This window comes from Ranitomeya imitator, chromosome 2 (genome assembly GCF_032444005.1).
Source record: "Ranitomeya imitator isolate aRanImi1 chromosome 2, aRanImi1.pri, whole genome shotgun sequence".
NCBI lineage: Eukaryota > Metazoa > Chordata > Amphibia > Anura > Dendrobatidae > Ranitomeya > Ranitomeya imitator.
Window position 1 is genome coordinate 376,567,261 of NC_091283.1, and position 144,179 is coordinate 376,711,439.

Genomic DNA, 144,179 nt, shown 5'->3' on the forward strand with positions numbered 1-144,179 from the left:
AATAGAAAAAGTCCATTATCCCCCGAGAGGAGGCATTCGGCAAAAGAGCCTTATGTTACGGGAGGCATACTGGATATATTTAGATAGCAAATACCCTAGAGCAGTGGTGGCAAACCTATGGCACACGTGCCAGAGCGGGAACACAGAGCCCACCTGGTGGGCACGCGCAGCATCTCCTGAAAACTAGCACAACCACCACTCTCCTCAGCCCGCTTGTAATGTCTCTCATCATTAACGCCACAGCCACTCTCCTCTGCTCCTAACTCTCCCATCAGGCCGCGCGCCGTTCCATCAGTCTGCACACATGCTTAGGACGGGGATCTCGCATTGGCTGAGGATGGGGATGGCGCACGGGCTGAGGAGAGTGGCGGAGTTATTGCCGAGACGGCGCACGAGCCAACAGGTAGGACTGATATAAAGTGAAAAAAAAGTATTTAGTCAGCCACCAATTGTGCAAGTTCTCCCACTTAAAAAGATGAGAGAGACCTGTAATTGACATCATAGGTAGACCACAACTATGACAGTCAAATTGAGAAAACAAATCCAGAAAATCACTTTGTCTGATTTGGCAAGATTTACTTTGCAAATTATGGTGGAAAATAAGCATTTGGTCATTAACAAAAGTTAATCTCAATATTTTGTTATATATCCTTTGTTGGCAATGACTGAGGTCAAACGTAAGTCTCCACAAGGTTGGCACACACTGTTAGTGGTATGTTGGCCCATTCCTCCATGCAGATCCCCTCTAGAGCAGTGATGTTTTGGTCCTGTCGCTGGGCAACACTTACTTTCAACTCCCTCCAAAGGTTTTCTATGGGGTTGAGCTCTGAAGACTGGCTAGTCCACTCCAGGACCTTCATATGCTTCTTGCGAAGCCACTCCTTTATTGCCCTAGCGTTGTGCTAGGGATCATTATCATGCTGAAAGACCCATCCACTTTTCATCTTCAATGCCCTTGCTGATGGAAGGAGGTTTGCACTCAAAATCCCAGGATACATGGCCCCATTCATTCTTTCATGTACACGGATCAGTTGTCCTGGTCCCTTTGCAGGGAAACAGACCCAAAGCATGATGTTGCCACCCCCATGCTTCACAGTAGGTTTGGTGTTCTTTGGATGCAACTCAGCATTCTGTTTCCTCCAAACACGACAAGTGTTGTTTCTACCAAACAGTTCTACTTTCAGACCATATAACATTCTCCCAATACTCTTCTGGATAATCCAAATGCTCTCTAACAAACTTCAGATGGGCCCAGACTTTTACTGGCTTAACACAAACAAAAAACCCAGTTGCATTTAAAATGCGGGAGGGGGATATCACACAATGGTGGTCCACCCTCAATTAAATTGCCCCAACTCCAAACAAATGAACAGTAAATAGGAGAACACAGAGTACATAGGTGCATAAAAGTTTATAATTTTATTAATCTACTTCCAAAAATTATATACAGTGTATGTATGTATGTATATATATATATATATATATATACATATATATATATATAAAATTGCGACACAAAAGACACATTCAGGAATAAACAGAGATATTAAAGGGAACCTGTAACTACCAAAATGGAATTTGAGCTAAGCCCACCGGCATCAGGGGCTTATCTACAGCATTCTGGAATGGCAAAATCAAGTGGGTTCAATAGTTGCATCAATAACTGCAGGTCAAGGGTCACAAAGTTAAAATATATAAGGTGTATATATATATATATGTCACACAAAGTGCACATCACTTAGAAAGAGCGTGCCCCAGACCTGATAAAAATTGTCCCACAGGAGGCACAAAAGCACTGAAATCAGTGCCTATAACAAAATTGCACATGCCTCACATAATACCAAGAGGAAAAAGTGCTGTGCTATCGTGCAATATATTAAGGGAAGGTACCGTTCCATTGTAAAACATCTTTATATCAGGCAAATAAATATTGAATGTCGATACTTTATTTTTCCATTAAAATCTTGATACAAATATATCCTTGCATCATTGCGAATACTAAGATGTCACAATGAGAGCGACGCATTTCGATCTTGTCTGATCTTAATCCATGAAGCATGGATTAAGATCAGACAAGATCGAAACGTGTCGCTCTCATTGTGACATCTTAGTATTCGCAATTATGCAAGGATATATTTGTATCAAGATTTTAATGGAAAAATAAAGTATCAACATTTTATGGAGCTGGAACACTTCCTGTCTTCTGTTGCAATTACTACTCATCTTGGTCCCAAGTGAAGTTCCGAGCACCTGCATGGATCGGTGAGCTGGCTGCGGTCTAATTCATTAGCCGCATATATTTACTTTTGTTACAAATAAATATTGAGCCCATGTATGACAGGTCCTTACCGAGAACAACACAGTGATACCCCAGGTCAGGTGAAACAGTCCCGACGCGCGTTTCACGGGAGTAGCGCCCCGCTTTCTCAGGTCAGGGGCACGCTTTTTCTATGTGATGTGCACTTTGTGTGTCTTTTGTATCGCAATTTTCATATACCGTATTTTCCGGCGTATAAGACGACTGGGCGTATAAGACGACCCCCAACTTTTCCAGTTAAAATATAAAATCTCCAAAGTGGGGGGTTGTCTTATATGCCGGGTGTCGTCTTATAGGGAGGGTGCGGAGCAATCTGCGGTCGACGTATATAGTGGGGGGGAGTGGTCCCGATGATGAGGTGAGGGAGCGCCTCACCAGGAAGGTGTAAGTGAAGCAAACTGTCAGCGTCTGGGATGCCAGGGGTATGCAAAAAAGAGAGAGAGTGGTGCTGTGCCTAGAAAAACACTCCTCTTTCACTCATCTGGCTCGCCCTTGTATCCTATTATCTCCTTCTCTGCCTCTGCTTCACTTACACCTTCCCGGTGAGGCGCCCCCTCACCTCGTCATTGGGACCGCTCCCCCCACAATATGCGGCGACCGCAAATTACTCTGCACCTGCCCTATAAGACGACACCTGGCGTATAAGACGACACCCGACTTTTGAGAGAATTTCCAGGGGTTAAAAAGTAGTCTTATACGCCAGAAAGAGAAAGCAACCACAGCCAATATAGAATAGTCCAAGAAGATTTACCAAGCAGGGATAAGATTAAAAATGCCTTTATTGTATATAATTGGCAAATATTAAATAGAAAATACAAATAATAAAATGTAGACACATGTGCGCACAATGGGACAATATTTTTTTGTATAAATAAAATCAATATCAACAATGGTACAGGCTGACCCTTTAAAAAAATTAATTGCATTTAAATAACAGGCTCATACATCCCCCCAAGATGACATATATTGTTAACTGGAATTCTATGTAGCACAAAAACCGCATATGCTCAAAATACACACTCCTTAACCCCTCTGTGACCTTAGACGTACTATCCCGTCGAGGTGCCCTGGGCTTATCTGATCCTGGACGGGATAGTACGTCATAGCGATCGGCAGCGCTCACGGGGGGAGCGCCGACGATCGCGGCCGGGTGTCAGCTGCTTATCGCAGCTGACATCCGGCACTATGTGCCAGGAGCGGTCACGGACCGCCCCCGGCACATTAACCCCCGGCACACCGCGATCAAAGATGATCGCGATGTGCCGGCGGTACAGGGAAGCACCGCGCAGGGAGGGGGCTCCCTGCGGGCTTCCCTGAGACCCCCGCAGCAACGCGATGTGATCGCGTTGCTGCGGGGGTCTTACCTCCCTCCCTGCCTGCTCGAGCCCCGGATCCAAGATGGCCGCGGATCCGGGTCCTGCAGGGAGGGAGGTGGCTTCACAGAGCCTGCTCAGAGCAGGCACTGTGAAGGCTGCAGCGCTGCATGTCAGATCAGTGATCTGACAGAGTGCTATGCAAACTGTCAGATCATTGATCTGTGATGTCCCCCCCTGGGACTAAGTAAAAAAGTAAAAAAAAAAATTTCCAAATGTGTAAAAAAAAATAAAAAAAAATATTCCTAAATAATGAAAAAAAAATATATATATTATTCCCATAAATACATTTCTTCATCTAAATAAAAAAAAAAACAATAAAAGTGTACATATTTAGAATCGCCGCGTCCGTAACGACCCGACCTATAAAACTGCCCCACTAGTTAACCCCTTCAGTAAACACCGTAAGGAAAAAAAAAAAAACGAGGCAAAAAACAACGCTTTATTATCATACCGCCGAACAAAAAGTGGAATAACACGCGATCAAAAAGACAGATATAAATAACCATGGTACCGCTGAAAACGTCATCTTGTCCCACAAAAAACGAGCCACCATACAGCATCATCAGCAAAAAAATAAAAAAGTTATAGTCCTCAGAATAAAGCGATGCAAAAATAATTATTTTTTCTGTAAAATAGTTTTTATCGTATAAAAGCGCCAAAACATAAAAAAATGATATAAATGAGGTATCGCTGTAATTGTACTGACCCGAAGAATAAAACTGCTTTATCAATTTTATCAAACGCGGAACGGTATAAACGCCTCCCCCAAAAGAAATTCATGAATAGCTGGTTTTTGGTCATTCTTCCTCACAAAAATCGGAATAAAAATCGATCAAAAAATGTCACGTGCCCGAAAATGTTACCAATAAAAACGTCAACTCGTCCCGCAAAAAACAAGACCTCACATGACTCTGTGGACCAAAATATGGAAAAATTATAGCTCTCAAAATGTGGTAACGCAAAAAATATTTTTTTGCAATAAAAAGCGTCTTTCAGTGTGTGACGGCTGCCAATCATAAAAATCCGCTAAAAAACCCGCTATAAAAGTAAATCAAACCCCCCTTCATCACCCCCTTAGTTATGGAAAAATAAAAAAAATGTATTTATTTCCATTTTCCCATTAGGGCTAGGGTTAGGGCTAGGGTTAGGGCTAGGGTTAGGGCTATGGTTAGGGTTAGGGCTAGGGCTACAGTTAGGGTTGGGGCTAAAGTTAGGGTTAGGGTTTAGATTACATTTACAGTTGGGAATAGGGCTAGGGTTAGGGTTATGGTCAGGGCTAGGGTTAGGGCTAGGGTTAGGGTTGGGGCTACAGTTAGGGTTGGGGCTAAAGTTAGGGTTAGGGTTTAGATTACATTTACAGTTGGGAATAGGGTTGGGATTAGGCTTAGGGGTGTGTCAGGGTTAGAGGTGTGGTTAGGGTTACCGTTGGAATTAGGGTTAGGGGTGTGTTTGGATTAGGGTTTCAGTTATAATTGGGGGGTTTCCACTATTTAGGCACATCAGGGGCTCTCCAAACACGACATGGCGTCCGATCTCAATTCCAGCCAATTCTGCGTTGAAAAAGTAAAACAGTGCTCCTTCCCTTCCGAGCTCTCCCGTGCGCCCAAACAGGGGTTTACCCCAACATATGCGGTATCAGCGTACTCAGGACAAATAGGACAACAACTTTTGTGGTCCAATTTCTCCTGTTACCCTTGGGAAAATACAAAACTGGGGGCTAAAAAATAATTTTTGTGGGAAAACAAAAAGATTTTTTATTTTCACGGCTCTGCGTTATAAACTGTAGTGAAACACTTGGGGGTTCAAAGTTCTCACAACACATCTAGATAAGTTCATTGAGGGGTCTAGTTTCCAATATGGGGTCACTTGTGGGGGGTTTCTACTGTTTAGGTACATTAGGGGCTCTGCAAACGCAATGTGACGCCTGCAGACCAATCCATCTAAGTCTGCATTCCAAATGATGCTCCTTCCCTTCCGAGCCCTCCCATGCGCCCAAATGGTGGTTCCCCCGCCACACATGGGGTATCAGCGTACTCAGGACAAATTGGACAACAACTTTTGGGGTCCAATTTCTCCTGTTACCCTAGGGAAAATACAAAACTGGGGGCTGAAAAATAATTTTTGTGGGAAAAAACTTTTGTTTTATTTTTATGGCTCTGCATTATAAACTTCTGTGAAGCCCTTGGTGGGTCAAAGTGCTCACCACACATCCAGATAAGTTCCTTAGGGGGTCTACTTTCCAAAATGGTGTCACTTGTGGGGGGTTTCAATGTCTAGGCACATCAGTGGCTTTCCAAATGCAACATGGCGTCCCATCTCAATTCCTGTCAATTTTGGCATGAAAAGTCAAACGGTGCTCCTTCCCTTCCGAGCTCTACCATGTGCCCAAACAGTGGTTTACCCCCACATATGGGGTATCAGCGTACTCAGGACAAATTGTACAACAAGTTTTGAGGTCCAATTTCTTCTCTAACCCTTGGAAAAATAAAAAATTGGGGGCAAAAATATAATTTTTGTGAAAAAATATGATTTTTTATTTTTACGGTTCTGCATTATAAACTTCTGTGAAGCACTTGGTGGGTCAAAGTGCTCACCACACCTCTACATAAGTTCCTTAGGGGGTCTACTTTCCAAAATGGTGTCACTTGTGGGGGGTTTCAATGTTTAGGCACATCAGTGGCTCTCCAAACGCAACATGGCGTCCCATCTCAATTCCTGTCAATTTTGCATTGAAAAGTCAAACGGCGCTCCTTCCCTTCCGAGCTCTCCCATGCGCCCAAACAGTGGTTTACTGCCACATATGGGGTATCGGCGTACTCAGGACAAATTGTACAACAACTTTTGAGGTCCATTTTCTCCTGTTACCCTTGGTAAAACAACTTTTGAGGTCCATTTTCTCCTGTTACCCTTGGTAAAATAAAACAAATTGGAGCTGAAGTAAATTTTTTGTGAAAAAAAGTTAAATGTTCATTTTTATTTAAACATTCCAAAAATTCCTATTAAACACCTGAAGGGTTAATAAACTTCTTGAATGTGGTTTTGAGCACCTTGAGGGGTGCAGTTTTTAGAATGGTGTCACACTTGGGTATTTTCTATCATATAGACCCCTCAAAATGACTTCAAATGAGATGTGGTCCCTAAAAGAGAAATGGTGTTGTAAAAATGAGAAATTGCTGGTCAAATTTTAACCCTTATAACTCCCTAACAAAAAAAAAATTTGGTTCCAAAATTATGCTGATGTAAAGTAGACATGTGGGAAATGTTACTTATTAAGTATTTTGTGTGACATATCTCTGTGATTTAAGGGCATAAAAATTCAAAGTTTGAAATTTGCGAAATTTTCATAATTTTTGCCAAATTTCCGTTTTTTTCACAAATAAACGCAGGTACTATCAAATAAATTTTACCACTATCATGAAGTACAATATGTCACGAGAAAACAATGTCAGAATCACCAGGATCCGTTGAAGCGTTCCAGAGTTATAACCTCATAAAGGGACAGTGGTCAGAATTGTAAAAATTGGCCTGGTCATTGACGTGCAAACCACCCTTGGGGGTAAAGGGGTTAATACAATGTGTGCAAAATATAGCAAGGTAATAACTTATGTGTGCAATATAGCAATATAAAGTGCAAAGAAAAGGGGGAAGGTTGAATATAATCAATGTAATATACTGGATTGTGTAAAGCCACAGAAAGTGCAATGTGCAAAAATGTGTCTACATTTTATTATTTGTATTTTCTATTTCATTTATACGCCAGAAAATACAGTATATACATAATTTTTTTAAGTAGATTAATAAAATTATAAACTTTTATGCACTTTTATGCGGCATAGTGTGTTACTGATGGTAGCCTTTGTTACGGTGGACCCAGCTCTATGCAGGTCATTCACTAGGTCCCCCGTGTAGTTCTGGGATTTTTGCTCACCGTTCTTGTGATCATTTTGACTCCACGGGGTGAGATCCTACGTGGAGCCCCAGATCAAGAGAGATTATCAGTGGTCTTGTATGTCTTCCATTTTCTTATTATTGCTCCCACATTTGATTTCATCACACCAAGCTGCTTGCCTATTGCAGATTCCGTCTTTCCAGCCTGGTGCAGGGCTACAATTTTGTTTCTGGTGTCCTTTGACAGCTCTTTGGTCTTCACCATAGTGGAGTTTGGAGTGTGACTGTTTTGAGGTTGTGGACAGGTGTCTTTTATACAGAAAACAAGTTCAAACAGGTGCTATTACTACAGGTAATGAGTGGAGAAAAGAGGAGACTCTTAGAGAAGAAGTTACAGGTCTGTGAGAGCCAGAAATCTTGCATGTTTTTAGGTGACCAAATACTTATTTTCCACCATAATTTGCAAATCTTGCCAAACCAGACAAAGTGATTTTCTGGATTTGTTTTCTCAATTTAACTCTCATAGTTGTGGTCTACTTATGATGTCAATTACAGGTCTCTCTCATCTTTTTAAGTGGGAGAACTTGCACAATTGATGGCTGACTAAATACTTTTTTCCCCACTGTTTGGGGTCAACGTTGGAAAGGGCAAAGGTGATTTTTTTAAATGTGAGGCCATTATACAGTATGGAGTAGTATATGGAGCCATTATACAGTATGGAGCATCATGGGCCATTATACAGTATGCAGCATCATGTGGGGCCATTATACAGTATTGAGCACTATGTGTGGCCATTATCCAGTATGGAGCATCATGTGGGGCCATTATACAGTATGGAGCACTATGTGTGGCCATTATACAGTATGCAGCATCATTTGGGGCCATTATACAGAGTGGAGCATCATGTGGGGCCATTATACAGAATGCAGCACTATGTGTGGCCATTATACAGTATGGAGCATCATGTGGGACAATTATACAGCATGGGGCATCACGTGGGACCATTATACAGAATGGAGCATCATGTGGGACCATTATGCAGTATAGAGCATCATGTGAGGCCATTATACAGTATGGAGCATCATGTGGGGCCATTTTACAGTATAGAGCACTATGTGGGGCCATTATACAGAATGGAACATCATGTGGGCCACTCTACATTATGGAGCATCATGTGGGACCATTATACATTATGGAGCATCATGTGGTACCATTATACAGAACGGAGCATCACAAGGGCCATTATACAGTATGGAGCATCCTGTGGGGCCATTATACAGACTGGAGCATCATGTGGGGTCATAATACTGTATCAAGCACTATGTGGGGCCATGATACTCTATCAAGCATTATGTGAGGCCATAATACTGTATGGAAGGCAATGCAGGGCCCCATTACACTGTATAGAGATCTACCTGTATTTATAGCCATTGTACTGTATGGAGGACATTTGTGCACATTATATTGTATGGAGAGCTGTGTGGGGATTACCTTTGGAGAATCACACTGTGATGGATTATCATTCTTTTTTGGGGAAATTGAGGGAGGGTAATAAAGTAGGGTCATCATACTGTGTATGGCGGAATACTGTGTTTATGTATCCTATTTACATCCAGCCATTGGGCCATATGCTTTTTACCGCTGTTACATAACATTATATTATTCTACTATAATTCCAAAAGTTAATTGTTTAATTTGATAAGCAAAATCTTCCTAAATTGTAGACATTTTTTTTAACAAATATCAAGGTTAGCATGCGACTTTGTCAAAGCTTTTAATTTTGGCCCTGTGTGTATTTAGTTTGACATCCCATGCTTAAAGGGTTATTCTCATCTTGAAAAATGCATACAATTGCAAAGCGGTTGTAAAAACAAACAACTTTGCAATTTTACTTTTCAATAAAAATCCCCTTCATTCTCAAGAACAGACCTCCACTGCAATCGGTGGCTAGTATCTTAAGCTTCGAGTGCAGCACTTACAAGCTCTTTGCTATAGACGCTATTGCGCGCTAATGTAAGAGTTGTTTTTCTAATCTAAAATCTCAGTATTCCGGTTAAATTGCCGTGTTGGCGGTTTGCGATAAATTCTGTATATACTCGAGTATTAGCCGACCCGAGTATAAGCCTAGGGTCTCGGCTTTTTTTGACACAAAAAACTGGGAAAACTTAATGACTCGAGTATAAGCCTAGGATGGTAAATTTCAAAAATAAAAATAGATGCCAATAAAAGTCAAATTAATTGAGACATCAGTAGGTTAAGTGTTTTTGAATATCCATATTGAATCAGGAGCCCCATATAATGCTCCATAAAGTTCATGATGGGCCCCATAAGATGCTCCATAATAAAATATGCCCCATATAATGCTGCATAGGTTGATTATGGCCCCATAAGATGCTCCATAGAAACATTTGCCCCATATGCTGCTGCTGCGATAAAAAAAAATGACATACTCATCTCTTGTCCTGAGCAGGAACACCGGCACTTGCAATATTCACCTCTCCCCGTTCCACCGCACACTAAACACGTCATCGCGCCCTCTGACCTGAACGTCACAGGCAGAGGACGGAGTGGTGCGCAGCAGTGGAACGGGGACAGGTGAATATCGGAATGCTCACCCTCCCCGTTATATTCACCTGCTCCCAGCGCGGTCCCTGGCAGCTTTTCACTGACAGATGGTCTCTGGGCGCCAGCAACTTCTTCCTGTGTTCAGCGATCACATCGTACCACTCATTAAAGTAATGAATATGTGTCCATATTCATTACTTTAATGAGCGGTACCAAGTGACCGCTGAACACAGGAAGAGCTGCGGGCGCCTGGGAAGCAGGATCGTGCAGAGACCCTCCCCCGCGGATCCCCTGGGACAACGACTCGAGTATAAGCCGAGAGGGGCACTTTTAGCCTAAAAGAATGGGCTGAAAATCTCGGCTGATACTCGAGTATATACGGTAAGTGGGTTTTAGATTGTAGTTTGGCACTCGATCTCTAAAAGGTGTGTCATCGCTGCCCTAGAGGTATGAATTACAAAAGTGACCTTTTTTATATTGATGTATTATTATGTGCTACCTCTGTCAATTGAATGATATGTCTGTTCTCCTTACACACCTATTGTTCCTCAATCACAGGTTTCTGCTATTGGTTCTGATTTAGTTTAAAAAGAGACTATTGTTATTCTTGCTATACTATGATTATGGACATTCTGGACTCCAGAATTGCGTCACTTTTTTAACCCTGTTTTTTTATGGCTTGTTAAATAAAATCCTTGCTTTATTAAACCTCTGGAAGTGCCGCTCTCCCTCTTTTTTTCCTCATCGCAACTGTTAGTCACAATAGCCACAAATTGTTGTACTATAAAGTCATGGCCAAACATTTTTAGACTGACAACATTTTGTTTTTTGCAAAATGTTTGCATTAGTGTTTTTGTTTTTACTGAAGTACATTTATCCCAATTTAAGTTGTTTATCTTTTATTAACAAGTAAATTAAATTTATTTTAAAACTCAATATTTTATGAAAAAAAAGGAATGTAGTCAGCTTACCGGTCTTAGAAGGAATCTCCAGACCTGCCACCCAGCACGGATCGGGGTGACCGCCCACAGCAAATGGAGATAAGAAGAGAAATGATCCAGCTGAAGGGGGAGGTGGTTCAAACTTTGTGAGACTTTATTAGACAACTAAAGCGATATATCGTTCTTCAAAAAAGTCTTTGCATAGCAAACACCTGGCACACCAGTAAGGAGGATCAACGCGTTTCAACTATGAAGTCTTACTGATGATCATGAGTAAGACTTCATAGTTGAAACGCGTTGATCCTCCTTACTGGTGTGCCAGGTGTTTCCTATGCAAAGACTTTTTTGAAGAACGATATATATCGCTTTAGTTGTCTAATAAAGTCTCACAAAGTTTGAACCACCTCCCCCTTCAGCTGGATCATTTCTCTTCTTTCAATATTTTATGGGTATGTTTCCATGGTCAGTAAACGTTGCGGGTCAGTAACCCGCAGCGTCCAGATGTTACAGCATAGTGGAAGGGATTTGAAGAAATCCCATGTCCTCTATTTGTGCAGGGACACCTCCGGCTTCCTTACGGAGACAGGTATGCGGCGTGTCTTTTGAGACCGCAACATGTCAATTTATCTTGTGGAGGCACTCAGTCTGCAAGATAAATTTCCCGTCCAATATATTGGGTGCGGTGATTCCGCACGATTCAATGAACACATGCAGAATCACCTGCGTTCAAAAGCCGGCAGCACTCTGGATGCAGCGGACATGTGCTGCGTCCAAAGCGCTGACGGTTCCTGACCGTGGGAACATACCCTTATTTCTTGAGGCTTCTGCAATTTGCACTCACAGGTTTTGGGCAACATTCTGACCTATAGCAATTTATTCTTGTCTGATCACTGCTTGGAGTTTATCACAATTTCTGTGTTTTTGTGTTGTCGCCCGATTTTTTGAGGACTGACCACAGGTTCTCAATTTAGTGCGATCGGGAGTGGTTTTTGGCCATGGACCAAAATTGGCAATGTTTTGTTCAATTAGCTACTTAGTTATCGCTTTTGCCTTCCCATCATACTGGAGCGGCATTGTTCATCACCAAATTGCACCTGGATGGTTGGGAGAAGTGGTTCTTGGAGGATGTTTATATCCATTCTTTATTCATGGCAGTGTTCTTATTCAAATTGTGAGTGAGACCACTCTATGGATGAAAAGCCCACACACACGAATGGTCTCAGGAGGCTTTATGGTTGGCATGACACAGGACTTATGGTAGAAATGAAATTTCTTTTACAGACAAACATTCTACCATATGGCTTCATTTTGAGCAACAGTGCAGCAGGGAGCTTGGGGACTTATTCCTGCCTTTTATGAGCCTTTGAGGAGGCTCACAATGTTTAAACACCTATCTTCCTGCCTCTAGTGGCCAGTTATAGGTTCCCTTACTCGGGTTCACATGTATTTCACTGCCAGTGCCCTGCTTATTGATTTCTATTTCTGACCTTGACCTGTGTTTAGACTATTTTTCTGCATGACGCTTGTGTTCCTAACTTCCTGATATTGATGCGGCTTTTTTTACCATCCTCTGCCAGCTTGCTCCATCATTCAGACGCAATTCAATGAACCCAACCCATGGGCCCCTGCTTAAGTCCAAGTCCTTGTACAAGGGTTAAATGGTGAGGACTAGGAATCCCTCCTGGGGTCTGCTAGATGGAGTGGCTAGCATGAAGTCTGTCTTTGGAAGCCCTAGTAAGAGCTGTCAGGCTACCAAATAGTCACAGAGCTGTAGGAGAGATCAGCGCAACATAGAGTCTTATCGGAGGAGTATGGCAGGCGATAAAATAAAAATTACACTCACCTTTTATGAGTATCTATAAAGCATGTAATAAAGCACATCAGCTGCAACGGATCCATGGGTCAGTAAATGACCAAACGATATCCAGGAAAAAAAGGAGAGGTTTGTAGATTATTTCCACGCTTGCTGATCAATGATGAGACATATATCCCAGATTGTCAAATGGGTAGTGGTTTATTCTACGCATTTCAAAGTTCAAAAGACTTCTTCTTCAAGAAAAACCACAAGTAGGTTGTGTCCCTAAAGGCCCTCACACTAAAAAGCCACATTTGCAGACTGCTTACCCTGGAAATGTTGTGGTTTAGGCTCGTGGACTCTGAAGCTTTCCGCAACCTCCTGGCAGCACTCTGTACTCAGCCACCACTTTTTTTCCTGTTGTACCATCCCCGTCTTACAACAGTAGGTGTCCCATAACATCACCCATGCCCTGACCAATGCAGTAACTGGGAAAGTCCACTTTACCACAGACACCTGGACAAGTGCTTGTGGCCAAAGACACTACATTTCCCTAATTGCACACTGGGTGAAACTTATGAAGCCTGGGACTGCACACGTGCTACTGACGCCTAGAATTGAGGGGCCTAGTTCCGTCAGGGTTTCTCCCACCTCCTACACACAAGTTCCTGTTCCCCCTCATCCTCCATCTCCGAATACTCCATATCAGTCACAAGTTGGAAGCACTGCAACACTGCCTTGGTGAAGTGACAATATGCTTTGCTGAAACTCATTTCTTTAGGTGACAATCAGCACACCGCGGCAGCATTGTTAAAAGTTAGACCAGATATGTGGCTCTCGCTGCTGAACCTACAACCAGGCATGGTCGTGTATATTAATGGCCGTAATCTGGTGGCGACTCTGAAGCTTAGCAACCTTGCACACGTATCATGCCTGGCCCACGTGTACAGTATAGTGATTCAGCGCTTTCTGAAAATCTGCTCAGATATGCCTGAGTTACTTGTCAATTGATGCCATGTGTACGTCTATTTCTGCAAGTCACTTACAGCTGTCGCTGGTCTGGCCGTACTGCAGTAGTTGCAAGGGTCACCTCACCAACTGGTTTGCGACTTGACACACGCTGGATGTCAGCATTACATATGTTGGCAAGGTTTTGTGAGCAGCAGAGGATAGTATCTGAATACCAGCTACAACATGCTCGTGGTTATTCCAGTCAGCCACATAAGAACCGATGAGTGGGCATGGATGTCTGACATATGTGAGGTTCTACAAAACTTTGAGAAATCAACAAAGATGGTGAGAGGCGATGATACCATAATCAGCGCAACCACGCTGGAGGAAGAAAGTAGACATGTTAATACTACCAAGCCCAGCCTCATCTCTGCTTGACTTAGGTGATGAGGAGGAGGAGGAATAGGAGATGTTTTCCTGCGCTACAGAGAGTACTAGCCACACCAGCTTCATCCCATCTGCTCAGCATGGATGGGCTGAAGAGAAGGAGATAATCGTCCTGGTGGGGACAGGGAAACCTTGCCTATTAGATGTTTGGCACATATGGCTGACCTTACGTCCCGCTGCCTTTCCCGTCACCCTTGCTTTATATGCATTTTGGCCAACACTGATTGCTGGTTGTCCACCCTTTTTGACCTACGCTGCAAGGAGAACTTTCAATCTTTCCTTCCTGCGGAGGAGAGGGCTATTAAAAGGTTGCAATACAAGAAGACCCTAGTTGAACAATTAGTATGAAATTTCCCATTTGCCAACAGTGGTGGCAGAGATCATAGTTACTTGGAAAACCAACGAGTAGAGATGAACCAGACAAACACCAAGTCTAACAGAGGCAGGGGAAGACTATCAAAGGTCTGTGACAGTTTAAAGTGAACCTGTCAGCAGGATTGTGCTCAGTAAACTACATACACTGTCAGATTGGCACCGTTATACTGATTAAAATGATGCCTTGGTTGAAGAAATCTGTCTTGCAGTTATCGTTTAATTTTTATTTGCAATTTTCAGTTAATGAGATTCTCGTGCAGGCACCTGCATGATGAATGTTTTTGTTTAGTATAGTATATTCAGTATGTAAAATAGGGGGGCAAGTCACTGAATGATCACTGACCTGTCATAAGCCCATACTGATGCATATGTAAGCAAAACACTACATAAAGCCGCACACAGGCCACCGCGAAGCACGATAATCTCACTAACTGAAAACTGGAAATAAAGATAAAACAACAAGACGGATTTCATCAACCAAGGTATCATTTTAATCAGTATAACAGTGCCAACCTGACGGTGTATGTAGCTTGCAATTTGTTAGCTTCTTTTCAGATAGCCATTAAAAGGTATTAACCACTGAGGACTCTCAAATGTTAATATTTGCCTTATATACAAGTTATTATACAGGAAAGAATGTTTCCTAACATTTTTACCTGTGAAATTCATTTTATCTTTGGTTTGATGTTTTGTCAATTTTTAAAAGTAGATTAATACTCTGACAATATTATTCCCAGCAGCAACCTGGAAGGCAGACATTCATCCTGGCATCTTCCCGATGCTTTTTTCATTGTATTTGAGCCTTTTCCATCCATTCCAGTGGTTTTCCTTGTCCCCCAGACCTCCTGAGGAGTTCTGCCAGAAAAGTTCTTGAGTTTCCCATTGACTTCCATACCCGTCCAAGCGTTCGATCTGCTCAATTCGAGTAATGAGGATTTTAGATCACCCATCACTATTTTTTGGTCACCCCCCTTTTTTTTTTTACACAAAAAAATCCATGAAACAATCACAGCAGGTTGTCAGGCTTGGTGAGTGCCAGAAGCACCCAGTATGATCAGTTCCGAAAACTGGTTTCAATGGAGGACTTCACTAAACACCCTAGCAGGGCAAAACTAATCGAATTGCTTATCTCAAATGTATTAGACCTGTCAGATTAGAGCTCGCCCACACTGGCATAAAATAAGGAGGCGTGCAATGCGAGAAAACGAATTGTACTCTGACCAATGTTATCCAATGAGGCCATGCTCATTTGCATATTTTCTCGGTTCCAATAGGCGTCAAGAAAAAATCTCAGCATGCTATTAACTGCATATGTTGGACGAGACTCCCCAATTCAAGTCTATGGGTATAAGAAAAATCTAACAGAACATGGACCATTCATAGGAAGTCTGATGTTTAAGCACACTTGAACCAGGAAATTGAAGCAGTCAAGTACTAAAAACACCAAGGTTACTTACCGATAGCACACCGGAGAAAGGGACCCGCCCTGCCAGGGCAGGAAACCTACTGAAATAAAAGGGCAGTACCTCTCCCCCTCTTCAGTTGGGTTACAGAGCATGAGAGGACCTCTGGTTAATTTACACAGATAACCAACACCACATCATATAAACAAAAGACACCCAAACTATAGTGCATACCCAAAAGGTGAGAAGGGGGGGGGGAATATACGGGTGCTGTCATGGGTTCCAGAAAAAACGGCTACCGGTAAGTAACTGGTGTTTTCCCTTCACCCATGACAGCAGACTTGAGAGTTTTTTTGAGAAATGAAACACCTTAGGGAGGGACCACTGCTTGCACCATTCTACCAAAGGTCAAGTCAGCAGAGGACAAATTCAGTCTGTAGTGCTTAAAGAAAGTAGATGGTGGGGACCAGGTAGTGGCCTTACATATCTGATCAATTGATAACTCTGCCTTTTCTTCCCAGGAGGTAGCCACGGCTCTGGTGGAGTGAGCCTTGATGCCTTCAGGAACCGGAGCGCCATTTCACGTCTAGGGTATGGAATTTTTCTTCCCCTGGATTTTTAGGGTTATCACAAAATAATTTCCTGACTCCTTTCGAATTTAAGTATCACCTTGGTGAGATATGCTGGGTCTGCCCTTAGAACAATTCGGTCGTCATACATCTTGAGTATAGGGGGGGCATATAGACAGGGCTTGTATGTCGTTCACCGTGCTGATGTTAGGGCCACTAGCAACACCATCTTAAAGGGACATTGTCACCTGAATTTGGAGGGAACAATTTTCAGCCATGGAGGCGGGGTTTTTGGGTGTTTGATTCACCATTTCCTTACCCGCTGGCTGCATGCTGGCTGCAATATTGGATTGAAGTTCATTCTCTGTCCTCCATAGGACACGCCTGTGCAAGGCAAGATTGTATGATGAAAAGTATAAGCCATCCTGAACCTCCAAGGAATCTGAAGGGCATCCACTGTGAATGGATTCTCCCTGGAGTTTAACGAACAGAAGTTCCTCACCTTCCTGTTGTGTAAACTGGTAAACAGATCTATGTCCGGCCGCCCCTATACCTGCACTGTCTCAGTTTTTTGCAGCTCAGGAAGTCTGCTCTTGTGTTGTCTATTCCACTATTGTGAAGTGCCATAAGGGACAGTAGGTGTTGCTTTGCTAGCAGGAGTAGGATGTCTACTGCCATCATAAGGGTATGGGACCTTGTTCTCCTCCTGATGGTTGATATAAGCCACAACTGCGTGATTATCTGATATGACTCGAGCATGGTGACACTGGAAGAAGGGGAGAAATTGTCTCAAGGCTCTTTCCACAGCACACAGCTCTTTCGAGTTCGAACGCTGATCCCTTTCTAGAGGAGAGCAGGTCCCCAGCACAGAGTAAGACCTCAGATGGGCCCCCCCATCTGGTATTTCTTGCGTCTCGTGATAATGTCCTCCACTGGCCTTAACCACTGGACGAAAAATGCTTCATTACTATCCACCAAGACAACTCTCCCTCTAAGGCTATGTGCACACGTTGCGAATTAGTGTTCAGATTTTTCCGCCAGAATCTTAAAAATCTGCCGGTAAAACGCCCTGCTTTTTACCTGCAGATTTACTGGAGTTTATGTGAGGATTTCACATGTGTTTTCACACCTGCGGATTCCAGTTATGAAACAGGTGTAAATCCGCAGACAGAATTGACATGCTGTGGAAAATAAACCGCAGCGTTTCCGTGCTGTATTTTCCGCAGCATGGGCACTGCGGATTTGGTTTTCCATGTTTTCCATGCGTTGTACAGTACCATGTAAACTGCTGCGAATCTGCAGCGTCAAATCCGCTTCGGATCCGTAGCCAAATCCACAACATGTGCATAGACCTTAAATGCCCTTCTAATGACCTCTGCAGACAGGACCTCCCACTGCAGCGGACTCGGGTAAAGTTGGGCCCATCGTACTGCCGGTATACAATATGTTAGGGATCGTAGCAAGGACATCGCTTTTCTTAGTGTAATTTTTCGCTGATGTATTGCTGACAGTGCTAAGGCCATTATTTTGGCTACTTTTGGGAGACAGATCTGGCGCTCAGAGTCTAAAACCAACCCTAGGAAGGATTGTATCCTTTCAGGTTTTAGGCTTGATTTGAGGGTATTTACCATGCAGCCCAGCTTCTCCCGGACCACCTTTATCTCCCTCACCTGCTCTGCACAGTGATCTTCTAACCTTCCGACTATAAGGAAGTTGTCCAGGTACAGGATGATAACGATGTCCCAAGAGCAAAGGTAGGCCATCACCTCCGATATTACCTTGGTAAATGCTCTCAGAGAAATGGACAGTCCGAATGAAATGGCCGTATGCTGGTAATGCCTGACCCATCCCTAGACATACAGAGCCACCCTCAGGAAATTCTAATGGTCCTGATGTATTGGGATGTGATCATAGGCATTCTTTAAGTCGATGACTGCCATGAGACCATCCTGGAATAACAGCTTTATAGCTGTGTTCACCGACTTTATCTTGAAGGAATAATTCACAATATATCAATTGAGCTTCCTCAGGTTGATGATAGTCCTTAGAGAACCATACGGCTTCTTTATCAAAAAGAGGAAGGAATAAAATCATGGGACTTCGCACAGAACTCGCTTTTGTAAGAGTCCCAAGATCTCCGCCTCCAGGGCCAGTTGTTCTCCTGGTGATTTTCAGGGCCAGTTGTTCCCCTGGTGATTTCCTATGGCGAGGTGGATGGACAAAGTCTATCTTCAGGCCGTGTTTGATGACACTCAAGATCCAGTATTGTAGAACAAGACGTGCACTCTCGCTACGGGTGGTGCAGACTGAACACGGAGGGATGCTCCAGATTATAGTCATACAACAACAGTCGCACTCAAAGAAAGGTTTTGGAGATTTGGTTTTTGCCTCAAAAAATTGTGGTTTTCTTTATTACAAATACCAAAATAAAGGTAGCACCGCAGTGTTGCAAGGTAGGTAACATTTCGACCCACAAGGTCTTTCTCAAACCTTAGAATTGTAGGAGCGGAGCGAAGGGCATAGATCCCTGGGTGGATGTAGGAGTCCCGTTCAGGGCTGTAGCTGTGAGGATACTGGTGTCTGCGGTAGTACACCAGACACCAGTATCCTCACAGCTACAGCCCTGAACGGGACTCCTACACCCACCCAGGGATCTATGCCCTTCGCTCCGCTCCTACAATTCTAAGGTTTGAGAAAGACCTTGTGGGTCGAAACGTTACCTACCTTGCAACACTGCGGTGCTACCTTTATTTTGGTGTTTGTAATAAAGAAAACCACAATTTTTTGAGACAAAAACCAAATCTCCAAAACCTTTCTTTGAGTGCGACTGTTGTTGTATGACTCAAGATCCAGTGGCAGGGGGAGATGTTCAACCAGGCAAGGAGAAAGAGTGAGAGCTTCCCCCTACCTCTGACTTGACATCATTGGGAGGGTTTTTTCGAAGATGTAGAGGGCCCTCTGAACATATATCTGGACCCCTTTCTATCCTTGAAGTCCGAGTAATAAAGGTTTCCTAACTTCTATCGGGAATCGAGGGAATCCCTTCTTCTTGTCACCTACATTCTCCAAGATGTCCTCTAGCTTTTGCCCAAAGAGAAACTGGCCATCACATGAGTCTATATTTTGAAGTCAGATCTCCTGGATATCCTTTCATTCATAAGACCCATCTAGCTGCATTGGATAGGCTTGCCGACCTAGCCGCTAACCTCACGGAGTCTGCTGAGGTGTCTGCTAGAAAGGCCGCTGCTCTTGCTGTCCTCTAGGATCCTCCATGATGGGGAGCTTCGGACATAAGCGCTTCTTCTGTGGTCATCCCTTTTTATAAAAGGGATCCGCTACTCTCTCCACCTCTTCCAGTGCCCAACGATGCCCCTCCACTGGCCCTGCCAGGTCGCGCCAAGTTTCCACGCATACCGGCCAGCTTTTTCACTCAGGGCATCTCCATTTTGGCTCCCGCACACCCCCACTGACTTCACGCAGGCACGCCCATTCCTAGCGTGCCTTGGCACAACGTCAGCAGAGCGAGCCCCCGTAAGCCAGGCTCACTACGAGCTTCGGCTGGAAGAAATGGGAGGGAGAGCGGCGTGGCCCGTGACTGTGCCGCTCACGCCAGCATGTACGCCAAGGCCCACCAGACCCGCGGACAGTGTCTCCAGCACCTGAAGGCTGGCATACAAGCACTCTGCCTGTTCTTCCAGTGCTGAGACAGGAGTGGGGAAGTATGAACAAAAATAACAAACTCTTCAACCCGTCTGGGTCTCAGCACGAGGGTTCCCGTCAGGACAGAAAACCTAACTGAAGCGAGTGAGAGGCACCGTCTTTGTATTTCAGTAGGTTTCCTGTCCTGGCTGGACGGATCCCTCTCTCAGGTAGGCTGTCATGGGTGAAGGGACAAAAAGAGATGCAATAATCAGAATAGATATCGGGCACATATATAATTTCACAACCCCGCCTACATACCCTACATATTCTAAAATGGCACCTTTGACTGCCTTGCACGTGTACTTTATAGTCCACCCTTTAAAGCTTCTTTCACCTTAAATAAATAATTGAAAAAAAAAATGATGTGGGTTCCTCCCTATGTATGATAACCAGCAAAGGTAAAGCAGACAGCTGTGAGCTGATGTCAGTCTGGGAAGGTCTGTGGTTATTATTGTATCACCATTTATTCCATGGCAATTTACATGTGAAAGGGGTGTACAGAATGAAAAAAACAGTCAGCAAAGGGAGGATACAAGGAGTTAATGCTTATGTTAGAAATGTTAAGTGCTACAAATTACCAAAGTGAAAAATCTAAAAAACTATTAACTATTTACACACATGGCTCCGCTCCATAAATCCTCGTACACACACGGCTCCGCTCCATACACCTCGTACACACACGGCTCTGCTCCGTACACCTCGTACACACGCGGCTCTGCTCTGTACACCTCGTACACACACCGTTCTGCTCCGTACACCTCGTACACACACAGCTCCTCTCCGTACACCTCGTACACACACCGTTCTGCTCCGTACACCTAGTACACACGGGGCTCTGCTCCGTACACCTCGTACACACACGGTTCCGCTCTGTACACCCCGTACACACGGCTCTGCTCCGTACACACACAGCTCTGCTCCATACACCTCGTACACACACGGCTCCGCTCCATACACCTTGGACACACACGGCTCCGCTCGGTACACCTCGCACACACACGGCTCTGCTACATCCACCCTGTAACCCCCTCCGGACCCCACATATAAACTTCCCCTCATCCAGCACCATGACAACCAGCACAGCAGAGTCCTGCATACACTGAGGCCCCTGATCATGTGACCCCTGACTCCTCCCCTCCTGTGACCTCATCACAGGTCCTGTGCGCACAGAACAGCCATATATGTGGTGTGCGGCTCTGCAGGTGGAGGTAGGTGCTGGAGATTCCCCATTACTGGGCGGGGGCAGGGGGCAGTAACCCCTCCATTCCCGGAGATAGTGCCCCCAGCTCTGCCATGTGTATATGTACAGTAATAGAACGCTGGCTGTGCTCATGTATACAGGGGAGGGCGCTCTGGTTTGGGGACAGATGACGCTTTCTCTCAGAGCTCAGCTTTCATTTCTCGAACGACTCCAGTAAAATGAAAGCTGGAATATTATTAGTTGATATTATTATTTGGGGAATTCTCGTTGGATGCTTATAATGGCCAAGTGTGAAATAAGCCCTTATAATTCTATAGTGAGGTGGTGGAGAATAATGTCATCCACCCTGGGATATTAGTGTTCTAGATGGATCCCTATGTGTGGGTTGGATCTGGGAGCTGAGGAGGATAAGGACAGACTATTGGGGTCTGTGTTTATCTGGGTGGGAACCAGTGGGTTAGGACTGTAACGGTTGCGCCAGTCTTGATGAGCAGTGCACTGGAGGACGGCCATGTACACTACATTTTTTGGTAATTGTTAGGCACCTATGTTCAGCATGTGTCCAATAGTGGTCACTGTCACCATTGACCCCAATATCCGCCCACCATCTGGACCATTTGTAAAGAAGCATAGACCTCATGGTAGAGTTACAGTATACAGTGGGGAAAAATAGTATTCATTCAGCCACCAATTGTGCAAGTTCTCCCACTTAAAAAGATGAGAGAGGCCTGTAATTGATATCATAGGTAGACCACAACTATGAGAGTCAAAGTGAGAAAACAAATCCAGAAAATCACCTTGTCTGATTTGGCAAGATTTATTTTGCAAATTATGGTGGAAAATAAGTATTTGGTCACCTTTAAAACATGTAAGATTTCTGGCTCTCACAGATCTGTAACTTCTTCTTTGGCCAGTCTCACACGTCCAGATAATTCCGGTACCGGAAAAATTGGTACCGGAATTGTCAGTGTGCCCGTGCGTTTCTGTGGCACATCAGTGTGGCACATCGTGTGCTGCACGTGTGCCGCCTGGGTACCACACGCACCGTGCAGGAGACAGCGCTAGAGATAAGCTCTGTCCCCTGCTTCTGGTGCTGAAGCCGCCATTCATATCTTCTCTGCAGCAGCGTTTACTGTAGAGAAGATATGAATAATCCTTTTTTTTTGTTTTTCTTGTGTTTAAAATAAAGATCCCTGTCCACAACCCCCTCCCACCCCCTGTGCGCCCGCCCGCTGTTAATAAAATACTCACCCGGCTCCCTCGCAGTGTCCTGTCCTCACCGCACCTTCTATATGAGCGGTCACGTGGGGCCGCCCATTACAATAATAAATATGCGGCTCCACCCCTATGGGAGGTGGAGCCGCATATTCATGACTGTAATCGGCGGCCCCACGTGACCGCATACAGGAGAAGCTGCGGCCAGGACAGGACACCGCGAGGGAGCCGGGTGAGTATTTTATTAACAGCGGGCGGGCGCACAGGGGGTGGGAGGGGGGAGTAGGCTAAATATACAAACGCCGTGTGCACTCAGTCTGAGATGCGCCACATTCATGAAGACCACCGCAGAAAATGTACTTTAGTCAGTGACCGGAGTACATTTCGGTCATAACTTTTGTTTTACTTGAATTATGTTGAAGTGGTTGTTGGCACTCAGTCACGACCTCTCTCCGATAAGCTCTGCACACTTTTCAAAAAGGAGGTAGGGCTGGCCGGGACTTGTGTAAAAATGCCAAAAGGTTTTATGCCAGAATTAGATGTTTGATGAATCGGGGCAAATATGATGGGATAATCCAGATGTCAGAATAATCTTTCGTCTGAACGAGCCTTTACAGCTTCTGCTGCCCAGCAATGTTGACCAACTTTTAGCATATCACTGAATGGATAGAGGCAAAGAGTAGGAAGACAAACATCTGTGCACTTAGCCTACAGGCTTTTACAGGAGCTTTTCCTAAAGTGTACTGAAATGTGCCCAAAGGCATGTAAGTAGATCGCGCCTGTGCACAGCGCCAGATTCCCAGCCCCGCATTGTGAATACATCATAACACACTGCGGGGCGGGATCTGGGGCCTCCGCTGTGCGCAGGCGCGATCTACTTACATCACTTATTGGAAGCTCCAGGGCAGCGTGCACATTCCCGAAAAATAATTGCAGAGCACGGGTGATGGCACAAGACATAGAGGAGGCGGCGCCCGATGGGATGATGGACAGCTGCGAGGCGCTTGAGTCAGGGAGAAATCATACCTCCCTGACTCAATAGAGCTATAGCGGGAAATTTATAAAACTCATTATTTCAGCATTCCTATGGATAATAAACATAAGAGCCACCTTCAAAGAATGCTGCCTTAGTGCTGCTGAAGGTGGCTCTTTTACCTTAATAGGCCCTGGGGGGGTGACAGGTTCCCATTAAGGCCTCTTTCACACTTCCGTCGTTTGGCATCCGTCGCAATCCATCGTTTTGGGCAAAAAACGGATCCTACAAATGTGCTCGCAGGATGCGTTTTTTGGACAGACTTGTATTAGCGATGGATCGCGACACGTCACGTCCGTCATGCGACGGATCCGTCGTGTTTTGGTGGACCATCATCACAAAAAATGTTCAATGTAACGTTTTTTTTTGTCCGTCGCATCTGCCATTTTCGACCGCGCATGCGCGGCCAAAACTCCGCCCCCTCCTCCCCAGACTGCAGAATGGGCAGCGGATGCGTCAAAAAACTGCATCCGCTGCCCACGTTGTGCAAAACCTTCACAACGTCCGTCGGTACGTCGGCCCGACACATTGCGACGGACCCGTACCGACGGAAGTGTGAAAGAGGCCTAAACCACAAAATAGTTAATGAGCAACATTTCTCACGTCTACTTTATATCACCATTTTTTTTAAATATTTTTTTGTTTGTTGAGAAGCTATAATAGTTTAAAGTTGATCAGCCATTACTTAGTTTTCCAAGAAATTTTCAAAATCATAGTTTTAGGGACCTCATCACATTTGAGTGACTTTGAGGGGCCTATGTGACAGAAAATGCCCCAAATTGACACCATTCTAACATCTGCTCCCCTCAAAGTGCACAAAACCACATTCAAGAAGTTTCTTAACCCTTTAGGTGCTTCGCATGAATTAAAGCAATGTTGAAGGAAAAATTGAACATTTTGATTTTTTTTTTTCACAAAAATGTTGTTTTAGCCCCATGTTTTTATTTTCACAAGGGTAGGAGGAGAAAATGGAGCCTAAAATTTGTTGTGAAATTTCTCCTGAGTTTGCCAATACCCCATATGTGGTTGAAAACTACTCTTTGGGCGCACAGCAAAGCTCGGAAGAGAAGGAGCGCTGTTGACTTTTTTGAATGCAAAATTGGCTGGAATTGAGATCGGATGCCATGTTACGTTTAGAGAGCCCCTGATGGACCTAAACAGTGGAAACCCCCACAAGTGATCCAAATTTTGGAAGCTAGACCCCCTCAAGGAATTTATCTAAATGTGTGCACCCAGGTGCTACACAGAAATTTACAACGTTGAATCGTGAAAAAGAAAACTATTTTTATTCGGACTCCCATGACAGCACACGAGAGAGGGGATCCGCCCTTAAGGAACAGGAAACCTACAGATACAAAAGGGCGGCACCTCTCCCCATGCATCAGTTGGTTTCCTGTTCCTGAAGGGACTGGATGCCTATAGAATCTACAGGAGTCCAGGCCGGCCGGACCGATTCTGGTGGCGAGGGGGTCTCCCACTTCGGCCGGTGCGGGTACCTGATGTAGTCACGGTGGCCCTGGCAGGGCGGCACGGCGGTGACTAGGCAGCGAGGAGCGGTCGCCAGGGGGTGTCCGGTCTCCGGGGCCAGCGTCTGGTAAGTCGTCCTTCCCGTGTGCTGTGGGTCTCTCTGGACAGGGGGGGGCGCGGCGGCATCTAGGGGGCGCCGATCGGATCGTAGCTGGCCGGCCTCGGCGTTCCACAAGGGCTGCAGCGCTGACAGGAAGCGCTGAAAGCTGTGGTGACGTCGGGGGGCGGAGCCGGCGACGTCTTCCGGATCGGTGAGCTCCTGCGCATGCGCGGGGGCTCCAAGATGGCGGCGCCCACCGGAGATCATGCCGCAATCCCTCCGGAGTAACGATTGATTCCCCACAGCTGCGGGAGGGCGGGAAAATTAAACAAGCAAGCTGGGCAGGATGCGCTGACCGAAGGAGGGGCTTTATAAGGCGGCTCCAGCAGCATGTTCCCGGGTTCTGGCTCCAATTTACTGAAAATGGATTCAGATCAGGATCAGCAGGTTGTGCTGCTGGAACAAGCATCCCAGAAACCCAAGGAGAAGGAACATGAAAAGAGGAGCGATGGTTCGGGCCGCAGAAGCTCCTCCAGACAGGGGTCTGGAGGGTCAGCCAAAAAGGATCCCCCTCGTGCTTCGGTATTTCTGGGTGTGAGCAGCCACTGGTAAGTGATCTTCGAGAAAGTTCACTTAGTGACTAGTCTCCCCTCATGTGTTTTTATGTAGGGAAGGAAAAACGTCAGTAAGGCGAAGCATAGGGAATGTGCCATCTGCGGGGTTCCCTTGCCTGACTCACACCCTAAAAAACTATGTGACCCCTGTATCCAGCAGACGGTGAGGTTCTGGAAGGAGGGGAGGGGGTATAGCATGTAGATCTTACACTCTAGTCTACCTTACTTATCCCCGTAGGTAGCCGAAGAATCCTCCTCTATTACGGCCAGTCTCAAGGAGATGATTAGAATGGAGGTTAAAGAGTCCTTTAAAAACCTTTCACAGTCAGGAGGTTCTAGGCAGAGAACTGAGTGGGCATCTGATTCGTCTATGGAAAAGGACAAGTCCGAAGAATCAGACAATTCAGCAGCATCATCCTCCTCTTCGGAAGAAGACGCTGCTCGGTTTTGCCTACCCCTAGAAAGGATAGACAAATTGGTAAAGGCGGTCAGAGGCACAATGGGTATATCGGAACCCAAGCCTCAACTATCCAAAGAACAAATGATGTTCAGTGGATTGGAGCAAAAGAGGCGCAGAGTGTTTCCTTTAAATGAGAAAATACAAGATCTTATTAATAGGGAGTGGAGAAAACCGGAGAGAAAAGGCTCCTTACCACCTGCGCAAAAACGTCGATACCCTTTTGATGACCCAGCAGTAGGTAACTGGGAGAAAGCACCAAAGCTGGATGCAGCAATTGCCAAGGTAGCTAAACGATCTTCTCTCCCATTTGAAGATATGGGAACACTTAAAGACCCCCTGGATAGGAAAGTGGATACCTTCCTGAAGGGAACCTGGGAGATGGCAGCTGGCTCCTTAAGACCTGCGGTAGCTTCAACCTGCACGGCAAGGTCAATGATGGTCTGGCTGGACCAGTTGGAGACCCAATTAAAACAAGGGGCCTCTAGAGATTCCATTCTCTCAGCATTACCTGTAATCCAGGAGGGGGCGGCTTTTTTATCAGACGCCTCAATTGACTCCGTAAAGTTGGCAGCTAGAGCAGCAGGACTTTCTAATGCTGCAAGGAGAGCCCTATGGCTGAAATGCTGGCCGGGGGATATGCAGGCAAAAGCGAAGCTCTGCGCTATCCCTTGTAAAGGCGAGTATTTATTTGGGCCTACCCTGGATGAACTCCTGGAGAAAGCAGGAAATGATAAGAAAAAGTTTCCCAACCTGTTCAATCCATACCGTCGTCCCTTCAACAAAAGAAGGTTCAACCGGGGAGGAAAGCGAGCCTTTTCACCAGGGAGAGATCGTCCCAGATGGGAGGATAGGCGAAAGCGAGGTACAGGTCTCATGTTTCGCCGTAACCAGACGGAAAATAAAAAACAAGACCAATGACTGGCAATTCCAGTGGGAGGGAGACTATTGCGTTTCTCGGCAGAGTGGTCGAAAATCACAAACAGCGTTTGGATAAAAGACACTGTTTCCCATGGTCTCAAGCTGGAATTTGTTCATATTCCACAGGACAAATTTAGTTTAACACCCTGGCGCTCATCTCCCACTGAACAATTCGCCCTAGAAGAGGAAGTGAGGACTCTTTGTTCCAAAAATGTTTTGGTAGAAGTGCCGTATTCTCAGGCAGGGAAAGGGTTTTACTCTCCCCTGTTCCTAATCCAGAAGCCTGATAAATCTTACAGGACCATTATAAATCTTAAGGGTCTCAATAAGTTTTTGGTGAAACACACTTTCAAAATGGAATCCATCAATTCGGCAATAAAAATGCTTTTCAACAACTGTTTCATGGTAGTAGTCGATTTGAAAGATGCCTACTATCATGTACCCATTCATGCTGATTTCCAACGGTACCTGAGGGTAGCGATACTAATGGGGGGTAGGATTCAACATTTTCAATTCAGAGCACTCCCCTTTGGGATCACCTCGGCACCTAGGGTGTTTACTAAAATAATTGCGGAAGTCATGGCGCATTTAAGAGAGTCAAATATCCTTATAGTCCCCTACTTAGACGATTTCCTCATTGTAGGTAACTCGGTAGATCATTGTCTGTCACAATGGGAGATTGCTAAAACCAAACTAGAACGGTTGGGTTGGATCATAAACTTTGAAAAATCAAAATTACAGCCCCTAAATGTTCAAAAATTCCTGGGGTTAATGTTGAATTCAGTGACACAGCAGTGTCTCCTCCCTATGGAGAAAATGGACCAAATTCAGAGTTTTGTATTAAGAGCAATCAATACACCTTCCATGACACTTAGACAAGCAATGTCTCTACTTGGGTCACTCACATCTTGCATCCCAGCAGTTAAGTGGGCTCAGTTCCACACCAGGTCCCTACAAAAAGAAGTCCTGTTCCATGACAGAGCCTTAGGAGGCGCATTGAATGGGAAATTGACATTGAGGCCGATAACATTGAATTCCCTTAGATGGTGGCTAGATAAACAAAATTTATCAGCAGGGGTTCCCTGGATGGTAGATGTCACCCACGTGATAACCACGGATGCCAGCTCTTCAGGGTGGGGAGCCTATATGGGGGACATGGTGGTCCAGGGACAGTGGGAACCCTTCACAACATTTTCATCAAATCAAAGAGAGTTGTTGGCGGTTGAACTGGCTGTTAAAAAATTCCTCGTATATCTGCAGGGCCAGCACGTCAGAATTCTGTCGGACAACAGAGTGGCGGTCGCTTACATAAACCGGCAAGGGGGAACTCGTTCCGAAACTTTAATGCAGATCACGGATCGGTTGTTCCAGGTGGCAGAGCTCAATTTTCTATCTTTGACAGCTCTTCACATCAAGGGAAAAGAAAATGTGGCAGCAGATTTCCTCAGCCGAAATGTGTTAAAACAGGGAGAGTGGTCTCTCAACGAGGACATTTTCAATCTCGTCGTCCGCAGATGGGGTCAACCAGTGGTGGATCTATTCGCCACCAGAAACAACAGAAAAGTAAAACTTTTTTGCTCCCTAAATCCCAGGGAGAATCCCCTGGCGGTAGACGCGTTTCTCATAAAATGGGATTTTCCACTGGCCTATGCTTTCCCACCACTGAACCTGATACCTCTAGTGGTGAAGAAAATCAGGGAGGATCGAGCAAAAGTCATCCTTATCGCCCCCTTTTGGCCCAGAAGAACCTGGTTTGCCTGGCTCAAGACAATGTCTGTAGCGGTCCCCTGGGTACTGCCAGAGATCCCGGACTTGCTTTCTCAGGGACCGATCTCCCATCCACAAGCGGCGGGGCTCCATTTGACGGCATGGAGTTTGAACGGTCACTATTAGTGGGGAAAGGCTTCTCTCCAAACTTGGTGGACACGCTCCTAAAGAGTAGAAAGCAAATAACTACGAGAATCTACTCTAGGACTTGGAGAAAGTTCTTGTCTTGTTCAAAGTTTAATGTCCAAGACGGGGTGCCAGTACAACAAATCCTAGAGTTCCTACAGAAGGGGTTCGAGTTAAAACTCTCTCCTAGTACCCTTAGGGTACAGGTCTCAGCTTTAGGTGCCCTATTTTCCTGTAATATAGCGAATAACTACTGGATAGCGAGGTTTATGAAGGCAGTTAGTAGATCTACACCACTGCATAAAGACAGAACAGTTCCATGGGATTTAAATTTAGTTCTGTCCTCTCTAACTAAACCCCCCTTTGAACCTCTGCAGGAGGCCTCGATCAAAATGTTTGACACTTAAGACAGCCTTCCTGATCGCCATAACCTCAGCTCGCAGGATAGGGGATATACAGGCACTTTCCAGAGCTCCTCCATACACTGAAATCTTGTCAGACAGAGTAGTCCTTAGACCAGACCCAGCATATCTGCCAAAGGTGGCGACACGGTTCCATAGATCACAGGAGATAGTTTTGCCGTCCTTTATTCCTAATCCCTCTAATCCTAAAGAGCAGGAGCTTCATACGTTAGACGTCAGGAGATCTCTTCTTCAGTATATTTCAGCTACTGATAATTGGAAGAAAGATGGAGCACTGCTTCTTTCCTTCCAAGGTCCAAGGAAAGGGTTTAGAGTATCGAAATATTTACTGGCTAAATGGATTAGGGAAACTATCTCTCTAGCTTATACAGCAGGTGGGGGGCCAGCTCCGCAGAACCTAAAGGCACATTCCACCCGGGCCATGGCGTCATCCTGGGCAGAAAGATCTGGAGTGTCAGTGGAGCAGATATGTAAGGCGGCCACATGGTCATCCCCTTCCACTTTCTTTAAACACTATCGGTTGGATTTGGGGTCCTCCTCTGATCTTTCCTTTGGGTTAAGGGTGCTACAATCTATAGTCCCTCCCTAAGGTAGCTTACATCTCTGTAAATCTCTCGTGTGCTGTCATGGGAGTCCGAATAAAGCATTAAGCTACTTACTGGTAGCGGCATTTTTCGGAGGCCCATGACAGCACCCTTAGTTCCCTCCCTATTCACGTGGGGGTAGCACTTCCTGATATGTATATAGCGTAATATGTAAATCTCACGTATGGTGTCTTATTACAATAATGGGTTATTTTGTTTCAAATGTATATAATGTATATAATGTATATTTGTGTACCACTAACCGCGGCAGTCCTCTCAGGCTCTGAAATACAACTGATGCATGGGGAGAGGTGCCGCCCTTTTGTATCTGTAGGTTTCCTGTTCCTTAAGGGCGGATCCCCTCTCTCGTGTGCTGTCATGGGCCTCCGAAAAATGCCGCTACCAGTAAGTAGCTTAATGCTTTCCCACAAAAATGTTTCTTTAACCTCAAACTTTTTCATTGTCACAAAGCTAGCAAGAGAAAATTTCCCCCAAAATTTGTTGTGCAATTTTTCCTCAGTACGCTGATTCCCCTTATGTAGTGGGGAACTATTTGGACACTCTGCTGAGCTTCAAAAGGAAGGAGTGATGTTTTGGAATGCAGAGTTTGATTGATTGGTCTACGGGTGCCATGTTGCATTTGGAGAGCCCCTAATGTGCCTAAACAGTGGAAACCCACCACAAGTGACACCATTTTTGGAAACTACACTCATCAAAGAATTATGGAAAGGCATACAGTAGTTATAGTAATGATATTAATGCTTTTAGTTTTACTGGTGTATGAATTTATAATGTGGTGTTATGCATGAGTTGTGCGGAGTACATTAGATTATAAATTATGTTGTTTTAACAGGGTAAAATAAAATGTTATTACATTATAGACATGTGGTACACTTTGAAGCAATCCATAATGCAAAGGCCAGGTTTTTCAGGGCAGGTTTCACAATAGGAAATTGTGTTCCTTCATATTCTCCACTTGGAGCATACTCTGCACCTTTTTTGTGTTCCTCCCTTCTTTGCAGCTTGGGGGCCATAGTTGCCATGGTTTGTGCTGGTGGGGCGGCGCGGTCTGGAGTCATGGGGGCTTAGTCTTGCAGCATGGGTGCTGTGGGGCAACAGACCATCTGCCCTGATGGTGCATTGCCGCTGTGGCGGTGGTCGCCGCACGGCTCCGCTCCGTTTGGGCGGTAGGACCCACTACAAGGTTTGCCGTGACGTGGCACTGGGCTTCATACAGTCTGATCAGAATGTTAAACTGAAAACCTCATATTCAGTTATATAAATTTTTGCCTAACGGCTTTAGATCAAAGTATGGTTTTTGGAGGTGCGGTTCATGCTCATTTTTTCTTTTTGTACAAAGCAGACTCAATGAATCAGTCAGACTCTAACCTCTACAACATGGGCAAGACCAAAGAGCTTTCTAAGGATGTCAGGGACAAGATTATAGACCTGCACAAAGCTGGAATGGTCTACAAAAACTATACATAGGACACTTGGTGAGACGGAGACAACTGTTGGTGTAATAGTAAGAAAATGGTAGAAACACAAAATGACTATCAATCGACATCGATCTGGGGCACCAAGGAAAACCTCACCTTATGGGGTATCCTTGATCATGAGGCAGGTGAAAGAGCAGCCTGAAACTACACGGGGGAAACTTGTTAATGATCTCAAGGCAGCTTTGACCACAGTCACCAAGAAAACCATTGGTATCACATGCCATGAAGGTTTAAAATCCTGCAGGGCCCGCAAGGTTCCCCTGCTCAAGAAGGCACATGTGCAGGCCTGTCTGAAGCTTGCCAATGAACACTTGGATGATTTTGTGAGTGATTGGGAGAAGGTGCTTTGGTCAGATGAGACAAAAATTGTGGTCTTTGGCATTAACTCAACTCGCCGTGTTTGAAGGAAGAGACTCCTGGATGTTAGGGTTCAGATGAACAGCTACAAAAAGTTTTGGTTCGGTCACCAGAACAGTACCCGAACCCGTAGCCCATTCACTTGAAAAGGGGGCCCAAACATCCAGTGTTTGCCACACTGTCATGTGCATAATGAACAAAACGCACCAACCCATTTCCTCAAGTCACCAATGGGCCACACTCCAAAATCAGTATAAACATATTGACTACAGGATAAGAAACCTTAGTCACGAAGTGTATAATATAAAACAAAATCTTTATTGACATAAATAACACATACAAATATTAAAATAGTGCCTCACAATCAGATGGAGTACTTGATCAAGGTAAGCGACCCAACCCACAGGATATGTACCCTCCTAAATATGCATAATAATTATTTTAGACCATATTAGACATAAGACCTTCCAATTCGGCCATATCCTTAAGTGTAAGTCCTATATACAGACCCTATGTAATTTCATGCACACACCTGCCAGCTTGCCGTACAATGGGTTAATCCCTATAGTCGAGATGTGTTGTGGATTCTGTTTTTGGGCTCCCTCTAGTGGTTACAGATGGTACTGGGTGACTTGTGTTCTCTGCGGTCTCTGGTGTCCACCTGTTCTATCAGGATATGGGAGTTTCCTATTTAACCTGGCTTTCTTGTCATTTCCTCGCCGGCTATCAATGTAATCAGTGTGTCTTGTTACCTCTGCTTCCCGCTTCTGTATTCTTCAGGACAAGCTAAGTTTTTGATTTTCCTGTTCCACGTTTTGCTTAATTTTTGTCTTAGTCCAGCTTGCAGATATGTGATTCCTTTTTGCTGGTTGCTCTAGTGGTCTGATATTACTCCTCATGTTCCATGAGTTGGAACATGAGTTCAAGTAATTTCAGGATGGTTTTTTTGTAGGGTTTTTCGCTGACCGCGCAGTTGACTTTTGTATCCTCTGCTATCTAGCTTTAGCGGGCCTCATTTTGCTGAATCTGTTTTCATAACTACGTATGTGCTTTCCTCTCATTTCACCGTCATTACATGTGGGGGGCTGCTATTTCTGTGGGGTGTTTCTCTGGAGGCAAGAGAGGTCTGTGTTTCTTCTAATAGGGAAAGTTAGTTCTTCGGCTGGCGCGAGACGTCTAGAATCATCGTAGGCACGTTCCCCGGCTACAGCTAGTTGTGTGTTGAGGTTCAGGATCGCGGTCAGCTCAGTTTCCATCACCCTAGAGCTTGTTTTGTTTTTTGTGCTTGTCCTTTTGTGATCCCCTGCCATTGGGATCATGACAGTATAGCCGGCCAAAAAGTGGTAATCGTATTGGCTGAAGTAGGAGGAAAAGTAGTCTGAGGAAGTTTTTTTTTTTTTTTCCCCCTCAGAGTTTGCTGCATAGCCTTAATTGCAGCCTGGCTGCGTCTTACCTCCTCTTAATCCTTGAATGGCTCTGACCTCAGCTGTTTATCATGGACGTCCAGAGTTTGGCTTCCAGCCTGAATAATCTTGCTGCTAAGGTTCAAAATATACAAGATTTTGTTGTACATGCTCCTATGTCTGAACCTAGAATTCCTATCCCAGAGTTTTTTTCTGGAGATAGATCTAGTTTTCTTAATTTTAGGAACAATTGCAAGTTGTTTCTTTCTTTGAAATCTCGCTCTTCTGGAGACCCTGCTCAGCAAGTCAAGATTGTTATATCTTTCCTGCGGGGTGACCCTCAGAATTGGGCATTTGCATTGGCACCAGGGGATCCTGCGTTGCTCAATGTGGATGCGTTTTTTCTGGCATTGGGTTTGCTCTATGAGGAACCTAACCTAGAGATTCAGGCTGAAAAAGCTTTATTGGCTCTCTCTCAGGGGCAAGATGAAGCAGAAATATATTGTCAGAAATTTCGGAAATGGTCGGTGCTTACTCAGTGGAATGAGTGCGCCCTGGCTGCAAGATTCAGAGATGGCCTTTCTGAGGCCATTAAAGATGTCATGGTGGGGTTCCCTGCGCCTACAGGTCTGAATGAGTCTATGACTATGGCTATTCAGATTGATCGGCGTTTATGGGAGCGCAAACCTGTGCACCATTTGGCGATGTCTTCTGAACAGGCACCTGAGACAATGCAATGTGATAGAATTCAGTCCAGAAGTGAACGGCAAAACTATAGGCGGAAAAATGGGTTGTGTTTTTATTGTGGTGATTCAGCTCATGTTATATCAGCATGCTCTAAACGCACAAAAAAAGTTGATAAGTCTGTTGCCATTAGTACTTTACAGTCTAAGTTCATTCTGTCTGTGACTCTGATTTGTTCATTATCAGCCATTTCCGTCGATGCCTATGTGGATTCAGGCGCTGCCCTGAGTCTTATGGATTGGTCATTTGCCAACCGCTGTGGGTTTAGTCTGGAGCCTCTGGAAGTCCCTATTCCTTTGAAAGGAATTGACTCTACACCTTTGGCTATGAATAAACCTCAGTACTGGACACAAGTGACCATGCGTATGACTCCCGTTCATCAGGAGGTGATTCGCTTCCTGGTACTGTATAATTTACATGATGTCTTAGTGCTTGGTCTGCCATGGTTACAAACTCATAACCCAGTCTTGGACTGGAAAACGATGTCTGTGTTAAGCTGGGGATGTCAGGGGGTTCATGATGATGCACCTCCGATTTCTATCGCTTCATCTACTCCTTCTGAGGTTCCGGTATTTTTGTCTGATTATCGGGATGTTTTTGAGGAGCCTAAGCTCAATTCGCTTCCTCCTCACAGGGATTGCGATTGTGCTATAGATTTGATTCCTGGCAGTAAATTTCCTAAAGGTCGTTTGTTCAATCTGTCAGTGCCAGAGCATACTGCTATGCGGGATTATGTTAAGGAGTCCTTGGAAAAGGGACATATCCGTCCGTCTTCGTCCCCTTTGGGAGCAGGTTTTTTTTTTGTGGCCAAAAAAGATGGTTCCTTGAGGCCTTGTATAGATTACCGTCTTTTGAATAAGATTACAGTTAAATATCAGTATCCTTTGCCATTGTTGACTGATTTGTTCGCTCGCATTAAGGGGGCTAAATGGTTCACTAAGATTGATCTTCGGGGTGCGTATAATCTTGTGCGGATAAAGCAGGGTGATGAGTGGAAAACCGCATTTAATACGCCTGAGGGCCATTTTGAGTATTTGGTGATGCCTTTTGGACTTTCTAATGCTCCTTCTGTCTTCCAGTCCTTTATGCACGATATTTTCCGTGAATATCTGGATAAATTTATGATTGTGTATTTGGATGATGTTTTGGTTTTTTCGGATGACTGGGAGTCCCATGTTCAGCAGGTCAGGAAGGTGTTTCAGGTCCTGCGGGCCAATTCTTTGTTTGTAAAAGGTTCAAAGTGTCTCTTTGGAGTCCAGAAGATTTCTTTTTTGGGGTATATTTTTTCCCCTTCTACTATTGAGATGGATCCCGTCAAGGTTCAGGCTATTTGTGACTGGACGCAGCCTACATCTCTTAAGAGTCTACAGAAGTTCTTGGGTTTTGCTAATTTTTATCGTCGTTTCATAACTAATTTTTCTAGTGTTGTTAAGCCTTTGACGGATTTGACTAAGAAGGGTGCTGATGTTGCTGATTGGTCTCCTGCGGCTGTGGAGGCCTTTCAGGAACTTAAGCGCCGGTTTTCTTCTGCTCCTGTGTTGCGTCAGCCAGATGTTTCACTTCCTTTTCAGGTTGAGGTTGATGCTTCCGAGATTGGAGCGGGGGCGGTTTTGTCACAGAGAAGCTCCGATTGCTCAGTGATGAAGCCATGTGCGTTCTTTTCTAGAAAGTTTTCGCCCACTGAGCGGAATTATGATGTTGGTAATCGGGAGCTTTTGGCCATGAAGTGGGCATTTGAGGAGTGGCGTCATTGGCTTGAGGGTGCTAGACATCGTGTGGTGGTCTTGACTGATCACAAAAATCTGATTTACCTTGAGTCTGCCAAGCGTCTGAATCCTAGACAGGCTCGTTGGTCACTGTTTTTCTCCCGTTTCGATTTTGTGGTTTCATACCTGCCAGGTTCAAAGAATGTGAAGGCGGATGCTCTTTCTAGGAGTTTTGTGCCTGACTCCCCTGGAAATTCTGAGCCCACTGGTATCCTTAGGGATGGGGTGATTTTGTCGGCTGTCTCCCCAGACTTGCGACGTGCTTTGCAGGAGTTTCAGGCGGATAAACCTGATCGTTGTCCGCCTGAAAGACTGTTTGTTCCGGATAATTGGACCAGTAGAGTCATCTCCGAGGTCCATTCTTCTGCGTTGGCAGGTCATCCTGGAATATTTGGTACTAGAGACTTGGTGGCCAGGTCTTTTTGGTGGCCTTCCTTGTCGAGGGATGTGCGTTCTTTTGTGCAGTCTTGTGAAGTTTGCGCTCGGGCTAAGCCTTGCTGTTCTCGGGCCAGTGGATTGTTGTCACCTTTGCCTATTCCGAAGAGGCCTTGGACGCACATTTCCATGGACTTTATTTCGGATCTCCCTGTCTCTCAAAAAATGTCCGTCATCTGGGTTGTGTGTGACCGCTTTTCTAAGATGGTTCATCTGGTACCCTTGCCTAAGTTGCCTTCCTCCTCTGAGTTGGTCCCTCTGTTTTTTCAGAACGTGGTTCGTTTGCATGGGATTCCGGAGAACATCGTTTCTGACAGGGGATCCCAGTTTGTGTCTAGATTTTGGCGGACGTTCTGTGCTAGGATGGGCATTGATTTGTCCTTTTCGTCTGCATTCCATCCTCAGACGAATGGCCAGACGGAACGAACTAATCAGACCTTGGAAACTTATTTAAGGTGTTTTGTTTCTGCTGATCAAGATGACTGGGTTACCTTTTTGCCGCTTGCCGAATTTGCCCTTAATAATCGGGCTAGTTCTGCTACCTTGGTTTCTCCTTTCTTTTGTAATTCGGGGTTTCATCCTCGTTTTTCCTCTGGTCAGGTGGAGCCTTCTGATTGTCATGGAGTGGACATGGTGGTGGATAGGTTGCATCAGATTTGGAGTCATGTGGTGGACAATTTGAAGTTGTCCCAGGAGAGGGCTCAGCAGTTTGCTAATCGCCGTCGCCGCGTGGGTCCTCGACTTCGTGTTGGGGACTTGGTGTGGTTGTCTTCTCGTTTTGTTCCTATGAAGGTCTCTTCTCCTAAGTTCAGGCCTCGGTTCATCGGTCCCTATAGGATCTTGGAAATTCTTAACCCTGTGTCGTTTCGTTTGGATCTCCCGGCATCGTTTGCTATTCATAATGTGTTCCATCGGTCGTTGTTGCGGAAGTATGAGGTACCTGTTGTTCCTTCGCTTGAGCCTCCTGCTCCGGTGCTGGTGGAGGGAGAATTGGAGTATGTTGTGGAGAAGATCTTGGATTCTCGTGTTTCCAGACGGAAACTCCAATATTTGGTCAAGTGGAAGGGTTATGGTCAGGAGGATAATTCTTGGGTGGTTGCCTCTGATGTTCATGCTGCTGATTTGGTCCGTGCATTTCATAGGGCTCATCCTGGTCGCCCTGGTGGTTCTCGTGAGGGTTCGGTGACCCCTCCTCAAGGGGGGGGGTACTGTTGTGGATTCTGTTTTTGGGCTCCCTCTGGTGGTTACAGATGGTACTGGGTGACTTGTGTTCTCTGCGGTCTCTGGTGTCCACCTGTTCTATCAGGATATGGGAGTTTCCTATTTAACCTGGCTTTCTTGTCATTTCCTCGCCGGCTATCAATGTAATCAGTGTGTCTTGTTACCTCTGCTTCCCGCTTCTGTATTCTTCAGGACAAGCTAAGTTTTTGATTTTCCTGTTCCACGTTTTGCTTAATTTTTGTCTTAGTCCAGCTTGCAGATATGTGATTCCTTTTTGCTGGTTGCTCTAGTGGTCTGATATTACTCCTCATGTTCCATGAGTTGGAACATGAGTTCAAGTAATTTCAGGATGGTTTTTTTGTAGGGTTTTTCGCTGACCGCACAGTTGACTTTTGTATCCTCTGCTATCTAGCTTTAGCGGGCCTCATTTTGCTGAATCTGTTTTCATAACTACGTATGTGCTTTCCTCTCATTTCACCGTCATTACATGTGGGGGGCTGCTATTTCTGTGGGGTGTTTCTCTGGAGGCAAGAGAGGTCTGTGTTTCTTCTAATAGGGAAAGTTAGTTCTTCGGCTGGCGCGAGACGTCTAGAATCATCGTAGGCACGTTCCCCGGCTACAGCTAGTTGTGTGTTGAGGTTCAGGATCGCGGTCAGCTCAGTTTCCATCACCCTAGAGCTTGTTTTGTTTTTTGTGCTTGTCCTTTTGTGATCCCCTGCCATTGGGATCATGACAGAGATGTACCTAAAAGACCGGAGGTCAATACCTCAGTGCAAGCAATACAGTGCTAAAAAAACCACTCACATTACACATAAAGAAGCCATACCAATTTGTACGGCAAAGAACACCCACCAGGACAAAACCCAGGAGGTCTCTCACTCTATATCACTAATTCATAGTACCCGCTGTATCAGCAAAGTATAAAATGCTTATATGTCTTCTAAATTACATGGGCGCACTGCCCGGTACATATTACCTGTGTTCCTGTCGTCCTGCCTCGTGGCACGCTAAACCTTGATTACCCTGACGCACGTTTCGCATCTGCTTCCCCCTGTATTGCTTGCACTGAGGTATTGACCTCCGGTCTTTTAGGTACATCTCGACTATAGGGATTAACCCATTGTACGGCAAGCTGGCAGGTGTGTGCATGAAATTACATAGGGTCTGTATATAGGACTTACACTTAAGGATATGGCCGAATTGGAAGGTCTTATGTCTAATATGGTCTAAAATAATTATTATGCATATTTAGGAGGGTATATATCCTGTGGGTTGGGTCTCTTACCTTGATCAAGTATTCCATCTGATTGTGAGGCACTATTTTAATATTTGTATGTGTTATTTATGTCAATAAAGATCTTGTTTTATATTATACACTTCGTGACTAAGGTTTCTTATCCTGTAGTCAATATGTTTATACTGTCATGTGCATGACAGCTTGGCAAACACCGCTTCTGATCGGCGGTGAAACCATCCCCGCTGTTCAGAGAGCCGTAGTTCCCACGCAGTTAAAAGACATCATGAGCACTCAGCTGTGATCCGAGGTATAGACTTTACCTCCAGTCACTGGTGTCAGCAGATGGGACTGCATCTCCCATCATCTGACACCTGCTGCCACTAATAACGGTGAGAGCAGCAGCAGCTGAAGGGTGTATTCATTAGCAGGCTCCTGCGCTGTGAATAATTTAAAAAAAAATGGCGTGGGTTCCTCTGTATTTTTGACAACCAGCTAGGCAAATGGCACAGCTGGGGGCTGCAACCCTCAGCTGTCAGCTTTATCAAGGCTGGTTATCAAGAATAGAGGAGTTCCCACGAAAAACTCTCATGGTACTAGCGGGGATCTCACCAAGGTTACTGCCGTTCAAACTGCCTGGGAATGCAGCGTCAGTGACCATAGGTAATCTTGATGATGTCACCACCGTTCACTGAGTCTGCACTGACAGCAGCTCATTCACAAGTGGTTCTAAGCCTGGACGGTTGCAACTTGGCATAGTCCAGGTTGAAAACTATTTTTTCCCCAGAAATGGATTATGGCGTAGGACAGAACGACGGATAGATGAGGGATATTGTTCTTTACTTTTGGTTTCTTACAGGAGAACGAGGGCTTCGGTGGAATAGGCGTTTGAGTATAACTGTGTTTGTTATTTTTAAATAAAAAAAGTAAAAGTGTGTTTTGTTTTATTTCTGATAAAAGACTTTATTCTGGCTGTGACTTTATTTACAATACAACTATAGGATTAGTTATGGATATGTGTCTTATATAGACGCCTATCCATTACTAAGCTGTGGGCTTGATGTCACCTGGCAATACAAAGGTGACATCAACCCCACAAATATGAACCCCACTTGCCACCGGTACAGGGCAAGTGGGAAGAGCTGGGCAAAGTGCCAGAATTGGTGCACCTAATAGATATGCCTTTTCTGGACAGCTGTGGGCTGCTATATTTAGGCTGGGGGGCAATATCCAAGGCCCCTTACCAGCCTGAGAAAACCATCCCCCAGCTGTCTGCTTTTTCAAGGCTGGTTGTCAAAAATGTGGGGCACCCCATGGTATTTTTAATTATTTTTATAATTAAAAAATACGGCGTGGGGGGCCCCTATATTCTTGATAACCAGCCTTGTTAACTTCACCTGTACGCCCTAACACCTGGAGACATAGTGGCGCATAGAGCCCGGGCCATGATAGAAACCCTGTAAAGTGTCTTGAGCCACCTTGTCATACGGGTTAGTGTCCTACCCTTTAACAGTGAGGACCTTGACAGAAGCCACAGGCAACAAGGGACTACACCACAGCGCTGGTAGGAAGGCTTCTAACTCCACCTGGTAAAGGGGACTCTGAACTCACTTCCAAGCTGGCCGAACCATGACTGTACCTGTGATCTGGTGCCCTGAACTGTGGCTGCCTGAAGTCTTCAGTAAACCAGGTAAAAAGACTACAAATCTATGTCCTCCATTTCTTTCTACACTATTCACCATTCCCATCTAGACACCGGGAGCCCTGTGGACCCAGCTTCACCTGTGGGAAGCTATACCATCCCTGCTGCCACAAGATCACCCCAGAGGACCCCTTTAAGCAGCGTCGGTCCCCTCTGACCGAATACCACAGGTGGCATCACGCACATAAACTTTATTCACTAACTCCTTTAAAGACTATCCCTTTTACTTGGGCGCCCAGGGCCACGGACCGGGTTGCAGCCACCGTGACATCCCCTTTTATAATGACCGGAACCGGTACCATTTACCGCACTGCCCTGGCGGGCGTTACATATGTATTGCAACAACTGAAAAAATCTGAAAAAAAGGCACATTGGACATCATGTCATACAAAACCCGAAAAAGGGCCAAACAAAATTGATGACACCTTTCCAAAAGTATGTAAACAACTTTGTTTCAAGTATGTGATGCTCATTCAAACTCGTCTGTAGCAAGTAACAGGTGTAGGCAATATGAAAATCATACCCGGAAACCAGATATAAAAGCGAGAAGTTAACTCAGTCTTTGCATTGTGTGTGTGTGTGTGTGCCACACTAAGCATGAAGAAGAAAACTGTCTGAGGACTTGAGAACCCAAATTGTTGAACAATATCTAAAATCTCAAGGTTACAAGTCCATCCCCAGAGATCTTGATGTTCCTTTGCCTACAGTCAGAACATAATCAAGATGTTTATTACCCATGGTACTGTAGCTAATCTCCCTGGGCATGGACAAGTAACTCAACAAATACGCTGGCAACATTTTCAATAATCCAAAAGAATTTTTAGTCAGGATTAAGTTAGTCATTGCAATGCGCCAGATAATGGACCAAATTTATAGGCCGATCGTCAATACCATACATAGCATAGCAAACAAGAAAAAAAGGGCGATCAACAGGCCAAATTTATGTAAAACTGTGGAAAAACTTTATTAGAATTCAATACAAAAGACAGGTAGGATAGTGGATGCACCCACAGTGCATATGTACAATTTATAAGCATGGGATGTGGTGATACTGGCAAGATAATCAAAATATTATAGTTTGTATTGTCTAGATTACCAGACCATGATTAAATATCTACTATATAATTGTCAAAGGGTCACTTCCGTCTGTCCTTCTGTCTGTCTTTCTGTCTGTCTGTCTGTCACGGTTATTCATTTGCTGATTGGTCTCGCCAGCTGCCTGTCATGGCTGCCGCGACCAATCAACGACAGGCACAGTCCGGAAGAAAATGGCCGCTCCTTACTCCCCGCAGTCAGTGCTTGTCGCCCGCATACTCCCCTCCGGTCACCGCTAACACAGGGTTAATGCCGGCGGTAATGGACCGCATTATGCCGCGGGTAACGCACTCCGTTACTCCGCTATTAACCCTGTGTGTCCCCAACTTTTTACTATTGACGCTGCCTATGCGGCATCAATAGTAAAAAATGTAATATTAAAAATAATAATAAAAAAAAAACAAACTGCTATACTCACCCTCCGTAGTCGCTCGTGCTGGCCGCCATCTTCCGTTGCAGGTTCCGGTGGCAAAGATGGTATGGGAGAAGGACCTGCCTTGACATCACGGTCATGTGACCGCGACGTCATCACAGGTCCTGCGCTCATACCATCCCTGGGACTGGAAGCTGCCGTGGACTACAAGGGGCCCTCGGAAAGGTGAGTATATGTTTTATTTTTTATTTTTTAAACTGTGACAAACCTGGCTGGGCAATATACTACGTAGCTGGGCAGTATACTACGTGACTTGCCAATATACTACGTGGCTCTGTGCTGTATACTACTTCGCTGTGCAATATACTACGTGGCTCTATGCTGTATACTACGTCACTGGGCAATATACTACCTAACTGGGCAATATACTACGTGACTGGCCAATATACTACGTGGCTCTGTGCTGTATACTACTTCGCTGTGCAATATACTATGTGGCTCTGTGCTGTATACTACGTTACTGGGCAATATACTACGTAACTGGGCAATATACTATGTGACTGGCCAATATACTCTGTGGCTCTATGCTGTATACTACGTCACTGGGCAATATACTACGTCACTGGGCAATATACTACGTGGTTGAGCAATATACTACGTGGCTGGGCAATATACTACGTGACTGCAATATACTACGTGGCTGGGCAATATACTACGTGGTTGGGCAATATACTACGTCATTGGGCAATATACTACGTGGCTGGGCAATATACTACGTGACTGTGCAATATACTACGTGGCTGGGCAATATACTACGTGGGCTGTGCAATATACTACGTGGACATGCCTATTCTAGAATACCCGATGCGTTAGAATCGGGGCACCATCTAGTACAATATAAATATATTACCCCCAAAAAGGTATATAAAGACCCTTAATCATTGGTGAATCACACAGATACATGATGGACAAGGTTTAGCACATAATAATTGATTGTAGACACAGTATATTTAGGACAACGGCATCAGGGAAAGCATTTATAAACAGTAAATGAGTCCCAAGTTAGCATACCTATATCAATGGCCTGTGGACCACCGGAAAAGTAGAGAGGAAACGCCAGTAATACCCACGTCACCCCGATGCGTGTTTCGGCAAAGCCTTTGTCAGGGGGCATGAGTGAAGTCAAAAGTGCGCTGATTAAAAAGGGGGACAGAACCAATCAATGTCAACCTGGAAGTAGTGCTCCGTTGTCAGGACAACGTACCGCGCCGTCAGACATCACCTCATCGACCCGGGCCGCCCCGGGAGAATCTCCACACAGCGCTAACACCAGGGACGAGGGAGTCAGCAGAGCTGCGGACAGAATGAAAATAATTACAAAAGAGCCTTAATTTTCTGCGTCGCTATCGACGCATGCGCAGCCAGAGCCCGAACCATGTCGGCCGGCGTTGGCGTCAAAGGGAGGCGGAGCCGGGACACAACCATGTGACACTTCATCACGTATCCCAGGAGACGCCGAAAGCCAACAGACACGGGAGGACATGGCACGCATGCGTACACGGCCGCAGATCGCCGCAAACCAAAACCTAGTTAAGAAAAGTAATGACTAAAAATAAATTTAATACAGTATAGAACTACTGGATAACAAGTTGGGTAGGTAATCAATATCAAATGGACAAATCACATAATCAACCAAGTACAATGGATATAAATATTATAGATATTGGTATACCAATGTTGGTTTGTGGCGATCTGCGGCCGTGTACGCATGCGTGTCATGTCCTCTCGTGTCTATCAGCTTTCGGCATCTCATGGGAGCATCCAGATGTTACAGCATAGTGGATGGGATTTTATGAAATCCCAAATCCACTATGCGTACAAAGATGCAGGTTTCAAACCTGCATATACGCACATGCAACACGTCTTTATAGACCGCAGCATGTCTATTTATCTTGCGGAGACGCACAGTCTCCGCAAGATAAATAGCACCGTTCTCTCCTCTGCTTTCTGGAACTCCAGAAATGTATTGAAAGTAAAAGACAAGTGTCTATGGAGTATCTTATGGGGCCATAATTAATGTTTCTGAAGCACTGAATGGGGCAAATATCTTTATGGAGCATCTTATGGGGCCATAATTAATGTTTATGCAGCATTGTATGGGGCAAATGTGTCTATGGAGCATCTTATGGGGCCATAATCAACGTTTGTGCAGCACTATATGGGGCATATGTGTCTATGGAGCATCTTATGGGGCCATTATTAACCTTTATGCAGGATTATATGGGGCATATTTTAATATGGAGCATCTTATGGGGCCCATCATAAACTTTATGGAGCATTATATGGGGCTCTTGATTCTATATCAATATTCAAAAACACTTAACCTACTGATGTCTCAGTTAATTTTACTTTTATTGGTATCCATTTTTACTTTTGACATTTACTGGTAGCTGCTGCATTTGCCACCCTAGGCTTATACTTGAGTCATTAAGTTTTCCCTGTTTTTTGAGGTAAAGTTAGAGGGGTCAGCTTATACTCGTGTTTGCTTATACTCGAGTATATACAGTAGATACAGATGCAGTACGCAGTCCCAAGAGCTCAATTCTTCAGGTACCTACAATTTAGGTGAGCAATCCAATCCCACATAGGTACAGGCACGCAGATATCTTCTCTCCTGCTGATTGGCATACTTAAATCACAGGGACCACAATGTCTTATCTCCACTCTATACACCTATCTATTGTCAGCAAACATGGACTCTACTCCTTTGGCGGTTAAAGGAAAATGGCAACTCTTGATTCCTGACATTCAGGAGGAGTGCTGGTAGAAGATGGTGGAGTCCTCAATCAAGGTTTCTCCATCAGCTAACAACAAAATGACCCAATTATATATAATCCATCAAGCATATCTTACACCCACTAAATTAGCAAAAATGGGTCGTTTTCAGACCTCCGAATGCCCGAGGTGTCATGAATTGGAGGCTGACTTCATACACATGATGTGGAGGTGTCCAGTAATAAATACATTCTGGCAGGAGGTTACCACCTTCTTGTCATCCTTAATACCAATACCAATTGCCCTGGATTCCTTGGTGTGCCAGTTTGGGGTTGTGGAAGAAGATAATTGGGACCATTATATTAAAATATTTCTCTGAGAGACGCTATTTTAGGCCAGGAAATTAATTGCTTTAAGATGGATGGGTAGTTTACACCCAACACTGAGATCCTGGGTAGAACTTGTCATTTCAATGATTCCATATGAAAACATCAAAATAGAGGGTGCCCTGGGTAATTCTATAAAATATGGGACTTCTGGAACTCAACATCCGTCACGATCTAACAAGTGCCTAAGAATATTGATGTGGAGGGGATGTGCCCAAACCACATTTACAGGTGCGTCGGTTTTTCCAGCAGAAATGTTAATTTTTAGTTATTGTTATGTAAATAGTTATTGGGTATCGAACTACAAGTTTCGAGGTCGACGTTATATGCGATCCAGTAAATGTATATGAAGATAATAAGTTAGAAAAAGTTGTTAGATGTATGTGAAATATATAACCACAGTGCTACATTGCTGGACGGGTAATGACCAGACATGGGAATGAACACTACTAATTCATACATTGTTGCTTTTAATTTTGTAAACTAGTGTAATAAGTGTACTCCGGTTTATGGACATAGAAATGTGTTTGTTCTTATATATATTTTTAATAAATGAAGTTAAAAAAAATAGCACCGTTTTATGTATAGGATGCGGTGATTCCGCATGTGTTCTTTGAACGCATGCGGAATCAGCATGCGTACAAAAGCCGGGAGCGCTTTGGATGGGGCGGGTGTCCACTGCTTCCAAAGCGCTCGGAATACGCCACGTGGAAACATACCCTCAATTATATTTTGGGTTCCTTTTATAGAGACCTGTATAAAAATACTGGGAAAGCCACTTCTTCTACAGATACACTCTTAAATAAGGTCAAATTGCCCTCTTCACAAAGGACCAAATCTTATTCCTAATAAACCTATCTCTTTGGAAGAGGTCACAATACAATTAAGAAACTGAAACTAAATAAAGTCCCTGGCCCCGGTGGCTACACAAACAAATTCTATAAACATTTAACTGCCGAAATTTCCCCATTAATCGATTTTTTTAATAAAATATCTGTGGGATCCAATTTTCCCTTCCACAAATATGGCCTACATTAGATTATTATTGAAACCAGAGAAAGACCTTTTATCTCCCAACTCGTATAGGCCAATCTCTCTCATTAACTCTGACATTAAAATCATATCCAAAATAATGGCCGATAGACTGGCTTCCCTTTTACCTCACCTCATATCCCCAGTACAGGCAGGTTTTGTAAAGGGTCGCTGAGCCACATTGAACATCAGAAAAGTACTTTTGGTACTGGATAAGGTCCGTTCCTCATCTGACCTAAAAGATTCCCCAGCGATCATCTCATTAGATGCGGAAAAGGACTTTGATAACATTAAGTGGCATTGGTTATTTAAAGTCTTAACAAAAATTTGTTTAACAGGCCTGTTATGACCTGGTGGTTAGGACAAGAATGGACCTGATGGTCAAGAGCACCCGGAAAGACTTGATAGCTACAAAAATACAGGACAAGCTCTGGGAAGTGGAAACTCTGCTGACCGCAATCCCTAATCCTATCACACACACTAGAAATAGCCGTGGATTGCTCCTAACGCTCCCTATGCAACTCGACACAGCCTAAGAAACTAGCTAGCCCTAAAGATAGGAAAATAAAGCCTACCTTGCCTCAGAGAAATTCCCCAAAGGAAAAGGCAGCCCCCACATATATTGACTGTGAGTAAGATGAAATCACAAACACAGAGATGAAATAGATATAGCAAAGTGAGGCCCGACTTACTGAACAGACAGAGGATAGGAAAGGCAACTTTGCGGTCAGCACAAAAACCTACAAAAGGCCACGCAGAGAGTGCAGGGAAAAAAAAACCTTCCGCACCGACTCACGGTGCGGAGGCGCCCCTCTGCGTCCCAGAGCTTCCAGCAAGCAAGGCAATATTCACAATAGCAAGCTGGACAGAAAAAATAGCAAACAAGAAAATAGCAAAGAGGAACTTAGCTTCTGCTGGAAATAACAGGTAACCAGAACGATCCAGGAGTGAACTAGACCAATAGTACAACATTGACAGCTGGCATGGGGCAAAGATCCAAGTGGAGTTAAATAGAGCAGCCCACTAACGACTTAGCCTCGTCACCTGTGGAAGGAAACTCAGAAACACCCACAGCCACCAGAGGAAGTCCATGGACAGAACCAGCCGAAGTACCATTCATGACCACAGGAGGGAGCCCGACAACAGAATTCACAACAGTACCCCCCCCCCCCCTTGAGGAGGGGTCACCGAACCCTCACCAGAGCCCCCAGGCCGACCAGGATGAGCCAAATGAAAGGCACGAACCAGATCGGCAGCATGAACATCAGAGGCAAAAACCCAGGAATTATCTTCCTGACCATAACCCTTCCACTTGACCAGGTACTGGAGTTTCCGTCTCAAAATGGGAGAATCCAAAATGTTCTCCACCACATACTCCAACTCCCCCTCAACCAACACCGGGGCAGGAGGATCAACGGATGGAACCACAGGCGCCACGTATCTCCGCAATAACGACCTATGGAACACATTATGGATGGCAAAAGAAGCTGGAAGGGCCAAACGAAATGACACAGGATTGATAACCTCAGAAATCTTATACGGACCAATGAAACGAGGCTTAAACTTAGGAGAGGAAACCTTCATAGGAACATAACAAGACAACCAAACCAAATCCCCAACACGAAGTCGGGGACCCACACAGCGCCGGCGGTTAGCGAAACGTTGAGCCTTCTCCTGGGACAATGTCAAATTGTCCACCACATGAGTCCAAATCTGCTGCAACCTATCCACCACAGTATCTACACCAGGACAGTCCGAAGACTCAACCTGCCCTGAAGAGAAACGAGGATGGAAACCAGAATTGCAGAAAAACGGCGAAACCAAAGTAGCCGAGCTGGCCCGATTATTAAGGGCGAACTCAGCCAACGGCAAAAAGGACACCCAATCATCCTGATCAGCAGAAACAAAGCATCTCAGATATGTTTCCAAAGTCTGATTAGTTCGTTCGGTTTGGCCATTTGTCTGAGGATGGAAAGCCGAGGAAAAAGACAAATCAATGCCCATCCTAGCACAAAAGGCCCGCCAAAACCTCGAAACAAACTTGGAACCTCTGTCCGAGACGATGTTCTCCGGAATACCATGTAAACGAACCACATGCTGGAAAAATAATGGCACCAAATCAGAGGAGGAAGGCAATTTAGACAAGGGTACCAAATGGACCATCTTAGAAAAGCGATCACAAACCACCCAAATGACATCTTTTGAGAGACGGGGAGATCCGAAATAAAATCCATAGAAATATGCGTCCAGGGCCTCTTCGGGACCGGCAAGGGCAAAAGCAACCCACTGGCACGAAAACAGCAGGGCTTAGCCCGAGCACAAGTCCCACAGGACTGCACAAAAGAACGCACATCCCGTGACAAAGACGGCCACCAAAAGGATCTAGCCACCAAATCTCTGGTACCAAAGATTCCAGGATGCCCAGCCAACACTGAACAATGAATCTCAGAGATAACTCTACTAGTCCATCTATCAGGGACAAACAGATTCTCCGCTGGGCAACGGTCAGGTCTATCAGCCTGAAATTTTTGCAGCACCCGCCGCAAATCAGGGGAGATGGCAGACAAAATTACCCCCTCTTTGAGAATACCCGCCGGCTCAGGAACACCCGGATAGTCAGGCACAAAACTCCTTGACAGGGCATCAGCCTTCACATTCTTAGAGCCCGGAAGGTACGAAACCACAAAATCAAAACGGGAGAAAAATAACGACCATCGAGCCTGTCTCGGATTCAACCGTTTGGCAGACTCAAGATAAGTCAAATTCTTGTGATCTGTCAAGACCACCACGCGATGCTTGGCTCCTTCAAGCCAATGACGCCACTGCTCGAATGCCCACTTCATGGCCAACAACTCTCGATTACCAACATCATAATTGCGCTCAGCAGGCAAAAACTTTCTAGAAAAGAAAGCACATGGCTTCATCACCGAGCCATCAGAACTTCTTTGCGACAAAACAGCCCCTGCTCCAATCTCAGAAGCATCAACCTCAACCTGAAACGGGAGCGAAACATCTGGCTGGCACAACACAGGGGCAGAAGAAAAACAACGCTTCAACTCCTGAAAAGCCTCTACAGCTGCAGAAGACCAATTGACCACATCAGCACCCTTCTTGGTCAAATCAGTCAACGGTTTAGCAACACTAGAAAAATTAGCGATGAAGCGACGATAAACATTAGCTAAGCCCAGGAACTTTTGCAGGCTCTTCACAGATGTCGGCTGAGTCCAATCGTAAATGGCCTGGACTTTAACAGGGTCCATCTCGATAGTAGAAGGGGAAAAAATGAACCCCAAAAATGAAACCTTCTGAACTCCAAAGAGACACTTTGACCCCTTCACAAACAAGGAATTCGCACGAAGGACCTGGAACACCATTCTGACCTGCTTCACATGAGACTTCCAATCATCCGAAAAGACCAAAATATCATCCGAATACACAATCAGGAATTTATCCAGGTACTCTCGGAAGATGTCATGCATAAAGGACTGAAATACTGATGGAGCATTGGAAAGCCCGAATGGCATAACCAGGTACTCAAAATGGCCCTCGGGCGTATTAAATTCTGTTTTCCATTCATCGCCCTGTTTAATACGCACAAGATTATACGCCCCTCGAAGATCTATCTTGGTAAACCAACTAGCCCCTTTAATACGAGCAAACAAATCAGACAGCAACGGCAAAGGATACTGAAATTTGACTGTAATTTTATTAAGAAGGCGGTAATCAATACAAGGTCTCAAAGAACCATCCTTCTTGGCCACAAAAAAGAACCCTGCTCCTAACGGTGATGACGACGGGCGAATATGGCCTTTCTCCAAGGATTCCTTTATATAACTCCGCATAGCGGCGTGTTCTGGCACAGATAAATTGAACAATCGGCCCTTAGGAAACTTACTACCAGGAATCAAATTAATAGCACAATCGCAATCCCTATGAGGAGGTAGGGCACTGGCTTTGGGCTCATCAAATACATCCCGATAATCCGACAAAAACTCTGGAACTTCAGAAGGAGTGGAAGACGAAATTGACAAAAATGGAACATCGCCATGTACCCCCTGACAACCCCAGCTGGGCACAGACATAGATTTCCAGTCCAATACTGGATTATGAACCTGTAGCCATGGCAACCCCAAAACGACCACATCATGCAGATTATGCAACACCAAAAAGCGGATATCCTCCTGATGTGCAGGAGCCATGCACATGGTCAATTGGGTCCAGTACTGAGGCTTCTTCTTGGCCAAAGGCGTAGCATCAATTCCTCTCAATGGAATAGGATACTGCAAGGGCTCCAAGAAAAAACCACAGCGCCTAGCATACTCCAAGTCCATCATATTCAGGGCAGCGCCTGAATCCACAAATGCCATAACAGAATAGGATGACAAAGAGCAAATCAGAGTAACGGACAATAGAAATTTAGACTGTACCGTACCAATGGTGGCAGACCTAGCGAACCGCTTAGGACAATCGGAGATAGCATGAGTGGAATCACCACAATAAAAACATAGCCCATTCCGACGTCTGTGTTCTTGCCGTTCAGCTCTGGTCCAAGTCCTATCACATTGCATAGGCCCAGACCCATGCTCACATAGTAGCGCCAAATGGTGCACAGCTTTACGCTCACGCAAGCGTCGATCGATCTGAATGGCCAAGGACATAGACTCATTCAGACCAGCAGGCATGGGAAATCCCACCATGACATCCTTAAGGGCTTCAGAGAGACCCTTTCTGAAAATTGCTGCCAGGGCACATTCATTCCACTGAGTGAGTACAGACCACTTCCTAAACTTCTGACAATATATCTCTACCTCATCCTGACCCTGACACAGAGCCAGCAAGATTTTCTCTGCCTGATCCACTGAATTAGGTTCGTCATAAAGCAATCCAAGCGCCAGGAAAAACGCATCAACATCACGCAATGCCGGATCTCATGGCGCAAGGGAAAATGCCCAGTCTTGAGGGTCACCACGTAACAAAGAAATAATGATCTTTACTTGTTGAACAGGGTCACCTGAGGAGCGAGGTTTCAAGGCAAGAAACAATTTACAATTATTTTTGAAATTCAAGAACTTAGATCTATCACCAAAAAACAAATCAGGAATTGGAATCCTAGGCTCTAATATCGGATTCTGACCCACAAAATCTTGAATGTTTTGTACACTTATAGTGAGATTATCCATCAAAGAGGACAGACCTTGAATGTCCATGTTTACACCTGTGTCCTGAACCACCCAGAGGTAAAGGGGAAAAGAGAGACAAAACACACTGCAAAGAAAAAAAAATGGTCTCAGAACTTCTCTTATCCCTCTATTGAGATGCATTAATACTTTTGGCCAGCTGTACTGTTATGACCTGGTGGTTAGGACAAGAATGGACCTGATGGTCAAGAGCACCCAGAAAGACCTGATAGCTACAAAAATACAGGACAAGTTCTGGGAAGTGGAAACTCTGCTGACCGCAATCCCTAATCCTATCACACACACTAGAAATAGCCGTGGATTGCTCCTAACGCTTCCTATGCAACTCGACACAGCCTAAGAAACTAGCTAGCCCTAAAGATAGGAAAATAAAGCCTACCTTGCCTCAGAGAAATTCCCCAAAGGAAAAGGCAGCCCCCACATATATTGACTGTGAGTAAGATGAAATCACAAACACAGAGATGAAATAGATATAGCAAAGTGAGGCCCGACTTACTGAACAGACAGAGGATAGGAAAGGCAACTTTGCGGTCAGCACAAAAACCTACAAAAGGCCACGCAGAGAGTGCAGGGAAAAAAAAACCTTCCGCACCGACTCACGGTGCGGAGGCGCCCCTCTGCGTCCCAGAGCTTCCAGCAAGCAAGGCAATATTCACAATAGCAAGCTGGACAGAAAAAATAGCAAACAAGAAAATAGCAAAGAGGAACTTAGCTTCTGCTGGAAATAACAGGTAACCAGAACGATCCAGGAGTGAACTAGACCAATAGTACAACATTGACAGCTGGCATGGGGCAAAGATCCAAGTGGAGTTAAATAGAGCAGCCCACTAACGACTTAGCCTCGTCACCTGTGGAAGGAAACTCAGAAACACCCACAGCCACCAGAGGAAGTCCATGGACAGAACCAGCCGAAGTACCATTCATGACCACAGGAGGGAGCCCGACAACAGAATTCACAACACAGGCCCCTTCTTTAATTACATACGTAATTTATACTCTTTTTCCAAAGGCTCAGATATACACTCTGGGTTTTTTGTCAACTCCTTTTCTTTCCTCCTCAAAAAAGGAACGAGACAGGGATGTCCATTGTCCCCCCTCCTCTTGAACTTAGCTTTAGAGCCCTTGTTCCACATTTTATCAGATCCAAACACTTTCAGGGATCCAAATTAATAAATCAATTCAGGCAGCTTTTTTTTGCTGATGATATCATTTTCTTTATGTCCAGCCTCACTTATCATTTGCCCATAGTGCTTGAATTACGGTACTCGAAAATTTTGGTTCTTACTCTGGCTTTTAAATTAATGTAAAACGTGCGACATACTTCCACTATCTGAGAGAGAAATAAAACTTTACTCAACTACTTCTTTAGGTGGTATACCATTAGCTCCGTCGTACATCACTTATCTGGAAATTAAAATAGGTCTATTACCAACATCTCTATACACCCTAAATTACCCCCCTCTTATAAAAAAAAATACTAGTCAGCTAAAGGCATAGCAGGATTTACCTTTTATCTCTGACGCTGTAGCGTAGCTACTGGCGGGGCAGAGGGGGCCGTTGCCCCGAGCCCCCATCACATGAAGGGGCCCCCGGGAGTCACTGCCACTTCTGTGATGAGGCAAAACACAACACAGGAGGAGAGCAGCAAAATGCCTGCTCCTCTACCTGATGGAGATTCTGCACGTTGCTAGCACAGTGGCCAGTTGCAGAGTCTCCTTCCTGCAGTGTAAAGTGCAGGCTTTACTGACCTGAAGAGCTTCTGCCAGGTTGCAGTTTTGTGCACGCTTGGATTGGCTTAGGCACGCTGGGTCCTATTGCCCACCTTTCATTTCTATCAGATACTTCCTGTGATCCCTTATGTGGTCTGCAAGTCTGGTGTCTACCACTACATGGTCTCCATATAGTAATATCAGTGTTCGTTTTTATATATAGTTTTATTTTCAATCACAGCACAGTCATCTGGTGATTTTTCCGTATACTCACAATTAGGATGCGCCAGCGTAGCTGTAGTCAGGATTACTTGGTTAGGGGCCCACTCAGATTTTTCGCCCCCCTCCAAAGATGAAACCCTAGCTACGCCTCTGCTCTGATGTCACCATACTTAATAGGGCCTTTGGCCATTTTATCTGGGGGGTAAACGTCCTAGGATTAGTCTGTACAAACTCATGGCGTCTAAAGACGATGGAGGCATCAATTTTCCAAGTATTGGAAACTACAATCTTGCCTGCCTCTCCCACTATATAATAGACTGGCTCCACAAGAGACATACATATTCTAATCACACGCTGGAATCTGACTATGCTTATCCATTTAATTTAGTAGCTCTCTCATTTCCGGTTTGCCTCGTTACCCCCAGAAATTAAAAGATCAGTCATTTTTAGGGATACTATTTCCACTTGGAAGACAGTTAGGAAAAAATTTGACCTATTGTTTAGAGTCTCGAAACACCTCCCTCTATGGCATAATCTTGAATTCCCCCAAGGCAGTGAACATAAATTTTTCTCAAAATGGCAGCAGGCAGGGGATAATAACATCTCGCACCTTCTGCACCCAACTGAGCAGAGATGGCTGACATGCACAGAGTGTCTGGAGAAATATAATCTACCTCTCCATCATTATTTTCAGATGGGACAAATCAAACTCTCCATTATGGTCAACTTAAAAGACGTTACCTTTGAGGTTGCCCAGAACGAGTTGGATGTCGTTCTGTTGTCTCCAATGGGTGCTCCCTCAATATCGAGTTCTGTACCCCCCCCCTCCCCATTGTAGAATTGATATCACAAATGAAGCATTTCATGGAGGTGGAGCATTATGTAATAAAGATTCGCAAACGGGCAAGTTTTTTCTAAAATGGAGGCAATTTATTGGGGAGAAAAAAGGAGTATGGTTGAGCCCTTCACATCTACAGCATGGTATATATTTGAGGATCTCAAGAATAACCTATAATTTATCATTTGATTTATAATTTGATTACAAAATTACAGTTTTTTCATGTTGTTGTTCAATGTTGTTCAATAAAGCTCAATGTCAGCTAGGTCGCGTTCAAATAGTTTAAAGATTTAAATTTTTGTCTCTGTCATGCCAGCTTAATTTGCAAAAGTCGGTTTTATCTGCCCCGTCTGCGCACGGGCGTGTGATCTTCTTCTACAGGCTGGTGTGTAATGTATTTTCTGCAAACTTCAATAAAAATGAGGTTAAAAAAAAAAAAAGATACCTGGCGCTTGACAGACCCTATTTACTATAACTGGGTTTAATTGATTTCTATTACATACTTTAATAAAGGGAATCTGCTGCCCCCTGTGAGAGAAGCATGTTATAAGGGCAGAGATCCAGCTTAGGCTACTTTCACACTAGCGTCGGAATCTCCCCGTCGCAATGCGTCGGGGAGAGATTCCGACGCTAGCGTTTAACGTACTGCACAATGGAGGCAGCGGATGCATTTCTACAGCGCATCCGCTGCCCCATTGTAAGGTGCGGGGAGGTGGGGGCGGTCCGTCAGGAGCAAAAAACGTTACATGTAGCGTTTTTTGCTCCCGACGGTCCGCAAAAGCACGACGCAGCCGTCGCTCGACGGATGCAACATGTGGCAATCCGTCGCAAATGCGTCGTCAATGCAAGTCTATGGGGAAAAAACGCATCCTGCAAGCACTTTTGCAGGATGCGTTTTTTCTGCAAAACGACGCATTGTGACGGATTGCAGAAAACGCTAGTGTGAAAGTAGCCTACAGCAGTGTGTACACTTACTGCGTTGTGTGTTGTATTTTTTTTATAAAATCCCTTTTTTCTTCTGCAGATCTACCAATTCTCTGAATACTGAGCTCTGTATAACCCCGCTCACACCACTGATTAACAGCTTTATTTTTACACTGTACGTAGGCAGAAAGCTGCCAATCAGTGGTGGTGTTGTACAGAGCCCTATGAATAGGGAGGACTACACGGCAGCAGATTTACTAGTCCTCTAATGGTAATCTCCTGCTGATAAAATTGTGATTTATCAAAACTTTATGATTTCACATTTGCTCATCTTCTCATTAAGGTCCCTACAATATTGGATCCTCTCGATGGAGATCTTCTATGTTAGAGAATTTTCCTGATTGACCTGTCAAGGATGGATAGGGACAAGATGGCGGAGAGCATATTACACCTCACCCTAGAGATCCTCTTCCAGCTTATGGGAGAGGTGAGAGATTCTGATGACGTCACATTACATCATTCTTATCTATGGGAATAACAGATGGACAGAACTGGAGAGGTGAGGACTCTGGAAATGTCTGTAGTGAGATTTATTAATGTGTCTCTCCATAACCAGGATTACACAGTAGTGAAGAAGACCTCTAGTGAGTTCTGTGAGGACCCTGTGACTGAGGGATGGGGAAGACCTCTAAGCCCTATCAAGGGGCCTCCACCTCAGTCCCTGATACATGAAGACATCAATGACCAGAAGATCCTAGAACTCGCCTACAAGATGATTGAGCTGCTGACTGGAGAGGTGACATTGCTGGGAATGCTGGGACATTATGCAGTAACGCTATGGAGGGATCGGGGGGATGACGGTATCATTGTATGTGTCAGGTTCCTATAAGGTGTCAGGATGTCGCCGTCTATTTCTCCATGGAGGAGTGGGAGTATTTAGAAGGACACGAAGATCAGTACAAGAACGTCATGATGGAGGTTCCCCAGCCCCTCACATCACCAGGTAATAGGACTAAATACACACGGCCTATAATTATCTGTATGTAAAGGATGAATTCAGTCGCTGTATGTGTTTCCTCCAGTTCTATCCAGTAGGACGACACCACCAGAGAAATGTCCCCGTCCTCTTCTTCCACAGGACTATAAACAAGAAAATCACGATGTTCCTCAGGATCATCAGGTAGATGGAGAGAAGGTGTCATGAGATCTCCCCTATGATGTGTAGATGGCTGTGAAGGTCTTGTGTTCAGTCTTGTTTTATCCACCAGTATTATATGTTTTATACTTGTGTAATGAGAACGGTGGAGATGACAGGATTAGAGCTGATCATAGTGTGACTTCTCCATCTGTCTGTGACTTTTACAATCTTTGTTTCAGGGTAAAGATCTGACCCATATTAATACTACTGAGACACATGTGAGGGGTGATGAGCGGTGCAAAGAGGAGATTCCTACAGATAACAGCACAGGTGAGTAGTAACAAATAAATGCAGTAAATAGTCTGATATTTTTTTAAAAAACTGTTATTGTATAACCAACAACACTTACACAAATGATAGATGTCAGCTGAATACTTGTTCAGTCAATCTGACCCCCCCTTGCACATGAATGTTTGGCTAGGGCGAGACCTCTGTCCATGAGAACAAAAGGATTGGATAATTAAAGGGAATGTATCATCATTTTTTTAAACGATTGAAAAAAATGTAAAGCATGTAATGTTTTCTTTTTTTAAAAATAATTTAGAAACGTTTGATATTCAACTTTTAACAGTACATCGACCTATACTTATATAATTTGTCTGGTCACCGACAGACCGCATTATTCCCATCAGATGACAGCTGTATTATTCAGCCATCATTTGCCTCTAACAGCTGTGGGTGGAGCGGAGCGGGATGTCTATGGGTTACCATGGCAGCTGGGGGTCTGCTGAAGACCTCCATGCTCATCATGACGGTGCTACTGTGAAAGCCAGCCCTTAGGATACGATGAGTTTTGCTATACATCGTAGTTCTGTAGCCCTACTGTGTATTGTAGGAGTAATGAGACCATCACTAAGGTTATTAACAAATACAGTAAAAATTAGAAAAAATTGTTAAGCTATAAAAAAAGAAATAAAAGTTGCCCCATTAAAAAAAAGCATTTAAAAAAAATTTAAATACACATATTTGGAAAGGCTACGTTCAGGAATTCTATAAAAATATAAAATAAATTGATGCGATCGGTAAACGGCGTAACGAGAAAAAAAAACAACCCAACCAAACTTATTTTATTTTGGCTACTGCAACATTGCAATAAAGTGCAGTAAGTTTTTCCAATAAAATTTACGAGGGGCCTATATGACAGAAAATAGTGACACCATTCTAAAAACTGCACCCCTCAAAGTGCTCAAAACCAAGTTCAAGAAGTTTATTATCCCTTCAGATGCTTTTTGTCATACAAATTTAACTTTAGACCCAATTTGTTTTTATTTTCACAAGCCTAGCAGTAAAAAATGGACCCCAAAATTAATTGTACAATTTCTCCTGAGTTTTCTGATACCCCATACGTGGGGGAAAACTACTGTTTTGGCGCCCAGCAGGGCTTGGAGCGGAAGGAGCGCCATTTGAGTTTTGAATGCAAAATTTGCTGGAATAATTAGCAGACGCCATATCGCGTTTTGGAAAGCCCTTGATGTCCCTAAATAGTGGAAAGCCCCCCAAGTGACACTGTTTTGGAAACTAGACCCCCTAGGGAACTGATCTAGATGTGTGGTGAGCACCTTGAACCCCCAAGTGCTTTACAGAGGGTTTATAGCATTGTGCCATGAAAATAAAAATAATTCAATTTTTCCCACAAATTTTTTTTAAAGTTCTAAATGTTTTATTTTTACAAGGTAACAGGAGAAAATCAACACCTAAATTTGTTGTGCTATTTCTCTTGAGTATGCAGTTACCCCATATCTGGAGGTAAACTACTGTTTGGGTGCACAACAGGACTCAGAAAAGGAGTGAGATTTTGAATGCAAACTTTGATGTAATGGTGTACCGATGTCATGTCGCGTTTGGAGAGTTCGTGATGTGCATAAACAGTGGAAAACCCCCACAAGTATCACCGTTTTGGAAACTAGACCTTTCAAGGAATCTATCTAGATGTGTCGTGAGCACCTTTAACCCACAGGTACTTCACAGAATTTTACGTTGATCTGTGAAAATGACAAAAAAATATTTTTCTCCTTCACCTCATTGGGGGACACAGACCGTGTGGTGTATGCTGCTGCCAAGAGGCTGACACTAAGTGATACAAAAATAGTTAGCTCCTCCCCTGCAGTATACACCTTCCTGCTGGCTGTCAGCTAACCAGTTCTTGCTTAGTGTCTGTAGGAGGCACTTGAGTCTGGTTCAGACCCCATCGTTTTTATTTTATTTTTTACTTTTCTGTAAATTTTTATTTTTTAATTAACGGAGTGAAGGGGGCGACCGATCCTTTCAAAGTTCCGATCTCCCCAAAACCATCAACAGGCGAGAACGCGGAGTGTCGCCTTCCCGTACCCTCTCCTGCGACGTGGGAAGCCATGCCTGAGCTCACTTTAGGGGCGACGGTTCCTTCGGGTCCTGATCTCCCCACACCAGCAACGGGCGAGCACATGGAGTGTCGCCTCTATGTATCCTCTCCTTGAGCCAGGCTTATTGCCAGACAACTTGCCCAGTCCACCCGGGGGCTTGAACTCCATGGATGTACAGAGGCTCCTTCTCTTTGGCGTCCGAGCAGCCCCCACTGTCCCACCACTGTGAAAGCGGATGGCACAAGGAGGCGGACGGTTCCTCTCCACATCCCTAACAAGGGGATGGTGGATTGAGGGTTATCTCTTTATCCCTGCACCGTCCACGCTGCAATACCTGACCTGCAGCAGAACAGAACAGTGCGCGCTTTCCTCGGCGCTGAAACCCAGTCATCCGCGGTGACTCCATGTCGGGACGCGCACCAATGGTGAGTGGATCCAGTCGGCAATGGGCCCCTGCAGTGGGATATTAGCATGGCTTCCCTGTGGCCCACCTCCCTAAGGTAACGCTCCGGCCGGCTGCAAAAATGTAGCCCCCGGCTTCAGCCGATGTGTAGGCCACATCCCGGAAGTCGCGCCCTCACTATGGCGCACTAAGTCGGCTCCGCCCATCTTTTCTGGTGTTTTCTGTCTGGCAAGGGAGCGTTCGCTTTTCTCGGCCCAATGCCCCTCTATTCTACCCCTGGTATGGCTTCCGCCAACTGCAGAAATTTAGGCCTCGGCTTGGGCCTATTCATGGAAGTCACAAGGCTCAGCCCACATCACGTCTGGCTCCGCCCCCGAAATGGCTCCTCTCGCTCTCTGCGAGATTTTATCACCTCTGCAACTCCCGGTGGCCGTCTTGGTCCACCTGGCCGGCAGGGGCGATGTTTTTTGCATTAAAGGGACACAACGACTCTGCAGCAGGGTAAGGAAGTACTGCCCTATTCCCTCGTGTACTTACATGAATGACCCGTGTTATTCCCCGGTCCATTAGGAGGCACATGACCAGTATTCCCTGGTTTTAAAGGCACATGATCAAGATTCCCTGGTCTAAAAGGCACATGACCAGTAGGGTTGAGCGACCTTGACTTTTTTAGGGTCGAGCCGGGTTTCGCGAAACCCGACTATCTCAAAAGTCGAGTCGAGTGAAATCGGCCGATTATGGCGAAAAGTCGATCTCTCTCTCTCTCTCTCTCTCTCTCTCTCCGCCTCTCTCTCTCTCTCTCTCCGCCTCTCTCTCTCTCTCTCCGCCTCTCTCTCTCTCTCTCTCTCTCTCTCTCTCCGCCTCTCTCTCTCCGCCTCTCTCTCTCTCTCTCCGCCTCTCTCTCTCTCTCTCTCTCCGCCTCTCTCTCTCTCTCTCTCCGCCTCTCTCTCTCTCTCTCTCTCTCTCTCTCTCCGCATGGCCGACCCCACACAGGGATCGGGTAGGGTTTCATGAAACCCGACTTTGCCAAAAGTCGGCGACTTTTGAAAATGAACGATCCGTTTCGCTCAACCCTAATGACCAGTATTACCTGGTCTTAAAGGCACATGACTAGTATTCCCTTGTCTTAAAGGCACATGACTAGTATTCCCTTGTCTTAAAGGCACATGACTAGTATTCCCTTGTCTTAAAGGCACATGACCAGTACGAAGCCGGTCACACTAAATGAATTCAGGAATTCTCCGCCGCCGATCCCAGCTTATCCCAGAGTACCTAGTTCCCCTGAATGGGCTTCATCACTGCCACATCCCATGGCTTCTCTGATCAAGAGATTGAAGCCCTCCGTGAACCCTATGTGGCTTGGAGTGCTCACAGGACCGATATATATGCTTCCTCTCCTACATGGGAGCCATCGGCTAGCAGGGGCCGCAAGTATTCTAGAAACGTATAGGCGTCTAGAAAATGGAAGCTTCATTTCCTGATCTCCCTTACCAATGATTTGCTGAGAACAAGACTCTGATATGGATCGGATATTGCCATGGATCTGGACTCGCCAGAGCTTCAGAAAAGGATGGATTCGCCTATTCATATCATCAACCAATCTTTGTAGATTGATGAGGGCTACGGTTCTACTCTAGATCACGTAGTGTCCCTCATAAGGAGATTAAACTCCCTCGCAGAGCATTTGTCATTCACCCGGACAGGGAGCGTCCGGATAAGCGATTCACTAGACAGAAGCCTCTGCAGGCGCGGTATCCTTTTTCAGCCAATATGCAAACACGTGGGGTGTCCCCTCCACGTATACCCCCCTCAGGCACCCTATGACGTGGGATGCCATGCCTGGTCTGATTCTTAAGGGCGAAGGGTCCTTTTAAAGGGCACAATCTCCCCACACCATCAATAGACGAGCATATGGAGTGTCGCCTCCATGTATACTCTTCTGCAGCCAGGCCTAACACCGGAATCAGCCCTGTCCACCCGGTGACCTGAACTCTGTGGATGTACAGTGGCACCCTTTTTTGGCATCTGAGCACCCCTCTCTGCATCTCCACTATTTATCAGATGATGCAAGAAGGTGGACGATCCCTCTCCACTTCCCTGTTAAGAGGGTGGTGGATTGAGGGTTCATCATTTTAACTCCGCACTGTCAAATGAGTGGAGGTAGCAAGAGACGGCTTTTCCTGACCTTCTGGATGCAGCCACGCATTCTGCCACTTGGCAGATTAACCGGGTAGTATCTCCTGTGGTTTGTCTACCAGTATTCCTGCCCGATGGGTCATCAATTAAAATTACAACGGACTGTCAGATAGCAAGTCTGGTACGTTCCGTCTTGCAGCCTCGGGTTCAGCGCTCTACTCTTCCTTAGCCACCTCATGGGTTGCTAGAGCAATGGTCTCCTGGTCGGAGACCTTAACTACTTTGATTCACATCAGTAACCTTTTCACGCAGACAGTACAGCTGGTCAATCAAATTTCTTGAGCGGGAGAATAGTTGGTTCTCGCCTCTCAGATGTAGCTAGTTGCGCGGCGCTGTCAGCAGCAAATGCCATTATACCCAGAAGGGCATTATAGCTCAGAGCATGGAAGTGTACTCTGCGTTCAAAAAGCCTCTGACATCACTCCCTAGGATCGCATGCTTCCTATAGATCCAACCAGCAGTGGAAGAATTGTCCAGGACGGTCTAGATCTAAGGGATCTTCGTTCCAAAAAGGGGGACCGAAAAGTAAGACCGATCCTTGACCTCAAACTTTTACCAAGCTGGACAAGGTCCTCCTTCTTCGGATGGAGTTCCTCTGCTCAGCCATTACTTCAACGGAAAGAGGGTGGAGTTTCTGACATCCAATGACATTTGGAATGCTTACCTTCGCATTCCTATTTTCCCCTCTTCAAAAATTCCTTCGCTTTTCCATTCACAAACATCATTTTCAAGTCACGACCTTGTCCTCCAGCCTTGCTACCGCACCCTGAGTGTTCGCAAGGGTCTTGGCGGCTGTCATGTTCCTCTTGCACCCTAGAGGCGTGGTCGTCCTGCCCTATCCAATTGACTTTCTAGCCGCTCTTCCAGGACTACGCTGAGTCATCTATATCAATTGCTATACCCTCTCCTGGGCTGGCAGCTTCATCTAGACAGGTTTTTCCTCTTTTCCAGCCTAGCAGATATCCTTTTTGAGGATGATCCTGGACACTTCCAGAGGGTTGGTATTTCTCCCTTGAGACAAGGCCGTGGCCCTTCAACTCAGAAATCACTTACTTGATCACTCATTCCATTCGATTTGCTGGGAGGGTCATGAGGAAAAATGGTGACAGCAATGGAAGCTGTTTCCTTCGCTACGCTCGTTTTCTGTAGGTCAAACAGGCTTTCAGAGGGTAGTCTCTGAGCTTCTTCCTCATCCAGTGGAGTTCCTTCCGGTTCAATGATTATTAGTGACTACCGATGCCAGCCTTCTCCCGATCTTTGTTCTGGGGATCCGAATGATACGGCTAGTCCTTCAGCAGGTCCTCTGCCTTCTGGTGGGTCACCCCATCCGAATTCAATTGGATAATGCCACGGCTGTGCCATACGCTAATCAACTAGCAGGTACCCACGATCAGGTATCATGGACGAGGTACCTCACATTCTCTGATGGGCCGAGATCTATCATTCGGTGATCTCGTCAGTACACATCCCAGGAGTAAATCTCTGGGCGGTAGACTTATTCAGCCATCAGGGTCCCGCCTCAAGTGAGTGGAAACTTCACCCGGAAGTCTTCCATCAGATCTGCCTTCACTGGGGCACTCCAGACGTAGATCGGATGGTGTCCAGACTGAACGCCAATGTACTCGTGTTCATGGTCCGGCCTCAAGATCCAAAAGCCAGTGCAGTGAATGCTCTGGTTCTTCTGTGGTACCAGTTTCCATAACCCCCATTGTAGGAATAGCTAAGGCCTATACAAGAACTAGCCTCGTCTGTACCCTCAGGAAAAATGCAGGAATAGCTATGGAGGATATCCACTAAGTTAAAACATAACCTTTAATAGATATGACTAAAAGCTCGGATCCTAACAAGACACATACATAAGCAAAACAAAAAAAGTGCTCAAGTGAACCAGTGCTCGAAATATAAAATTGATAAGACCGATCCAATTTTTTATTTCGAGCACTGGTTCACTTGAGCACTTTTTTGTTTTGCTTATGTATGTGTGATGTTAGGATCCGAGCTTTTAGTCATATCTATTAAAGGTTATGGTTTAACTTAGTGCATAACCCCCATTGCCCTACTTCCGAGAGTCGTTTGGAAGCAGGAAGGGCCCCAGTGGTCCTGGGAGATCCGCACGGGCCACATTAGGTTTTTTGTTTGCGGAGCTAGTACTTTTCCGTCTTATTGCAACGAAACTGCAAGTAGGGACTTTCTCGCAGGGAGTTTTCACATGTGGTCCTTCCCTTTCACATACCATTAGATCTTTGGGACCTTAAAGGGAACCTGTCACGCCCCCCAGGCGTTTTTAACTGAAGGAGCCACCTTGTGCTGCACTAATGCTGCATTCTGTCAAGGTGGCTCTTTTTTAGTTGGTGTCCCAGCCAATGCTGAAATAATAGTTTTTATAATTTGTCCCTCATACCTCTAATTTGTCAGGGGGGGCATCTCTTTCCCCTCTGACACAAACGCCTCCCAGCCATCACTCAGAGTCGCCGGGCGCCGCATCCATTTCCTTGATGAACGTCCCCGGTGCCTGCGCTGTAAGTTCGAAGGGCAGTCTTACAGTAGACTCCTTTTGATCCGGACAGACTTTACTATCAGGGAAGGTCGCCCCTTTTTTTCTCTGCGATCTCGTCATCCTGACAAGTCTTCGGAGCTAGATGCTCTGTTCTTTCAGACTTTTTTCCATATTACCATCAAGGCAAGGTTGTCCTCAGGCCATCCCCGTCCCTTGTTACCATGGTGGTATTGTATTCCCAATGTTACGAGGGCATCGTTCTTCCCTCATCTCTTTCGGCACCAGTCCACAAAACGGGATGGGTTCTCCATATTCTTGACGAAGTGAATGCTCTGAGTAGGTACGTATCGTGCACAGCATCCTTCCGAAGGTTGGACTCCTTATTTGGGCTTCCTGACGGTCAGAGGAAGGCTTCCTGACGGTTGCAGGAAGGGTTTTGCCATTTCATCGGCCATGTTAGCCTGGTGGATTCGTTACACCATCCAGGAGTCCTTCTGGGTTAGATGTCAGCCTAACTCCACTCCACTCTGTCGATTGAGGTTTCTTGGGCTCTAGGCACCAGGCGTCGGTAAAGCACGCCTGCAAGCTTGCGGGTTCATCCAGTCCGCATGCAGTCTTGAAGCACTATAATTCCCAGACTTTCGCAGATGTGAGTCTGGGCAGGCCGACTCTGCAGGCCGCGGTGGCACTCTTGTAAGTAGCGGTTACACAGGGCCTGATCTGATGTTGTACCCACCCAGGGACTGCTTTGGGACGTCCCACGGTCTGTGTCCCCCAATGAGGCGAAGGAGAAATAGGGATTTTTGTGAACTCACCGTAAAATCATTTTCTCCGAGCAATTCATTGGGGGACACAGCTGCGGCCCTGTTATTAGCTTCTGCTTGTTTTATAGTTTGACATGCTATACTCTCATATATAATTTGACATGCTATACGCTCTTATGTTGTTATTGATCTCCTACTACTTTTGCACCTAACTGGTTAGCTGAGAGCCAGCAGGAGGGTGTATACTGCAGGGGAGGAGCTAACTTTTTTTGTATCACTTAGTGTCGGCCTCCTATTGGCAGCAGCATACACCCCACAGTCTGTGTCCCCCAATGAATGGCTCGGAGAAAAGGATTTAACGGTGAGTACACAAAAATCCCTATTTCACCCAAAATTATTCTTTCAGCCACCATTTTTTTCATTTTCTCAAGGATAGTAGGAGAAAATAGACCTGAAAATTTGTTGTGCAATTCATCCTGAGTACGCCGATACCCTATATGTGGTTGAAAAGTACTTTTACCTCTCTAACCGCTCCTTCACTGTTTTTTTTTGCTGGCTCCTCCTCTCATTTTCCCTCTACTATTGGGGTTCCTCAAGGATCAGTCCTAAGCCCCCTCCTCTTCTCCTCGTATACTGCCCCTATTAGACAAACAATCAGTAGACTTGGTTTCCAGTACCATCTCTATGCTGATGACACCCAATTATACACCTCTACTCTTGAATTGTTAAATATTAATTATTCTTATTTTTATTCTGTACCGAGCACATGGTTTCTTGCTGACATTATCCAAAGCTATTTCTGTGTATGTAGCTCAGAGTATAAGTTAACGCCATATACAGGGAACACGTGATCAGTGTTGAGCATATATAAACGTCTCTTAGGAGGGGGTGGGGGGCTTTTTGTCACGTGGGACGGTCACCTCCCTTCCTTCACCATCATTCTCCATGGACATGGGACAAGACACGAGGAACAACAGCTGTTAGCTACTCCATGCCATGATGACTTCAGACTTTCACACAGACAGATGACTTCTACCATTCAGGACCCTGGAAAGATGAGTAATAGGAGAAGCGCTGATATCTACACATGGACACTCTGTTTGTAATTGTTTCATCTACCTTTTATGTTTTTGTTGCGATGGTGGATAACTCAATAAACCACTATACTTTCGTCAGAAAATCATGACATTTTTCTTGTAAGAATAACGCACCTGGTTAAGTCTTGATTAGATATTTTTGCGCAATAACGATTTTTAACATTGGCCTAGCCAGCCAGTTTTGATTTTTTGTGCTATTTTTGCGTGAATTTCCTTCTTCTTGCACACGGGGGAAGACAGAAGAGTTCCGCTAGATTGTGCAAGTATTCAGGAATTCCACTTCAAAATTTCAAGTCACAAAGATCTCACAAGAACCTACGAATGACGGAGACTAACAGGTGTTGTACGGATTGACAGCAAGCACTGGTAGTTCTGAAGATAGATGTGCTAAAAATAGCCGTGCTGAAGTCAGGAGCCCAGCGTTGTAAAAGCAAAGGGATTACAAGCTGAGATTTCAAGGTAAGACAAATGGATTTGATAAATTCATATTCTAAATCAAGTCAGATAGAATTTGTAAGTTTGTACGGATCTAGCTTAGAAATATTTTGGTCTAATTTATTTGCAGAATGCAGAACTGCGAATTTGAATTTAGATTCTAAGCTAATGTTTAGGAAAAAAGAAAAAGAGCAACTTAAAAATATTTTACATATGGTTTATGTATTTAACGAGTTTGTGACAGAGAAGTCCAAAAAAGACAGTGTAGAAAGAATTTCTAAGGAAACTAATGATGTTCCCAAGATTGACTGTAATGAGAAGAGTGAGAAAGATGTGACGCACGTATCTGTAATGACGATGCCCACCCAAAGTGACATTGACTTTGTGACACAAGATGAAAAACAAGATGGAGGAAGTGAAGGAGACATGACAATTGACAAAGATGATCTACGAGGGACAGATGTACCATTGCCCTTAAAAATAGACGACTCAGAGGCCCAACTCCAACTTAAATCTAGGAAAATCCTGCTAAAATTATGCAAAATCATTCCTGCATATGATGACAAAATCCATGTGTGCAGAAATTCAGAGATATTTGAGAGTTTTGCTGATAAGTTTGATTTGACTAATGTGCAGAGAAATAATTTGTTTAAAATTTGGCTTCCGGTAATCTTCTCCAGAAGACTCTCACTAAAAATGCAGACTGATGAGTTCCACGAAAAGATGACTGATGTAGAAAGATTAAGAATTTTGATTTTCTGTGGATTGAAAGAAAATTATCCAGATCTTGATATTCTTCTAAAATTGAAGATTGGCCGGGAAGAATGTACGTTTACTTTTATGGCCATTTTTGAAAGGATTTATAAATTGGTCTGTACGAATTTGAATCAACAATCCATGATAAATTGTTTTGTAAACAAGTTTAAATTCTTAAATCCTGTATCTCGTATAATTGCTACACAGAAAAATTCTTTATACGAATGCGCCCAATCCCTTGATTTTTCTAGAAAACACGAGAATCTTGAAAGGAAAACACATTTTACTAAGTTTTTGAAACCAGTCAGAATTCAATCTTATCAAAAGCCAAAATCAAAATCTTCAAATCTGATCCAAAATCAAATCTATGAAGTACGAAGAAAATTACATATTTGTTACAAACCCTATGAAAAGATTCAGGAGTCTATTAAAGAAATTTCTCTGAAAGATTTAAAATCTGAAGGGTCAGATCTGTCTCTAAAGATGGCGGAAACTGACAGACGGAAGCAGGTGAGTATCCCAGGGGGAGCTCAGCTGAACACTCCATTATCACAGCAGCTCTTCAAAGAGTCCATAGGGTTAAAACTGACCTTACTAAATTTAGCATTTCAGCAAATTATCGACAGACAGCTAAATTTTGGGATAGGAATTGGCTAAAAATTAATTATATTATATGATGAGTTATACAATGTATTATTTATTAATGTAATTATTCTATTTCAATATAATTCTGCAGTTACATATATTAATATAATATACAGTAAATACTGTAGCATATTTGTATAAGTAGAGATTATATTAACTGCATTTTTATATATATAGCGAAATAATTAAAATATACTCCAGTAAAAAATATTTAGAATTACAATTAAATACATTTATTAAGTATATACATATGTATAAGATATCTAAATTATTTTGTTTTGAAATAAATATGAAAATAACCTTTATCTTTTATTTTCCTTAGAATTTTACTTTCAAAGCGAGGATTGAACAAAAAATACCTGTTTCATGAATTTATGTCTTATTCACACAGGAAGTTATATTAACTGCATGATTTTTATATATTTAACACTTAAAAATAAATAATATATATCTAACAACCTAAAAATGTGTGTACTACATGTAAATTTTCTTTCTGTAATAATCTAAAACGTGTTTTTTTTTTTCCTCCCACTGCATTGTGTGACAGCTGTGAGTTAAGGAATATCATATAGCCTTGTTGTTTTAATTTTAGGAATTTTCCTCAGCCTTACATTCAAAGGGTTTCAGTTACAGGCTTGTACCGAAATAGCGTTGGAACATTCAACTCAAGTTTCTTGTAAATGAGTCCAGTCCTTTCTATAGTTTAAAACATACTGATACTGTTAGATAATATTTGGGGAATATTCAAAGAAATATTAGAATACTAAATTTAATAGATTACAATGCGCATTGATTGATAATTAGGATACAATATTTTGGGTTAATATACATGTTTTTTATTCTTTGTATGTGAAATGTATTGTGAACGTCTATGTGAGTCACATGTGACAGGTGAGAGAACATATGAGCAGCTGCTGAGTGAATTTGACATGAGAGGTAATGTAAGAGTGACCAGAGCGTGGTATGTGGAATGTGGAATGTGTATGCACAGTTTGACTGAGGCCTCATGATTTATGGTATGTTTGAGAGAAAAGAAAAGAAAAAAAACAACAACTTTGTGTTTAATAAATAATAAGATTCAGTTAAATTATTAGAATATTAAGATATATTTAAATATTATTATTCAACATATATTTCTTTGGTGATTATTATTTAATAAGTACAATAACACATCAATATGGTTTATCAAGAAAACCTACATTTAGAATAATTTTTCCAAATGACAATTTTTTTTCATATTCAGTGTTTTTTATGGTTACATAGATGAGTATACATCTTCAAACAAATATATGGCACAAGTTGATATGACAGTTATAAAAATAATTATTTTTCACTTGGGTTTTTACAAATTAATTTTTTCATAAAATAATATTTTTTGATATTAAGGGGGAAATGTGTTTTTGATCCTGATCACATCATCACATTTCATCAATACCTCTTCTTTACACATTTTAATAAAGAAATATTAATAAGGTATTATTGGGTACAATAACAATAAATATTATAAAAGTCATTTTTTCCTCTAATGAAGGGTATTATATGCAAAGCTGCATAATTTCAATATTTTGGTGATCCAAGGTTATGACAACATCTACATGAGGAAGTATTAAGGGAGTGTGTTACTGAAACAATCTCAGCATTTGTCATCAACATATAAAGGCCTTATTTTTATTTTTTATTCTCATTTTTATTTTTCATTTTTTTCCACTTTTCTTTCAATTTTTATTTTTCATTCTTATTTTTCATCAAGGAAAAATCAATATTTAATAGAGTAATGTCTACAAGCATATTGCTTTATCAAATATAGTGATCATATGGTTTCATTATATAAGAAATGTTTCAATTCCTGAGTTAAATACAACAATTCTTTCACTCATTCATTCATTTATTCATATATATATTCTTATTTTGGTTCATGACTATACATACTTACATATTATTGGTTTACTGAACATAAATTAATAAAGTTTTAATACTAAATATCAGCACTTGTTACATAAAAGACACACTGACATCTATGGGTTCAAAAAGAAATTACACCTATGACATAAAAATGTCCAATCACATGAAGAATATGGTTAATAATATACTATCATTTATCATTTATTATTATTATTATTATTTTATTTTTCCAAATATAAACTCCATTTTAATATCATTTAATAATTATATGGATATTATTGATTGCTATGGTACGCTGTGATATTATAAGTTAGGGAAATTACCAGAATTGGTATAGAATAGGGAATGAAGACTTCAATCAAGATACTAAAGACGTTAATAAAGATTTTATATTTTTCTAAATTCAATTGATTCTTAAAAGTTACAAGAAGAAAAGCCGTTATCCAGAAGTTCCACAAGGTAACAATGCTATGATTTCTGAGTAATAGACTGTGTCAAATGCAATTCATGTCACCACTGACAACAACTACAGCATCCATCACTGACTATGAGTACAGTATCAAAGATGAACAGTGTTATTACGTTCCAGTGGTTTCCTATCACCTATAAGACTTCCATGAAAGCTGGTGAACACTCAGGTAATTGTCAGGACGCTACAACCCTGACATGTGTCCTGTGCACTAAGGACTGGTTATGGTGCTATATTTAGCAAGGAAGAGTCAATGTAACCCTTGCTGTGCTGACCAAAGACGTCACACCTGTCCCAAGACCAGTGCGGACGATATGAGGATTCCAGATGATTTCCAAGGCGAGCCAATGTAAGTCCAGGTCTCTAAAGGTGACACTGCACAGATATTAAAGCTTCATTTCATCTATGAACATTGTTTTCTTATCAACATTTGAATTTATGGACTTTGATTGACACATGACACACAGTCTCTACATATCTACATGCTATCATCTATTTCAAAAGACTTATAATAAAGATTGTTTAAAAGAACCAAGAAGACATCAATATGAAGACCAGATGACATCAGACCTGAGATGCTTCAAGTAGATATAAGGAAGTATATATATATATATTTTATATGAATATTGGTCACGGCCTACCATAACATGAATTTATATATCATTATATTATTGAGAACATATAACATTATTATTGATATTATTTATTACATCATTTTGCCAAAGAAGATCTTATTATTATTTTAATTTGAGGGTTCCAATCAATGTCTGTCACCCTCAAAAGGGGGAATTGTTAAATATTAATTATTCTTATTTTTATTCTGTACCGAGCACATGGTTTCTTGCTGACATTATCCAAAGCTATTTCTGTGTATGTAGCTCAGAGTATAAGTTAACGCCATATACAGGGAACACGTGATCAGTGTTGAGCATATATAAACGTCTCTTAGGAGGGGGTGGGGGGCTTTTTGTCACGTGGGACGGTCACCTCCCTTCCTTCACCATCATTCTCCATGGACATGGGACAAGACACGAGGAACAACAGCTGTTAGCTACTCCATGCCATGATGACTTCAGACTTTCACACAGACAGATGACTTCTACCATTCAGGACCCTGGAAAGATGAGTAATAGGAGAAGCGCTGATATCTACACATGGACACTCTGTTTGTAATTGTTTCATCTACCTTTTATGTTTTTGTTGCGATGGTGGATAACTCAATAAACCACTATACTTTCGTCAGAAAATCATGACATTTTTCTTGTAAGAATAACGCACCTGGTTAAGTCTTGATTAGATATTTTTGCGCAATAACGATTTTTAACATGAATCACGCCTGCATTATTACGAAACACCAGTGATTGCCTTACCGCTGTCTCCAACATCATGTCCTCCTTCTATCTGAAACTGATCCTGTCAAAAACTGAACTCCTTGTATTTCCTCCCTCTACTAAAATACCTATGCCTGACATTGCCATTTCCGTGTGAGGGTCTACCATCACTCCCCAGCAACATGCCCGCTGTCTTTTTTTTTTTTTCTTAATTCGTTTATTAACCACAAAATAAACTGTTACATACACATTTGCACCCACGGTTATTGAACATAGTATGCAGTACATATAAGCTATGCATTGTTAAACATACAATAAAATGCAATTTCACCTATAACAAACGTTATCTTGTAATTGTTATAAATGTTGGATCATATGTAACATATGTATTATGTAAATAAGAAAACACATAAAACCATAACATTTGAATTAGAACTGTATCTACTCTAGTTACAAATTCGCCGCATTACCTCGTGCCTGTCCCCCCATGCGATATCCCCAACCAGCACCAAAACCAATCATGACATATCTACAGAGTAAGATGGGAAGAATTCCATCTACCCCTGATTTTTTCAAATTTTCCCGGACACCCTCTATTCTGATATAGCGTATGTTCATATGGAATAATCAAATTAACCAAGTCAATCCAAGTTCTCATAGATGGACATAAGCTCCCCTTCCACCGCAATGCCAATACCTTCTGTGCCATAAAGAGCATCTCACGCAAGAAAATATCAATGTAATGATCCCAAGTCTCCTCCTCTCATGCTCCAAATATACAGACTAATGGATCAAGGGGAACAGGAATTAATAGCAATGATGTCAAGGCTGCCACTAGAAATTTCAGGGCCCCATACTGGCAAAATTTCCGGGGCCCCCTTGAGACTCCGCCCAGGCTCCACCCCAGCCCCGCCTCCACGCTCCACCCCTCAAACTGTCCACAGTCCCACCACTCTTTCTTGGAGAAACTCCACTTCTCACCTATCACACATTAACAGTTCCCATCACCAGATCACACATATAGCTGGCAGCTTTTGTTTTGGCCAAAAGATTTTTTAAGCCACCAAAATGACAAGGTAGACACTTTTGGCCAGGCCCTACTCTACTGTAACCTATTAAATATTTGTTAAAATATGAAATACAATTTAGGTATATTTTTATTTATTTTTCAATTTTTAAAATGACCTATAATACCACATACAAGGAACAAATACCACAGCACCATGACCAGACACCATATCACCACATGGACCTATAATACTATCTACAAGGCACAAATACCGCCACACCATGACCAGATGACATATTACCACCACAGTATTCGAATAATATCAAATACAAGGAACAAATACCACAACATCATGACCGACCACATATTACCACCACATAGTGACTGAATACTACAATACTGATCAATAATAAAAAAAACCCCACAATACTATCACCATCAGTGCCGTTATACACAGGAGATCTGTACTTAGTATGCAGTGTCTGTGTACAGGTAATACAGTGATCACCAGTGACATTATACACAGGAGCTTTGTATATAGTGTATGGGTAATCCAGTGATCACTGGTGACATTATACACAGGACCTCTGTATATAGTATACAGTGTATAGTGTCAGTGTATAGGTAACTGACTCACCAGTGACGTCTCTAGGTGAAGTCCTTCATCTTTCATCCAGCACAGACCGCCATCACTTCATCCAGCCAGGACTCGTCTCTGCAGGAAATAACACCGTTATCTCGAGTTCCACTTGCAGAACACATTACTTAATTTTCCCAACTTCTACATTACACTACATGAAGAAGGCGACATAGTATCACGCTACACAGTAACAGGACCGCCCCCCAATTTAGAACAGTATACTCAAAAAATGAAATAAATACATCACTGCAGTAATAATATCCCTTAATTAGCCCCTATGGTAATAATATTCGCCATCCTAGCCCCCGTGTGTCTCATTCCTGGCGTCAGCCATATGTTCTCCCATCCTGCCCTAATTAGTATCCATCCTGCCCCATATGATCTCCCCATCCTGCCCCATCTGTCTCCATCGTATCCATCCTGCCCCATGATCCTGCCCCATCTGTCTCCAATCCTGCATCCAGTGTCTCCAATCATGCCCGTATCACCATTCTGCCCCATCTCTAATCATGCCCCCAGTGTCTCCAGTCATGCCGCCATGTCTGTCATCCTGCCCCGTGTCTCCAATCATGCCACGTTTCTCCATTCTGCCCCTGTGTCCAGCAATCTGCCCCTGTGTCCAGCAATCTGCCCCTGTGTCCAGCAATCTGCCCCTGTGTCCAGCTTTCTGCCCCTGTGCCCAGCTTTCTGCCCGTGTCCAGCTTTCTGCCACTGTGTGCAGCTTTCTGCCCCTGTCCAGCGTTCTGCCCCTGTGCGCAGCATTCTGCCCCTGTGCGCAGCATTCTGCCCCCGTGCGCAGCATTCTGCCCCCGTGCCCAGCTTTCTGCCCCTGTGCCCAGCTTTCTGCCCCTGTGCCCAGCTTTCTGCCCCTGTGCCCAGCTTTCTGCCCTCCCTGTGTCCAGCTTTCTGCCCTCCCTGTGTCCAGCTTTCTGCCCCCCCCCGTGTCCAGCTTTCTGCCCCCCCTGTGTCCAGCTTTCTGCCCCATCCCCCCCCCCCGTGTCCAGCTTTCTGCCCACCCCCGTGTCCAGCTTTCTGCCCCCCCCCCCGCCCCCACCCCGTGTCCAGCTTTCTGCCCCCCCCTGTGTCCAGCTTTACTGCCCTGGGGCCCCCTGGATCGCCGCTCTCAATAAATAAAAAAAAAAATTCTGCTTACTTGCCGCGTTCCTGCTCTCTCCACGCAGCTGAAGCGTGCACTCGCCGGCGACTGACAATGACGTCAGATGCCGGCGACCTTCACGCTGCGGCTGATGTCAGCTGCCAGCCTCAGATTGGCTGGCGGCTGTTAACTATTGACGTGCGGGTGCGGGCCCGCACGTCGATAGCGTTAAACAGCTGCAGCGCCGGCCGCCGCTAAGGGCCCGGTTCAGCTTGCGGCTGCCGGTAGGGGCCCGGTGAGCAGATAAGATGGGGCCCGATGCGGGCCCCCTCTGCTCACCGGGCCCCATATGCCAGTCACGGCTGTAATGCCCTGATGGTGGCCCTGAATGATGTTAATAGTGATTTCACCTCTTTCCAGTAATGAAGAATGATAGGACATCTCCAGATCATGTGAATAAAGTCTGCATCCGATGAGTGACATCGCACACACTCTGATGTTTGGAACCGACCCATTTTAAAAAGCCTTATCGGGGTTAAGTACGATTAGTGTATTATATATAGCTGGATCATCCTATTGTTAACTGATGGGGATACTTTAATTGGAGATTCAAGAATATCTTCCCATTCCTCCTCCTGTACATTGGAAAGAAGTCCCCCCCCCACTTCCCCTTAATAGAATTGATGTAGATGTAGCTCCCGAAGATAGCATATAAGTATATAAAGAGGAGATAAGGCCTTGGGGGCTCTGCAATTTAAGAATTCCTATCAAGGGTAGAGAGGATATAGCTCAACCTGCACCTGTATGTCTCATATACGATTGAACGGCTGACCTTAGTTGTAGATATCTAAAAAATTGGGATCTCGGTATACCATGCTTGGTTTGCAACTGCTCAAAAGACACAAAGAACCCCCCATCATGCAGATCACCTATTGAGGAGACACCATGCCTGATCCAAAAGTCAGTGGACGGGTAATTCAATAAAGTTGGAAAATAGCTGTTTTCCCACAGGGGCATCTCTGCTATAATGTCTGTGAATCCAACAGTTTTTTGATTTGCCTCCAAACTGACCACGCCAGACGAAGCAAGGGTAGCAGACGGGGGACACTAATTTTCTCCAGTTCCAGAAAGTTTAGTGGACAACCAATTTGGGCCGAGTGAAGCAGGTGGCTTTCAGAGTTGGGGAGGCAATTATTGGGCATCCATTTATTGAGAGCTCTAGCCTGACCAGCCAAGTAGTATAGATAAAAGTCCGGCAACGCTGCTCTACCCCCCTGCTTTGGTCTCTGTTGCAAAGAAGGATTTAGGGATCAGCACAGCACTGTGTTGAAGACAGTAGCTGAGCTTGGGGAGCAATATGAATTTAATTAAATTGATGCAACCAGCTACAGATAGTGGGAGTTTGTTCCAGGCTGCAAATTTAGATTTAACTAATTCTAACAATGGGAATATATTGAGTTGTAAGTCAGATCTACTATATTGAGAAATGTGTATGCCTAGATATTTGAAGCTGGGTACAATACGGAGGGATGAAAGGGTCCCAAGGCTGGGCATTGGAATATGGGAGAGGGGCATCAACGCGGATTTGTCCCAATTTATATATAGGCCTGAGTATCTGCTAAATTTATCTACAGTAGCAATTACCTGTGGCAATGTTTCCTCCGCCTTATCCATAAATATCACCATGTCATCAGCATATAGACCAATGGTGTCCACACGACCAGCTATATTTATACCTTTAATGTCAGTAGAGGACCTTATGTGTATCGCCAGAGCCTCTATTGCGAGGGCGAAGAGGGCCGGGGAGAGGGGACACCCCTGGCGGGTCCCTCTGTATAATGAGAAGGGTTTAGAAATGGAGCCATTTACAATTATACGGGCCCTGGGCTTATGCCCGATGTCTTTGGCTCATACTTGATTCAGATCTTTCATTCACCTCCCACATATGATCACTGGCTCACTCTTATCTGTTATCTGCACCTCAAAAACATTTCTAGAATTCAACCTTTTCTTACTTTCGACTCTGCAAAAACTATTACTGTTGCTCTTATTCTTTCTCGTCTGGACTATTGTAACTCTCTATTAATCGGTCTCTCTCCTACCAATTGGTCTCGAATGCTGCAGTCAGGATCATATACCTCACCAACCGTTACACCGATACCTTGTGCCAGTTATTGCACTGGTTACCCATCCACTCCTGAATTCAGTATAAACTTATCATTCTCACCCAGAAGGCACTCCACGGTTCAGCACCACCCTACATCTCCTCTCTCATCTCATTCTACCACCCTACCCGTGCCCTCCGTTCTGCTAATGACCTGAGGTCAATAATCAGAACCTCCCACTCCGTCTCCAAGACTTCTCACTTGCTGCGCCAATTCTTTGGAATGCACTACCCAGGATAATTTGATTAATCCCCAATACCCCCAGTTTTAATCATACCCTAAAAATGCATTTTTTCAGACTGTCCTACCACCTCAACACATTTATTTAACTATCCCTGTGTTGCCCATTCAAAATTTTCACCATAACCAGGTTCCTCATATCATGTTTTCACACGCTTTATGCATTTAATAGCCTTCTGTATCTGTACTTTTACATATTCTGGCTGATAACCGGTTCATGCAGCATTACTTGAACACCCAATTTCTTACATTATGGCTTGTCAGAAAAATGAAAGCAATTGTTACCATCCACCTTTCGTGTCTCCCCTATTTCCTCATAGATTGTAAGCCTGCGAGCAGAGCCCTCACTCCTCTTGGTATCTGTTGATTTACCGTATTTTGCGGATTATAAAACGCACTCCAAATTTTGAGGAGAAAAATAGGAACAAAACCTTTTTTTTATAAAATGGTGGTGCTTCTTATAATCCATTTATCTTATTGCTTACCGGGGGTGGTGGCTGCGGTGAAGCGGGGTCCCAGGGTTGCTGCTGGTGGAGGCAGGATTGGGGCGATGCTGCAGACCCCAGACTGGGAGAAAAGGCTGTTCGGATGTGCGACGCTGCAGGTGTTTGGTGGTGCGGGGTTTACTATGCTGTGGACTCCAGGAAAGTGGCTGCCGAGGCGGCGCATGCGCAGACGGATATCTTGACTCTGAGTTCTCATCTCCCAAGATCTTGGAAAAAAATGCATCTTATAAACTGAAAAATACGGAATGAGATTATTGTTATACTGTAATATCTTTTATTGTCTGTACAAGTCCCCTCTAAAATGTAAAGTGCTGCAGAATATGTTGGTACTATAGAAATAAAATTATTATTATTATCCCTCCCTCAAGTGACCCTATTTTGGAAATTATACCCCTTTGGAAATTTATCTACGGGTGTAGTGACGGTTTTGACTCCATGGATGTTATCCAGAAACAAGCAGTGAAAATTGTAAACTGCCGTTGTAGTAACCAGTACATTGTAGTGACCAGTACATTGTGCCCAGTTCATGCACTCGTAAATTAGGCGGGCTTTCTTCATTAGAGAAATCATTGGGATGCTGTGGTTTAGGCACGATGTGGGGCTCAGAGGGGGGCATTTGGATTTGGGAGCGCAGAATTCGCTGGATTTATTTTGGGTGGTGAGGAGCCATTTTGCTTTTCCAGAGCTTTTTATTTACCACCAATAATGTGGAAGTCCCCTATATTTCCATTGACAGATGACGGACCTGAGTGGGGACTTGCTTTTTTTGTGGATTGATTTGATGATTTTACATAAAAAAACACCCAGTATTAAGTAGGTAAATGCTTAGAGAGTAAACCAGAAAGAACAAAAATACCGCTTTAAAAATTAACTTTTAATTAATACAATTAAGAGTGTCTATTTTCAAAAATGAGTTAAAAAAACACACCTTCTATGCCCATTTTAGGGAGATGCAGTATTTTTGTAAAATAAAGAAGATATTCTATGGAGGTATCCTCAAATGACCCTAGTAGGTCCCTTTTAATCTGTTATCCTACCTGACTGCGGAGGATGGCACCCAAAAATTCAACATGGTGCCCTCGCTTAATGTCGGCAGCCCCTCAGAGTTTCTACGTGCCAGTAACATAGAGCTATAGTATTTAACCACATACACACAACATAAGTCTTGCTGTATATGTCTATTTGTCTGTTGCTGTTTAAGTAACTGTAGACTTCAATAAGCCTGTAAGTAGCAGTCTTTTCTATTTGTACTAGATATGCAAAGAAAAAGAGTCACAAGGAGAATCCAGAGGACTGTGATGCTAAAGAGAACATCTGCTATTTTCTGGGTCCTAATAGGGTTACCTCAAAATAGCCAACCACAGATTTTAGATACGCCACATAAAATTAAAGTGCATGTGTGAATGTACATCAAAATCTGGTATGCCACATCTAGTTGAAAAAGGTGCATATGTACCCTACCAACGCAATTGGCATACTACACAGCATTAGACAAGGTGCATGTGTGCCCCATCATCAATCATAGACATATAACAAAAATGTTTTATAAAAGATCCCAATGGATCACTTAGCTGATAGTTGTCAGGGAACTATTTCTTCCCGAAGTCCATAGTCCATTGTCCCTCGTCCCTACGCGTTTCACCCCCTCCCTTTATCAGGGCTCATCAGGGGACCAAAGATATGAGTGTGCCATAATAGGTACTGGGTCATAACGCGTAGGGGCGAGGGACAATAGACTTCGGGAACAAATAAAAATGTGATGATATAGTTTTATAGGTTGGGTCGTTCCAAACTCGGCAATACCATATATGTGTATTTTTTTCATAAAAATATTTAGGAGTACAAGAGCACAAGATTGCCTTGCGCAGGCGTGTACTATGGAGGACATAGAATAAACTTCAATCCAATATTGCGGCCAGCATGCAGCCAGCGGGTAAGGAAAGGGTGAATCAAACACCCAAAAACTCCGCCCATATGACCGAAAACAGGTCTTGCCAAATTCAGTTGACGGGTTCCCTTTAACAGTATCAGCGAGTCAGACTTAATTCTACTCAATATTAAGTGATAAAAATTAACATGACACAATAATAATAGACAAAATTAAGTGTAACCGGTTGGTTCGGCCCCTCCCACTACAGTCAGTCTCTCATGTCACTTATTGTGAAAATGAATTGCCTACACCTTCTGTCGGAAACATCCCACCACCATTCAAATTATAATATGCACTTTTTCCCCCCAATTTGGCAGAAAAATGGGAGTGCGTATTATAATCCGAAGGTAGCTTACGGGGGAGATGGGATGGCTGTAGTCCAGTGGGGTCACAGGAGGCAGGGTCGCTGCTTCAGGAAGCCTATAATATAAATATATGACTTGGCACTCAACTTTAGTTAGGTATGAAGATTTTAATGCAGTCCAGAAAATAATAACAACTTTTCGGTCCCCAAATGGACCTTCATCAGGTTTGGCAATGGATACATAATAATATCAAAATATAACAATATCAAGTCTGATACACGAGATATTAGAAAATCATAATATAAGCAAATAACATGAATAAACAATGATGAATGCCTTAATTGGCGTGATCTCCGTGCTCAGTAACAAAGAAAATTTGGATAGAGAAAAAAAACTTTGATATAGTAAACAAAAAGGTTAAAAGGAAGCCTACCCAACTGCTAGGTGCTGTTAATATCCCGGTGTTAGGGAATAAAGAATGAAGCCTAAAAAATGTGTGGCTGTGAAAGGAATAGTTGTGTAGTGACTAGGATAAGCGAAATAATAGGGGTGAAGAAACGTACCGTTGTTGCAATTGGAATTTCCTCTACAGTATTTGCAAGCACTTAATGATAAATGATCATGCATGAAATAATATATCGTTTGCATGGACTACAAATAATGTGTCAGGCTATAATATAGGTAACACTGACCGAAAGAAATCCAATATAAGGCCAGGAACCCCCGTATTCTGTTGTTACTAGAAGCTGTGAAGACTCTAAATCAAAATATGGGCACAGACTGTCATATGTACGAAACTTAAAGCAATTGGATATAGGAAAATAAAATATGTGGGTCACTTTTGGAGCGTGGTGCCAGAATGTAGCAACTCACAGTATGTTTTGTGAAAACGATCTCCCAGTGCGTCTGTACAAGAAACTGGTTACCGACTTGGGTATATCCCAGGTGTTCTCTGTGGCCTCAGAGTAGTTTACGTCTGCCGTGCGCTGATCATGTCAGCGTGAGCAAGGAGCAAGGTTACACATATGAACTAAAGGGGTGCATGTCCTTACCAGTGGTGATTCAATGGGCGACATGTCAGTATTCTCAACGCGGAATCCACCACTTGTTGTGGTGAGCTGCAGCGTCCATGAGACGCCGTATATATGGAGAAGGGGCGGGACCCAATCGTAAGTTGAAGTCGGAAGTGCATCACAGGAAGTGACATATGCGCTCCACAGTGTGTAGACATGCGTTCCAGATGCCATGTTTGGTGAGATCGGTGCCGAGTATCACATAGGGGAAAAGGATATGGCTAAGTGAAATAACGGCCGGTGATCCATATAGCAGTCAGGTAGGAAGGAAAAAATCCAAAGTTCCAGAGGGACGAATCAGGTAGAGAGGTTGCATGGTGCATTCAGTAAAGACGCCTCTGTGAGAAAAAACATGAAAAGGTTAATACAATGACCCACTATACATATAGATCTATCTTTTTTTAATTTAAATAGATTTTTATTAACAATATAAAAAAAAAGAGAACAACAGAATGCCATTTACATTGCATTATATCAGATACACATTTTCTTACTTTAATAAACCCCAACATTACCCCAACTACCCCCCTCCCCCATAAGACAGCTCAGTCTCAATCTCCACCCCACCGAGGCATTATCTGCCTCTTGTAATTTATCCTCTTCCAGGTCTTAGGAAACACGACGCCTATACTCCTCAATCCAAATCAAGCCAAGGAGACCATATTTTATTAAAGAGTTCTATTTTCCCCCTTTTACTGTACACCCCCTTTTCCAATTTTAGACCATGTTGAACATATTGGAGAAATTCCCTTCTCACAGGTGGTTCCGCGTTTATCCAGTTTCGTGCTATTACTTTCCTGGCCATGTAGAGTAGCCTAGCGATTGCAATCTTCCAAGTACTGTCAACTCCAATTTCTTCCACATATCCCAGCACACATACTATCGGGTCTCTAACAACTCTGCACTTATATGCTGCTTCAACCCGGCTCAAAACCACCACCCAAAAGGCAGCCAGTCTCGGACACGTCCACATCATGTGATATATTCCTGCCTTCTCACTCGCACACCTCGGACACCCAGAATTGGCACGCAATCCCGCTTTGTATAACACTTCCGGAGATTTATATACCCTATGCAAAATGTATAGCTGCGAGAGCCTATATGGTTCACTCAAGGATAGTCGCGGAACCCACTCCATCACCGATTCCCAGGTTTCATTTTCCATCGGCCCCACTTCTCTCTCCCACTTAGCTCTCGCCTTTATAGGGAAATCGAGCAGAAATGTGTGCATAAGGTCCTTATACAGAGTGGAAATAACTCCCCTTGTAGTACCCTCACCACACACATACTCCAACACTATATCATCTTGAACCCTGATATCAGCCTTCTTATTCTGAGCTCTAAAGGCATGTCTCATCTGCGCATACTGATATTCCCCTGTGGATCGCAAACCAAATTCTTCCTGCAATTGGGAAAAGGACTTCAGCTCCTGCTGCTGGATTATCTGGTGAACAAAGCAAATTCCCTTATTCTGCCATTCCATCAATCCTCCCAGGGCCTCAAAATCCTTTAAGTTGTGGTTAGACCATATCGGTGTGAATTTAGTCAACCCTGTAACCCCACGAATCTGCCTTAGTCTATTCCATAATTTACGAATCAGGAACAGGGTTGGGTATATTTTCCCCAGCGCGCCCAATGAGCCATCCTCCAAACACCTGGCCATCGGTCGTCGGTCCGTCACCTCTTCCAATAGCTGTTGTACTGCACTGGATGACGCCCCTCGCGCCCAGCCCTTCAAATGCTGGCTCTGGGCCGCAAGGAAGTATATTTCCGGGTTGGGCAAAGCCAAACCACCATCTTCCTTGGGTCGTTGAAGCGTCTCCAAGCTAATACGTGGATATTGTCTACCCCATATCAAACTTCTAAAGAGGGCATTAATCTGCCTGAACTTCCCCCGAGGGATCCAAATTGGTGCGTTATGCAGAACATAAAGAATTTTGGGCATAAGGACCATTTTAATAAGGTTTACCCTACCGACGACCGATAGATGTAGCTTATTCCAGGCGTCTACCTTTGCCTTGAGTACCCCCATAACAGGAGTCAAATTTCTTTGCAGAAACTCCGCCACCGGCACCGAAATCCATATTCCAAGATATTTAAATTGGGAAACCACCTTCAGCCTCTCATCCCCAACATCCTCACTCACATTCTCTCCTACGTCATCCACTCTAAAAAGAACCGTCTTATCCCAATTAATTGTTAGTCCCGACACAGTACCAAATCTCTCAACAATTTCAACGGCCCCTCTTAGTGAATTGTCTGGATCCTCCAGGAACAGCAAAACATCATCCGCATATAACGCTATTTTTTCCTCTACTTTGCCATACCTAAACCCAGGGATCCCATCCGACTGCCGAATCTTAGCAGCAAGAGGTTCTACAGCCAACGCGAACAGGAGGGGTGACAGCGGGCATCCCTGCCTAGTACCCCTAGCCAGCCCTATAGGACGAGATAGCTCCCCATTTACTCTAATTCTGGCGGATGGTAATGAGTACAACAGCTGTATCCAGGCCACAAACTGCGGGCCAAACCCCATACATTCCAGCACCTGCCAGAGGTACCCCCATTCGACGCTGTCAAACGCCTTGTGTGCATCTAGCGATACAATCACTCTTCGACCACAGTTATCAGACTCTACCTGCAAATTTACATATAACCTCCGCAAATTGATCGCCGTTGATCTATCCGGCATAAAGCCAGATTGGTCCGAATGCACCAGACTCGCAATAACACTAGAGAGGCGGAGAGCCAACACCTTGGCCAGAAGCTTGACATCAATTGTTAGTAAAGAAATTGGGCGGTACGACTCCGGTTTCCCCAAGTCCTTATCCTCCTTTGGAATGACCACTATTATGGCCTCTCTCATAGAGGCTGGCAAGCGCCCACAAGACCTAGCTTCCTCCAATACCATTTTTAATCTAGGAATCAACACTTCTGCCAACCCTTTATAGATCTCAGCGGGTAACCCATCGACCCCAGGCGCCTTCCCATTGGCCATAGACATCAATGCCCGACTCAATTCCTCCTCAGTGATAGGGGCCTCAAGGCTCTCCCTATCTGCCTCACTCAGTCTCGGCAAATCCAGACCTTCCAAGAAAGTCAGTGCATCCTCGACCGATTCACCAACCCGAGAGGAATACAAATCTGCATAGAAGTCCGCAAAGGCTCTCAAAATTTCAGGTGTTTCCGTTATTTTACCTCCACTAGCAGAATCCAAAGAGTGTATATATGAAGAACCTCTCTGAGCAGCAGCCACTACCGACAGCATATGTCCCACTGTTTCTCCCTCCTGATAGAACAATACCCTTTGGAAATCTCGTTTCCTCTCAGCTTTGCCTACCAGAATTTTTTCCAAATGATTTTGTGCGTTTTTCATTCTTCTCTCTGCCTCAGGGGTTCCCAGTGTGGCCATCCCATCCTCTGCTTCCTTCAACTCCTCAACTGCCGCTTTTTCTACCTCTCTCGTCCTCCGCTTACACCTACTAATGTCCCTAAACAGTAGTCCCCTCAGGTACGCCTTCATTGCATCCCAAATTGTAAGAGCGTCGGCGCTTCCATCATTTAAGAGAAAGAATTCCGCCACCTCCCGTCCTATACTTTCCAACTCAATACTCTGTAACCAATTAGGATGAATCTTCCATTCTCTCCCACTTAGCGAGCGAGCCCCCTCCAATCTAACCTCTACTTCAATTGGACTATGGTCCGACAAGGCCCTTGGCAGATATCTCACCTCCCCAACCAGTGTGTCCAAGATCCTGTTACCCAGAGCCATATCGATTCTAGAGAGTGTGGCATGTGCCGGTGAATAACATGAGTACCCTCTCTCCCCCACATGTCTAACCCTCCACAGATCAATCAAACCTATCTCCTGTATATAGGTGCCAAATGTTGTTATGTGTCCCTCCGACCTATTCTGAGTATTTTTATTTTTATCCCAATATTCATCACAGATGTTATTTAGATCTCCGATAATTATTAACGGTGTCGGTCCCCATTTTTCCACTCGCTCCATTACTTCTCTAATCTTCCTGCTAGAGTAGGGAGGCGGAATATACATCGCGGCAACACACAGCATCACTCCATACAGTATACACCGTAATAGTACATACTGTCCCTCCACGTCCACATGTACCTTCACCTCCTCATACTGAACTCCCGCTGGAACCAAGATTGAGACTCCTCTTGCATACGTGGAGAAGGTAGAATGATATCCCCTCTGGATCCATCGTCTATTCAAAACATCCACTTTTTCCCTTACCAAATGCGTCTCCAGCAAGCATATCATTGAGGCCCTTTGGTCTCTTGCATATTGCAAACACGCAGCACGTCTAGATTTCTCCCCTAGGCCTCTCACATTCCAGCACAAAATCTTAAAACGGGTCCCCATCACTTGGCTCATCTTCACTATAAGTATCATCAATTTTGAGCTCAGGCTGTCTAACTACCCTCCCCCCCCCCCCTCCCAACTCCCCCTCCCACCCTTCCCCCCTCACATCTAACCATTCCACCTCTTTCCAAGAGTGGGGCATCATCGCCCATAGCGAACACTCCGTTTGGCATTACCTTCCCACCCCTCCTCCCACCACTGTACATAACAGGATTTCAGACATTTTGAAAAATAACGTTCTCAAAACATTTTACCTTAGAATTATTTGCACACACAAGAAGCCTGCATACACTTAAAATATGTCGCAAACCCTTCCTCCCCCTTTCCCAGCAACCATTACATCATCCCTTTAACTTTAACTGGATATAATCCAGCTCCCTTCTTCCCCCCCCATACCCCTTGGCTTGTCAATCACATGACTCTTTTCCAACTGACAGATAAGTAAACAACTTCAGACTCTTCCCACAGTTTCAGTCTCCTTTTCCTTTAAGCTTTTTAGCATTAATATCGATCCACTGGGTAGCGTCCTCCGGCTTCTGGAAAAAATGAATTTTATCAAACGCCACCACCCTCAGTCTTGCTGGGAACATCATGGAATACTGCACACCCAATTCCCTCAGCCGTCTCTTGATACCCGTGAACATCATCCGTTGTTTCTGCACCAGAGTAGAATAGTCTGGGTATATAGCAATCTTTTGGCCTTCAACTGTCAGATCCGTCATGTCTCTGGCCTTCCTCAGTATAATGTCTCTGTCTCTATAGTTTAGAATTTTGGCGAGCATGGTACGGGGATTCGCTCCAGGGACAGGTGGTTTCGGCGGGACCCTATGCGCTCTTTCTACCGCGAACACTTTTGTTAGCGCCATATCTCCAAATGTCTCTAACAGCCATTTTTCAATATATTCCGTTGGATTCCTCCCTTCAGCTTTTTCAGGGATGCCCACTATGCGAATATTATTTCTTCTGGACCTGTTCTCAAGGTCCTCATTTTTCGCAGCCAATTCAGCTATTGCTTGAGTGAACTTTTTCTCTGCTTTTTGCAGCTGCACTATATGATCTTCTGCAGTGCTCACTCTCTCCTCTACCTCCCCCACACGTTTGTCAATCTTCTGCATGGCTGCGTTTATCTGGGCTGTGTCCCCCTTAACCTCCTGTATCTGTATGGTCAGAGATTGTTTACATGAAGAGACTAGCGCAAAAACGTCTCTTAGGGTAGGCTCAGCTTCTGGCGCCATTTCCTCGGGTCCCCCTTCTGCCACCGCCATTTTACTCTCCTTTCTCCCCTGTTGTACCTCATGTTCTCCTGCTGGGCTCTCCTCCTCCTCCTCCTCTTCGGTATCAGCTCCGGCTCCCTCCTCTGCGGCCTCCGCTCTCGCAAACTGCTGGAGCTTTGCCGCTACCTCCATGCGCTTTCTGCATGCGGCGTTCTCCTTGTCTGCCTTTTCCCTCAAGTCGGCGCCATCTTGGATTGCGCCTGCATCCCCGGCTCCCGCGTCCTTCTGCCGTCTCCTGGTCATGTTCATCAGTTCCAGCGCTACCGAACAGCACCGCCGGCCTCTCCAAGTCTCCCCGCAGCCAGTAAGCCCCCGCAGGGACCAAACAGCAGCGGCTCTGCAGGATTTTACAATATACAGCGGCGGGAGCTCACAGCCGCACGTCCGCTCACATGGACTCTCAGGCCACGCCCCATATAGATCTATCTTATTAAGTTTATATATTGGAAACATCTGGGATAGTATGAGAGCCCAGGTACGAAAGCACTGAGGATATACAATACAATATACAGTATACAATATACAATACAATACAATACAATACAAAACCAGGGATTCAAGCTTCAGGAGGCTAATTTGCATATTCCAGGTGCCTTCTGGGAGAAGCGAAGTCTCCCTAAGCTAGAAGATCGTTGGGTACAGCCGGGACCAGCTGCTTCGAAAGCATCACCAAACCAGGGATTCAAGCTTCAGGAGGCTAATTTGCATATTCCAGGTGCCTTCTGGGAGAAGCGAAGTCTCCCTAAGCTAGAATTTTTGCCTGTAGGACATTATTGCAAGAGAGCTTGGCTGAGTAGATTACACAAGAAGGAAAACACACAGCAAGTCAGCAGGATCTAGGAGCAACATGGCAGATGTGACAACCTACATGGTGAGCTGCAGCATGTGCTACATGTTCACAGATCGACCAGAAGAAGAATCCAATTTCACCTGTCAGAAGTGTAGACTAGTGGCCCTTTTAGAAGAAAAGGTGCGGGGTCTGGAAGAAAGAATAGCAACTTTGAAACTCATCAAAGAGAATGAAGACTTTCTAGACAGAACAGAAGCATCTCTACTGGTCACAGAAGGTGCAAAAAGTGTCAGAGAACCTCCAAAAGCAGATGAGTGGAAGCATGTGACCAAAAGAAGCAAGAAGACCATGGAGAAATCACCAACCACACAACTGAAGAACCGATATCAAATCTTTGTAGAGGATGAAGATGGCACACCTAAGAATGAAGCAATACCAGCAAGCAAAAAAGAAAAGGGCACACAGCAACAAGTGACAGCAAAAAGTACAGCCAAGAAGCAACGAAGAGTGGTGGTGGTGGGAGACTCACTACTGAGAGGCACCGAAGCAGCCATCTGCAGACCGGACATAACTGCAAGAGAAGTATGCTGCCTTCCAGGTGCGATGATCAAGGATGTGACCGATAGGATACCAAAGCTCTTCAGCTCCAAGGACGTCCACCCATTTCTTCTGATACATGTTGGCACCAATGACACGGCAAGGAAGGACCTACCGACAATCTGCAAGGACTTTGAAGAGTTGGGGAAGAAAGTAAAGGAACTGGATGCACAGGTAGTTTTTTCTTCTATCCTTCCAGTAGACGGGCATGGCACCAGGAGATGGAACAGGATCCTTGATGCAAACAACTGGCTAAGACGATGGTGCAGACAACAAGGATTTGGATTCCTGGACCACGGTGTGAATTACTGGTATGATGGACTCCTCGCCAGAGACGGACTACACCTCAACAAACCTGGGAAACACACATTCGCCAGAAGACTCGCTACACTCATCAGGAGGGCGTTAAACTAGAATAAGAGGGGACGGGAAGAAAAACATTAGACTCGAACAAAGATGACCCAGGAAAACATACTCAGAAGGGAGGTAAGAACATTTCTAAAACAATCCACAGTGAGGAGATTGGAACAAAACAAAATCCTCTAAACTGCATGCTCGCAAACGCCAGAAGCCTGACAAACAAGATGGAAGAACTAGAAGCAGAAATATCTACAGGTAACTTTGACATAGTGGGAATAACCGAGACATGGTTAGATGAAAGCTATGACTGGGCAGTTAACTTACAGGGTTACAGTCTGTTTAGAAAGGATCGTAAAAATCGGAGAGGAGGAGGGGTTTGTCTCTATGTAAAGTCTTGTCTAAAGTCCACTTTAAGGGAGGATATTAGCGAAGGGAATGAGGATGTCGAGTCCATATGGGTTGAAATTCATGGAGGGAAAAATGGTAACAAAATTCTCATTGGGGTCTGTTACAAACCCCCAAATATAACAGAAAGCATGGAAAGTCTACTTCTAAAGCAGATAGATGAAGCTGCAACCCATAATGAGGTCCTGGTTATGGGGGACTTTAACTACCCGGATATTAACTGGGAAAGTGAAACCTGTGAAACCCATAAAGGCAACAGGTTTCTGCTAATAACCAAGAAAAATTATCTTTCACAATTGGTGCAGAATCCAACCAGAGGAGCAGCACTTTTAGACCTAATACTATCTAATAGACCTGACAGAATAACAAATCTGCAGGTGGTTGGGCATTTAGGAAATAGCGACCACAATATTGTGCAGTTTCACCTGTCTTTCACTAGGGGGACTTGTCAGGGAGTCACAAAAACATTGAACTTTAGGAAGGCAAAGTTTGAACAGCTTAGAGATGCCCTTAATCTGGTAGACTGGGATAATATCCTCAGAAATGAGAATACAGATAATAAATGGGAAATGTTTAAGAACATCCTAAATAGGCAGTGTAAGCGGTTTATACCTTGTGGGAATAAAAGGACTAGAAATAGGAAAAACCCAATGTGGCTAAACAAAGAAGTAAGACAGGCAATTAACAGTAAAAAGAAAGCATTTGCACTACTAAAGCAGGATGGCACCATTGAAGCTCTAAAAAACTATAGGGAGAAAAATACTTTATCTAAAAAACTAATTAAAGCTGCCAAAAAGGAAACAGAGAAGCACATTGCTAAGGAGAGTAAAACTAATCCCAAACTGTTCTTCAACTATATCAATAGTAAAAGAATAAAAACTGAAAATGTAGGCCCCTTAAAAAATAGTGAGGAAAGAATGGTTGTAGATGACGAGGAAAAAGCTAGCATATTAAACACCTTCTTCTCCACGGTATTCACGGTGGAAAATGAAATGCTAGGTGAAATCCCAAGAAACAATGAAAACCCTATATTAAGGGTCACCAATCTAACCCAAGAAGAGGTGCGAAACCGGCTAAATAAGATTAAAATAGATAAATCTCCGGGTCCGGATGGCATACACCCACGAGTACTAAGAGAGCTAAGTAATGTAATAGATAAACCATTATTTCTTATTTTTAGTGACTCTATAGCGACAGGGTCTGTTCCGCAGGACTGGCGCATAGCAAATGTGGTGCCAATATTCAAAAAGGGCTCTAAAAGTGAACCTGGAAATTATAGGCCAGTAAGTCTAACCTCTATTGTTGGTAAAATATTTGAAGGGTTTCTGAGGGATGTTATTCTGGATTATCTCAATGAGAATAACTGTTTAACTCCATATCAGCATGGGTTTATGAGAAATCGCTCCTGTCAAACCAATCTAATCAGTTTTTATGAAGAGGTAAGCTATAGACTGGACCACGGTGAGTCATTGGACGTGGTATATCTCGATTTTTCCAAAGCGTTTGATACCGTGCCGCACAAGAGGTTGGTACACAAAATGAGAATGCTTGGTCTGGGGGAAAATGTGTGTAAATGGGTTAGTAACTGGCTTAGTGATAGAAAGCAGAGGGTGGTTATAAATGGTATAGTCTCTAACTGGGTCGCTGTGACCAGTGGGGTACCGCAGGGGTCAGTATTGGGACCTGTTCTCTTCAACATATTCATTAATGATCTGGTAGAAGGTTTACACAGTAAAATATCGATATTTGCAGATGATACAAAACTATGTAAAGCAGTTAATACAAGAGAAGATAGTATTCTGCTACAGATGGATCTGGATAAGTTGGAAACTTGGGCTGAAAGGTGGCAGATGAGGTTTAACAATGATAAATGTAAGGTTATACACATGGGAAGAGGGAATCAATATCACCATTACACACTGAACGGGAAACCACTGGGTAAATCTGACAGGGAGAAGGACTTGGGGATCCTAGTTAATGATAAACTTACCTGGAGCAGCCAGTGCCAGGCAGCAGCTGCCAAGGCAAACAGGATCATGGGGTGCATTAAAAGAGGTCTGGATACACATGATGAGAGCATTATACTGCCTCTGTACAAATCCCTAGTTAGACCGCACATGGAGTACTGTGTCCAGTTTTGGGCACCGGTGCTCAGGAAGGATATAATGGAACTAGAGAGAGTACAAAGGAGGGCAACAAAATTAATAAAGGGGATGGGAGAACTACAATACCCAGATAGATTAGCGAAATTAGGATTATTTAGTCTAGAAAAAAGACGACTGAGGGGCGATCTAATAACCATGTATAAGTATATAAGGGGACAATACAAATATCTCGCTGAGGATCTGTTTATACCAAGGAAGGTGACGGGCACAAGGGGGCATTCTTTGCGTCTGGAGGAGAGAAGGTTTTTCCACCAACATAGAAGAGGATTCTTTACTGTTAGGGCGGTGAGAATCTGGAATTGCTTGCCTGAGGAGGTGGTGATGGCGAACTCAGTCGAGGGGTTCAAGAGAGGCCTGGATGTCTTCCTGGAGCAGAACAATATTGTATCATACAATTATTAGGTTCTGTAGAAGGACGTAGATCTGGGTATTTATTATGATGGAATATAGGCTGAACTGGATGGACAAATGTCTTTTTTCGGCCTTACTAACTATGTTACTATGTTACTATGTAATATAATATAATATGTGCTAAGATGCATTATCATGAATACAATGACTCCTCATCAACATATGCATATAGGACTAAGCTCTATATATTACATTGTATTGTATATCCTCAGTGCTTTCGTACCTTGAGCTGGTGCTGCATACAGGGACACATCTGCTGGCCCAAATGGTTATCAACATTGACAGATACCTGTTAATTACTATGTATTTACACTTCAGGTCTGGTCTTCATCAGATAATCTGCTTCAATTACTTGTTCACAGCAGGGGGTGCAGACAGCAATCCAATGTCCCCAGCCTTGGATTTGTATAAAACATAACACCACTTATGACACATTCTCTAGACCCAAAAAATCTCATAGTAGCTCTTTTCGAAGGTCCCCTTCTCTAGACTTCAGGGTGTATATTGGTGGAAATGGTCATAGTTTGCCATGACTGCATATAAAATGGTTGTACACAGTTGTTATCGATAATCAGTCCTATGTTTGCTGTACACCAAATGTTATTGTCCTGGATTCCGTTACAGTTGAAAATAATAGTGGAAGAGAGATCTGTCAGCTGACGCTTCCTCTCCCATCATTCCCCCTCTGTGGTGTCTCAGCTCGACGTGCGCAATGACGTCACTATATTGTGCCCTCTGTGCTGAGCAGTGCAGAAGGTCAGACAACCTGCTGCAGAAACCATATCCGTGTGGAACAGGGAGAGGTGAGTATTTATTTTTTTTATGTATGGTGAACTTCGAGGTGCCCATAATAGTGTTTGGAGGACTATGTGGTGGCCATAATATTATATGGAGGAGTATGTGGTGTTTATGATACTGAATGGAGGACTATGTGGTGCTTATAATACTGTTTAGAGGCCTATGTGGTGATCATTATACTGCTTGGAGGGCTAGTGAGTGCCATAATACAGTGTGCAGGGCTGGTTGGGGGTCGGTATACTACTTGGAGGGCTTAAATAAAACCTAAAGGGAAGAACTGGAATATAAGTTGGTGTGCATGCAGCTTGTAGGCGCATGTTTACCTTGGCCACCAAACAGACAAAACCTAAGCTAAAAACAAAATACGCAAATACCCTGTAGTAAATAAATAAATAGCAATAGTGTATGAAAATATAGGGTACTTAGTTAACAAAAGTTTGATAAAAAGAAAACAAAAAACATAACAGCCATCCCACCATGTCAAGGTGACCCTATTCGGGACAGCCCTAACGTCTAGTATTAAAACCATATGTCAAGTGACGTAATGTGAACAGGGGCTGAGAAGGACCGAGACCTGGCTAATGGACAGCCAGGCATGGAGGGCTAGTGAGGTCCATTTAACAGTGTGGATAGTTATGTTGGAGTCATCATACTGAATGGAAGGTTGTGGTGACCCTTATACTGTATGCAGTCCCATTATACTGTATGGATGGCTCTGTGGTGGTCAGAGATGGGGCATCATACTGTGTTGGGGTCACCATTCATATCTGGGAGGGGGGTACAGTAGGGTCATCATACCGTGTATATGGAGGATACTGTGGAATAATTCACTGTGGGGATATCATACTGTGTTTCGGGAAAACACTATAATTTGCATCATACTTTATGGCGGCAATGAAAGTGCAAGCTAGAGGCTTCAGTAGGAGGAAAATTACTTTTTAAGGTCTGCAAAATATGCTCTTCTGTCTTCTGTGACCCAGCCGAATATTATGGTTTTTTTGGGGGAAAGGGGGGCAATAGGCACCTCTGATATGGGGCTCCATGATTTCTATATATGCCCCGCCTTCATACATGGCATTACTGTTCCACCATACATCTTGCTTGCCAAAGTACATGTAGGGAAAGAGTAAAGAGTAAGATGGACAGCAGCTGACTCAAAAGTCCCGTTACGTTTCTCCACTGGACAACCTTGGGGTTCACAGGCACACTTAAACATGAAACAATGAAGATTCTTGCTTCAGCAAAGAGTTGGAAATCAGAGCTGAAAAGCATGGTGGCCTAACATCATGACAATCGTAAGTCCTTGCACTGACATTTACTGTTGGATAGTGATTTGTTTTATGATTTGTGCTCATGCTTCTAAAGATAGCTGTTGGCCAACAGCTACCTCCCACAACTTCACCATACATGTAATTTCGGCTCTGATTCAAGCCTTAGGTCAGGTACTAATAAGAAATTTGCTACATGTTTTGCAAGTTATAATCACATTTTAATTAGAAATTCGAAATCTAAGTTAATAAATTAAAATTTTTGGTCATAGAATTTAAATAAATAATACCAGCTTTTTTTCTTCGCAGAAGACTATGCTAGAAGCTCAGAAGGACACCTGATATCTTCAGATTCTATAACAACCCTTCAAAGCAAAGATTTGTCACCTGATTATTTTCAACAAGTCCTATCTCCTAATTCATTACATACTGTTAAACAAAATAATCATAACCAAAGGAGTATTGAACATCAAAAAATTTACAAAGAAGAAAGTCCATTTTCATGTTCAGAATGTAGGAAATGTTTTAACCAACATTCAGATCTTGTTAGGCATCAGAGAATTCACACAGGGGAAAAGTCATTTTCATGCTCAGAATGTGGACAATGTTTTCCAGATAAATCGAGTCTCAGTAAACATAAGAGAAGTCATATACAGGAGAAGCCCTTTTCATGTTCAGAATGTGGGAAATGTTTTGGCCACAAATCACATTTTACTGCGCATCAGAGAATTCACACAGGGGAGAAGCCCTTTTCATGTTTAGAATGTGAGAAATCCTTTGGCCTCAAATCACATTTTACTGCACATCTTAAAATTCACACAGGGGAGAAGCCATTTTCATGTTCAGAATGTGGAAAATGCTTTGGCCGCAAATCAAATCTTATTGCACATCACAAAATTCACTCAGGGGAAAGGCCATTTTCATGCTCCGAATGTGGCAGATGTTTTGCAATTAAATCAAATCTTGTGAAACATGAGAAAATTCACACTGGAGAGCGTCCATTTCCATGTTCAGAATGTAGTAAATGTTTTTACCAGCATTCACATCTTGTTAAACATCAGAGACGTCACACAGGGGAGAAGCCATTTTCATGTTATGAATGTGGGAAATGGTTTACAGATAAATCAAATCTTTGTAAACATCAGAGAAGTCACACAAGGGAGAAGTCATTTTCATGCTCGGAATGTGGAAAATGCTTTACAGATAAATCAAATCTAGGTAAACATGAGAGAAGTCACATAGGAGAGAAGCCATTTTCATGCTCAGAATGTGGAAAATGCTTTACAAATAAATCAAATCTTGGTAAACATGAGCGAAGTCACACGAGGAAGGAGCCTTTTTCATGTTAAGAATGTGGGAAATGTTTTGGCCACAAATCAGATCATGTTGCGCATCAGAAAATTCACTTGGGAGAAGCTATTTTCATGTTTAGAATGCTGGAAATCATATCTTGTTAATCATCAAAAAACTCACACAAAGGAAAATAAATTTTCATGTTCAGATTGTGATAAATGTGTCAGTTTCAATATGTTTATTTGAATTTTTCAACGTAACATAACATAAACAATCTTCCATACAGAAGAACAAGGTGAATTATTGATAGATATGACAATTGCTGAATCGAGGACATAACAAGGGATAAGGCAAACACATAAAATACAAATACATCACATACAAAGGGTAAAGACATCGGGGCAGGGAACATCATTACTGTCTGTGTAACAATCAATGGCTACAATTCAGAAGGTGATATTATACATTAAGTCATCACTCAGGCGGACCCGGAATACAAATGAACATATTTATACAAGATCGTAGGGGGTGTAGGTCTAGGGGCTTTCAAATTAGTTAATGCTTATAAATCCTAAGAAGGTTCATTCCACTGCGGGTGTAGCTGTAAATTGACAACAGACTACTTATGAATAACCTATTAAGGAGAAAGTGTAAGAGCATGAGTCAGAAGAGCATTGGGATCAAGGTCAAGCCAGGGATTCCAAGTTTGAAAAAAGATGTTCCACTCGTCATTTCTGGTTGCTTGAATACGTTCTTATAATAGGATCATATTTACCCTATCCTTAACTAACGATATGGAAAGCGAGGGGGTTCTCCATTTAGCTGCTATATGAATTTTGGTAGCCATGCAAATGGTGGTCACCAATTTATGTAGAGTTCTTGAGAACCCAGGATGCCGTGCTCCCAGCAGAAAAACTGTGGGGTCTATGGGGACTGTTTTTCCAATGATCTGGTCCACGATTGACTTGACCTCGCGCCATAGAGCCTCGACAACTGGACATGTCCACCATATGTGTAGCATATAACCTGGAACATTACAACCCCTAAAGCGGTTTTCAGAGATATGAGGGTATATAGAATGAAGTCTTGTTGGGACATGATATGCTCTATGTAGTACTTTAAGGGGCGTTTCAACCAAAAAAGCCTGATGACTGCCTTTTGATAATGTATCACTGCATGTATGCCATGTCTCTATGGGCATGGTGAGTCCCAGATCTTCTTCCCACTGTAGCATATATTTTAATTTCCCCTCTGTGTGTGGTATGTTAATAGTGGAGTATATCAAGGAAATCGTTCCTTTCCCCATAGGGTCATTTATACATTTCTGCTCAAACTAGTTGCACAGAATGGGATCCTATGGGACAAAATATGCCTAGCAAAATGGAAGACTTGATTTATGCGTAAGGCTTCTCTAAACGGTGGTTCATATGGCTGAGTGAACTCTTGTCTGGTGAATAAAAAATTGAATGGGGAACAAAGATGCCTCAACGTAGTAATACCTCTTAAGACCCACCAGGAAAAGAGAGAGGATTCCAAGCCTGGTAAGAACATAGGGTTATGAAATAAAGAAGTGAGTGGGGAAGATTTGGATTGCAATCTGTATTTGAATCTCTCCTTCCTCCGTAGGATCAAGGAAAGGGCCGAAAAAAGGGGCAATAACAGAAATATTTTGCGGGAGTTTTTCAGTCGTCCACATAAGGCCCGGCAATGAATATGGCCGCAGAAAAAAGGATTCTAATTGTACCCATCTAGGGCTACTGCTATTGGAGTTGAGTTTAGGCAATTTGGGCGGATTTAAAGTATAGCGCAAAATTGGGTAGTGATAGTCCTCCTATTTTTCTATGTAGGAACATAATATTTTGCTTGATGCGGGTTGTGATAAATGTTTTAAACAAATCTTCAATTATTTCTCATCAGAAATATTATTCCTTATTACTAGGAGATTATTCCTCCTAGTTGCTGGAGACATCTCTCCAAACCCCGGCCCCCCATGTTATAGCCAGTCAAACCTCCCAATTGCTACACCCAGAAACCCCTCTAACCTTATTAATATTCCCTGCATGCCTTCTGTCTCTTTGAATTGTGCCCTTTGGAATTCTCGCTCTGTGTGTAATAAACTCTCCTTCATTCATGACTTCTTCCTTTCTAATTCTCTTAATCTCCTGGCTCTTACTGAAACCTGGATCCAGCAGTCAGACACCACTGCTGCTGCTGCTCTTTCATATGGTGCACTACACTTTTCTCATACCCCAAGATCGGACAACAGAGCAGGTGGAGGCGTTGGTCTGCTCCTTTCACCAAAATGTACTTTCCAAGTTATCCCCCAAGTACCCTCACTTGTCTTCCCTTCCTTTGAGGTCCATGTGGTCAGACTCTACGTCCCCTTCTCCATGCGAGTGGTGGTGGTGTATCGTCCTCCCGGCCCCTCTCATCAGTTCCTGGATCACTTTGCCACCTGGCTTCCACACTTTCTTTCCTGTGACACCCCCACCCTTATCATGGGTGATTTCAACATCCCTATTGCCTCTCCCCTCTCCCCATCTGCTTCTCACCTTTTGGCTCTAACCTCCTCTTTCGGCCTCTCGCAGCATACTAACTCGCCAACACATGAAGATGGAAACTCCCTTGACTTGGTCTTCTCCCGGCTTTGCTCAGTGGATGATTTCACAAACTCCCCTCTCCCACTCTCTGACCACCACCTTCTTTCATTCTCTATCAAGAACTGCCATCCCGCTCAGGTCACCCCCACTTTCCACACTTATAGAAACATACAGGCCATTAACACCCAGGAACTTATGAAGAACTTGCAGTCCTCATTGGCCCCAATCTCCTCCATCTCATGTCCTGATTCTGCTCTGAAGCATTACAATGAAACCCTGCAAAGTGCCCTGGATGAAGCTGCTCCTCCTATACATAAAACAACTCGGCACAGACGGCAACAACCGTGGCACACGCTGCAAACACGTTTCCTGCAGCGGTGCTCCAGGTGCGCAGAACGTCTGTGGAGAAAATCTAATCTACCCGAAGATTTCATCCATTATAAGTTCATGCTAAAGACATACAATTCTGCCCTTCACCTCTCCAAACAAACCTACTTCAACACCCTCATCACCTCCCTGTCCAATAACCCTAAACGTCTCTTTGACACGTTCCAGTCCCTACTCAACCCAAGAGCGCAGGCCCCAACCACGGATCTCCGTGCTGACAATCTGGCCAATTACTTCAAAGAAAAAATTGACCATATTCGACAGGAAATCATCTCCCAATCTCTTCATACCATGCACTGTCCTCCCTCCCCCACTGCATCTAGTTCACTCTCTGACTTTGAACCAGTTACAGAAGAAGAAGTAAGCAGGCTCCTTGCATCTTCTCGCCCGACCACTTGCACCAGTGACCCCATTCCGTCACATTTCCTCCAGTCCCTTTCCCCGGCTGTCACCTCTCACCTAACAAAAATATTCAACCTTTCCCTCACTTCCGGTATTTTTCCCTCCTCATTTAAGCATGCCATCATACATCCATTACTTAAAAAACCATCCCTCGACCAAAACTGTGCCGCTAATTATAGACCTGTCTCTAATCTTCCCTTCATCTCTAAACTCCTCGAACGCCTGGTCCACTCCCGTCTTACCCGCTATCTCTCAGATAACTCTCTTCTCGACCCTCTTCAATCTGGTTTCCGCTCTTTACACTCTACTGAAACTGCCCTCACTAAAGTCTCTAATGACCTACTAACAGCTAAATCTAATGGTCACTACTCCATGCTAATTCTCTTGGATCTCTCTGCAGCATTTGATACTGTGGATCATCAGCTCCTCCTCACTATGCTCCGCTCCATCGGCCTCAAGGACACCGTTCTCTCCTGGTTCTCCTCCTATCTCTCTGACCGATCCTTCACTGTATGTTTCGCTGGTTCCTCCTCCTCTCACCTTCCCCTTACTGTTGGGGTTCCTCAAGGATCAGTCCTAGGCCCCCTCCTCTTCTCTTTGTATACTGCCCCTATTGGACAAACAATCAGTAGATTTGGCTTCCAGTACCATCTCTATGCTGACGACACCCAACTATACACTTCTTCTCCTGATCTCACGCCTGCCTTATTAGAAAACACCAGTGATTGTCTTACCGCTGTCTCTAGCATCATGTCCTCCCTCTATCTGAAACTAAACCTGTCAAAAACTGAACTCCTCGTGTTCTCTCCCTCTACTAACCTACCTTTGCCTGACATTGCCATCTCCGTTTGCGGTTCCACCATTACTCCAAAGCAACATGCCCGCTGCCTTGGGGTCATCCTTGATTCTGACCTTTCATTCACCCCCCACATCCGATCACTGGCTCGCTCTTCTTACCTGCATCTCAAAAACATTTCTAGAATTCGCCCTTTTCTTACTTTCGACTCTGCAAAAACTCTTACTGTTTCACTTATTCATTCTCGTCTGGACTATTGTAACTCTCTACTAATCGGCCTCCCTCTTACCAAACTCTCCCCGCTCCAATCTGTCCTGAATGCTGCTGCCAGGATCATATTCCTCACCAACCGTTACACCGATGCCTCTACCTTGTGCCAGTCATTACACTGGTTACCCATCCACTCAAGAATCCAGTACAAAACTACTACCCTCATCCACAAAGCACTCCATGGCTCAGCACCACCCTACATCTCCTCTCTGGTCTCAGTCTACCACCCTACCCGTGCCCTCCGCTCCGCTGATGACCTCAGGTTAGCATCCTCAATAATCAGAACCTCGCACTCCCGTCTCCAAGACTTTACACGTGCTGCGCCGATTCTTTGGAATGCACTACCTAGGATAATACGATTAATCCCCAATCCCCACAGTTTTAAGCGTGCCCTAAAAACTCATTTGTTCAGACTGGCCTACCGCCTCAATGCATTAACCTAACGATCCCTGTGTGGCCTATATTAAAAAAAAAAAAAAAAAATTAATTAACTGGTTCATGCAGCTTTACATGAACACCCAAGCCTTACACTATGGCTGGTCCGAATAACTATAGCAATTGTTACCATCCACCTCTCGTGTCTCCCCTTTTCCTCATAGTTTGTAAGCTTACGAGCAGGGCCCTCACTCCTCTTGATATCTGTTTTGAACTGTATTTCTGTTATGCTGTAATGTCTATTGTATGTACAAGTCCCCTCTATAATTTGTAAAGCGCTGCGGAATATGTTGGCGCTATATAAATAAAAATTATTATTATTATTATATTATTATTATCAGATAATTCACATCAGGGCAAAGTCATTTTAATCCTCTGAATATAGGAAACATTTTAGTGTAAATCCACTTATCTTTTCTTACACATCAAACAACTCACCTATTGAAGAAGTAATTTTCATGTTCAGATTGCGGTAAAAAAAATGTTATTCAGAAATCAAATCTTATTGGCAATCAAAAAACTCACACAAGAGAGAAACCGTTTTCATGCTCTAGGTAAATATTCATAGAAATACGGTCTTGTTGAAAACCAAACGATATACACTGGGGAAAAAAAAGCTATTTTAATGTACTGTATGCAAAATCAGTTTTTTATTTAACTTATTTCCTTTAAAAAATACAAGAAACAATAAATTGCATTAACCCCTTTCTGACATTAGACTATTACTATCTAGACTGACTAGACTAGTACTATCCCGTCGAGGTGGGGTGGGCCCCTATGACCACCGACGGGATAGTACGTCATATGCGATTGGCAGCGCTCACGGGGGGAGCGCCGCCGATCGCGGCCGGGTGTCAGCTGTTTATTGCAGCTGACATCCGACACTATGTGCCAGGAGTGGTCACGGACCGCCCCCGGCACATTAATCCCTGGCACACCGCGATCAAAGATGATCGCGATGTGCCGGCGGTATAGGGAAGCTTCCCGCAGGGAGGGGGCTCCCTGCGGGCTTCCCTGAGCCCCCCGCAGCAACGCGATCTTACCTCCCTCCCTGCCTGCTCCAGCCCCGGATCCAAGATGGCCGCCGATCCGGGTCCTGCGGGGAGGGAGGTGGCTTCACAGAGCCTGCTCAGAGCAGGCACTGTGAAGCCTGCAGCACTGTAAGTCAGATCAGTGATCTGACAGAGTGCTATGCAAACTGTCAGATCATTGATCTGTGATGTCCCCCCCTGGGACAAAATAAAAAAGTTAAAAAAAAATCTTCCAAATGTGTAAAAAAAAAAAAAAAAAATTCCTAAATAATGAAAAAAAAAAAAATATTATTCCCATAAATACATTTCATCTAAATAAAAAAAAAAACAATAAAAGTACACATATTTAGTATCGCCGCGTCCGTAACGACCCAACCCATAAAACTGGCCCACTAGTTAACCCCTTCAGTAAACACCGTAAGGAAAAAAAAAAAAAACGAGGCAAAAAACAACGCTTTATTATCATACCGCCGAACAAAAAGTGGAATAACACGCAATCAAAAAGACAGATATAAATAACCATGGTACCGCTGAAAACGTCATCTTGAGCCGCCATACAGCATCATCAGCAAAAAAATAAAAAAGTTATAGTCCTGAGAATAAAACGATGCAAAAATAATTATTTTTTCTGTAAAATAGTTTTTATTGTATAAAAGCGCCAAAACATAAAAAAATGATATAAATGAGGTGACGCTGTAATCGTACTGACCTGAAGAATAAAACTGCTTTATCAATTTTACCAAACGCGGAACGGTATAAACGCCTCCCCCAAGAGAAATTCATGAATAGCTGGTTTTTGGTCATTCTTCCTCACAAAAATCGGAATAAAAAGCGATCAAAAAATGTCACGTGCCCGAAAATGTTACCAAACGTCAACTCGTTCCGCAAAAAACAAGACCTCACATGACTCTGGACCAAAATATGGAAAAATTATAGCTCTCAAAATGTGGTAACGCAAAAAATATTTTTTGCAATAAAAAGCATCTTTCAGTGTGTGACGGCTGCCAATCATAAAAATCTGCTAAAAACTCGCTATAAAAGTAAATCAAACCCCCCTTCATCACCCCCTTAGTTAGGGAAAAATTTAAAAAATGTATTTATTTCCATTTTCCCATTAGGGCTAGGGTTAGGGTTAGGGTTGGGGCTACAGTTAGGGTTAGGGTTTAGATTACATTTACAGTTTGGAATAAGGTTGGGATTAGGGTTAGGGGTGTGTCAGGGTTAGAGGTGTTGTTAGGGTTACTGTTGGAATTAGGGTTAGGGGTGTGTTTGGATTAGGGTTTCAGTTATAATTGGGGGGTTTCCACTGTTTAGGCACATCAGGGGCTCTCCAAACACGACATGGCGTCCGATCTCAATTCCAGCCAATTCTGCGTTGAAAAAGTAAAACAGTGCTCCTTCCCTTCCGAGCTCTCCCGTGTGCCCAAACAGGGGTTTACCCCAACATATGGGGTATCAGCGTACTCAGGACAAATAGGACAACAACTTTTGGGGTCCAATTTCTCCTGTTACCTTTGGGAAAAAACAAAACTGGGGGCTAAAACATAATTTTTGTGGGAAAAAAAAAAGATTTTTTATTTTCATGGCTCTGCGTTATAAACTGTAGTGAAACACTTGGGGGTTCAAAGTTCTCACAACACATCTAGATGAGTTCCCTGGGGGGTCTAGTTTCCAATATGGGGTCACTTGTGGGGGGTTTCTACTGTTTAGGTACATTAGGGGCTCTGCAAACGCAATGTGACGCCTGCAGACTATTCCATCTAAGTCTGCATTCCAAATGGCACTCCTTCCCTTCCGAGGCCTCCCATGCGCCCAAACGGTGGTTCCCCCCACATATGGGGTATCAGCGTACTCAGGACAAATTGGACAACAACTTTTGGGGTCGAATTTCTCCTCTTACCCTCAGGAAAATACAAAACTGGGGGCTAAAAAATAATTTTTGGGGGAAAGTTTTTTATTTTTTATTTTCACGGCTCTGCGTTCCAAACTGTAGTAAAACACTTGGGGGTTCAAAGCTCTAACAACACATCTAGATGAGTTCCTTAGGGTGTCTAGTTTCCAAAATGGTGTCACTTGTGGGGGGTTTCTACTGTTTAGGTACATTAGGGGCTCTGCAAACGCAATGTGACACCTGCAGACCATTCCATCTAAGTCTGCATTCCAAATGGAGCTCCTTCCCTTCCGAGCCCTCCCATGCGCCCAAACAGTGGTTCCCCCCCACTTATGGGGTATCAGCGCACTCAGGACAAATTGGACAACAAATTTTGGGGTCCAATTTCTCCTGTTACCCTCGGGAAAATACAAAACTGGGGGCTAAAAAATAATTTTTGTGGGAAACAATTTTTGTTTTATTTTTACGGCTCTGCATTATAAACTTCTGTGAAGCCCTTGGTGGGTCAAAGCACTCACCACACATCTAGATAAGTTCCTTAGGGGGTCTACTTTCCAAAATGGTGTCACTTGTGGGGGGTTTCTACTGTTTAGGTACATTAGGGGCTCTGCAAACGCAATGTGACACCTGCAGACCATTCCAGCTAAGTCTGCATTCCAAATGGCGCTCCTTCCCTTCTGAGCCCTCCCATGCGCCCAAACAGTGGTTCCCCCCACATATTGTGTATAATCGCACTCAGGACAAATTGGGCAACAAATTTTGGGGTCCAATTTCTCCTGTTATCCTCGGGAAAATACAAAACTGGGGGCTAAAAAAATAATTTTTGTGGGAAAAAATTTTTGTTTTATTTTTACGGCTCCTCTACATTATAAACTTCTGTGAAGCCCTTGGTGGGTCAAAACGCTCAAAACACCTCTAGATAAGATCCTTAGGGGGTCTACTTTCCAAAATGGTGTCACTTGTGGGGGGTTTCAATATTTAGGCACATCAGTGGCTCTCCAAACGCAACATGGTGTCCCATCTCAATTCCTGTCAATTTTGCATTGAAAAGTCAAATGGCGCTCCTTCCCTTCCGTGCTCTCCCATCCGCCCAAACAGTAGTTTACCCCCACATATGGGGTATCAGCGTACTCAAGACAAATTGTACAACAACTTTGGGGTCCAATTTCTTCTCTTACCCTTGGGAAAAAAAATTGGGGGCGAAAAGATAATTTTTGTGAAAAAATATGATTTTTTATTTTTACGGTTCTGCATTATAAAGTTCTGTGAAGCACTTGGTGGGTCAAAGTGCTCACCACACCTCTAGATAAGTGCCTTAGGGGGTCTACTTTCCAAAATGGTGTCACTTGTGGGGGGTTTCAATGTTTAGGCACATCAGGGGCTCTCCAAACGCAACATGGTGTCCCATCTCGATTCCAGTCAATTTTGCAATGAAAAGTCAAATGGCGCTCCTTCGCTTCCGAGCTCTGTCATGCGCCCAAACAGTGGTTTACCCCCACATATGGGGTATCGGTGTACTCAGAACAAATTGTACAACAACTTTTGGGGTCCAATTTCTCCTGTTACCCTTGGTAAAATAAAACAAATTGGAGCTGAAGTAATTTTTTTGTGAAAAAAAGTTAAATGTTCATTTTTATTTAAACATTCGAAAAATTCCTGTGAAGCACCAGAAGGGTTAATAAACTTCTTGAATATGGTTTTGAGCACCATGAGGGGTGCAGTTTTTAGAATGGTGTCACACTTGGGTATTTTCTATCATATAGACCCCTCAAAATGACTTCAAATGAGATGTGGTCCCTAAAAAAAAATGGTGTTGTAAAAATGAGAAATTGCTGGTCAACTTTTAACCCTTATAACTCCCTAACAAAAAAAAATTTTGGTTCCAAAATTGTGCTGATGTAAAGTAGACATGTGGGAAATATTACTTATTAAGTATTTTATGTGACATATATCTGTGATTTAATTGCATAAAAATTCAAAGTTGGAAAATTGCGAAATTTTCATAATTTTCACCAAATTTCCGTTTTTTTTCACAAATAAACGCAGGTACTATCAAAGAATTTTTACCACTATCATGAAGTACAATATGTCACGAGAAAACAATGTCAGAATCACCAGGATCCGTTGAAGCGTTCCAGAGTTATAACCTCGTAAAGGGACAGTGGTCGGAATTGTAAAAATTGGCCTGGTCATTGACGTGCAAACCACCTTTGGGGGTAAAGGGGTTAAAAGAGGCATAGATGCTCATGAGGAGAACATGCTTGTTACAGCATATATTGTGGAATTGTGGCAACCTAAAAAACATAATTTTAGGTAGTCGTCAATTGGGCTAATGGTTTTGACATTTTCATAGATTGGACTTTTCTGATGGCGGCGATACCACATACAGTTGTGCTCAAAAGTTTACATACCCTAGCAGAATTTTTGCTTTCTTGGTCTTTTTTCAGAGAATATGAATGATAACACTAAAAGTTTTTCTCCACTCCAAATAAAGTGTTCTCATTTTCCCATCTTTATTGTTACGCCTAAGTCCTGCGACGCCCTCGATCTCCTGTAAAAAAAAATTTAAAATAATAAACCAACAAAAATACTCCCTGGTATGATGTAGTGCATAGGTGTCAAACTGCATTCCTCGAGGGCCGCAAACAGGTCATGTTTTCAGGATTTCCTTGTATTGCACAGGTGATAATTGAATCACCTGCACAGAAGGATTCCAGCACCTTATGCAATGCTAAGGAAATCTTGAAAACACTCATGGTTTGAGGCCCTCGAGGAATGCAGTTTGACATCTCTGATGTAGTGCATTTAATAACCACTGTCCCACGATGATCTCCCCTATAGCGCTGTCACATCAGGAGTTGTGACCGCTCTACACGGCCTCCAGTGACACACAGGAGACAATGGCTCCTGCAGTGTTCTCACCAAGGGTTCAATGAGTACAGGCTCTCACTTTAGTGACAGTATGAAGTGATAGTATGAACTCTGCTGAAGTCATGGCGGCGGAGGGATACAGTGCAGAGGATTACCTGCCGTCATTGTATCACTGGAGCCCCTGGAGAGTGGTCACATCTGCTGATGTGACAGCTCTTCACGGGAGATCATCTTGGGACACTCATTATTAAATGGATTACATCAGAACAGGGAGTATACTGTTGGTTTATTATTTTTTTAAAGGTGATCGAGGGAGTCGGGGCCTAGCTGTATGGTGAGTATATACTGTATGTTGTATGTATTGTATGTGTCTATGTGTGTATGTGTTTTTTTTTTGTTTTTTTATACACAGCCGGAAGATGAGACTACTGCTGTCCCATCATCCGGCTAGCTGTCACAGTAGCAGGCATAGTCGGATGGGACTAGTAGTCGGACAATACCTGCCTACACACAGACCCGCACATACCCACAGACCCCCGCACACAGACATGCACTTCTCCGCACAGAAACAGTCTCCGCCCACACAGTCTCCGCCCACACACTCTTCCTCCTCCCGATCTACAGTGTTTCTCGCAGCCAACTCCGCAGCAAATCCGCAGATCTTTTCAAACCTGCAGTTTTGCTGCTAATTTTACTGAATCAATGGAAGTCAATGGGTGCAGAAACGCTGCAGATCCGCAAAAAGAATTGACATGCTGCGGAAAATAAAATGCTGCAAAGCCGCACTTTTTTTTTCCGCAGCATGTGCACAAAAATTTCCCATTGACTAATTGCTTGTGCACTACACTGCAGATTTGATGCAATTCTGTGCATCCAAAAACGCTGCGGAAACGCATCAAAATCCGCAATGTATGCACATAGCCTAAAAAAAGAAGCCACAGATTCCAGCAAGTAAAAGGCAGTTTTCATGACTCCCATCCAGGGACCTTGGAATACTGACCTGGCAACTGAACTAGGGCCCTGACAATTTATTAGCTCATCTCATCTCTTAGTCACAAACCCACAAATTGTTGTGCTGTACTGTTATGGCCAAACGTTTTTAGACTGACAAAATCTTCGTTTTCACAATATTTCTGCTTCAGTGTTTTTCTCGTTACTTAAATACATTTAGGGTATGTGCTCACGTAGAATGGTCCACTGCGGATTTTTCCGCAGCGGATTTGATAAATCCGCAGGGCAAAAACACTGAGGATTTATCGCGGATTTTGTGCGGATTCCACTGTAGTTTTACACCAGCGGTTTTCTATTATGGAGCAGGTGTAAAACCGCTGCGGATTCCGCAGAAAGAATAGACATGATATGGAATGTAAACCGCTGCGTTTCCGCAAGGTATTTTCCGCAGCATGGGCACAACGTTTTCGGTTTCCCATAGGTTTTGTAACAACTCTGCTGGCATCACAGCATGGCCTCACATCTCTCACACAATCTTACCCACTGCTCCAGGCCATGATGTGCTTTCTCTTTAATGCCCGCTCCATGTTCTGTGTCTCTGCTCTCTGCATGCCTCATGGCTATGTGTATAGGGGGCCGGCGCCTGAACTCTCTGGTTCTTATAGGAATCAGGTGCATCTGTCTAATCAGTTCCTGACCAATTATCAAGAGGCCTCCTGTATATAGTGCAGCTCCACCCTGTGGTCTGGACCTGTGCAATGTGTTAGCTCAGTTAGTGTTTTGCTGCTGAGTTTGCCTGGCCTTGCTCTGAGTTACTACCTCTGAGCTTTTCTCTGTGCTATTGCCTTGATCTTGTAGTCCGCCCTCCAGGAGGCAGAATATCCTGGTCCCTGTGTCTTTGTCCCTGTGTCTTGTTCTATTGCCTTGTCTGTACTTTGTCTTTTCTCGGTCTCCTTGTCTGTGGCTTCCTTCCCTGCTTTCTTTCCTTGTGTTTTCTGTCTGCTTACACTCCGCACTCTTGCGGCTCTGCACTCAGACCTTGCTTCGCACTCTCTGGCTTTGCTCTGTGGCTCCGCTCTTTGCGGTTCTATCTGGCTCCGCTCTTTGCGGTACTATCTGGCTCCGCCTCCTGTGTTTCTGCACTTGGCTCCGTCTCTGCTCTTGGCTCCGCCTCCAGCGTCTCTGCTCTTGGCGTTACCTCCAGCGTCTCCGCTTTTGGTTCCGCCTCCAGCGTCTCTGCTCTTGGCTCCGCCTCCAGTGTCTCCGCACTTGGCTCCGCCTCCAGCGTCTCCGCTCTTGGCTCCGCCTCCAGCATCTCCACTCTTGGCTCCGCCTCCAGCGTCTCCGCTCTTGGCTCCGCCTCCAGTGTCTCCGCTTTTGGTTCCGCCTCCAGCGTCTCCGCTCTTGGCTCCGCCTCCAGCATCTCCGCTCTTGGCTCTGCCTCCAGCGTCTCCGCTCTTGGCTCCGCCTCCAGCGTCTCCGCTCTAGGCTCTGCCTCCAGCGTCTCCGCCCTTGGCTCCGCCTTCTCCTTCTCTTCTCTTAGTTCCACCTTCTACTTGTTACTTGGTCCTCCTGTCTGAACAGGTTCCTACCTGTTTCACCTATCTGCCTTCAGGCCGGTCCCTACCGGTTCTTCCTATGTTCCAGCCGTACCCGCCAGCCTACCAGAGAGCCAGCCGTGTCCGCCTGCCCGCCAGTGTCTCTGTTGTACCCGTCTGCCTGCCTGTGTCCCAGCCATGCCCGCCTGTCAGCCAGAGTGCCAGCCGTGCCCGCTCCGTTCCTTAGTGGGATCAGCAGCCATAGCCAGACATCACCCTGGAGTGGCACCTGGTAGCTTCCAATTGCACAAGTCTGACCTCACCATCAGAGGCTCCAGCGAACACCTAGGAAGCTACTTAGTTACGCCCCTTCCAGGGAAGTTTGGTCTGTGGTCCAGTGGGGCCACACCCCCGTATGCCCGCGCCAACCAGTCTGGGCGCGTGCATGACAGGTTTACATTGTACTGTAAACTCTTGGGAAACTTCTGCGGATCCGCAGCAAAATCCGCATTGTGTGCATATAGCCTTATAATGGTTGGGTTTTTTTACATTATGTCAATACATTGTTTATGTAAAGACTCAATATTTACAGCGCTGACCCTTATTTTTCCAGACTTCTCTAATTTGCTCTCACAGATTCTTGGCCAAATCCTGACTGATAGCAATTTATTCTTGTCTAATCACTGCTTGGAGTTTATCACAGTTTGGCCGGGGTCACACTAGAGTATTTTACGGACGTATGAGAGGCGCAAATTGCACACGGACCAATGATTCTCTATGGGGCAGCTTCTATCTGGCGTATATTACGCAATCGTATTTTACGGCCGTGCAAAATTGAAGCATGCTGCGTTTGTCAGTGTATTGCGCAAAAAATACGCCAAGTATGGGGGCAAGAAAAATACGGATTACACACGGACCAACAGTGTGACTAGCGTAAAATACGCAAGAGTACAGCAGGTGACAGGAAATCTTCCAAGCCCTCAATCAGGAAGCTCAGACATGCTAATTAGCTGAAAACCCAGACAGACATCCCGAAAGTCTGCCGCACGCCTCTGCGGAGTCTTCAGCATCATGGCCAATATTATAAATGTGGAAATGCTGCTGGTCCTGGTGCAAGAGAGGCCCAAAATTTGGGATCCGAGAGATGCCCATTACTCCAACCGGGCCAGAAAAGAGGCGGCATGGAGGAGCATGTGGGATCCTTTTCCCAGAATATGAGCAGCGGCCACGTGAGGTCCAGAGGCAGATAAGTAAGTACACTCATGTTTCTCACACTCTGAATAATATTGCAAACTGCATTACCAACAGGAATGTGGTCATAATGTTCTTTAAATTAAGATTAATCTCATTTATTTATATAGCACCATTAAGTACATGGTTCTGGACATGAGAAAGGGGTTCCACTCATATTTGATTACATGTCGTTTACATTTTCCAAATTTACAATCACATACTGCTACAGAGGGGAGAGGACCCTGTCCACCTGACCAGGACCCTGAGCTTCCGCCATCATCTCCACCAACTTACAGAAATCTGTAATGTATATTGGTTTATGAGGCTTGGTTTTATATTTTGCTGTAAGAAAAAAAAAATATTTTATTCTGCTGTGATAGCACTTCGGTACGTTTTTGGATGCTTACATTTATATATAAAACCATATGATATCAATATGGTGTTTGCCAAAAAAAGGCTTTTGACATAAGTAAAAATATATATTCAAAAGTCAATTTTATGTTCTTGGACCAATGATTACAATATCATACTCAATTACTCGGTTGATAACAATCAGGCAAATAAATCACAGAAACACACATAGTTAACTAATTTAAATAATTTATGCATTATGAGAAAAAAAAGAAGATCTATACATATATATATATATATATATATATATATATATATATATATATATATATATATATATATATATATATATATATTTGAAAACATTATAACAAAGAAACAGCATTATCTTGCTAGGGAGTAGCTCCCTGAGGAGATACAGTATAATTTGTAAAATGATCCCTAACTTTTAAGCCAGAAAGGGGACGCCGCAGAGGAAGGACTTGTGTTGTAGGCCTACCCACATTAGCCAACATGCCTTCAACACAGTCAGCTGAGGAACACTCATGAATTCTTGTGAAGTTGTGTAGAACAACACAAGCTTTAATGACTTCATTTACATTTTGCTCACTCAGCTGAATGGCAGACTGGAGAACACGCCATTTGGATGCCAGAATGCCAAAAGCGCACTCCACCAGTCGCCGTGACCGGGAAAGTCTGACATTAAATACACGCCATCGGTGGCCCAGGTTGCGCCGGGGATAAGGCCTCATCAAAGAAAAGAGAGAAAAAAAGCACTACCGTAATGCCTGTACACTACACCACACAAATATAATATGAAACAATAACAAACTTTATTTGGTACACCATAACAAAAACATAAGTAAAACAATACAGGAGCCCCACTCATAAGCCCCCCACCATATATAATCAAAAGTAAATAGGATGCCAAAAGAACAGATGAGTTAGTCTACATTCACATTAGCGTTGTGCGGGGCTGTGTCGGGCGCAGCCTAGGCGAAGCATGCGCCCCTATATTTAACATGGGGGGCGCATGGACATGCGTTGTCTTGCGTTTTGTGACGCATGCGTCTTTTTGGCACAACAGAAAACGCTGCATGATGCAGTGTTTTCTGCGCCAAAAATCATGAAAAAATGAACGCATGCGTCACAAAAAGCTGCGTTTTGCATGCGTTTTTGCATGCGTTGTGCGTTGCGTCGCTGACGCAGCACCGCACAACGCAAATGTGAACGTAGCCTTACATAAATGCAGAATGGATGATTATAATGCACAAAAGAGTATATATAAAATATACAATGCACCCAAGACAATATATGTGTAATAATGGGGTGGAAACCCCAAGAAAACCCTGAATATATTCGAAGCAGGATATAACCTACAACAATGGAAACAGAGAATAGCGAGATAAACGCAACTCAATGATCAGCATAGATTAAGCCTGGTCATGGCTACAAACACAGATGCCAAATTTGTGTATTTTTTTTAATTGAGCAAAAGCAATATTTTTTTTCTTATATTTCTATGATATATGACGTAACTGCATCATGCGTTGTTAAGGGGTTAATACTATAATTATTGGCCAAATGGACCAGGTCCTTCTGCCAACTTGAATTTAGCCTGCTCTTTGTGAGAAAGCTAAATCCCGGTCGGCTAAAGGACCAGGTCCCTCTTAGTGTTTTAATACTATAGGAGGCTAAAGGACCAGGTCCTTCTGCCAACTTGGATTTAGCCTGCTCTCTGTGAGAAAGCTAAATCCCAGTTGGCTAAAGGACCAGGTCCCTGTGAGTGTTTTAATACTAGATCTAGTAGGTTAAAGGACCAGGTCCCTCAGTGTTTTAATACTATAGGAGGCTAAAGGACCAGGTCCTTCTGCCAACTTGGATTTAGCCTGCCCTCTGTGAGAAAGCTAAATCCCAGTCGGCTAAAGGACCAAGTCCCTCTGAGTGTTTTAATACTAGATCTAGCAGACTAAAGGACCATGTCCTTCTGCCAACTTGAATTTAGCCTGCTCTCTGTGAGAAAGCTAAATCCCAGTCGGCTAAAGGACCATGTCCCTGTGAGTGTGTGAGTGTTTTAATACTAGATCTAGCAGGCTAAAGGACCAGGTCCTTCTTTCAACTTGGATTTAGCCTGCTCTCTGTGAGAAAGCTAAATCCCAGTTGGCTAAAGGACCAGGTCCCTGTGAGTGTTTTAATACTAGACCTAGCAAGCTAAAGGACCAGATCCTTCTGCCAACTTGGATTTAGCCTGCTCTTTGTGAGAAAGCTAAATCCCATTTGGCTAAGGCCTCTTTCACACTTCCTTTTCTTGCAATCCATCGCAATCCGTCATTTTGGGCAAAAATGGATCCTGCAAATGTGCTCGCAGGATGCGTTTTTTTACCATAAACTTGTATTAGCGACGGATCGCGACGGATTGCCACACGTCGCGTCCGTCGTGCTATGGATCCGTCGTGTTTTGGCGGACCGTCGTCACAAAAAAAAGTTCAATGTAACGTGTTTTTGTACGTCGTGAAGAATTTGTGTAAAAAAAATTTTAGTGTGGAATTTCTTTAACAATTATTTTCTTCCTTGTGTGGGGAAAAAAAAGAAAAGTATAAAATGTATTTGTTATATGAATTTTGTTAGATTCCTGCATATCTGAGTATCTGGGTGTGTCTGACAAACAGATCTGTCAGCCCCCACCCAAATTGACATGCTGGGATATCTGCTGTTTATATGCATGACAATATACCTGAGGAAGACTCCAAGAAGTCCAAACCGGTTGTATTTTAGTTTGAAATAAAAACCATCCTTGAATCAGAATATCGAGTTCCATCATCCTCCTTCAGGAGCGCATATTGCTGGGAAAAACAATCACAAAGTGTTATCGCCTATGAAAGCACTGCTCAGTGCGCTTATCAGTTCCCAGATATTTTGCAGCAAACTGAGTGGAAAGAGGAATGGAGTGATCCATGGATTGGATCTATGCACAGTAGATCAAGACACCAAAAAGGTGAGTGGATTCACACTGAGTACACACCTTGGGAATCTAACTACTACACTCAGAAGTCTGCGCTTCCCATTTCTCTCCCTATAATCCCCTCTTGTTTTATAAAGAAAAATATATCAAAAGAAAACAATCTCAGAATCACCAGGATTCGTTGAAGCGTTAGAGTTATGACCTCATAAAGTGACACTGGTCAGAATTGAAAAAATTGACCCGGTCACAAAGGCAAAAACAGGCTCTGGCGTGAAAGGGTTAATATTTTGCTGCACAACCTTTTGAGGCAATCAAACGATTCCGTTAACTGTCAATGAGACTTCTGCACCTCTCGACAGGTATTTTGGCCACTACTCAAGAGCAAACTGCTCCAGTTGTCTCGTGTTTGAAGGTTGCCTTTTCCAGACAGCATGTTTCAGCTCTTTCCAAAGATGCTCACTAGGATTTATATCAGGGCTCATAGAAGGCCACTTCAGAATAGTACAATGTTTTCCTCTTAGCCATTCTTGGGTGATTTTAGCTGTGTGCGTTGGGTCATTATCCTGTTGCAAGACCCATGACCTGCGACTGAGACCAAGCTTTCTGACACTGAGCAGCACATTTCTCTCTAGAATCCCTTGATAGTCTTGAAATTTCTTTGCACCCTGCACAGATTCTAGACACCATGTACCAGATGCAGTAAAACAGCCCCGGAACAAAACAGAGCCTCCTCCATGTTTCACAGTAGGGACAGTGTTCTTTTCTTGATATGCTTCAATTTTCTGTCTGTGAACATAGAGCTGATGTGCCTTGCCAAAAAGTTAAATTTTTGTCTCATCTGTCCATAGAACATTCTCCCAGAAGCTTTGTGGCTTGTCATCATGTAGTTTAGCAAATTCCAGTCTGGCTTTTTTATGATTTTTTTTCAACAATGTTGTACTCCTTGGTCGTCTCCCATGAAGTCCACTTTGGCTGATACAACGACGGTTGGTGCGATCTGACAATGATGTTCCTTGAGCTTGAGGTTCACCTCTAATCTGTTTAGAAGTTTTTCTGGGCTCTTTTGTTACCATTCGTATTTCCATCTCTTTGATTTGCCATCAATTTGGGCAGAGGAAGGGATGGATTCTGGCAATATGTTTGAGTTGGAGGCGACAGGAGGTGGCAAGAGTTTGGACGTGCGGTTTGATGGACAGGGCAGAGTCGAGAGTTAGGCCGGCGTCACACTAACGAGTTTTACGGATGTATGAGAGGTGTAGAAAATACGGATTGCACACGGTACAATGATTCTCTATGGCCCAGCTCCTATCTGCCGTATTTTATAGATCCGTATTATACGGTCTTTTACGGTCGTAGAAAATTTCTTTTAAAATGTTATTAAACATACTGAAGTGTGATTTCATACTAAAATGTAAAATCCTACAAATATATACATCATAACAAAAAAAAAATAAACACTTCCTTTTTTCATATTGGGACTATTTCCAAATGCCAAATACAAATTTTTGAAATTTCATTCATATCAAAACTAAAAAAACTAATATGCAATCTTGTACCTGTCAATTTATTTGCTTTGTACATCATATACCCTCTATAACATCATTTAATCCATCTAGGTGCAATGTTCCCAGACGGAAGATCCAATATTATTCTTTCCGGTGTAACTTTTGTACCCTATTAGTACAATTCTCAGGTATTTGCTCCAACGGGGTGACGAAAATATTGAATGTTTTCTTATGCTTCAAACATAAATGCCGGATAAGCTCTGTATAAAAAGCCATTTTTAGTATTGTGTCTGTGGGATCGTAAGGACTGAATAGTGCGACCCACGTATTGCAGGCCACAGGCACAGGTAATGACATATATCACACGGTAGTTTTTGTGTGATCGCTGTGGTTTCACCTGTACTATACGACGTGATGTGATGAGTCATATGGGTGATAATTTTGCAGGTACATTTTCGGGAACCACATCAATAAATACCCGGTTTGGAAGCCTCCGTTTTGTTTATCCTAATTTTTTCTTTTCTCTTTATACATTCCCGTTCCCCATCTTTGGTCATTCTGAGATCACTAGGGGCAATTATACCCTTCACTGTTTGGCCCCTACGAAAAGTAATATTGGGTTTGTCTGGTAAAAGTTTCTTCAAAAATGTCTCTTTTTTTTCAATAAGTGCCAATATTTATTTTGAATGATATGAATGAAATTTCGAAAATTTGTATTTGGCATTCGGAAATAGTCCCAATATAAAAAAAAGAAGTGTTTTTTTTTGGGGGGGTTATAATGTATATATTGGTAGGATTTTACATTTTAGTATGAAATCACACTTCAGTATGTTTAATAACATTTTAAAAGACATTTTATATATATAGTATAATTATATTTATAGTGCTCTTAGAAAAGAAAAAATCATTTTAGTGAAGAATTTGTGTAAAAAATTTTTTAGTGTGGAATTTCTTTTAACACTTTTTTTCTTCCTTGTGTGGGGAAAAAAAGAAAAGTATAAAATGTATTTGTTATATGAATTTTGTTAGATTCCTGCATATCTGAGTACCTGGGTGTGTCTGACGAATAGATCTGTCAGCCCCCACACAAATTGACATGCAGGGATATCTGCTATAAAATGTGTTCAGATAGATCTGTTTATATGCATGACATTAGACCTAAGGAAGACTCCAAGAAGTCCAAACCGGTTGTATTTTAGTTTGAAATAAAAATCATCCTTGAATCAGAATATCGAGTTTCATCATCATCCTTCAGGAGCGCATATTGCTGGGAAAAACATTCACAAATATATTTTATATATTTTTCTTTATGATAGTCATAAAGTTTCTCTGATATAACTTGCGTTTATTTGTTAAAAAAAATGGAAATTTGGCGAAAATTTTGCTATTTTCTAAATTTTTATTTTTATGCTCTTAAATCAGAGACTCATAACGCACAAGATAGCTAATAAATAACATTTCCCACATGTCTACTTTACATCAGCGCAATTTTTGATACAAATTTTTTTTTTTAGGATGTTATAAGGGTTAAAATTTAACCAGCAATTTCTTATTTTTACAACAAAATGTACAAAACCATTTTGTTTAGGGACCACCTCACATTGGAAGTGAGTTTGGGGGTCAATATGACAGAAAATACCTAAAAGTAACACCTGTTAGGACTGGGGGAACGCACCAATTAGTGCTATATGGCGGTGGAAGCGAACCCTGTTAAGTCACAGGACCGCAATACCGCACCAAAGAGTGCAAGCAAGGAGTCAGGGAACTCAGACCCAAGACTCAGGGTTGAAGTCCGTTCTGACTACTTGCGCACAACACCGCAACTGGGTGTAATAGGTAACTGAAACAAAATAGTTTAAAGCACCGAAGTGCGAACTGTGCCGTGCTGGCAGACACCACTAAGCACCCGGACGTGGGTTAGGAAGCGCACTAAGGCGGTCACAGCAATGGACGCTGATTCGTGTGTAACACGTTGTGAGGATAGTCGGGCGCTAGATAGCAGCCATACACCTTACACGAGCAGTCATACAATAGGGTTGGGATATTTAAGGAACGACTTGCACTCATCAACAAACACACGTATACAATTGTACACTAGCGCATGGCCGTGCGGTCATGCGAAGCTTATATAGCTGCAGCACGTATAGGACCTTCCAAAAAAGGACCAATGAGAAGCTGCCACAGAAGTTTAGCACCTTCAGGACCTTCCAGGAGGATCAATGGGAACCGCTGCAGCATGTGAGCATGTGACCCTCGATCTCCAATGGGAGATCTCACCCTGGGCATGCTCAGAAGGGAAAAAGCAGGACTTAGTCCCAAAAGCGTCCGCTCGCCGCTGCCCAGCACTGGCTTTAATGGCACAAGCTGGAAAAGCAACAGCAAGCCTAAGCACAGAGTGAGACTGATCCAGACGCAAGGACCGACGTCTCCGCTCAGCAGGTTCCACTGTGGCAGGAGAAGAATGGGAGACCGCAGCAGAAACAGCCCGAGATTCCTCCCGTGCACAAGAGGGAACTCGACCCTTAACATTACCCCCTCCTAGGGCCCCCCACCTCCCTGGACCTCGCTAAGCTCGAAGGCAGCAAAGAGCTGCAGAGCCCGAATGTGCTTAGCAGGCTCCCAAGACCTGTCCTCAGGACCACAGCCCTTCCAATCCACCAGATAAAATTTTTTGCCACGTACCACCTTGTACCCCAGAATGGCATTCACCTCGTAATCATCCGTAGACGAACCCGATGTCCCAGCAGATGACTCGGAAAACCGGGACATGTATACAGGTTTCAAAAGAGACACATGAAAGGTGTCGGTGATACCTAGGCGAGGCGGAAGGGCTAAACGGTAGACCACAGGATTAACCTGTTCGAGGACCGTAAAAGGACCCAAGTAGCGAGGTGCAAATTTAGTGGACTCAACTCGCAGCCTGATGTTACGGGCGGAGAGCCACACTAAGTCGCCAGGAGCAAAGGTCGGAGCGGGGCGCCGATGTGCATCGGAGGAGGACCTCATTCTTTCCTTGGAAGCCCGAATGGCATCCTGAGTGCGATCCCAAATGTCCTGTGCCTCCACAGCCCAGTCTGCCACCCTGGAATCGGCGGAAGACACGGGCATGGGCACAGGTACCTGCGGATGCTGACCATAGTTAAGGAGGAATGGAGTCTGTCCAGTGGAGTCGGCTACAGCGTTGTTCAGAGCAAACTCCGCCCACGATAGCAAAGATGTCCAGTCATCTTGCCTAGCAGAGACAAAATGTCGCAAATATGTGACTAAGGTCTGGTTGGCTCTCTCTACCAACCCATTCGTCTCGGGATGATAGGCAGAAGAGAGATTTAGTTTCAATAGATTTTTATTTTCTCAATAAAATTTAACAGTAATTATCCCTTGCAAGGGATTATCATTCAATTGTAAATTATGTAACATAAGGACATGAGTCGTATAATAAGAACGACTAAACTTATTCAAAGTAAACATTAAAACAGTAAGACATAGACAAAGAAGGAAAACACGTAAGGATAGGGGGGGGGGTTTGAATAGCCATTGAGCATTTTGCAACAGGAATGAGTGCAAACAGAGTCAAAACCATCACAAGGATAATAATAAGGTCTGTTCCAGGTTACTATTAACATCCATGTCTATCCAAGGTCGCCAAGTCTGATAGAAAATGTCCCATGTGTCGTTTCTCGTGGCCTGGATACGCTCATAGAGAAGTATGGTGTTCATCTTGTTCATTACCGCCGTCATCGAAAGCGAGGGAGTCTTCCATTTCGATGCAATGTGTAGTCTTGCTGCCATGCAGAGCTGGGCAACCAAATTGTGAAATTTATTGGAAGAACCCGGTATCTTAGTCCCTAGAAGAAACACTGTAGGGTTTAATAAAACTCTCTTGCCGGACATTCTCTCCACCACAGACCGCACCCCTCTCCACAGTGCCGAGACCACCAGGCATCCCCACCAGACATGTTCTAGGTCGCCCCGCCCCCCACATCCCCGGAAACAACGATCTGATGTGTTAGGGTATATGGCGTGCAATTTACTTGGAACTAGATAGGTTCTGTGCAAGAGCTTTATAGATGTCTCAATTAACGAAGTTTGACAACTTCCCCTGGTAAGTGTAATACAACTTCTACGCCATTCCTCTAAGGACATCGATATATTCAGATCAGCCTCCCACTGCTCCATGAATTTTAGTTTTTCATCTCCCTGGGTGTCATTTAAGGATGAGTAAATGAGTGAAATGGTTCCTCTTCCCAAGGGGTCTATCATACATCTTTGTTCATAGTTAGTCGGGCGCGGGGGAACCCTATGTTGTAATATCTGGTTGGCAAAATGGAATATTTGACATATGCGTAGTGCCTCTCTTGCTGGTGGGGTGAATTTCTGAGTAAACTCTTGTCGGGTAAGTAACGTGTGGAAAGGGGTGCAAAGCTGCCCCAAAGTGAAAATGCCATTCGAGATCCACCATGAGAACGGGCGGGGGTCCAGCCCTGGCAAAAAGTCAGGATTATGGAAGAGGTGTGTCATCAGGGAGGATTTAGATTGGAGATTATGCTTAAATCTCTCTTTTCGCCAAATGATTAAGGAATGGAAAGTGAATGGGGCTGCTATGTGTATACCCTTTGGGAGTTTTTGCATAGTCCAAAGAAGGCCCGGAAGGGAAAAAGGTGCCAACAAGAAGGATTCCAACTCAATCCATCTAGGTTGAGTGTTTTTATCAGTGCAGGACGATGCTAGCTGGGCTAGTTGAGCCGATTTGTAATACAGCATAAAGTTGGGCAGAGACAATCCACCCAACCTCCTGTGTCTAAATAGGGTTTTTTGTCTGATCCGGGGTCTCTTTCCCTGCCAAAGGAATTTTGAGATCATGATATGGATCTCATGTATTGTTCTAGACGGTATCGAAATGGGTAGGGACCGGAAGAGGTATAAAAATTTTGGGAGGGAGACCATCTTAATGGCATGTAACCTGCCGAGCCAAGAGAGCGTCATGGAGGACCATCTAGTAAGATCTGATTGGAGACTCTTTATTAACGGGAGGTAGTTCCATTTGAATAAGGACGACTTATGCGGGGTCAAGTTTACTCCCAAATAGGTTAGGTAATGATCTTTTTTAGTGAATTTAAATTGGGAAACTATGTTATTCTGCACTTCTCCTGGGGTATTGATGAATAAGGCCTCCGACTTATCTATGTTAATTTTAAGGCCTGAAATCATCTCAAAATCATGAAGGACTGTGAATAGGTTCGGGAGTGTGGTAATTGGGTTGGTGAGCGTCAGAAGTAGGTCATCCGCAAAAAGACTTGTTTTATACTGCTTGCCCAGGTCTCGTGGTCCATGTATATTGGGTATGTATATATAGCTAATGCAAACAGGGCAGGGGACAGCGGGCAACCTTGTCTCGTGCCTCGCTGTATATTGATAGGAGTAGGTTTATTAGAGGGTAGTTTTAAATAGGCCGTAGGGCTATCGTATAATAATTTAAGGCTTGATATAATGTTTGGTGGAATGCCGAATTTTGCCAAGACTTCGAATAGATAGGACCAGGAGATTGAATCGAAGGCCTTCTCCATATCGAGAGCCAACACCAAAAGGGATTGTTTGAGGTGATTAGCTGAATGTATGAGGTTAAGATTTCGTCTAATATTATCTGGGCCTTGCCTTTTGGGTATAAATCCTACTTGGTCGCGGTGTATTAGCCCAGGTAGGATGGTATTAAGCCTGGTAGTAATGATGGACGTGAAAATTTTTAAGTCTACATTCAATAGGGAGATGGGTCTGAAATTTTTGGGGTATAAATGGTCTTTCTTTGGTTTAGGGATGTGTCACGTGAGCTGTATAGAATTCAGATGGCATTTGCTTTCCATTTAGTAGAGCATTACAATATTGTTGGATGTGGGATGTAAGTACGTCCCCGAATTTTTTATAATAGATCGCAGTAAGGCCATCGGGCCCGGGGGCTTTATTTTTTTTTAGATTTTTAATTGCTAGTGTTACCTCCTCTACAGTGACAGGGGTCTGAAGGGAAGCAGCAGCTGGGGTAGATATTTTAGGAAGTGCCAATTTTTCTAGAAAAGAATGAAGATGTCGCGGAGGGGGGGTTTGGGGGGCAGTATATAGTGTTTGGTAGTATTTGTGAAATGTATTATAAATTACTTCTGGGTGGGCCGTAATATGACCATTCGGGTCTTTGATGGAGGGAATATTATTTAAAAGTTCCCTTTTCCTGAGCATACGGGCCAGCATGCTGCTGGGCTTGTTGGCGTATCTGTAGAAAGATGATTTAATCCATGTCAATGTTTTTTCAGTTCTGTTTGTTAATAGCGTATTTAATTGTAGTTTAACGTCATGGATCTGTTTGATTAAGTAGAGCGACGTATTAGTTTGGTTTGCCTGTTCCAACTTAGAAAGTTTGTTTTCCAATTGTAACTGTTGTTCCGATCTTTGTTTCTTTTTAGTAGAGCCAATTTTAATTAGAGATCCGGTTATGAATTTTTTGTGTGCCATCCACACAGAGCCAGGTGAAACATCCCCAGTGTTATTGGCCTCAAAATAGATATTTAGGTCTTTTTTAATGTCTGCTAAAATGGTAGGGTCAGTAAGTAGGGACTCATTCAACGTCCATTTGAATAGTCTAGAGGTTACAATGTCAAATTTGAACATTGATAGGACAACGTCGTGGTCTGACTATGATGAAGGGATATGCCGAGAAAAGGTGTAGCCCCGTGTGGACCCATTTAGTTCCCTCCAAGCATCCGCAATATGATTTTCCCTCATCAGTTGGAGGATCTTTTTCCTATCAGCTTTTGTTATGTCCGTACGTCTTAAGGAGCTGCTATCTAGTGATGGGTTTATAGTAAGGTTGAAATCGCCACACCAGATAAGGTGTTGGTATGTGAATGAGGTGAGTTTTGATAAGATTAGTTGAAAGGTGCGGGTCTGAGCCTCAGCAGGAGAGTAACTATTGACGATGCATATATTGAGGCCCTGGGAAGTTCCAAGGAGGATGACAAATCTACCCTCTGGGTCAGAGTATGTGTTAGTGCAGTGAAATGGGAAGTTATTTCTGATAAAGATGGCTACACCTCTCCTCTTGCGGTCCCAGGACGACAAATAATGTTGTGAGAAGTGCGAGTCAAAGTATTTTGGGAATGAGGAGATAGTGAAATGAGTCTTCTGCAAACATATTATATCAGGTTTCTGTTTCTGATAATCTAGAAAAGCCTTCTTGCGCTTTGGAGGCGAATTGAATCCCCGGACATTGTGAGAAAGGACTCTACACATGTTTAAATGTGTGTCTATTGCTAATGAATGTGAGGCAGTAAACTAAGGTCACAGTAGCCTCTATCCCATCACTGCGTTTGGTTATTTTGAAATTATAACGACTATTTCTAAAGAGAGACATAAGGAAGAAGACAGACATGGGGAAGACAGCAACAGACAAAACAGATAGTACAGTCAAAAGGACACTAAGTCCAAGTATTATGGTGATCTGGGTTCCCATAATAAGTAGTAAACCAGTGGTCACCAATTTCAGGCAGCATGTGATGACTCCGAGGGTCCCAACCCCTGTGGGAGGTTAGTAAAATAACAAAAAAAAAAAAAGAAGAAAGAAAAAAAAAAAAAAAAAGGGGGGGGGGGGAATGGGAAAAGCGAGGAAGGATAGTGGGGTAGGGAAAGATGGTGGGTTGGGGAGGGTAGGTGGAATTTGGGTAACTATAATAAACTTGTGGTATGTAAACCAGGCACAGATTGTTAATATACTCATCTGGATCCATTATATAATAGATAGGACAAATTCAGGTATTGTAGAGACCGCAATTGTCAAACGAGTCACAACTTCCTTTCATGTTGATGTCCCATCTAGTCAGGTGACCCTTGCATTTTGGCTTCTTGTTCTGGGGGAGTCCTTCCATTCCCTTATCGGTCTGGATCTTCTTTGAGGTAGAGGGGGGATGTCGGTGGAAATCGGTATTCCCGCTTTGGTTAGCGCCTGTTTTCCCTCCTCCAATGACCGGCAGACATACAATTGTGAGTTAGCTGTAAAATTTAGGGCGAAAGGGAACCCCCATCGGTATTTAATCTGAGCTCCCTGGAGGGAGGCTGTGATGGGTCTGAGTGACCTCCTTCTGGCCAGCGTGGCCGCCGCAATGTCCGCATAAATATGGACAGTATCCGGTAAGCCGGGTAATACAGGCTGGTTTCTGGCTGCCATTAGGATTAGGTCTCGCATTTCCTCGTAGTGTAGTTTTAATATTACGTCTCTAGGTATTTCACTCGAACGAGGCCTACCCAGGGCCCTGTGAATTCTAGTGATATGAAGGAGAGTCGGATCTAAGTCAGGCAGGAGTGCTTTAAAGAGAGCGGTCGCTGTATCCTCAAGGGCGACTATATGTTCAGGGAGGCCTCTTATTCTCAGGTTGCCCCTGCGTGACCTGTTTTCGTAATCTTCACACCGAAGCTCCAATTCAGTGATGCGGTCGGTGTGGCGCTTAAGTGTGTCATGGTCCTCCTCCAATGCATCAGTTATAGCCTCCACCTTCTCCTCTAGGCAGGTTGTGCGCTGCAGAACGTCCTGTAATTGTGTCGCTATACTTTGCATGGCAGAGGACAGCTCTGTCCGGAAGGTCTCCTGTAATGATTTTATAAGCGCCGCTGTGGAGACCGTGGTCTCTGCGTTTGCGGCTGCTTCTCCCTGCTCTCCGTCTCCCTCGGCCATCAGGGCTGCAGCCGGAGATGGGGCGGCCGCGGCGGCCATTTTGGATGCGTTGCCGCTTAATAGGAGCTCCGATATGGAGCGGCCTGCTGGCTGAGTTGCACTGCCTTTTTTAGGCATTACCATCCGCCGCACTCCCGGGGGTGTAGGCGATCTGAAGGCGGTGTTTCCGCTGTGTCCTGGATGCTGGAAGGGGTTATTTCGGGACCATCGGACAGCGGAGCTTAGCGCGACATGTCCGCCGCTGCCAGAGTCCGCGCATGCGCCCCCAGAAGAGAGATTTAACTCAATACTGAGAAGATGACAAAGCTCTCTCCAGAACCGAGACGCAAACTGGGGACCCCGATCACTGACAATTTTGTCCGGCATACCGTAAAGGCGGAAGATAAGTTTAATAAACAACGCTGCCAAGGCCCGTGCAGAAGGTAGCCGAGGAAGCGGCACCAAATGCACCATTTTAGAAAAATGGTCGGTGATTACCCAAATGATGGTACAGCCACGTGACTTGGGCAAACCCACCACAAAGTCCATCCCGACCATCTCCCAGGGCCTGTCTGCCACCGGCAGAGGGTATAACAATCCAGCTGGCCGTTGTCGAGGAGACTTATTTTTGGCACAGGAGACACATGCCTGAACATAGTCTCCGATGTCACGAACCATATGCGGCCACCAGTACATTCTCGCCAGCAACTCAGATGTCTTCTTTGCCCCAAAGTGTCCACCCACTCTGGACGAATGAGCCCAAGAGAGAACCTCCGGTCACAAATTGATGGGAACAAAAGTCTTGCCCGGAGGCACAGACTCCAGCGAAACTGGAGCTACGGTTCTCAGTCTCTCTGAAGGGACAATAAGCCGAGGCTCCTCTTCCTCCTCCTCAGTTGACACAAGGGAGCGAGAGAGCGTCAGCACAAATGTTCTTCTCCCCGGCGAGATAATGGAGAGTGAAGTGGAACCGTGAGAATAACAAGGACCATCTGGCCTGACGAGAATTCAGCCGCTGAGCTGTACGCAAATAGACCAAATTTTTGTGGTCTGTGAAGACTTGGAAGGGAAACCGAGCTCCTTCCAAAAGATGTCTCCACTCTGAAAAGGCCAACTTCATTGCTAGCAACTCCCTATCCCCGATGGAGTAATTTCTCTCCGCTGGTGTGAAGGTCTTTGAGAAGAAGAAGCATGGATGCTTCCGACCTTGAGCATCCTTTTGATAGAGGACTGCTCCAGCACCAACGGATGAGGCATCCACCTCCATTAGGAATGGCTTATCCACATCGGCACGATGTAAGATGGGAGCGCTAGCAAAATGAGACTTTATAGAAGTGAAGGCCTTGGAGACCTCTTCCGACCATAATTTGGGATTCGCTCCCTTCTTGGTGAGGGATACCAAGGGAGCTACCAAAGTTGAGAAGTGGGGAATGAACTGGCGATAATAATTTATGAACCCCATAAAGCGCTGCACCGCTTTAAGAGAATGGGGTTCTTGCCAGTCCATCACAGCCTGTAGTTTGGCAGGATCCATAGCCAATCCCTGGGCGGAGATGATATAGCCCAGGAAAGGTAAAGACTCCTGCTCAAACACACACTTCTCCAACTTTGCATAAAGGGAATTAGCCCATAAGAGTTTGAAGACTCTGCCAACATCTCTCCGGTGGGAGTCAATATCTGGAGAGAAGATGAGAATATCATCCAAATAGATTACGACCGAGGTAGAAAGCATATCCCGGAAGATATCGTTGACAAAGTCCTGAAAAACGGCTGGGGCATTACAGAGCCCGAAGGGCATCACCAGATACTCATAGTGCCCATCCCTGGTATTTAAAGCCGTTTTCAATTCGTCCCCCTCACGGATGCGAATCAGGTTGTAGGCACCCCGCAGATCTAGTTTGGTGAATACGTTTGCTCCCCTTAACCTGTCAAAGAGCTCAGAAATCAGGGGCAACGGGTACTTATTTTTAATGGTGATGGCATTAAGACCCCTGTAATCGATGCAAGGACGTAATTCCCCGTTCTTCTTCTGTACGAAGAAGAATCCCGCCCCTGCAGGATACAATGACTTCCTAATGAACCCTATTGCCAAATTCTCCTGGATGTATTGAGACATAGCCTCCGTCTCAGGGAGAGATAGGGGATATACCCTTCCCCGAGGAGGTTCAGCTCCAGGCAAAAGATCAATAGGACAGTCATAGGGGCGATGAGGCGGTAGAATCTCTGCAGCCTTTTTAGAGAATACGTCAGCATAGCACCAATAGCACTTGGGAAGAGAAGAAAGGTCTGCGGGTATCTCTGTAGTAGAAACCTGTACACATTCACTCACTCACCTGCCCATACAAGACTCACTCCAACCCAATATTCTCCCTGAGGACCACTCAATATGTGGGGAGTGGAAACGGAGCCAGGGTATTCCCAGTAAAATCTCATCCATTCCCTTGGGAAGGACAAGAAGGGAAATAATCTCCTGGTGGGAAGGGGACATGGACAATGAGAATGGAACAGTCTGATGAGTGATTTGCTGTGGAAGTGTCGACCCATTCACAACTCTAACTGTTACAGGTTTGGCGAGCATTACTCGTGGTATAGCGTGGCGCAGAGCAAAAGCCGAGGACATGAAATTTCCCTCTGCTCCTGGATCCACACAAAACTCGACTGTTAGAGTGGATGAGCCTAACAGGATTGTCCCTTTAAAGGACAGTTTGGAGGAAAATGCCGCTGTGTCTAGTGAACCTCCCCCAATGGCATAATGTCCTAGTTGGTGACAATTTTGACAAACCACGGGTACTCGAGCAGCCTGAGACTTAGGTCCCGCTCGAGAAACCTCCATGGCCTCATGGGAGTCGAACGCCAAAACAGGAGATTCAAGAGGTCTGGCGAAGGTGGGAGCCAGTCGAAACCTCTGCCTTCACTGGGTCCGTTCTAACCTCCGCTCGTGAAAACGGAGGTCGATACGAGTAGATACAGAAATAAGCTCTTCCAGTGTGGCGGGTATCTCCCTGGTGGCCAAGGCGTCCTTCACGTGGTCTGCCAGTCCCTTCCAGAACACCGGAATTAGAACTTTATCTGGCCACTCTAACTCTGAGGCTTGAGTCCGGAACTGGACGGCAAACTGGCTGACCACAGACGAGCCCTGAGTAATAGTCAACAACTGGAGCGCGGTATCGTGAGTAACACGGGGTCCTAAAAAGACCTGCTTCAGATCGTCCAGAAAGAGAGGAGCACTCTGTACCACACGATTATCACGCTCCCAAAGTGGCGTTGCCGACTCCAACGCCCTGCCCGACAAGAGAGATAGAATAAATCCCACTTTCGCCCGTTCCGTAGAGAAACGTGACGCCAGGAGCCCGAGGTGTATGGAGCACTGGCTCACGAATCCGCGACATTGTTTACTGTCACCAGCAAACTTGTCAGGAAGCGGGAGACGGGATATAGTCAGAGCAGGTGTGACAGCGGACAAACTGGCTGCGGCTACACTTGCAGCATAAACAGCAACAGCAGTGACATCTACAGCTGAGTTTGAACACTCTAGAGCTGCCAACCTTCCCTCCAGCTGCTGGATGTACCGCTGTAAATGCTGATCGTCCGCCATTTACTAGCCAGACCATTGCGCTAGTGTTCTGTTAGGACTGGCAGAACGCACCAAGTAAAAGGTGAAATAATATAGGTGCATTCGCTGTCCGGGGTCCACCGTGCAGGTGAAAACCTGCTGCTAGTAAATGGCAGCGCTATATGGCGGTGGAAGCGAACCCTGTTAAGTCACAGGACTGCAATACCGCACCAAAGAGTGCAAGCAAGGAGTCAGCGAACTCAGACCCAAGACTCAGGGTTGAAGTCCGTTCTGACTACTTGCGCACAACACCGCAACTGGGTGTAATAGGTAACTGAAACAAAATAGTTTAAAGCACCGAAGTGCGAACTGTGCCGTGCTGGCAGACACCACTAAGCACCCGGACGTGGGTTAGGAAGCGCACTACTGGTGCGTGGCGCCACACTGGCGGTCACAGCAATGGATGCTGATTCGTGTGTAACACGTGAGGATAGTCGGGCGCTAGATAGCAGCCATACACCTTACGCGAGCAGTCATACAATAGGGTTGTGATATTTAAGGAACGACTTGCACTCATCAACAAACACACGTATACAATTGTACACTAGTGCATGGCCGTGCGGTCATGCGAAGCTTATATAGCTGCAGCACGTATAGGACCTTCCAAAAAAGGACCAATGAGAAGCTGCCACAGAAGTTTAGCACCTTCAGGACCTTCCAGGAGGACCAATGGGAACCGCTGCAGCATCTGAGTATGTGACCCTCGATCTCCAACGGGAGATCTCACCCTGGGCATGCTCAGAAGGGAAAAAGCAGGACTTAGTCCCAAAAGCGTCCGCTCGCCGCTGCCCAGCACTGGCTTTAATGGCGCAAGCTGGAAAAGCAACAGTAAGCCTAAGCACAGAGTGAGACTGAGCCAGACGCAAGGACCGATGTCTCCGCTGAGCAGGTTCCACTGCGGCAGAAGAAGAATGGGTACCGCAGCAGAAACGTCCCGAGATTCCCCCTTTGCAGAAGCGGGAACTCGACCCCTAACAACACCATTCTAAAAACTGCACCCCTCAAGGTGCTCAAAACTTCATTCAAGAAGTTTATTAACCCTTCAGGTGCTTCACAGGAATGAATGGAATGTGGAAGGAAAAAATAAACATATACTTTTCTTTCACAAAAATGTTCCTTTAGACCTAATTTTTTCTTACTTTCACAAGGGTAACGGGAGAAAATGGACTATATATATTCTGCAATTTCTCCTGAGCACGCTGATACCCCATATGTGGGAGAATACTACTGTTTGGGTGCATGGCAGGGCTCAGAAGGGAAGGAGCGCCATATTGGAGAGCAGATTTTGCTGGAATTGTTTGTTTGGTGACATGTCACATTGTCAGAGCCCCTGACGTGTCTAAACAGTGGAAACCTCCAACAAGTGATCCCATTTTGTGATGTGTGGTGAGCACTTTGAACCCTCAAATGCTTCACAGAAGTTAATTACGTACAGCTGTGAAAATAATCATATTTTTTCCACAAGAAATGATATTTTTGCCCTCAATTTGTTTTCCAATTGCTGACAAGAGAAATTGGACCCCAAAAATTGTTGAGAACTTTGTCCTGAGTGTGCTGACACCCCATGTGTAGGGGTAAACCACTGTTTGGGCGCATGGCAGAGCTTGGAAGGGAAGGAGCGCCCTATTGGAGAGCATATTTTGCTGGAATTGTTTGTGGGTGACATGTCACATTGTCGGAGCCCCTGAGGTGGCAGAACAGCATAAGCCCCCTAAAGTGACTGCATTTTATAAAATACTTCCCTGAATGAATTCTTCTAGTGGTGCAGTGACCATACTGACACCACAGCTGTTCCATAGAAAATTATACCATTGGACAGTGAAGAAAAATGATTACATTTTTACCACTGAAATGTTGATTTAACCCTGGAATTTACATTGGAAAATAGGTAGATAGGTAAATGGTCATTACACCCATAGATGAATTCCCAGAGGGGTGTCATTTCCAAAATGGGGTCACTTCAGAAGGGATTCTGCTGTTATGGCACTTTGGAGAGCCGCTAAATTGCAAAAATGTCATTGTAGTACCCAATATATTGTGTCCAGCTTGTGTCTCTGGAGACATCCCCCCACCTACACCCGGAAATTGTTAAGTCAGCTCTACTCAGATGTGTCTGTCACTAAATAAACCAAATGCTTGACTGTCAAAACAGTTTAAAAACGTTGATCTATGTGGAAGATTTTAAAGCAGTCATGGAGGCATAAGGCCGGCAATGATGGGCATTGTGGGCAATAATAGCGGGTATCATGCCTCATTCCTCTCTTGGAACATACACGACATCTTCTCTGGGGGTTCTTTCTTGTTTCAGTTGCTGGAATGAGTACAATAAAATGTGCCTCAGTGCATCTACTGACCTCTTCAGATTATAAAGGATTGGCGGGGACAAAATTTTCAAAAACAAGAATTTCAATGACCTTTTCCTGATAATCAAGGAAAGTATCTGCATTTCCGGCTTTCTTGTATAACACAAAAGAATTATATGTGGCCACCTGAAACAAATAAATGACTAACTTTTTATACCAGGTGTATGATTTTCTTTATATCTGGTATGGCAGTAGAACCTTGTTATGGAAATTTGGTTTGGATAAATCTACCCATGTGTGTGCTGTGTCCGTCCCCAATAAGACTGAGTATTTTGAGCGCTCATCAAGAATGGACTGTACACCAGGGGTATCAAACTGCATTCCTCAAGGGCCGCAAACAGGTGATGTTTTCAGGATTTCCTTGTATTGCACAGTTGATAATTTAATCACCTACACACATAATGATTACAGCACCTTGTTCAATGCTAAGGAAATCCTGAAACCATGACCTGTTTGCGGCCCTTGAGGAATGCAGTTTGACACCCCTGCTGTACACCATTGTGACAGAAAAGCATTCAATCAATACTGATGATTTATTATACATACATAGTTTTATAATTGCATATAGAAAGGAGTTGTTAGGGGTGGTTAGTTAATTACCATATTGTCTAGCTCCTCTGTTATTGGTTATCTAAATATATATGGAATATGGTGATTAATGCACATATGGATGCTGATTAAGCAACTAAAATGTAGCTCTCTGCATCTTTCTGCATCTAGGACAAAGTTGAGACATCTGATCATCACTTAATACATCTGGCGTTGTTCTGCTTTTGCCTGGAAAACCCCCATACAGTCTGTCTGGCTTATATCAGTTTATGTCAGCCATTTTAAGCCATTGATTATAATGTATATATTAGCTGTGAGTATATATGAGTATACATGCAAGTGAGATCTACATGATATATATATTTCTATGACAAGCCCCCCTTAGATATCACTTGCCCTAATCCTAGCCTCCTGTCCCAAAGCGCTGCAACTCTTTTGTGCTGCCGGTGAACTGACGCACACCTAGCGCAAACGCCCCACTCCGTACAGACTTTTCGCAAATGGGCGGTCAGGAGATCTGTCCCTAACGTCGGTTCGTTGTAATCAGTCTCTTAGTCAACAGCATGTGTAGTAAGCGGTGGGTATTCTTTATCAGGTAGGTCAACTATCCGGTCAGGCAGGGCATCCACAACATCATTCTGGCTTGGGTGTCATCCTCTGGTAGGGAAGCTTTCTTGCAATGCGATGTGTGGATCCAAGTGGGTCTTCCCTCCAGCTTCACAGAGGTTGGTGTCATCAGCAGCACTTGGACAGGACCATCAAATCTGGGATCGAGTGGTGTTCTCCTTACAAACTTTTTTCACCAACACCCAGTCTCCTGGCTTCAGGGAGTGCGTACCGGATACTGAATCTGGATCTGGCAATGAAGAAAAAAACTCGAGAATGGATATTAGCAAGTTTCTTGGTGAGTTCAGTTACATAAGCAGACAAAGTATCATATAGCATAGTCAGCTGCTGAGGGAAAGGATACCCCTAACCTGGGACTAGACCCAAACAAAATGTCATATGGTGACAGCTTTTCTGGGCCTCTGGGAGTGTGCCTAACACTAAATAGTGTGATTGGGAGTGTCTCCTGCCATGGTTTGTTTGTCTCTTGGGCAACTTTTAACATCCTGTTCTTAAGTGTCCCATTCAGTCTTTCCACTTTCTCGCTACTCTGGGGATTGTAGGGAGTGCGTAGGCCTAAGGCTGGTTTCACATTTGCGTTTTTTGCCGCTGCGTTTTAGCACAAAAAAACGCATGCGTTTTTTTCCCTATATTTAACATTAAAAACGCATGCATTTTTTTGTACGCGTTTGGCCGCGTTTGACGATGCATGAGTCTTTTCTATGCTTGCGTTTTGTTGCGGAAATGCAACATGTAGTAATTTCTAGAGGCGTTTTTTTGCCGCAAAAAAGCATGCTTTTTTTGCGGCAAAAAACGTATTGCTGTCTATGTAAACGCATGCGTTTTTTTGCACATGCATTTTGTTGCGTTTTTGAACGCATGCATTTCAATTAAGATAACAATGTCTAGACACTGATAAGCCACCTCCCACCATCAAGGTGATAAAAGGGAGGGTGTGGACAGTTGCAGGTCACTTGTCACCAGACTCTGAAGCCGAAGACACCCTGACAGGCCACATCTTGGAGGAAAAGACTCTGAACAATGTGTGTATATCATAGCCAATGCCTTTATAGTAGTGTATCATTCAGATTATTCGTCAAACTCAATTTGACAAGTGGACACGCCCCTATCAAAGTGTATCAAAGTGTGTAACCCCTCCCCTCCCCTTGTCTGACAGCTGGTAGCCATCTGTCCCTCCTTGTTTGAATTCCCCCTTTTGATATAGTTTGGTATAGTTTGATATAGTTTTATATTAGCTTTTGATAATCCCCCTATTAGATGGACCAGTTATATAATTATATCCTAGGATCTGTACGATTACATACTGCATTTTGTAATCAGGGCATTGTGTTTTATTCATGTTTTTATAACACACCATGTTTGATATTGTTAAACAGATGGTCATTTTACACAAACAGGAAAAAAGACAGGCATTGTATGAGTTTAAAGAACAGGAAAAAGGAAACACAGTATCAGACACAATGCTTAGTTAGCTAACAGCATAATGCTGACAATTACACAAACAGGAAAAAAGACAGTCATTGTATGAGTTTAAAGAACAGGAAAAAGGAAACACAGTATCAGACACAATGCTTAGTTAGCTAACAGCATAATGCTGACAATTACACAAACAGGAAAAAGACAGTCATTGTATGAGTTTAAAGAACAGGAAAAAAGGAAACACATTTTAAGTTAGCCGTACTCAGCAAATTAGCCACAAGCATATGTGCAGGAAGATAAAAAATACGTATGAGTTTTATAACACATTCTCACGGGGATATATATGTATATTTTGTGTTTTGCATCATTATTTGACACTGTAATTCTCATTTTATATAAAATCTGCATAAAAAATGAATTTAAAGGCTTTATTAAAACATGTATCAGACACAATGCTTAGTTAGCTAACAGCATAATGCTGACAAGTGCATCTTTGCGGAATCTGATAACAACGGTCTGAACAAAGGGTTAAGCCTGAAAATCTTGAGTTCACAAAATCTGATACGATTCGATGATTATTCTGCAAGTCAGGCGTGAAATGTTGTAAAACCTTCTTAAATGGAAAGCCTCGCGCTAAATGGTGTAATACATATATGCAGTAATGGCCACATACACGGCTATACAAATCCTGGATTTGCGCGTTCTGATAACAATAAGAGTTACAATTCTTGTTCAGGAATGTCACAAAATCGCGTGGAAAGATAATATTGTCCGCACGGAAGCCGTAACTATCAAAAAATATGCCCGTCTTATCATCGCAGAGTACGATTAATATCCAGTGGCGTCCAGCTTGATTCGCCGGGTCTGTATTCACAATATATGCCGCGGGTCTCTGAGTCACTCTTTCTTCCGGAAGCAAATCACACGGAAACACACCGGCGAATATGCTGTCTGTATAATTATCGGCCCACGCTACAACTGTAAGCTGCAGACTGTCCATCGCTACTTAATTAAAATCGTACAAGATCTCTCGCCTGTTATTAATTTCCAGAATGGTGTGGTTGACTGCAAAAACAATCATATTTATCGTGTGGGGTGTCGCTAGCGCAAAGCGGACTTCAGCACGCAGGTTACCTGTTTTAATGAGCGAGAAATGGCTTCCAGGCTCTTGATCAGGTGATAAATCAAAAGCAAATAGCGTGAATCCAGCCATAAATTCTTCACGATCTATCGCCATGGCACAATCAGCCTTTTGCTTGCCCGATATATGGACAAGCGCCATATACTCTCTGATGGCTAAATCATCATTAAAATTAGGATTATAAGGTCTTGCGGGTATCTGCTGACCAGGGGTGGATTAAGGGTAGCCAGGGCCCCGGGCTGTTCAGACACTGTGGGCCCCCCCCCCCGGTCATGTGACGGGGGTCATGTGACGGGGGTCATGTGACGGGGGTCATGATATACCCGAACCAGATTATTCCAGAAAAATGGCCGGGCCCTACTCTACTGTAACCTATTAAATATTTGTTAGAATCTGCAATACAATTTAGGTATATTTTGACCAATAATATCACATACAAGGAACAAATACCACCGCACCATGACCAGACCACAAATTACAACCAAAGTGATCGAATAATATCACATACAAGGAACAAATACCACCGCACCATGTCAAGACCACATATTACCACCACTTGGTGACCAAATATCACATACAAGGGACAAATACCACAACACCATTTCCAGACCACATATTACCACCACATAGTGATTGAATACTACAATACTGATCAGTAAAAAACAACAACACAATACTATCACCATAAGTGCCAGTATTCACAGGAGATCTGTACTTAGTATGCAATGTCTGTGTAGAGGTAATACAGAGATCACTGGTGGTATTATACACAGGAGCTCTATATAGTATACAGTGTATAGTGTCAGTGTATAGGTAACACTGACTCACCAGTGACGTCTCTAGGTGAAGTCCTTCATCTTTCAGCCAGCACAGACCGCCATCATTTCTTCCAGCCAGGACTCGTTTCTGCAGGAAATAACACAGTTATCTCGAGCTCCGCTTGCAGAACACATTACTTAATTTTTCACAACTTCTACATTACACCACATGAAGAAAAAAAGGCGATATAGTGTCACTCTGCACAGTAACAGGACCGACCCCCATTTAAAACAGTATACTCAAAAAATAAAATAAATACATCACTGCAGTAATAATATCCCTTAATTAGCCCCTATGGTAATAATATTCCACATCCTGGCCCCGTGTGTCTCATTCCTGGCTCCAGCCATATGTTCTCGCATCCTGCCCTCATGAGTATCCATTCTACCCCATATGATCTCCACATCCTGCCCCATATGTCTCCATCGTATCCATCCTGCCCCATGATCCAATCCTGCCCCATGTCTTTAATTCTGCCCCGTGTCTCCAATCATGCCCCGTGTCTACATTCTGCCCATGCCTCCAGTCCTGCCCCCATTGTGTCCAGCAATCTGCCCCAGTATGTCCAGCATATTGCCCCAGTGTCCAGCAATCTGCCCCAGTGTCTCCAGCATATTGCCCCCAGTGTGTCCAGCATTGACCCCAGACAGTGTGTCCAGCAATCTGCCCCAGGGTGTCCAGCAATCTGCCCCAGTGTGTCCAGCATATTACCCCCAGTGTGTCCAGCATATTGCCCCCAGACAGTGTGTCCAGCAATCTGCCCCAGTGCATCCAGCATTGCCCCCAGACAGTGTGTCCAGAATATTACCACCAGTGTGTCCAGCATTTCCCCCAGTATGTCCAGCATTTCCCCCAGTGTCTCCAGCATTGCCCCAGTGTCCTCCAGCAATATGCCCCAGTGTCCTCCAGCATTGCCCCAGTGTCCTCCAGCATTGCCCCAGTGTCCTCCAGCATTGCCCCAGTGTCCTCCAGCAATCTGCCCCAGTGTCCTCCAGCATTGCCCCAGTGTCCTCCAGCATTGCCCCAGTGTCCTCCAGCAATCTGCCCCAGTGTCCTTCAGCAATCTGCCCCAGTGTCCTCCAGCAATCTGCCCCAGTGTCCTCCAGCATTGCCCCAGTGTCCTCCAGCATTGCCCCAGTGTCCTCCAGCAATCTGCCCCAGTGTCCTCCAGCCATCTGCCCCAGTGTCCTCCAGCCATCTGCCCCAGTGTCCTCCAGCCATCTGCCCCAGTGTCCTCCAGCAATCTGCCCCAGAGTCCTCCAGCAATCTGCCCCAGTGTCCTCCAGCCATCTGCCCCAGTGTCTTCCAGCCATCTGCCCCAGTGTCCTCCAGCCATCTGCCCCAGTGTCCTCCAGCCATCTGCCCGTGTCCTCCAGCATTGCCCCAGTGTCCTCCAGCATTGCCCCAGTGTCCTCCAGCCATCTGCCCCAGTGTCCTCCAGCCATCTGCCCCAGTGTCCTCCAGCCATCTGCCCCAGTGTCCTCCAGCCATCTGCCCCAGTGTCCTCCAGCATTGCCCCAGTGTCCTCCAGCATTGCCCCAGTGTCCTCCAGCAATCTGCCCCAGTGTCCTCCAGCCATCTGCCCCAGTGTCCTCCAGCCATCTGCCCCAGTGTCCTCCAGCCATCTGCCCCAGTGTCCTCCAGCATTGCCCCAGTGTCCTCCAGCATTGCCCCAGTGTCCTCCAGCATTGCCCCAGTGTCCTCCAGCAATCTGCCCCAGTGTCCTCCAGCCATCTGCCCCAGTGTCCTCCAGCCATCTGCCCCAGTGTCCTCCAGCCATCTGCCCCAGTGTCCTCCAGCCATCTGCCCCAGTGTCCTCCAGCAATCTGCCCCAGTGTCCTCCAGCAATCTGCCCCAGTGTCCTCCAGCCATCTGCCCCAGTGTCCTCCAGCCATCTGCTCCAGTGTCCTCCAGCATTGCCCTCAGTGTGTCCACCGTTATAAAAAAAACAAAAAAAACAAAGTCTCCTCACCTGTCCTCGCTCCAGCGACGAGCTCCCTCCAACAGAGCACACTCGCCGGCGACTGACAATGACGTCAGACGCCGGCGACGTGTGCGCTGCGGCCGACATCAGCCGCCAGCCTCCAATTGGCTGGCGGCTGTTGTTAACTATTGACGTGCGGGCGCGTGCCCGCACATCAATAGGAAACCGCCGCAGCGCCGGAAGGGGCCCGGTGAGCAGATGAGAAGGGGCCCGATGCGGGCCCCCTCTCTCTGCCCACCAGGTACGGCGGGGGCACATAAATGCCGGCGGCGGCGGCCGCCGGCAGCGGCATTCACAGATGATCATCAGAGGGTCAATCGGTGCGGTAGCCCAGGGCCCCCCCAGACCACTGGGCCCTGGGCTACCGCCCATATTGACCCTCTGATAATCCGCCCCTGCTGCTGACCATCCAGATATAATGCCGCGTGGTTGACGTGGTAGTGGTGAAAGTCCAGCGGGTTTTTTGTATAAGAACCGCTGAAGGCCTCATTATCTACAAACCCCAATATAACAGTTTTTGGTATCTGTCCTAGGAAGAGGTTCTCGTGGTTCGTGATCTGTGTCCCTGCGGCGATGCTGTACACTTTCAGGCATGTTCGGTCAACAGCGTACTTGGCTGTTGCGGATAGGAGGGCCTGGCTGTGGCCGATTCGGACAGCCGGAGATACCTGCACTCTTTTCACATAGAGAGCCGCCTGCGAGATTTGCACCTTCAGCGGCTCGGCTTCTGCGGACATGAGTCAGAAAGTATCCTTATTTCTTGACAGCTTAACCTTAAGGTCAAGGCCATTCAATATTAACTTTGGCTGGTTAAATATATCCCCAAAAATGGGCCCCAAAAGGTCGATGGGTTTTGAGCGAGAAGCGGCACTGGCTCTTTTGATAAATCCCGCATTTGCGCCATCCAGGCGCCTGTCATTATGATGCCCCGCAGTGTCGTTATAGAACAAACCGGCTGTAAATTGTGATGCCAGCGTCTGTGAACTGTAATTTAAAAGGGTCTCTATGTACGCTCTATAGCTGTAGAGATTGTCCGATTGTGAGATAAGCCGGTCTCCCAGAGTAATATCGACCTGGTTAAAAAGAGTGGCTAGAGGGTAGTTTATGAGCGCCACACGCGCGCCATCGGCGATGGCCGTATTATCCTGCTTCACGATGCGACAGCTTATGTACAGCAGCATGTTGTTCAGATCATAATAATAATCGCCGCTACCAGATATGTAAAATTCCAACGGGCCATTGTCTGACAGAGCCGCAACCGGCTGTACTTCTACAAATAGAGATTTCTCTATACTTGTTTGGGTCGGTGGTACGGCAAAAATATCCAGTTCAGATTTTGCGCACTCTACAGAAGCGTCATGCAGGAAAGCCATGATAACTGATTAGAAGATGTTGTCCGCAGAGCGTCTTACTCGTTTCTGACGGGGGCGTCTCTTGGATGTAGTTTTATTCATGAGCATCGGCGGTAAAGGCGGGCAAACGCGCCTTTCTTTTTTGGGCTTTTTTAGCGACATAGATTATCCCAGAGCCGTCTTGCTGGGTTGGTGTATTTATCCTTTTCATAAGGGCCGTCGATGTTGATGTGACGGCATCTGCCGCGATGTTCCGGGCAGCCGTCCAAACGTGTGGTTTTACCAATTCTAAGCCTTTTCTGAAAAGCGGCACGGCGCGGCGAAATAAGCCTTTAAATATCCCGGCCAGGCCAGAACCATACATGTACTCGCTCCCGCGGAACCCCTCTAGCCCGTGCCCCGACTGGGCAGTATAGTAGCGGGCATAAACAGCAGGATCTCCATACACCCTTTGAGACACCATTTTATCGTGTCAATGCTGGCGAGGTCTAAAATTTAATCGCACTATACACTTGCCGTATCTGAATTTAACCGGCGTGCCCTGGTCCGACATGACTGTAATGTTTATGGAGTCAAAGTGTTGCTTGCACAGCGGTATGTAATCGGGCCGTGAGTAGCGCACCGTGACAATATCATTATCATCGCCGCTAACTTCTACGGTTCGTAACAGTTGAACGTAACTGTCCCCTACAAGCTGATGTTGAATTATAACAGTGTATACAAAAAGCAAATAAAAACCAGCCTTTGAATCGGGGTAAAAGCGGCGATTCCACGGCATTAAAGCAACGGGGGAGTCATCGACGGTCTGCAGGCCGAAAATAAATTTTAGCTTAGTACCCAGAGCAAACTGTATAGGGGATGGGTCGGGCAGGATCACCTCTCGGCGTAGCTCATCATACTGTATTCTGTAGGCAGGCGTGGATAAATACAGCGCTTCTATTCGGGCATTTACCGCGCCAACTAGCTTAGGAATGGTCAAGTAAAATCCTGATTTTATGTGATACTGTACTAACGGCTCGTCGTGTTTAGCCGCGTAGAAGCTCCCTTCAAAAACATCAAACGTGTTCCACGTATGGGGGTACTGTATTTCCGTTAACGCCACCTCATAATCTGCTGAAAGATGAACGGCCCTCGCTAACTTGGTATTGTAGTCCGATATGGTGTTTTCGGGGTAGATTTTAATTGAAGAATTACTGGGTAATGTGACGAAAAACGAACCCGCTTCCATGGTTATATATCTGTCAACTCCGAGGCCGGGATCCAACTATTGAATTTTTCGGGGTACCCCAGCCATTTGACGAAGCAGTGACTCACACCCCTGACACGTTTTTTTCTCAAAATCTTTTCTACTCTGTAGACACGATTCTCATCCATAGGTATTTTTTGCAGCTCTTCCTTATAAAATGACCCCTCTACAGCCTCTCTGTTATGAACAGGTAATTCAGAACCACAATGGACCTTGAAGTTCAGAGAACACAAAGTGACCTGACAATTACCAAAAACATAGGACGAGCTCTGAGACGTGGGAACTCTGCTGACCACAATCCCTAATCCTATCACACCACACTAGAGGCAGCCGTGGATTGCGCCTAACGCTCCCTATGCAACTCGGCACAGCCTGAGAAACTAACTAGCCCTGAAGATAGAAAAATAAGCCTACCTTGCCTCAGAGAAATTCCCCAAAGGAAAAGGCAGCCCCCCACATATAATGACTGTGAGTAAAGATGAAAATACAAACACAGAGATGAAATAGATTTATCAAAGTGAGGCCCGACTTACTGAATAGACCGAGGATAGGAAAGATAGCTTTGTGGTCAACACAAAAACCTACAACCAACCACGCAGAGGGGCAAAAAGACCCTCCGCACCGACTAACGGTACGGAGGTGCTCCCTCTGCGTCTCAGAGCTTCCAGCAAGCAAGAAAAACCAATATAGCAAGCTGGACAGAAAATATAGCAAACAAAAGTAACACAAGCAGAACTTAGCTTATGCAGGATAGACAGGCCACAGGAACGATCCAGGAGGAAGCAAGACCAATACTAGAACATTGACTGGAGGCCAGGATCAAAGCACCAGGTGGAGTTAAATAGAGCAGCACCTAACGACTTAACCTCATCACCTGAGGAAGGAAACTCAGAAGCCGCAGTACCACTCTCATCCACCAAAGGAAGCTCATAGACAGAACCAGCCGAAGTACTACTCACGACCACAGGAGGGAGCTTGGCCACAGAATTCACAACACCTCTCCGGCTAAATCACTGATTTTATAAAGGGGCTTATGAAATTTATTGGAGAAGGCGGTAATTAAAAAAATCTCTTCGCTGTACGTTTTCTCATAGCCCTTACAAAAGGGCCCCTTATAGCGCGATATTCTGACATGAGACCCAACCTTTAAAGACAGTTTAATCGGTTTATTAGTAATAGTAGAACTGTAAATATTGCGCCAGATTTGCATCACGTTTCTCTCTGACACAGACGCGGGACTACAGCGGATCGTTGAGTGGTACGTATGGTTGTAGCTATGCAGCAAATCCGGTAAAATATCAATATACCTAAAGGTATTATGCTGCGTAAGATAGCGCCACATACGGGTTTTTAATGTGCGATTAAAACGCTCGACCATAGCGGCTTTTACATCATTGTTTGTAAAAAAGTGATGAATATTATGCATATTACATAGTTGCTTGAGTGGTGAATTTATAAATTCTTTGCCGCGATCCGTCTGCAGTTTCTTCGGTATGCGCTTATCATTTTGAAATATTAATTCGAACGATCTGGCGACACTAGCGCCGGTCTTGTTTGACAAGGCCACGCACCAGGCGTATCTCGATAGAACATCAATCACCGTCAGGATGTATTTGACATTATCATTTTCCCTTGAATAGTCAATTAAACTTACGAGATCCGCCTGCCACTGCGCATCAATGTCCGAGACGTAAATTTTATTTGTCAAAAAGCATTTTCTAGCAGGCTTGTGTAGCGTGTAGGCGTCTCGCTTATTCAGCCAAGCAGTCACATCAGATTTCTTTATTCCACGCTCTCTCGTTGCTCTAAATAATTTGTCAATTCCGTAGAATGATCCGGGAGCCTTGGTTGTAAAATATTGTTTTTCTAATATGTCATCATACGATTTAGACGTCATGATTGATTAAAATGATTGTGTCTCGTTAATCAACAGCCTGCTTCTTTCAGAAATTCAGTTGTATAAAATTTCCGGTTTTAATCCGGCTATATCACGCGTGAGTTAATACATGCAATAATTGCATGTATGGGTGTGTTCTGGGTGTTAACAGAAGGCGTGTGGCAGGGGCGTAACTGGGTGTGTTTCTGGGTGTTAACAGCTGGCTTGTTTTATGACACTCGGGATAAATACAGCTGGCTGTACCACTGCAGTACAGCAGACATCCACCAGAAGCCAGACAAGACTAACAGCAGAGCCATTCTAAATGTAAGTATATAAGACAGTTGTCTTATTATTCACAAATGCTTAATTATATTTAACTATGCATCTCTAAAACCACAATTAAGGATGTTATTTGTTTAATAAGTTAGTGTTATACTGAAAGCTAGCTGCATATTTAGTTGCGCTGTATAATATAGTTTTACTGCATAAACCATATTTGTGGTACATAATTAATATAGAAAGACTTATCCGCGGGCAGCTATTATGGCATAATTTGTGTAATACAACAGTTAATAACTGTTAATACAGCCTAACTAGCGTATTCAGCGCTTACTTACTACCTATGTTTTGTTTAACATAGACATATTTATAGTCATATTTATACAGTAGCTGCATATTTAGTTGCGCTGTATAATATAGTTTTACTGCATAAACCATATTTGTGGTACATAATTAATATAGAAAGACTTATCCGTATTACCCATGATTTGCTTAGTATAAACATATTTATACACGGGGCGCAGTTTTATTTGTTGGAGTATATAAATGAGTTTGACGAGTGGTGGTGTGTGGTTAATATAGATTGCACAAAAAATTTACACAGATAATTTATTTTAGATGGAATCCCAAAATTTTTCCAGCCAAGTTGCGGATTCGGTAGTAGGTATGTTTCAAGATTTATATAAATGTATCTGTTAGTGTTCCATTCTAAGTAAGGGCTGTTTAGTATATTATCTTTATATTGTTTTATTCTTTCTTGTTTAAGATGAATTTATCAGGAACATTCCCGATGATGTAGGTGAATTTATCAGGAACATTCCCGATGATGTAGATGAATTTATCAGGAACATTCCCGATTATTTTTTAAACAGCTTCAGCGTGCCTACTCTGGAGTGTGATACAGCTGGCGCTGAGTATCGTAACACTAATGAAGGTGGCGCGTCTGTGTGGGATTTGACTCAGGACATCATAGGTGCGTTGTGTGTCTGCGTGTGTGTGTGTGTATAGCTTTTAAGTATTTAGACGTGTAAATATATATATATATATATATATATATATATTCTTTACAGATGTCGACATGTTTCCAGAACCAATCACCTCGGAACACAATCAGATGCCTGTTGCGGAACTGATGTACCAGACCCCCACACCGAGAAACAGCCCTGTTTCTAGAGCCCCTAAAAAACAGCTCGGCCCGGGGAGCCGGAAAGGAAAAGGTGACAATCATATGAAAACGTGTTTTTTTGCACAACCGCTCTGAGAAAATCCACCACGCCTCTACTAAGTCCTATATCTTTATTTATAGCATGTAAACTGAAGCCTAGAAGAATTTTCACAAAAGAGAATATACCTCAGCTAATGGAGAGCCTCACAGAAGCTCCAGAATCTGCCACTGCAATCATTCACCACACATCGCTAGCCCGTAAGTGTATATTTTGGTATACTTGCACAGTCTCTGTACAATCAATGATACACGGGCTTCACCAATGAGAACATGACCCCCACACATATCTGACACATGTATAATCTTTCCTGCAACTAAGCGCGGCGACATGCGGTGGTCTCGCACATATCTGACACATGTATAATCTTTCCTACAGCTAAACGCAAAGTCATGAGAAAAACGCCACCAGCACCACTACAGCCGCTACAGATCACCGAGAATGGCGCAGCACCAGTGTGGACGGCAATACAGCCGGCTAATGGAGCTGTTAGAACATCGCCGCTATCACCGATCTGTGTGGTGCAGGGCTCAGGAAACCCTGCAGCGTCGGACCATCGTGAAATACTCCATTCAAGTACTGGACAGCCATCGACCAACCATGTGAATGACACCGCGCTACTATATCCACAAGTGGTAGAGGCACCCCGAAAACATAAGCGAAAAACAAAGCCACCAACCACATCCAGCGCCGTGGGTACCACAGCCACGATGCCTCGTGAAGAGCTTGATCACGAGATTGATCAGCTCGCTGATGGTAAGCAATCACCCGTAGCACCACTCATTATACGTATGCCCCACACTATGCAATCGGCAGCGACATGTCTAACTGTACCTGCTAATTCCTCTGGGGCCGGTCCCTCAGGAGCCTCTAATTTGGGCGGCCCATCTCATGTCTGTGTATCTAACTCTGTTAATGTTAAGAAACAGTCAAAGAGGTCTTTACCAGCGGATGTTAATGTGTGTAAAGAGCTTAAGGTGTGTAAAAAGCCACGGATTCAGGCGGCATCTACAAATCTGCCGCATGATTCCCGCAGCTGGGGCACAGCTGAAATGCTTGTGTTTCAGGAACACTTCGCCCGCTACTTACGCTACAAACTCTGGGCCCCCAAAATAATGTTTTTTTGTGATACTTTTGAAAAATTATTATCAACACAAATCCCAACACATGCTAATAAGGTCGAACTATACGCACTCAGGAACCTGCAACTGGATGGCGAGATAACAACTACAGCGACCCCATTATGACTGAATATGGTCGGCTACGGCATACATAAACCACCTAAACTAACACTACCCAGGTATAATAGGGCTAGAGTTATAAAGAGGGCTCTAAAATTGTTGGTCAGCGCTAGACGGGCGCTATGCGCTAGGAGGCGGCGTGGTGGCATGTGTCCTGCAGTACCTCTACAGACATCCCAGCCATCATCTCAAGAGTCAGAACAGTATTCACATAGCCCAGACAGCTCTGCACATGCCGCGCATGCATCTACACAAAATTCACAAGCCTCAGACGCGGGCGCTGCTGGTAATGTGCGGGGCCCCGATCATACAGTATTTTTGCAACACATCCATCATCATCAAAGGGCCCTCCGCAATTTCAACGGCCATATACATACAGATCATTTTAGATTTGTAAATTTGGAGCGTGTACGATCATTTGAAGAGGGCGTGAATATTGTTCATGAAGGTATTCAGGCATTACTGGATAGAATCATCAGGGACATTGAACCTGGCGACTTTGTACAGTTAAGGTTTGATGCCGGTGATACTTTAGACCCTATTTTCACTACAAAACAAACCCGTGAAGATTTTAATTCTGAATCTTTTTTAAATGCTGTTGTCAGCGCACTTCAAAGTAACAATGAATGCATATCATCCAATTCTCTAAAGCTAGTCGTCACCATCATTAAAAACCGCCGCGGTGGTGTAAAAAGGCGCTTGAAATCAATAGCGAGCAGTCAGATCATTAAACAAAAGCGGCAATGGCTGTATGATTTTAACAATTACACAACAAATCTGTGTTTGGCTGCTAGTGTGTGCGCCCTGATGGACGACACGGATGTCACTGATGCTGTTTTACTGAGCCGCTCTAAAAACATACACACAGCACTGGGCATCCCTGAAGGGCAATTAGTGAGTTTTAGCGACATCCCGGCATTTGAAAAATATTTGGGGGTCACCATTAAAGTACTGTACTATAGTCAGGGTGATTGGCGCTACTTTCAGAGCGACAATACAGCTAATGGTAAAACCGTATTCATATTGTTCCATGATAATCACTACTACGGTATCAAAAATATGAAGGGTTTTATCGGGGCTGATTACTTTTGTGAGCTCTGCAATTCAGTGTTTCACCACAAAAACAACCACTCCTGCCAGTATTTTTGTAAAACCTGTCAGAGAGAGAATTGTGAAGAAAGCAGTGCCGACCAGCAGCCCAGGTGTCCTGTTTGCAGAGTTTATTGCCGCTCGAGCGAGTGCTTAGATTATCACAAACAATTGGGTGTAGGCGACCCAGCATTCTGCAGACTTAAAACATTTTGTGATAAATGCAACCGCTTTGTTCCCAGAAATAGTGAAACAGAGCATAAATGTAGTGGTTTGCGCTGCCCTGTATGTCGCAGACATATAAATACATTCGATGCCCATCTTTGTTACATGCGGAAGTATGTAGCACAGGATGAGTCAGATTGTTATATCTTTTATGATTTTGAATGTATGCAGGAGACAGGCACGCACATCCCGAATTACATTTATGCTACAACGCTGTATGGCCACCCCTCCTGGGAGTTTGAGGGTGATACCTGCACACATGACTTTGTACAGTTCTTTACAAGCGGTAAATTTTCAGATTATACATTTATTGCCCACAATGGTGGAAGATACGATGCATACTTTATTGTTAAGGAACTGATTTCTGAAAAACTACAAGTACAGTTGATAACCCAAGGTGGACGTCTCTTGTGTGTGTCGCTACCCGATTTGTCTATAAGGTTCATAGACTCTCTAAATTTTATCCCCATGAAACTCAGTAAATTACCACAGGCCATGGGCTTTTCAGGCGGCAAAGGACATTTTCCACACTTTTTCAATACCAGAGAAAACCAAAACTATGTAGGTCCCATACCTGATGTAAAATATTATGGGGTGGAGTACATGTCACCTGGTGAGAAGGTAGAGTTCCTGGAGTGGTATGAGACACAGGTAAATACAACTTTTGACTTCAAGGCCGAGCTAAAATCTTATTGCAAACAAGATGTTGAAATTTTGAGACACGCCTGCGAGATCTATAGAGAGCGTATTATGCAGATGACACAGAAAAATGTTAAAAAATACTGTAAGCGTCAAAAGCAAAGGATTGTAGTGAGCAGATGTGTTGATCCTTTTCAGCTCATCACCCTGGCCTCGGTGTGTATGACAATGTACCGGTTTAAATTTCTTCCAAAAAAGACAATCGCCATTTTACCTGGTGATAATTATCACAAGGCAAAAAAGCGCTACTCGACACCCGCTATACAGTGGCTCATGTATGTAGCCCACTCTGAGAACATCGACATACAGCACGCTTTGAGAGGCGGTGAAAAACAGGTCGGGAAGTATTTTCTAGATGGTTATGCCTATGTTAGCGGCCAGCACATAGCCTTTGAATTTCAGGGGTGTTTTTACCACGGATGTCCCGTGTGCTATAATGAAAATGACACAAATAAGGTCACAAATACGTCCTATGGCCAGTTATATTACACCTTTTTAGCTAAAAAGCGTTACTTACAGTGCTGCGGGTACACAGTAAGACTGATGTGGGAGCATGAGTGGAATGAAATGGTTGAAAATGATTCTAACCTTCAAGCATTTCTCCACCAGATGGAATTCCCCGT

General features: G+C 44.2%; 1 protein-coding gene across 1 annotated transcript; it reads left to right on the forward strand.

Annotated features, from left to right (window-relative positions):
• Positions 1–21,496: 21,496 nt before the first annotated feature.
• Positions 21,497–94,101, forward strand: LOC138664024 (gastrula zinc finger protein XlCGF57.1-like). The gene is made up of 7 exons (XM_069750430.1): positions 21,497–21,537; positions 55,493–55,636; positions 55,766–55,945; positions 56,029–56,152; positions 56,232–56,329; positions 56,527–56,617; positions 92,913–94,101. The coding sequence occupies exons 2-7, from the start codon at positions 55,565–55,567 to the stop codon at positions 93,950–93,952; spliced, it is 1,605 nt and encodes a 534-aa protein (XP_069606531.1). The 5' UTR covers positions 21,497–21,537; positions 55,493–55,564; the 3' UTR covers positions 93,953–94,101.
• The last annotated feature ends 50,078 nt before the right edge of the window (positions 94,102–144,179 follow it).

Excerpts from the sequence above, each read along its gene's own strand:
- LOC138664024 (XM_069750430.1), top strand. The coding sequence starts at position 55,565 with ATGGATAGGGACAAGATGGCGGAGAGCATATTACACCTCACCCTAGAG. Across the intron at positions 55,946-56,028 it reads TTGAGCTGCTGACTGGAGAG|GTTCCTATAAGGTGTCAGGA; the intron begins GTGACATTGCTG and ends TGTATGTGTCAG. Across the intron at positions 56,153-56,231 it reads CCAGCCCCTCACATCACCAG|TTCTATCCAGTAGGACGACA; the intron begins GTAATAGGACTA and ends TGTTTCCTCCAG.